The following is a 144,179-nucleotide window of genomic DNA, read 5'->3' as shown; positions in this document are numbered from 1 at the left end:
AGTTCACGTTCGACAGACGAGCTTTGAAGTTTATTTTTTTTATATCTATTCATTTTAGTCAATAATGTCGCCAAGACAACGGCTCATTTCTGAAATCGAGTAATTCATTTCGCCAGTGAACGTGTCTCGAACATTGAGTTGATATGACTCGGTTCCAGGTACCGAGGCAGTTCCACCCTTGTTTACACTATTACCATAGGGAAGTTGAAAGTGACCATTGTTCAGACATGGGCGAAACCTGTCTCGTTGCCGCGTAAACACAGGACGCTATCACGACTCTTCCATGGATTAGGCATGGCACTTACATACTGGCAATCATTTGCGATGCATGCGACGATCATGTGGACTATTTGCACTGACTGCTGGGAAGGGGATCCCCCGTTTACGTCATTATGAATTACAATATACTATAAATGAGTCGGGAAGGGGTATTTCCCTCAGTATCATAATGAATTGCAAAGGACGCTGGGAAGGGTATTCCCCTGAACGTTCAGGATAATAGACGTCTGTGATCCCCAAAACCATCGTCAATTCAAAAAATAAGAAAAGTACTTATGATATGAACTATCAGTGCCGCGGCAAAAATGTAAGCCTAAGTCTGACAAGCAACTGGTCCATAATAATCCGAGATGAGACTGTCAAGGTATTAAACTCATCACATTGATGCGGTGAATATCGAAACCTCGGGTACAATGTCATCGTGGTGTATGAATTCTTTCATTCTAGAAAAAGCAGCACTTCATAGGGACTATTTATACTGTGAATGGAGTGAGAGCAATTCTTTTACCAGTTCCATGTTTCTTGGTGTGTTTTATGTGGATGGCTATTTTTTTATTTTTGATCACCCCATTGAGGGAAAGCAAACTTATAATATTCGTAACCAATGGCAATCTACTTTCTACTGCTCTCTTGGGAGGTAGCTATAAAGCATATATTGAAATGGAATGGTATTGCCTCAAATCCAAGACCATGCTGGTTCAACAGATTCAGATACGTATGTTCTGGTACACTTCAATATACTGGTTGGGACACAAATTTTGTAAGGTTTCTAGACAGATACAGTCCCGACATGACTTCACTACTCAAATTTTTCGTTGATTCCAAATATGTAGTTTGAAGCTACTTTTTCGTCAATATCAAGTATTCTTACTATAGTATGGAGGTAAATCATAATGACCGTCTGTAACCTCCATAAATGTAATACCATAAATGGTAATAAAACGCATCCATAAAAGTATTATTGTCCATAAATATTAAAAGTATCATTGTCCATAAATGTAATAAAAACGCCAACCATATTTGTAAAAATATAGTAACCATAAATCAATAACAAACACAACTATAAATGTTATACTGATCGACCATAATTGTAATAAATCGAGAACGTTAATCGAGAATTTGCACTGAAAATAGTTATTTAAAGGTATAATTATATAGTTAGTTTCTCTTTTTTGTCAGTTGATCAGTATTACACAAACATAATATGCATAACTTTGCCAATGAAAGCTTTCCCGTTCCTTACAACATCGATTGGTAAACAACATACACATGCACAGGAGATGTACATTTCTAGAATTCTCATCTGCTAAGCTTTCAGAAATTTTTCTTTTAAAGAGCTATAGATAGATAGATAGATAGATAGATAGATAGATAGATAGATAGATAGAAAGATAGGTAGGTAGGTCGATCGATCGATGGATAGAAAGATAGAACAATGCTCTTACAATGAGGGGGTTTGGGGTTGTGAATTTAAAAGATCTAATTGTTGTTGGACAGCTTTGCAAATAGTTTCACCATACCAAACGAAAGTGTCATTTGTGGCGTTTCTACCTTACACTCTGTGCCTGTTGAAAAAAAATCATTCAATAAATAAAATAAATAAAATAAATAAATAAAATCATTCAATCGCTCAGTGGTTGTATTTTGCCAGCAAAAAGACCAATAACCACGAAGTTTCTATTAGGACGATGCTTCACGATAAAAGTTACATTTTACTTGGATCCCAGATTATGTGATTTCCGCTTACAATCTTTTGATATTTACGTACAGCAAAATAAAAAGAGAGTTCCAATTGCAGATCATATAACGATACCATTTGTGGTTACTCTTCAACCATAGCTTCGCGACTGCTCTTTTAATTATTAATATATACTGCTCATTTACGAAGCCAACGCGGATCTTCTATCACTGACACGTACGTTTGGTCATATATAAATCTTGATAGGCTGAAGCAAGGCTATACAGTTTTAAAACAATGTTTAAAACTCAATTGAACAGCTAAATGGAAATATCCACGAAGTCGACATGGAAGATCTAAATAATGAAGACATTGTGGCGTTTATGGCTGTTCCTTGGTATCCGTAGGGGAATTATCGGTTCACGGCTTTTTACCCTACCAGAATCAAAGTTGGCCGTTCTGTAATGACGACAACTCCTCTATAAAAGTAACATTGCTTGACTTTATCTTTCGAATGAGTAATGGTGCAAAATTTAAAGAGCATCTCACAATCAGATAGTGTGAAAACCATGATTTGTTTATACTTTTCTTCGTTGTGTTTTATCTATATCCCCTACGCAGTTTTATTATGAAATAATTTTCAAAAAGTCAATAGAACAATGTATCTAAAATATCCAGCGTTCAAACCCTTCCCTTGAGCCATAGCCCATTGCCCGGTAGTCAGACAAATAGAATAACCTCAAGGCTCAGACGCCAAGGAATCAGACTAAACTTCCTTGTCTTGAGATGTGATCAAACGAACAAATAAAAAGAAACCAAAAACCAACGTTTCACTTGATCTGATGAAGAAGTTACATTTAATGAATCCCAAATAATCTTTGCATTTACATTGATCACAGATATATGTTTTGCTTGCAAGTGCAAAATCTTACTTTGAATTTCTACATACCCTCAAGAATAGTATTGTGCGTAGAATTATTTATGAATGAACGGTTGTAGGCTAACATGTTTTCGATCATCGCAGTGTGCGAAATGGGTGCGAAAAAATTAGCACATCATCTGTGTTAGAAAGATGGTTGTATGCACTTTTTCCTTCGTGCATGAGCAAAGTGACAGAACTAATAGGCCGTGGAGATGCCGAAAATGAAAATGAAATGAACGCTGTGGTACGTTTGTGTTGTAGATAACCTAATTATTGTGACAGCCGAGACGATGCCGCTCCATCATATGCATGAAAGAGTGTGTGCTCTATGTCGACGTCGATACACTGTTGGCGGAGGTGACTGCTATGATCCGACGAACGAAATATGTTGTGATGGCATCATCTATAGAAAACGGGGGAGAGGCTCGCGATGTTGTGAGTATACATAAACTGCTGACACAAACTTAAATATTCACTGTCACACGATATACGTATTTGTATTTGCGTGGCTAATATATCAATACTTAGGCCTAATGCTTGAAATTTGAATGCATTCATAGTTCCATATATATATATATATATATATATATATATATATATATATATATATATATATATATATATTATATATATATATATATGTACGTACGTCCATTTCGCTATCTATGCATCCATACAACCATCCGTCCGTCAGGCAGTCCGTCTATCCATCCATATTATGTAATTCAATGCGATGCACATATCTGACATTACTACCCGATTTGATTCATTAATCGTTCATCGTTGACTTTTAAGGTGGAAATCTGCTCTATGATCCAACCGACGAGCTGTGTTGCAGTACGAAAACACACTTTTACCTGGATTCTTCATCATCAAACGACACTGTAAACAAAGTTTCTGTTTACAAACTGTATGACGACATTCACAGACCGTACAAGTGCTGCGGGGTTCATCGCTACGACCCGGACAAAGAAATATGCTGTGATGAGGTAAATTATTCTTCCTTTGACTTTTTCATATTTTTAGCTCGTGGGCTAATGTCATAGCGATGTCTGTCAGTCTGTCCGTGTGTGTGTGTGTGTGTGTGTGTGTGTGTGTGTGTGTGTGTGTGTGTGTTAGTGTGTGTCTGTCTGTCTGTCTGTCTGTCTGTCTGTCTGTTTACACGATAACTCAAAAACGCCTGAACGGATTCAAGTCAGATTTGGTACACAGGTACCATATGCTACTTGCAAGAACTGATTAGATTTTGGTTAGTGTGGCTTGCATATTAATGAAGTTATGCAATATCGTTTTTTTCCGTACAATGGTTTCCCTATGGAGACGGTAATGACAGTGTAGAAATATATCAAGAAATACTGCACAAAATTTCATGACACTTTTCATAGATGACAATCTAAGAACATTATGATGATACTGTGAGTGTCATTTCAATTATCTTCTCATTTGCATATTTAATAAACTTTGTAATTAGGTATATAACTCTGAAATTTCGGCACCAAAATTTTGTGAAACGTGCTACAGATATTGATTTGATAAATATTTAATTGTGCTATGAATCATTGAACAGTGTCAAGTTAATTTAGGGTTTATTTGCATATTTAATGAACTTTGTAATTAGTGACATTACTCTAAAATTACAGCATTAAATTAAATAAAACGTGCCACAAATGTTGATCTGATGGATATCTAATTGTCCCATAAAGCATTGAGCAGTGTCAAGTTAATGAACAGCTCATTTGCATATTAAATAAAGTTTTGTAATTAGTGATTAAACTCTGAGAGTACTGTGCGAAGTTGAAAAAAACCTGCTACATATAGTGATAATATATATCTCATTGTTCTGTGAAGCACACTACTATTAATGAACCTGTTGTAAAACACGTGAGCATATTCAGTTCATATCTGGTTGTTTTAAATATTTGAAGCCACCTAAGCTGTGTACCTAAATTGGTATATTAGAACTATACTATCGGTCTGTGCGCCAAAGGCCTACTAGAGTACCAATGTCATCACTGTGCTTGTGTGATTGTATCAGTGTCTATCCTCCGTCCATAAAGCTCATGGGAGCTGATAACTTAATTATATGCTGACAAAATGTGAGTAATAAACGTATGTGAGGTATTCGCTTAATTACCAAACGCTGACTGGAGTCTTGTTAATTTTGTTATATGGCTTGCATAATTGAGAAAATTGCACAATTGTGATTTGCTTCATAAATATGTTTCCAAATTTTTATGATGCTTGATATTTCATACATATGTTTGTAGGCAAACCCTAATTCACACTGTATTTATGAATGAGTAGTTTTCCCGATTTGTGTTTAAATATTCAAAATATTATCTTTTAAACCACTTGACGTATGGGTTTGAAACTTATTTGCTTTTTCTAACCTCATAGATTTATCAAAACCTATTGTATAATAAGTAATTTTTTCGGGCTTGTCTGAAACCCATTATTGATAGCTTTTATATTTAATGTGCACATTTTGAGGGATATCTTCTCTCTAATTTGTTAAAATAATAATAAATATTTTCGGTCATGTTTTTCATATTTGCTTTTAGCATCATATTATCTGAAAGCCCTTATCCCATAGCTTTTATGTGTACGTTCCTGGTTTATTGCTTTTTCAAATTTATTCATTTTTTGTACACGACATACTATTTTCTATTTCATTTTAGATCTTTTACAATATAATGAAGTTTCGCGAAGTAGAGTTGTTTTCAGCTCTTGCTGAAAGATATTATGGCAGAATCTGATGCTTTTGTAAGCACCATGCTTTAAAATGGATCACATATCAATAGTGATAATCTGTGTTAATCTTATTAAACATTCTCACAATGAAAGATTTCATTTAATAAATGAGTCAACTTTGAAAAGGTTATGAATAAGAAGTCTATTTCAAAAAGTGCTGAACTTTTACACAATAAAAGAAAATATATATTTGATCATATGTACGTGTAACATAAGCTTCCAGTTAAATAACATTGCGTCACAAGTTAAGATGTAATACAAAATATGCAAAATAGCGCAAAAAGGGCGTTTTTGGTAAAAAATCTTCTTCAGTGTTCTCCCCAGAGCTATTATAGAGTGGTGGCCGCCCCTCTATAATTTTTGGTAAACAATAGAAACTCATTACCATATCAATTACAGTTATTGTTATGCAAATAGCCGCCACTCTTTCAGAAAATCCTGGGGAGATCACTGTTCTTCTTCAAACCGCTGGTCAGACAGCTTTGTTATTTGGTAGACAGAACCCTAGGGATAACCAAACTAGATTTGTTCAAATTGTGATGAAATATGCAAATTTGTATTTTTAAGGGATCTTTTTATCATTTTTGGTAAAACTTTATGTCATCAAAACTGCTCGTCTGACAGCCTTGAAATTTGGTATACAGGTTCCTACAGATAAACTAAATATTGAATATATGATGAAATCTGCAATTTTGTATTTTTGGTGCAATTTTTGCCTTTTTTGGTCAAAAAATGTGTTTCTCAAAAACTACTTGTCTGATGCCTTTGATATTTGGCATACAGGTTCCTAGGGGTTGTCTTAGTGTGATATATATTTAAATTTGATGAAATCGTCAATTTTTGTATTTTTGGGTCAATTTTTGCCATTTTTGGTCAAAATATTTGTTTCTCAAAAGTTACTCATCTGATAGCTTTGATATTTGGTATACAGGTTCCTAGGCTTTATCTTAATGTAATATATTGAAATTATGATGAAATCTTCAATTTTGTATTTTTGCAGCTAATTTTGCCATTTTTGGTCAGGCCATCCTGAAATGAGCCATCAAAGATATCCATCTTCTTCATCAATATATGTGTCACAAAAAGTTATTCTCTACATAACACAGCAGAGCTCTGTCGACTGTTGGGTCGCTTGTTTTTTCAAAACCGCTGGTCAGACAGCTTTAATATTTGGTTTACAGTTCCCTAGGATGACCTTAGTGAGATAATTTCATACAGTCAGGAAATACTTAATTTTGTATCCATGTCTATAGTAGCTCCAGGGACTTTGGCCCTATGTTTCAATATAAAAACTCGTTTACAAAATTGCTTTTACTCTCAACACGATTTGTTACTAATTCAATATTTAATTGTTTCCTGTAATCACATCTTTAACAAACATAATTCCACATTTAATCCAGTCAGAAAGTGTTCAAGTTTTATACTTAATAAAGGACTGCACTAAAGTACTTGTTTTGGCAATACTTGTGCTGATTCTGGTTTCTTTACTCCAGTTTGGAAGGATTCACACAAGGAAAAGATAAATTCCCCATGGAAAGGCTGCAAGGCGCCAGTATCGTGACAGTCTGTTGATTTCGTGAAATTGCTCTAACAGCCAAGAACATCTAAGTTATATTTGCACAGTCGAAAATTCGGAATCAAAATCTAACTTGGTTGCAACTATGTAAACACTCTTTGAAATTAAGAAAACCCTTTGTCCATGACGCTTTGAGCGCTTTATTTTGTAAGTAAATATCGATCATTTTGACGCCCCCTTATTGAACATATTTTCTGAAACGCTTGTCCATTAGCTTTAAAATTGTTTGTTTCTGGGGATGACTTTAATCTGATTTGTTAAAATAATAATTGAATTTGCATATGTAAAATTGTTCCAGTTCAGATTCTCATTTTTGGTTAATAAGCCAGTAAAACATTTCAACTGTCTCCATATTTGATTCCAAGGTGCCATGCATTGATTAAATTAAAGATTCTTTACAACATTTTCGCTGTAAAAATCGCGTTTAATTACATTAATATATACTTTTTGAAACCATCACAAACTTTATCACACGTAAGCCACGAAGGTGTTACTTTTGATCGTATTGATCTTTCAACAGCATACACACAAGCGAAATGGATTGAATGAATGTTGTGGGATACATGCCTATGACCCATACACTGGTATCTGTTGCGGGGGCAAGAGACGACGCAGGAAACATAGCAACACTTCGTGCTGTGGACAAGAGACATTCAGCCCCGATTCTGAAGTCTGCTGTGATGGATCTGTCCGCAGAATGACAGGTAAGGTAGAATTTTACCAACGCATGCCATAGGGCAGAGGGTTACATCACCAGTGGACTATTTGCAGTCTTGATATGAACTATTTGAGCACTTATACTGGTGTTGCTCACTTTTCAGTATTTTGTACTGCACTGGCGAATTGCGTGTGAGTATAGGAGCTCGCATGCAAACACAGAACACCCAGAGTTCAAACATTGTTGATCTGTCAGCTTGGATCCTTTAATCACATCACATATTGGTCACAACTCTCCAAAAAGCATGTTCAAAGAAAGTTAAATTCTTAGTTCACTATACTAAGTACACCATATTCATAAAATTAGACGCTCAAAATAAGGTCATTTGACAGGAGTTTGCACAAGGCAAAAAATCACTCGCCTATCACTGTATGACACTGTAGCATAATTACTTTCATACAATGACACTCAGTCACACTGGTATCTTAAAAATAATGGTTACATGCAATCCCAAGTGCCGACCTGAATTTATGCAAGCTGCATCAAACGAGTTTCAGTAAACGTTCGTATCGCTCAATCCATTTTTTTCTGATTTTTAGGCAAGAGCATGGACGACAATCCTTGTTCGTCGAAAAATATGAGTCCGTCTTGGATGTCCAAAAACGTAGAAAAGAGTACCTTTGTGGCGGCGTCGCGTACGACCCTACTAATGAAACATGTTGCAATCATGGACTGTATCCTAACGGTGCCTACCTGTGCTGCGATGGTAAAGCCATACAACTAACCGATGGATCTGTCAGCAGTCAGACTGGGCTGTGCTGTGGAAGTGACTTTGTACAAGTGTACGATCCAGAACATCACATGTGTTGCAATGACGAATTGTATCAGCGTACAGTTGAAGGTACGAACAAAGAGAGAGAGAGAGAGAGAGAGAGAGAGAGAGAGAGAGAGAGAGAGAGAGAGAGGAGAGAGAAGATGTGATTTTACATGTACAGGTATCAGGATGTCGGGGATAGTCGTCAGGGACTTCAATGACTCATTTGGTACTCAAAGTTTGATGTTAGGCCCTAACGCAAGATTACGAGATTTTCATAAGCAATAGACAATATAAGAATGGAAGCTTGCAGTAGGGGTAACTCTGGGGTATGTTGTTTGTTTAACGTGTTCGAGTTCTGAACATTACAGAGAAACCTGTCACATTTGACCAACTAAGACCCACTCGCGTTAAATTCAAGCATAGGCACACAGTAATTATAATCTGTGGATTTGGAAAGTGCTCATTTCCGTTTTTTAGCTACTGTAGACAATAATCTATTGAAGCTATTAGGATGGTTATCCGTCCAGCGTCCGTCGTCAGTCTATATGTATGTGTGTATGTGTGTGTGTGTGTGTGTGTGGTGTGTGTGTATGTATGTATGTATGTATGTATGTATGTATGTATGTATGTATGTATGGATGGATGGATGTATGTATGTCCGTTTGTGAGGCGTCCGTCCACTCAAATATATTGGGAACCTCAGTACTTGCTGATTTGATATTTGTTGTGTAGATGAAAAATATGATTATAAGAAACTAATTTTTTTAATTTTTTGATATTGTTGAAAATATGCAAATTAGCGCCAAAAAGGCGTTTTTGGTAAAAATATTCTTTTTATCAGCGCTGGTCAGACAGCTTTTTTATTTGGTATACAAGTCGCTAGGGATGACCCAACTTAGATTTGTTAAAATTTTGATGAAATATGCAAATCTGTATTTTTAAGGATTTTTTTGTCATTTTTGGTAAAAACTTTATTTTATCAAAACCGCTCGTCTGACAGCTTTGATATTTGGTATACAGGTTTCTACAGATGAACTAAATATCATATAGTGAATATATGATGAAATCTGCAATTTTGTATTTTTGGTGCAATTTTGCCAATTTTGGCCATTTTTGGTCCAAAAATGTGTTTCTCAAAAACTCTTGTCTGATGCCTTTGATATTTGGTATACAGGTTCCTAGGGGTTGTCTATTGTGATATATTGAAATTTGATGAAATCTTCAATTTTTGTATTTTTGGGTCAATTTTCGCCATTTTGGTCAAAATGTTTGTTTCTCAAAAGTTGCTCATCTGATAGCTTTGACATTTAGTATACAGGTTCCTAGGCTTTATCTTAATGTAATATATTGAAATTATGATGAAATCTTCAATTTTGTATTTTGCAGCTAATTTGGTCAGGCCATCCTGAAATGAGCTATCAAAGATATCCACCTTCTTCATCAATACATGTGTCACAAAAATTATTCTCTATATAACACAGCAGAGCTCTGTCGACTGTTGGGTCGCTTGTTTTTTCAAAACCGCTGGTCAGACAGCTTTATATTTGGTTTACAGTTCCCTAGGATGACCTTAGTGAGATAATTTCATACAGTCAGGAAATATTTAATTTTGTATCCATGTCTATGGTAGCTTCAGGGACTTGGCCCTATGTCTCATTCTTGGCTTAGTGTGTCCACTTCCTTACATTATCCTATATTTTGTGATGTTCTAATAGGTTGTAAAAGCATAATGAAGACGTGGTACGTGTCGCAAGCCGAGGGAAAAGACCAAGATGGGTGTGGTACAAGCCTTCAGATAGCTTGCAAAACACTGCCATATATTGCAGATAAGTTGGAGTGGGGTAACACGCTAATGGTCGACGGAAAAGGCACAGAGACAAATCCCTACAAGGCTTGTGGTCCCAGCAACGAGGGACAGGGAGGACTGGGTATTGTGTTCAGTATCTCGTTGACTATTTTGGCGTACAGAAATCCTGTGTTCATTAATGGCGGTCCGAAAGACTGCCAAGTTTTCGTCTTCAATGGCACCGAGAGCGGCAAAACTGGTGAACACATGTCCGTCGTCCTACGCGGCATCTCGGTGGTGAACAGCACATTATCGTATGGTGAAGCTGCCATCACCGTTGTGGATAGCGATCTGGTCATTGAAAGTTGCAATTTTACCAACAACGTCGTGGGATACGCCTTGATGTACGTAATCAACGATCAGTTAGATGAATTCACATATCATATGAAGGTTAACGACACCTACTTCCTCAACAACGGAGGTGGCTTGTCTATTTGATGCCCCTCTCAAACAAATCGGGAAACAATCTTAAAGTCGAAATTTCAACGTGTAACTTTCACGGCAACACACCTGAGGGGGCTCTGGTTGTACAGAATGTGGGGACAGCATCCATGAACTTTGACGTGTACCATACCAGATTCGGAGACAACCAACGGGGGTCTGGAGGCGCTGTGTACATTTCGTACAGCGAAATTCCTGGAAGCGTTCCCTCAAGTTCGCCATATCTGGAAAATGAAGGAGTGTCTGAGGTCGATTGCCAGGCAGCCTTGGATGACGGGTACTCACCATCCGATACCTTATCGATGTCTTCGAGAAAACACTGCATTAATAAGAAGTCCGATTACCACGCGGAGAACAACGATTCAGATATTTCGATTCTTTTTAACTTTCGTCAGGTAAAATTCACCGGCAACGCGGCAAATCTGAAGGGAGGGGCACTATACGCTAGCTTAACACCGATTGCTTCCCTCCAAGTGATCGATGCCCTGTTCAACCAGAACTTGGTGAACGATAAAGCCGGGCGGGGAGGGGCCGTATTTGTGACAGGGGGACACGTAACTCTTCATTCGTGCAATATAACAGACAATTCCGCCCCCTTCCTTGGTGGGGCGCTATACAACGATGCATCCTCTACAAGTCTGAACATTTTGAACTCCACCTTCGTCAATGGCATATCCACACCAACTAGGTATGGGGAGCTCTTGTTTTCTGACAGTAATGGAGGGATATCGATCTTAAATTCAAGCTTTGAAGTTGACAGTATATACACAGAAGACATCACTTTACTAATACACAACGGAGCTGGTGAATACACGGTGGATAATGCTACAAACGTTACATGCCCACTCGGTTATACACTTGCAATAGCTGACAACGTTCAAACGGGGCAGTATAATCTTTCCTTCGTTTGCCAGCCGTGCTTGAAAAACACGTATTTGTTGAAAAAGTCCTACAGTCACGGAACACACCTCGCAAACAACGCCTCCTGCACTGACTGTCCACCTCGTGGCAACTGCCAGGACATTAAAGTCAGGGCGACACCAAACAACTGGGGATATAAAACGACAGAGACAACTCTGAAATTCAAGCAGTGTCCAAGCGGGAGATGCTGTACTAGTAATCATAAGGATAGGGATTATTGCGTCACCTATGAATCGTGCCCGCACAACCGCACCAGAACTCTCTGTTCTTCGTGTAAAAAGACCCACAGCAATGTGCTGGGATCTACTGTCTGCGTACCGATGGAAAGCTGTCCTTCCCGTTCCTGGGAAATATTACTAACATTGTCTGTGTCGGCTACCGTACTTTTTCTAGTGATTTTTATTTTAAAAGTGCCACTGACTAAATTTATATTTGGCGCAATGCCCTTTGGCAAATCTTTGAAACCCACTGATGAGACTGAAATGCGTGACGTCACAGAACATGATTTACATAAGAAGCAGAAAAGACCCTGGCTGCAAGTCAATGGCCTCGCCGCAGAAAACTCTGATACCTATGTCAAAATCATTTTCTTCTTTTACCAAGCTGTAGATTTAGTAATACTTGAGAGGGCGACCGATCAAAATTCTAAACGCCAAAGCGTTACCACTTTCCTTGTTAAACTCTTCAATTTTCAGATGATTCCGCCATTTTTAGTGACCTTTTTTACAGACACCTTGAACTTTGAATACGGTTGGGCTCTTCCGGAGAACGGATTCCTCGCTTACATTTGATTGGTCTTGTTCTTGTCATTCTAAGTAAAATATGTGTGAACAAGTTGTTCGGTAAATGTTGCAAGCGTACACAATCGCGGGGAAATCGATTTTTACTTCGCGCCACGATGCATATGATTTTGTTAGGAAACATCGTTGTAGCAAGGAAGATGGTAGTCCTTCTTGACTGCACGGAAATAAACGGCATAAAAAAATTTACATACTACGGCGACATTACCTGCGACATCTGGTGGTGGTACCCCTTGGTGGTTTACTTAATGGCGGGAGTCGTACCGTTGTTCCTGGTTGTTATGCACGAATCCAAACTCCTGGAAAGAAAACAAATCGGTCATAAACGGTTCCTGGCTGCCTGCATTATTCCTCTTCCATTTACCGTATGGTGGTTGGTACAATCCGTCCGAAGACTGCGAAAGCGAGGGGGAACTGATTCAAGCGATTTAAAATCAGAAACAAAGACGAAGTATTTTACCGAGCTTGAGGTCATCCAAGCACCATTTCAGGATGGCTGGCGGAGATTCTGGGAGGGAGCCCTTCTTTTCAGTCGACTTCTTTTGCTTTTCTGCCATTTACTCATAGCTGATATATTACATCGCTCTTTAGCGTTGATGCTAGTTTGTGTCTTGATTGTCATCGTACATTTGGTGTGTCAGCCATTTTGGTCCAAAGCAGCTAACTGTGCAAACATTCTGTCCCTCATTTTGCTCGTGCTTATTGCCGGCTTTAACTTCATTGACGTTTTATCGCAGTCTTACGTGCTGTCCTTTGCTGAACCTGAGGGCCCCCTGAACCACGTTCTGGAGTGGCTTGAACTTGCCTTTGTGTTGCTCCCATTTGCGATTATAGTATGTGCTATAGGTGTGGGATTGATCTGCCGTTTTATAGTCAGCACGATTAAGAGGAAATGTTCGCCAAGCAGTTATGAAAAGTTGGAAAGCTCCTCAGAAGTGGACTCGCTTGTCAGCGACAAGTCGGTACACCGCTTCCCCCCAGTGTATGAAGAACAGCACCAAAATGACAGCAGAGGGGCTCGACCTGCAAATAAGAGGACAACATCAAGCTCAGTCCTGATAGACAGCGGATATCAGACGAGCTCGACCGTGTCTGAATCCAATCACCGGGTCAAACGAGGTAGCAACAACAAGGAGGCATCCCGGCCGGAAGAGACCGCATCAGCAGCCAGCAGTCAACGGCACAGCGTTGACTTTTCTGGGGATTTGCTTCTGGAAAATTCCAAGCAACTCGGCGAAGATGGGCCTTCAACGAGACGGGGCGACGTAACAACGGCGGCAGACGTTCACTGTTCCGAACTTGAGTGTGGTCCTGAATCGCCCCGGGAACGCCATCTCGAGGTCTACAATTGGCGCGATGACCAAGCATATATTCTGGCATGCTTGGACCAATTCAACAACATTGTCAGCGGATTAAAAGATCCTGGCTTACTTTCTTCCACCAATTTCACCACCAACGTATTTGCGGCAGGCCAGTTTGACCACGAAGGCGGTCACCTGACAGTAGAACAATCCGGCGTGAACTTGTTCATACCTCCAGGAGCACTATCGGAGCACGATGAACCGAGGAGGATATTTGTGTGCGTGTCGGTTGTCGATCGTGAGTACCCTTGCCTGACTGGAAACCAAACGGCTTTGACAGCCGTCGTACGGTGTGGTCCTCAAGGCCTGAAATTCCAGAAACACGTTCTACTTTCGATCAAGCACTGTACGACCCCGACAGACGTCAGTGGGAGCTTCAAGCTGTGGTCGAGCGACACCGCCCTCAGCCAGCCGATGAAGTGGTGCAACGCCAGCGAGAGTGGGAAGGCACTGTGCATCTGTCAAGGCGAAGACGCCATTTCCTTCATCAGTGAGCTGAGTAACTTCTTCGTCGCCAGGGAGGTGAACAGTATGTCATTCAAGATGGGTGGTTTTTTCACTCGTGTCAGCGACACTTCTACCAAGTTAAGAATCCGCCTGTGGCGGGCGACAGCTGCGGACACTGAGGTAATTCCGAAAGGGCGCAGTTCAGGTCGAAAAAATAAAAAAAACTCTAGGAGACACTTTCGAGAAAAGCAGAAATCACGCCGAACAGACTCAGTAAACTGTTCAATGTCAGTTTTGTTTGCAATGATTATCTGAGCGCTGATGAAGCATACACATAAACAAGGTGGAATAACTTTTTTTTCAAAACTGCGAGTCTGACTATTTGTCAGGTGTTTTTTCGCGATACAGTTTACGGATTCATTCGAACTGCCTCTATTATATGGTAATATGATGATGCAAATACCGCTATATTATTCCTTGTTAGACAGTTACATGTATGTTTGTGTCGATGTTCGTTGATAGGCCAAGCATGTGCAATATATACTGGATCTGTGCACACAATAACCATAATCCCCCCTCCCCCGGGCTAGACTGAATCCCCATCGAAGAGTGAAGTTAAAACTTCGTGAAGGGGAAAATTCTATGACACAGTTATAAGCTGTACGATTTTTGTCTCAACAGATCGTCAACGTAAAAGAATCCTCCCTGAGAGGTAGGAAAATCAGCACAGATTGTGAAGTTTTACTACATAAAAATGGAAAGAGCCTGCACGTGAAACTCGAAAACCTGTCGTCCAGTTGGAAAATACTTGATGATCCTATTAAAGTAAGATAATTTGATCCTCTCATCTTTCAATATGCGCGTACAATTTGATCATAGTTTTGCGTCATATTGCATTATGTAGAACTAATGTAAAAGTAATGTTTCTTTTGAAAATGCACATGAGAGAAAATGCCGAGAGAGTTTGACCGGTTGACCTCGCTGTTAATTTTATGCAGGAAATTACAATAACAATGCTTGGTCGAATGACGCAGTGCCTTGAGGGTGGGATCACCAGTGGTATATGGGGAGGAGTACCTTCCGATGGTGATAAGTGGTGCAGATTACCGTCGCCTAGGTGACTGGCGTATACGCGTGCCAAAAGACACCTATGGTTGATTTCCTGTTGACCAGTCGGATGGCAGAGTTGCAAATACCTGGACTGAACCATTTGGTTTTTTGTGGGTGTCGGTGGTACTTTAACAATATAAGTAAAATGCACATATATTGAGTTTATTGTCTTGTTTATGAGCGGCCAGTATTTCCAACAGCATAAATTATGTGCATTTGCCCTTGAAGGAATAAATAATTTTCGAATAAAACATCGCGAATGTAACTACATTCCTTAAGCTCGACGTACACTTAAGTGCCCCAAAGAACCATGAAATCGCCCGACTTTCGATTGAAGAGATGAGTTTTGCCAAACCGCGTATACAGAAAAAGTGGCAGATGACTTTATTTTTAGAATCATAGACAGTATAGCGAGATGTAAAAAATGTGAAACAGGCTCCCCACTTAACTATCCTAAATGTTTTTGTGTCGAGTTTGTGTTTGATTCGTTTCGAAAATGTGTTCCTACATTCTTATCCGATTGTTTGTGTTAATGAAATGTTTGTTTCGCTTTGGATATTTGTAGAGAAGTTTGGATAAGTGTGTACGGTAATGTTTTGTTTGTGTGGGGAAAGCTTATGGCGAGACGCAGCCGGACCTATGTTGTTACAAAAGTTGATAGAGTCGCCCTTTGACGCTTGCGTTTCGAAACCCGGGTGTGGTTTCTCATCAGTCGCAGTGTAGATTCTTTCCTTAGTTTGTGTTTGTGAAAATTTATTTTAATGCATTTTAGTGGTCTTGCTTTCCGATTAGCGAGGCAAGTATATTAATTTTGGTCACGTTGTGAGTCCGTTTGGTGGTTCGGTTGTTTGTTCTATATTTCTTACTTCGGTAAATTTTGTTTTGACTGGTGTGTCTTTTAGATTTTTGCGGAGGTTTGTGAATTTTTAGGCAATAAGTACCACTGCGGGGTACGGATTTTATGTTTATTGGATCAAGATACTTACAAGTATCCTGGTTGATGTGCTTGTTCTCGTACATTTTAATTAATAGTTCATTTACTTTGTTTACTGTTTGTTCTGGCTTGTTGTGTATAATACTGAGTGTTACGTAATTGCCTTTCGCATTCGAGTACGTAATCGTTTGTGTTGACAATAACGAAAAACCGACCCTTGTCGAAGGGTTTTTTCCCAAAATTTGTCCAATGTTTGCAAGCTGGTTTATCGCGATTCTTTTGGCACGCGACATGTTTTGTTTCCTTGTTTGAAAGGGTATCTCTAGAAGTGCGAGTTTAGAAGCTTCAGATAGCTTTCAAGTTTTTGTTTTTTTGTTGTTCGTGGAGTCCAATTTGACTTTTCTTGAATTGGTGTTGTTGCGATTGTTTGTGTCTCACGATGTAGCGTAGTCACATTATACGACTTTATTTGTTGAAATCCTGAGGTGGTTTTATTCTGTTTGGTTTTGTTGGTGTCCGAATGAATTTTAAGGCTTTTGCCTAGTACTATTTTTCGGAGTTTCATAGTTTGAGCGATGATAGGTTGTTGTTGAATTTCATGTTGTTGTCGGCTTTTCTTTGGAAATAGCTGATTTATTTCCACGGCCATGTTTTCTGTTACGTTACTGTGATTGTTTATTTTGTATTTAATGTTGTGTTTCAGTTTGTTTGTTATGTGTACGATTTTTGTTATTTCTTTTAAGTGTTTGTGTGTTCTATGTCATCTTATCGTATTTTTTGGTAGTTCCCTTTTTGGAGTATTTGGTGGCCCTGAAAAGGGCCGCTTGGTATGGGTTTTTGTTAGCGCTTGGCGCGTTTGTTTTGGCGATAAGCCTAGCTTTTTATGCTTCTTTTCGCCGATTCGATGTGCTTGGTGAGTAGGTGTTTGCCGCCTTCTTGTCACTGTGTGTGCTTACATGGACAGTCTGCATAGCCCTTGAATGTTGTCTCGATTTTCATCAAACTTACAATTTAGGAGTATATATCAAAACTGATAAATGATTTATGTGATTTCTGTAGCTATAGATAGGCTACATTCAGGACGGGCAGCGACGGGCAGTAATTAGTAGGCAAAACAGGTGGTTTTCACCGTGGGCAGAACTCGGTGCAATGATACTGAACATTAATAGTAAGCCTGTCACCTTGAAGGTAATACTGTAGGTGAAACAAGGACACACGATGGTAGAAACACACACCACAAGTGAAACGTACACACAGAAATACACGCGTTCCTACGTGGCACGTGGTTGTGCCCACCCGGCCACGCGATTAAATATGACTGATACTGCTGGATAGTGTTAATTGGGTCGGTAAACAGTCAATTAATAGTTTAATTGACTACCTGGGTGATTGGCAGGTCGTGTCCAACGACGCATATGCAAAGCAGGCCAAAAGACAAAAGCCCCCAAAGTTATGACAGCTGGCCAGGGGTCACCATGAATACGTAATGAAGCTTCACTACGCAGAAACTGCGTAGTCAAGCCCTTCTTAACCGGTCAAACTCTCTCGGCATTTTCCTGCATGCACAATTTTATGTGGTCGTATTGTACATCGTCAATTATACCGAAGAATTAATCCAAAGAAACTGCATTATTTTTGCGACTATATTACTCGAAATAAGTCGAAACCATGAATGTTGACCAACAGATAATAGTTTACGACCACTTCTTTCACCGCTGAAGAGCTACTAAACTTGACTGTTTGTTTGTACATATGTAAATATACGTAGTTTGCCCGTCTCTCTATCGCATCAATTCTGCCTCCTCAGGCTCTAACTATGCAAATACATATATGTAAACAAATACTGTATGTATGTATGTATGTATGTATGTATGTATGTATGTATGTATGTATGTATGTATGTATGTATGTATGTATGTATGTATGTGTGTATGTATGTTCTATCTATCTATCTATCTATCTATCTATCTATCTATCTATCTATCTATCTATCTATCTATCTATCTATGTATTCATCTATGTGTTTTTCAGATTTAGATTCAGAAAACTTTATTATCTCCTGTACAAAAATTTACATCTGGTTCTTAAGACCACACACAATACAGCCCAAAAATTATAAAACATAATGCATAAAACTAAGAAAGCTAAATTCAGTAAGAATGACTGGACATACCTTAATTCGACTTGTTTAAAATTGAAATGGCATTCGGAATAAAACTCAGCCTGGTTCTCGGAGAGCTAAGCCTGATAGCAGATTCTCAGAAAATCTACTTAAGACGTGATTTTGATCATTTAAAATAACATTCGCCCTTTTTCATGCGTCGGGTGTATAGATCACTAAGGTTTGACTGTCTCCCATCAACAACCTTGCTACATATATTCACAATTCTACCTAGTCTAGATTTTTTTGCCGCAGAAACTCAAAACCTTCAAACCAGCCTAAATGAAAATGTTCAAACAGATCTAACAAAAACTGCGATAAACCTTGTTGTGCTGATTTTGTAGCTATGTAATTATTAGAATGCTTTTAATTAATATACATGTTCACTTATGTTGCAGATAATTCCTTATGATTTAATTTGGCAACGATCACATAACACTGGTCCATCGCCGGTCGTGACATTTTTACTGGAAACTCGTCGTCAAGGACTCCTTGAGACTCCGCTGAGTTCGTCAGTGACTGTGACGGACGATGTGCAGTCTTTGGTTACAAAGTTCGACGTTTCAGAAGTCAACGAGCACGTGGTGTGAGTGCGGTTTAAACGTTTTTAATGTTTTCACAGCCAGAAGACTGATTCAAATGTCGAAAAGCTACAGAACAGCATTGCTTTGAAGGTTGCAATCACGATGATAAGCCAAATGCTCCAATGTCTAGCGCTGTGACTGTGATAATATTAAAAACCTCTAATCTCGGCGACATTTTTTTATCGAGTCAAAATTTCACTTAGTCTGTACCTTAATAAATACCCTTAGGATATGATAAACTAGGATAGTATCTATGACCATTCGTTGTTGCTACATGGGGATTAACTAAGTAAACACTATGTAAGTTTATTTACTGTTTTTAAATTTAAAGTAGAGAAAATGCCTTTTCCGAATTTCGCTTTCCTTATCAAAGTTCGATGACTGTCGTAAAATGCAAGTTTATTTTATTTGGCAAATTCTCAGTGTCCAAACCTGTCAAAGGTTTTAAACAGGACAAGTTTACTGATTCTAAATATTTTCAATTATGATGTCCGGCATTCAAACGCCACTAATAATTTTAACTTTTGATATTATGCGCTAATGACTTAGATAGATAGATAGATAGATAGATAGATAGATAGATAGATAGATAGATAGATAGATAGATAGATAGATAGATAGATATTTTGAGGTTATTTGCAATAAAGCACACCCAGCGACGGTATACCACGAGATTTTGACCAGTTGACAACATATACGCACGAGCGATAGCGAGTGCATATATGAAATGAACTAGTCGAAATCGAGTGGTATACCGTCGCTGGGTGTGATTTATTGCTATTATATCATAACAGTATATTGAAATTCTGGAATCGAACGTCAATAACGGGTTTTTGCTCAAGCTGAGAGCTCGCGTATAACAGCCGTGGTATATCGCCAATATACCACGGTTCTTTTCGCGTCTCGACCAATCAGATCGCTTCATTTGCGCCATCAATATACTGGTATGGTGTAAAAGTTTATATTGCATATATGAACACAGAATCATACATTTGCACACTTATTAATACTTATTATATTTATAATTTAGATTCATTTTCAAAGGTAATGATATTCGAAATTTGTAACTGCCTTGTGCTGTAATTATAGACTGAGGTATTATAATTCGCGACAGTGTAAAACGGTCATAATTAACATTTGGTTGAAATCTCTCTTCTAAAATTGAGAAAGAATATCTTGTTTACATAGACTGAAATTCAAACAGAGTAAAATCTGTCTGGTTAACCACATTGAATATTTAGATTCATGAGAACATGTTTACATGTTTTGTTGTAATAAAAGAATTAAGTATTTCTTGTGCAGCTGCCAAATTATGAAATTTTCAGATGCAATTTTATTGCACCAACGCGATGAATTAATAACAAATACGTTTAAGATATCTACACACTAAGTTTTGTATCCAAGGTCTTTCATTTTTCCCTTACTTTGAGCTATATATTAAAGATCCACTAACTGCTTCTATCAATGTTATTTCTAGTACTATAATATTAAAAGTATGTTCTGTTCGTAAGATGCAGTTTCTTGTTCAACTCCAAAATCATTTTGAAGTGCCCGGCGTTTAATTTCTAAAGAAAGCTTGTATGTGTACAATGTCCAAATTTTAGTCCAGACAAGATGCTCGAGTGATAATTCATTTATCAACAATAGCACTGCACATTGCACACGACTAACTGTGTCTGCAAAGTTGATACCCTGTATTTCAGTCTGCATTTTGGGAGAATGACGAAGGAACGTCTATTAAAAAACAAAAATATTAAAACATTGTCAAAATTTACAAGTTTTTTCCTCAAGTGAAACGTCTGTAGAAAACCTGACGGTCTAAAATGCACACCATATATTTTTAGCCAAGGCGAAAAAAGTACAAATTTTCATTCTCACTGCCTTCTAATCTCGATATATCAACCTTCAATGCAATATAATGATTTTCATGTCTTATTTTTGTCTTTGTAGTAGCATCTTGATAAATCAATAAAGAAATGATAAATCAATTAAGCAAAATCTAAATGAAACATCCAGTCGTTAGTGTCACATTGTTGTTGAATGCTTACTGAGTCAAGTCTACTTTTGATTGTGAAATATATGATATGTCGCGTGGGTTTTTTATAAAACATGATGACTGTAATAAGTTACTTATCATTTTTCAATAACTCAAGTGTTTACTACTGAGACAGGTAAACCAAGAAGCAAGCGGTTGTTAACTTGCTATATGTTGTCAACCTTGGAGCTCTGTGGGATCCAATGTGTTTAATAATATAGGCCGTACATTCAGGGCCCGGGCTCAATGATAAATAAATAAATAAATAAATACAAAGACAAACAAACAGACAAACTACATAGATAAGGATATAAAGAAAAAGGACAGCAACGAAGCAAGTAAACTAACACAAACATAGCAACACACACAAACACTGGCTTCGCTTGACAAATTAGTCTCGGTGATCAGACATCTCTGTTTAGTGCTTGCGCTAGTTGACAAATATGTACTGTAGAGTGATTGTGACACTTCCAATCAACCTAAGTAATAGTCTTTCCATGTCACATACTCTTCAATATATCGCTTTCCGTTAAAGTGATTTTGCGTTCACTGAGAACATCAAGCAATTAATAATCCAATATCGTATCGTTTATGATAAACGTCAACTATTAAAAACTTCTTCATTGTGACATATACGTCATCACGTGTTTTTCCTTGTAACACGTAAATAATCAAAGTACTGGTAAAAAGTAATACGAGACCAAGTCGTTCCCACGTTTTAAAGGTACCTGTAAAGGTTCTGCTGCCGCCGCAGCAATACTCTATGTCACAGTTCCTCAACACTGTATCTATCTATGTGCACCAAATGTAGTCATATACGCTACATGTTTAACGCAAAAGTACATCCTGTACTTATAATTAGTAAACGTTATGGTGAAAATCACAGCCACTCTATTCTGCTCGCATACTCTTTGTTCGAAGAACACAATCGGACGACAGTTGCGCTAATCAACCTCCACAAGTCTGACAAGTGAAACTGGAGCGTTTGTACTGGCATCGCAAACGAAAGTGTGGATAGTGCAACGTAGCGAACACAACCAGATATGAACTGGAAATGCTCATGTGTTTCATTATATATTGCAGTTTTGTGTAAATTTGAACTCTTGCCACATGTTTGCAACTTCACTGAAAGTGTTACGATCAACATCATGAACAATATTCACCGCAGATTAATACTTAAGTTCATTGAGTATACAAATATGTAATAAGCTGAAATAAAAATACGAAATTTCTTTGACTGCTGTCATTGTATCACCACTTTATTTAGCAAGTGTAATTGTCTTTGGTCAAGTCCTTCAAGCTACATATGCCAAACTGTGAGAGCTCATCAGATATGCAAATTATAAATTAGCTGAAATGAAAATCCGAAATGGCTTTCGATATTGTTTTTACCTGGTATAATCATCAATGTACATAGCATGTTTTGCCAACTTTGATCAAGTAAATCCCAGTATATATATATATATATATATATATATATATATATATATATATATATATCCCTTATTAGGACATTTTATTAAATATACAAATTAGGAATTGACTGAAATGTTCTCATTAAATATGCAAATCAGGAATTGGCTGAAAGAAAAATGTTAAATAACTTTCAATAATGTTCTACATTGTATCTTTAATGTACATAGCAAGTTTCGTCAACTTTGGTCTAGTCAATACAAATAAAGTTCATCAAATATACAAATTAGGAATTGGCTGAAGTAAAAATGCTTAATGACTTTCAATAATGTTACTATCATAGTATCTTTAATATACATACCAAGTTTCGTCAATTTTAATCTAGCCAATTCAGATATATATCCCTAATTAGGAAAGTTCATTAAATGTGCAAATTAGCAAATATCTTTCATGTCAACTCTTAGTATCACTCACGGCTGATACATTTTGTTATGATCAACGCTACACGACTGTCACATTTAATTACTTGCAGGGCATTCTCAAGTATCAAATAGATTCTAACACAAGTCACATAGCAGTGCGCGCATGGATATTTTACATAAAACGTCGCAGGGCTTCACCGGACGGGGTAACTATGGAAACCTAGGCCAGTACATCGTTCACACGGCCCGCTAACTCCCCGATAGTGCCTATTCAAATCAATGCACTGGTTTGTACTCACATTGAGGCGTGTAATATAACGACGAAGTACGGAGAGATGGTGTTCGTGTTTCTGTAAGGCCTGATCGTTAAACTCTGCCTCGTCATTCATTGTATGGAATCGATGTCCACATGTTAAGAGACTGAAGAGATGTTTTAAGCAATATGAACTGTAATACACAATAAATAAGACGTTGATATCACGCAACTGGATAAGCCGCCGCATGGTCAAATTGACACTAGATGCTGAAAGTGTGTCAGGCAGTAAAAAGTAGGATGAAAATAGGCGAGGAAAAAAGAGGTATTTCTGTATGAACGTGATTAATAATATGAATACATAGCTCATTCAGCACATCGTTCTTCAGTGAGTTATTATCAGTACACATAGCAAACGTGTAAAAGTCAGAAGGGTTAACAAACCCTCTAAAATCTGTCAATATGTGATTAAGAAAGAAATACGCTTTTCACGTAGATCACCGGATGCCCTATAGATATGAAGCTTTGAATTTTTCTGTATCGTCTACGCTCAAAGGGTGTAAATATGTAAGGTAGTCCTTATTCACATATCGTAAACCCTATTCAAGTTTAAAAGAAGGCGTTGAACAAAATTGACAGGATCACAGAGCAAGGGAATCGTTGAGGGCCAGCTGCAGTGTACTGTAATAGCTGTTTCCCCTTCGTTTTCGAAATACTCTTTAAACTGGTGCAACGTATATCAGCTAGTAGAAAATTTATACGCGCGTCAAGCGGGCCTCAGTTCAAAGCAGCATGCCCTAGATAAGAAACGTTGAACTTTGCTGTGTCGTTTCGAAATACGGGGCAGCGTATATATGCTCCATTGATGATGTGAAAGTGCATGATTTCTCTAGACCTAACACCGACACTGTATTTGTTGTTCCTGAATAACGTCGTCAAAATGCAAGACTCGCGGTCAAGCCAAAGTGAGGGGAACACTGAAAAGATACCAGAAGGTGGCTATGGTTGGTTTGTTGTACTGGGGGTTTTCTTGGTCGTGTTTATACTCCGTGGTTCGGGAGCTGCCATGGGTCTTCTATTAGTTGCATTTGTTGATTACTTTGATGCAGACGCCGGTACAGTATCGTGGATCACATCGATGTATATGGGCTTACTTATGGCTGCAGGTAGGCTGCACTAGACCTTTCTCAAATTTCAGTCTAACACTTGTCTCCAGTGATAAACCTGTTAAGCAATGCTTAGTTATATTAGCATCTTGTACCATGCTACGTGGAAATGATGCAAACATAAACTGTATCTGCACTGAAAGGACATTTGAATTCTATGAGGGCGAGTGACAAATAGATGCGGGAAGACCGATGAATCGTCAGCAGAATACGTCCACCAGGACACTAATTTTTGCCCACAGTTTGTCATCACGATGTCTGAGATTGGAGAGTTTGGCACAGTGAATTGTCTGCAACCGACTGAATGCAAATGACCGTTCTACATGCAATTGATTTCGAACATAATATCAATGGGGCTGCGGACTTCGATGTACATTCCTTATAAATTCATTAAGAGTTTCATTTCACTTGTAACTATGACCGTAACACTTAGGGAGTGTTCAGTTATTATGGCCGGGGGTGGGCCGGCAAATTCTTCCTGCGCATCACTCAAAATAAGTGAACCCCCCCTACCCATTGTACCAAAAAATTGATGAACCCCCCTTTCAAGATGACAAAAATTTCATGACCCCCCCCCCCCCCCCCCTCACATTGCTTGAGTAAAGCTGCACACACAAACACCTTGGGGGTATGGAGCAATAGAATCCCCCCAAAAAGAGCTTAGATTTTTTCAAATGACCTTCCTTACAAAACTCAAAAGGTGTTAATTCTCAGATTTCCCCTTCTGACTTGCTATAATTTTGAAATTACCCCTCAAAGGGGTTGGACAGAAATTACTGGTGGATCGCAATATTTTTGCGCAAGCGTGTGTGTACAAAATTTTGATATTTGGATTTAATTAAAAATCAGCTGTTGATAATGTTGATTCACCATACATGGTATACATACATGTATGAGAAATCTATGTAATACTTTTTCAATGCAAAACTATATCTATGCATTTATAGATATTTGATAATTTACATAAATGTACTTAAATGAAATAGGGTTGTTACAACTGGCATGTGGACAAAAAGTTTGACCTTAAAATTTCACCAAAAATGTTCATCCACTATACATGGGAGTCAATGATAAAATTGTGAATAATTTTTTTCCAATGAAAAACTTGGTATACTTGTGCATATACAGATGTTCAATAATTAACATAATTTTACTTGATTAGAATATGATGGTTAAATGTGCATATCATGTGTACAAGAAATCTGATTGTGGAATTCCACTGAAAATGTTCATCCACTATACATGGGAGTCTATGAGGAAAGTATGAATAATTTTTTTCCAATACAAAAATAGGTAAACCCATGTATTTATGTACTCTCGATTATTGATATCAATGTACTTGATTACATTAGGGTGGTAACAAATGGATGTGTTCGCCAGAAATTGGATTTTGGAATTATACTAAAATGTAGATTCACTGTACATGGGAGTCTATGAGGAAAATGAATAATTTTTTTCCAATACAAAACTATCAAAATCTGTGTATTTATAGACATTTGATAATTCATTTTAAAGTACTTAGTTAGCCTAGGATGGTTAAAGGTTGATATGTGTGCAAGAAATTGGATTTTGGAATTTCACCGAAATGTTGATTCACTATACATTGGAGTCTATGAGAAAACTAAGAATAATTTTTTTACAATGCTAAACTAAATTAATTTGTGCTTTTATAGGTGTTTGATAATTGATACAAATGTACTTGATTCAAATACGGTATTTAAAAGTTCAGATGTGGACAACAATTATGATATTGGAATTTCACCTAAAAGTATTATTTAACTTTTCATGGTACTAGTAGTCTCAGTCCAGGTAACTGTTAAATAATTTCCCTGACAAAACTTGCTATATCTCTAATATGTAAGTAATAGGAATTGTTCATCGCCCTCAGTGCAGTGAGCTTGATTTACAATAAGACAAGCCTCAGAGTTGTCAAGTCAAGATGTTCATGTGACAGATAATTATACTTTTGTTCAGATTTACAGGTGAATAACTTCAGAGAATGAAATCATGCAACGAATCATTTTTATCTCCCAGAATATTTCTGAACACTGAAACTGCTTTTTGACGGGACGGATACTTATGAAAATTAAGTGACCCCCCCCCCTCTAAGCTGTTTGAAAAATACATGACCCCCCCTTTGCAGTTTTCAAATTTGAGGTGACCCCCCCCCCCTGGATTTTGCCGGCCCACCCCCGGCCATAATAACTGAACGCTCCCTTATGCGTGTAACGTGGCTGATTGATTCTTCGACGGACCATGACTATGGCGTCATTTTTAGCTCACGTGTTCACACACATGAGCTAATGTCGCAGCGATGTCTGTCTGTCTGTCTATTTGTCTGACAGGTCTATCTGTCTGTTGGCCCGATATCTCAAAAACACCTTATCAGATCAGAATCCAATGTAGTACATAGATTCAGTTTGCAAATGGCAAAAACTGATTAGTTTTTGGCGGGTGTGGCATGCATACTTTTTGCTCATTTGCATAATTAATGATCTTAGAAAAGACGGATACACATTGAAAATGACTACACATAATTTGATGAAATTAGGTACGAATGTTGATCACACCAAGATATATTAGCCGTTTAAGTTATTAAGGGCTGACGTGAAAGATAATAGCTAATTTGCATATTTAACGATATTTCCTAATCAAGGATATATATCTGAATTGACTTGATTAAAATTGACGTAACTTGGTATGTATATTGAAGATACTATGGAATAACATTATTGAAGGTCATTAAGCATTTTTACTTCAGCCAATTACTAAATTGCATATTTAATGAACTTTTCTAATTAGCGATATATATCTTGATTGACGTTACCAAAGTTGATGAAACTTGCGATGTACATTAAAGATACTATGATATAACATTATTGAAAGTTATTTAACATTCTTACTTCAGCCAATTCCTGTTTTGCATATTAAATGAACTTTCCTAATTAAGGATATATATCTTGATTGACTTGACCAAAGTTGACGAAACTTGCTATGCACATGGAAGATACTTAAATGCAACATTATTCAAAGTCATTAAGCATTTTCATCTCAGTCAACTCCTAATTTGCATGTTTCAAATACTTTGATATACGTGATAACAGAAGATAACGTTCTATTAATTGCTGATGTGGCAAACAGCCGAATGAAAAATGATTATGACCCTATCTTTACGGCAGGGGACAGCTAATTTGCACGTCTTCGAATCATAATAATCAGGTATGAACTGAAAATGCTCACGTGTTTCAGTAAATATTGCAGTCGTCTGTGAATTTAAACTTTTGCCACATGTTTGAACTTATTGAAAGTGTTATGATCAACATCATTACAATATTTATTCACCACAGACTAATGCCAAGGTCATTAAGTATATGAATATGTAATTAGCTAAAATAAAAAATTTCTTTGTCTGCTGTCATTGTATTACCGCTTAATATAGCAAGTGTACTTGCCTTTGGTCAAGTCCATCAAGCTATATATGCCAAACTGTGAAAGCTCATTAGATATGCAAATTATAAATTAGCTGACATGAAAGTGTGAAATGACTTTCAATATTGTTTTAACCTAGTATCATCAATGTACAGAGCATATTTCGCCAACTTTGATCAAATAAATCCCGGTATATATCCCTGATCAGGAACGTCATCACACAAGTATACTGGATTGCAGACTGTAAAAATCAAATAACACGTGCGTAAACAAGTGCATGTAAGTCATCAATGTTTACTGTTTCTGAGCGTTAACATCAATACCACGTAGGCATGGCAAAAATGGTATTTGACAAGTTGTCGGTGCGAAAAACTCTCAAAACTTCGTGACAAGAATTTAAAAATTTATATTCTGTCAAAGATTCAAAGTGTGTTGTATCAGTTCCACATACATATATTTTTCATTTAAAGAGCACCTAAAACTGGCAATAATTACAATTTTTAAGATGTATTAACGGTTTTGATCGTGAAGTGAACCATCTTGTCGCACGTTTGTTAGGTCCAGTGGCAGCCGCTTTATGCAAGAGGTTTGGTCATCGACGACTCTGTTTCGTGGGTGGAGCTATTTCTTTCGCCTCGTTAGTTCTGGCTTCGTTTTCCAGCAACATCTGGCAGCTCATCTTGACCGTCGGTGTCATCACTGGTGAGTGTACATGCTCGTTTTAAGCTCTCCTGGTATGTTATTTCATGTAAGTTTTAATGCAGACGTTGTTCAAAATGGTATACTTAGTCCCTGTGAATAAACATACGTCTACAACCCTGTGGTCCTGTAATTATTTGATAATAGAAAATGACGATGATCAAGGTGATGGCCATGATGATGATGATGATGATGATGATGATGATGATGATGATGATGAATTACAAACTCACTATGAAAGGATCATTTCTCATCGTTATTTGAATATCGACTTAAAAGAGAAAGAATCGTACGCTTACAAAACATTTCCCGTGCTTTTGATGCTTAATTTACTATCCCTAGGGCTGGCATCTTCATTAGCAGCAACAAGGGCAACTCCCTTTACGGCATACTACTTCAAGAAACGACATGCACTCGCGAACGGACTAGCCATGACCGCTGTTGGCTTTGGGTCTATAGTGATACCGCTAGTAATTCAGTATTGTCTTGAGAATTATGGCTGGAAGGGGACACTCCTCGTCTTTGCTGCCCTCTATGCGAATATATGTGTTGGAGCCTCCTTTTTCAGATTGCCAAGACCAGGAAAAAGCCAGTCCTGCTTAAGAAAACTTGAAGGCCGAGATGGATTGTTTGTCGATGACGAACATACTTCCCGCGAAAGAAATGTTGAAGACCAAGATAGATCGTTTGTCGATGATGAACGTGCTTCAGGGGATGACACAAAACGTAAACCACTCATGCCATCGTCAGGTCGTTGTGGATTTATTTACTTGATACGCAAGATGTTCGACTGTTCCCCTTTTACCAGTGAACCCTTGTTTGTGATCTTCTTGATTGGATTCGTCATGGTGACATGTGTACAAATATTGGCAACCACGTATCTCGCACCACTTATGTACAGCAAAGGCTTACTGTACGGGGACAACATGTCGCACTATTGATTTCGTTGTACGGTGCGGGTGGTATCGCTTCTGGACCACTTGGTGGCATACTGTTTGTTCGTCTAGAAGCAGCGATACGGCCTCTTGGGATAGCCTTCATACTGTTTGGCATCTTCGCATACATTGAGATTATTCCAATTTCTACGACTTCTTTCGCCATCCTCAACACCATACTCGGATTCTTCAGGGCTCTTACAGCATCGCAGTCTCTAACAGCATTAAGACAGGTAGTTGGTTTAAAACGGTACACTTCTGCTGTTGGCTTGTGCCTATTCTTTGGTGGTTTCACACAACTTGCTGTAACACCACTAGGAGGTAAAACTTTATATGTTCAATTGTATGTTCAATTCTGTGTCGTATTTGTTCTTGTGTTTTTTCCAAGTTGGTAAACCTGAGAATCACAAGAAAGGTTTTGTGGAGTCAGTAACTGCAACATCTTCGCTTTTCAGAGTCATTTGAGCTCTCAACCATGAAACAATCATATATCATGCAGCAAGCCATGTGAGCAATGAGAGAATTGCCATTTAACATAAATGCATTTTATTACACGACGAATGCCACTGTGTTTATAGAAGAAACATGAACACGGCATTTTGTTGTACAAAAATTGAAATATCACAAGATCATTCACAAGAAAGACGAAGATCCGCTGTTACTGCGTCCTACAGCCAGCGACGATGATTTATGTATGATCCATTACACTAACGTAAACTCTTAGAGTCAAGATTACAAGAACAAACCTACATAGCCTCCCTCGTTTGCCCTTCCACCTCCATGCTTTCCTGCAGAATATACCATGCTGGTACGAAAGCTTTCATGTTTGCCACATGATGTCGGTTTGTAATCAAACAAGGTTGCTAACTCCTTTACCAACTTGCTAATGAATTGAATTTCGTTGCAAACAGTAAAAGATGGTGATGGCACGAAGTGGTGTATAAAGAATTTACCACTGAGGGTGGTCAATAACGATCAGAAGTAGATTCCGAACGTTGTTTTCAGACCAAGTGTTCACATAGGGTCAACGGAGAACACACCATAACATTGTCCTTACTATACATTTTATACAGTTTCAAATATTATGTTACACACAGCTGCTGTTAATGCTTCTAACTCTTTATTGTAATTTCCCCTTCCAAGGTTACCTTCGTGACTACACGGGAAACTACAAAGCAACTTACATACTCGCTGGTAGCATTGGTGTCTGCAGCGGTTTACTGCTCATTGTTGGATCTCTGGCCTTGGAGAGACGAGAAATATTGGATTCCAAGTCTAAAAAAACTGAGCAATTAGCAATGCAATCACAATTTCAATGACGTCAACAGAGTGGATTTTAACTGCGAGGAGCTAATAACATGAGAAGGCCACCAAAATTTCAGTATTTCTATATGTCTGTCTGTTTCCCTTACTGAATATCTGTAACTATGTATTTCTATTCTGTATTTCTGTAACTCTTCAGTTATGTATGTATGTATGTATGTATGTATGTATGTATGTATGTATGTATGTATGTATGTATGTATGTATGTATGTATGTATGTATTTGTTGAGGACACTTTCTTTTTAAATGTACCCAATTATGACTTAAAATTTAGACAGCAGGTTTCAAAGGATGTGTTCATTTTTTTTCTGAACAATTACAAAATCACTAACAGTTTTCCAATGCCCTAAAGAGATACTAGTACTCAATGCTTACCTCCTCATAAAACTTCGGGTTCTTAAAAAACACGGGCCAGTGTGAGACCAAAAATGCTTGTGTATAGATACAGGTCATATCAACATCAATTGACTGTGATCAAACGAGAGCACTGAGACACTGTTTATTTCATAGTGCTCTGCCTGGGAATTGCGGTTTATATCGACTGGCGATAAATATTCTGTAGTCTAAGCATAAACGAAAGACTGCATATCAAATTTCTCCTTGTTTGTAGGTTTTACACCGTGTAAAATATCCATCGCATCATACTCTTACCATCGGAGTCATACATTTTCCAAAACTTACATAAATATCTTCTATTGTCGGTCACAATTGATTCAAACACTTTTTCAAGTATATGTAAACTTAGAAGAGAATTTCTAGCGCAACTACATTGATTATGTCAATGTACAGTTTCTTTTCCATTTGTGTTTTGACTATCGTAACTTTCTATGTAATTATGTTAATTATTTGCGTCACTTTTGTGAGTTGCCGAGATAAAAAATAAGACTTTTACAAACTGGAACGAACAACTCCCTGCTGAAACATATACCACTACTGTTCCTATCTACTTGAAATCAGTTCACCGTATTCATCAACATTAGAAATCTCCCTATTCAGCTACTTATAGGTATTTTTGTAGAATGCACTCCGGGACAGATTTTTAGACTCTCAAAGTTTCACAATTCTTTGCCGATCTACCACTTATGGGGGCTCATTTTAAAGCTCTTGGAGTAAGAAAAATTTTCACCGCCTTAGTATTTTGAAAATCAACAATTTTATTTTTCGTCGTAGGGTTAACACAGGTATGGCAGCCATTTTGAATTTCAAATATTGGCGAATGTTGGGTCATTTGTTTCTCTCGTGCCAACCCTTGTCGGTAATCCCTTATCTTTATTCTTGATTTGGCGAGAGAATGTTTGAAAGTTTCATCAAGAAATGTTTGAGCAAAAGTTTATTCTTTTATCTTCGAGAGGCACACTACCTTAATAAAGAAAAGGCGCGATTCAAATCATTTTTTTAAAGTTTTATTGCATTAAATACTAAAAACGCAACATATATCTCAAATAAATACTAATATTGGTATACAGTTATACTATATATACTATATATCGGATTTCAATCTTTAATGTTAGAATCGATCAACCAGAACTGGAGTATTACTTGCAGCCTCCTTTTGCCTTTGAAACATATACATGACCAAATGTTATAAAACGCAAAATCAAAAACGTAGTTGAGAGACCAAGCTGATAACACGTTGTTAGTAGTTGTAAAGATTTCAGCAGCTGCCACAGTAAAATCAACACTAAACAAAACAATTGTTATGAAAAAGGCAGATGCATTTTGAAAGTCAAATAACTTGTATGGTGCGTCACGGATTCGATGATGATTGCTACCTAACAGACACTGGCGGCGCCATTTAAGTTCGTTATGACGCAGGAAATAATGAACTTAAGCTGAGTTATAGGATGACCCGTACACATTATATGACAATCAACATCACTGTCGTAAAGCTAACAAGAGATATTGCACTGCAAAATGGTGCCGTAAAACGAAGATAAGGCCAAGTACGTTATGCATTATTAAACGAACTCTCAAATAACAGCAAGGAAGTGCATGCACTATTGACCTTGTAAAACTATACATATCCATCTGTTCTATACCTTTTATATCTTATAGGCAAAATGACTGTTAAATAACATCTGTTACAGTAAGAATTTAAATGACTTCTAAAGCTTGAAAAGTTAGATATCGCTCCTTGCTAACAATAACACACTAGGGATTGTAGGATCTGAAACACTGGTATCTCTCTTGCATACCCGTAAATATATTAACATCCAGTCTAATGCACTGTGTATGGTAAACCATCTGTATCGCAGGTACTCTTTAATGAATTGGCGATGTTTTTTTTCACAACACCTATAATAGATTTTGTTACATAGTAAAGTTTACAAAACGACATTAAGCTTCACTTTGTTTTATCCTTGAAATTACATTACTGACGATACACAAGCCAAAACATACAGCCAGATATTATCCGGAATATTTCAACAGTAAATATTTCTTCGTGGCTGTGGTACCCGTTTCGTACTTATGCAAATATAAACAAGTAGTATTAAAAGTGGTGATGTTATTGACTCTAAACTGTTATCTTAGATGACGTAACTTGTACTAATTTGAAATCTGTGACAATCTCGAAGGCTGCCCTGTCTTTAATACGAGCATTAAATCGTCTGGTGATGTGATGTAATGTTTTATTGATGTGTTATGTTATGCTACGCTATGCTGTTATGTTTTCCTACGCACAAGTTCAAACTCGATGAACGAGCGAAAATTTTGATTACTAACTTAAGGGCGATCGGTTGACTTCGCTAGCAATTGTATGTATGTATGTATGTATGTATGTATGTATGTATGTATGTATGTATGTATGTATGTATGTATGTATGTATGTATGTATGTATGTACGTATGTATGTATGTATGTATGTATGTATGTATGTATGTATGTATGTATGTATGTATGCATATGTATGCATGTGCATATATATATATATATATATATATATATATATATAGTATCATGATGTCCTCGAGGGATAGATATATATATATATATATATATATATATATATATTTAAAAAATTATAGAAGTTATATGATAGATCACTAAATGATATATATATATATATCTATATATCTAATATATATATATATATATATATATATATATATATATATATATATATATATATATATATATATATATATATATATATATATATATATATATCCGGCATTTAGTGATCTAGCATATAATTTCTAAAATGTTTTTCTCTCATTTTAATGCCAGACATGCTGCTCCAGACTCTGAGATAGAGATAAGAAACAAAACTGGCGATCGCAAACTAAGTGACTTGATCACTCTTAATCATTGTCATATACTCTTTTACGAGTAAATGACACGCCCGAGAATCCCCGTGAGTTATTATTAACACTTCTTTCGATCGCTTTTACATGCTCCGATAGAATAGTAGTCGACGTCTATTGACCGGCATGCAAACATTTTTGCCTTCTCAACTATACTTCTCCACCTCTCTGACCTTTGTTCTTTGATAATAACATGTTTGTTGTCAAAAGAACAAACATTGCCTCAGTTGTCTATCTCGGTACACCAAAATATACTGGGACACTAAATCGAACACCGCATTCGAACACCCACAATGTCTAACACGTATGATAACAAAGGTCTGGCTACAATATACTTTTGCGCTGCTTGACCGGCACTCGGAGCTTTAATATAAAGAAATCAAGCTAAAGCTAGATCATCTTCAAAAGCTAGAGTACAAATCGGTGTCTTGTGTCCCATTTTCTTCAGCTCGATGGCTCCGCTGATTTGACGGAATCCTTGTTGGTGTCGACGTTCAAGTAGATACGTCACCCCCGGACAAGGGCCACCTCCCTGGTTATTCATCCACAGTGATTCCTTCGATATGATCTGATTAAAAAGACGCAAAAAGATTTTTGACAGTCACGCTCTGAGCAATCTTGCTATATATCAAGATATAAAATGGAATATAAATGGTTCAGTTTAGGGTATGCTCAGTCAATTCATTAGTAGATGTTGATAATTTACACACAAGGTTGACGACGACCACAAAATTCATGTTATAGATGACTATATAACCAGTGAATGTCAGACTTGATAAGTGTTCCATTTCTAAATATGTTCACGCAGCCCTTTTATCATGATTTTGCTTATTTGCAAAGCTTAGTCCTCATTATATCTTTTAAATAGGTCTTTAACACCTACAGCCGCTGCAATCTTTACCCTTCGTAACACAGAACATAACAGCCTGGCTAGGTAAGGCTGTATTAGGCCAAAAAAATAAACTGTGCTGTTCCGATAACATGGTTTTCAAAAATAGGGTAGGTAGGTCGGCAAGGATTTTTTTCAAAAATACTTTTATTTTTAAATATGCACTTTTCGGGGATTCAGGGCGAGCAAACACTGACGACAACATTTCCAGAAAAACGTATCATACATATAAAAGGAATAAAAATACAAGTCATCGTTGATGACACAGTCCCCACTTGTTAATGGGTACTTTGATTACATGTCCTAAGAGGATAGAGTCCTCTTCATTAATTGAGACATGCCCAAGTTTTGGCTAAGGACACGAAAAAATTGTAACAAAATGGCTGCCATGCAGCCATATTGGATCATATCAAGAAACAAATTGACAAACATATGTATGACATAGTTTAATGTCCTTGTACCAACTTTGAATAAAATCGGTTAAGATATGCCTTAGAGTATTATGGCCCTCGACAGGAAAAAATCGTAAAAAAATGGCCGCAAGGCAGCCATATTGGATCGTATCACATAACAAATTGACATGCATATGTATGACATTAGTCAATCTCCTTGTACCAACTTGGAATAAAATCCGTTGAAACATGTCTGAGTTATTGCTCTGGACATGAAATATCGTAATAAAATGGCTGCCTAGCGGCCATATTGGATCGTATCACATAACAATTGACGTACATATGTAAGACATAGGTCAATGTCCTTGTACCAACTTTGAATAAAATCGGTTGAGATTTGCCTGAGTTATGCCTCTGCATATGAAAAAATCGTAATAAAATGGCCACACAGCAGCCATATTGGATTGTATCACAAAACAAATTGACATGCATATCTATGACATTGGTCAATGTCCTTGTACCAACTTTGAATAAAATCGGTTAAAACATGTCTGAGTTATGGCACTGTATATGAAAAAATCGTAATAAAATGGCCGCCTGGCGGCCATATTGGATCGTATCACAAAACAAATCGACATGCATATCTATGACATTGGTCAATGTCCTTTTACCAACTTGGAATAAAATCGGTTGAAACATGTCTGAGTTATGGCTCTGTACATGAAAAAATCGTAATAAAATGGCCGCCTGGCTGCCATATTGGATCGTATCACAAAACAAAATGACGTGCATATCTATGACATTGGTCAATGTCCTTGTACCAACTTGGAATAAAATCGGTTGCAACATGTTTGAGATCTGGCTCTGTACATGAAAAAATCGTAATAAAATGGCCGCCTGGCTGCCATGTTGGATCGTATCACAAAACAAATTGACGTGCATATCTATGACATTGGTCAATGTCCTTGTACCAACTTTGAATAAATCGGTTGAAACATGTCTGAGTTATGGCTCTGTACATGAAAAAATCGTAATAAAATGGCCGCCTGGCGGCCATATTGGATCGTATCACAAAACAAAATGATGTGCATATCTATGACATTGGTCAATGTCATTGTACCAACTTTGAATAAAATCGGTTGAAACATGTCTGAGTTATGGCTCTGTACATGAAAAAATCGTAATAAAATGGCCGCCTGGCGACCATATTGGATCGTATCACAAAACAAATCGACGTGCATCTGTATGACATATGAAGTAATCCTTGTACCAAGTTTGAATGAAATTGCTTCTTGCATCTCTGAGATATCTGCGTGAACGGACGGACGCACGCACGGACGCACACACGCACGCACGCACGGACGCACACACGCACGGACATGACCAAACCTATAAGTCCCCCCGGACGGTGTCCGTGGGGACTAAAAATATAAAAGACGTCCTCGTTCAAGCAAAACTCGAATGCCAGGTAACGAACACGTGATTTTACGGTTTGTTCTTTCTTCTGTTTACTTCCTTGTTTACGTAGGTCTAAAAAGTTTAGAGTCGGCAGGCAAAACATAGGGTAGGTCGGGTTATCGGAACAGCACAATTTGTTTTTTGGCCTTAGCGAAATAAAACTCGAATGACACAACATGGAATCATCTTGTACGTTACCTTGACGCTTTCTCCGTCAACTAAGTTCCAAGTTTTCGGGCTGACCTCTGTGAGTTCGATCTTGTAATCGCCGTCAGTTTTATGCAAGACAACCATACGCTGGTCTTTGTACTGGTAATTGTCACCGGCTTGTTCCTTCATCTTCACCAACTGAAAATGGCAACATAGGAAAAAACTCAAGTTTCATAAGTTGAAAAATCAGAAAAGTGACTTCCCAGTCCCCTTTCCACTTCCCCATTTCCCTGTACAGCAGTCCGCACTTCATTACGTGATCAGTGCGGCGTTGGGCCAAACCATGTTTGTGATGGGGTTATTGAAGTAACTATGGATTAAATAACCCTGGCATTCTTTTTAGACCTCACGGTACGCACACCGTCCGGGGGACTTATAGGTTTGGTCATGTCCGTGCCTCCGTGTGTGCGTCCGTTCACGCAGATATCTCAGAGATGCCTGGAGCGATTTCATTCAAACTAAGTACAAGGATTACTTCATGTGTCATACATATGCACGTCGATTTGTTTTGTGATACAATCCATTATGGCCGCCGTGCGGCCATTTTGTTACGATTTTTTCATGTACGGAGCCATAACTCAGGCATATCTCAACCGATTTTATTCTAAGTTGGTACAAGGAGATTGACCTATGTCATGCATATGCACGTCGATTTGTTTCACAATATGATCCAATATGGCCGCATGGCGGCCATTTTGTTACAATTTTTTAATATACGGACCCACAAATCAGGCGCATTTTAACCGATTTTATTCAAAGTAGGTACAAGGACATTGACCTATGTCATGCATATCCACATTGATTTGTTTTGTGATACAATCCAATATGGCTGCCGTGCGGCCATTTTGTTATGATTTTTTCATGTAAGGAGTCATTACTCAGGCACATCTCAACCGATTTTATTCAAATTTGGTACAATGACATTGACCTTTATCATACATATCTGATCTATGTCATAATCTATGTCATAAATATGCATATTCACAATCCGATGCAATATGGCTGCCTTGTGGCCATTTTGTTACGATTTTGTCATGTCCTGAGCCATAATTTGGATATGTATCAACTGACTTTTTTCAAAGTTGGTACAAGGACTTTGACCTATCATGTCATAAATATGCATGTCTATTGGTTTCACAGTCCAATGCAATATAATGGCTGCCTGGTGGCCATTTTGTTACGATATTTTCATGTACAGAGCTATAACTCAGACATATTTCCACCAGTATCATTCAAGGTTGGCACAAGGACATTGACCCATGCCATACATATGCACATCAATTTGTTTAACGGCATGTAGCAGTATCATGTCAATTAATTGAATATTCGTAATTAGTCTGATATGTCAAGAAATACTGCATCAAATTTCATGAAACTTGGTACAGATGCTAAAGTGGCACTCCCACTTGGTAACATTTTTAAAGTACATTTTTTTAATGCCAACTGTCGATATTTGACGTGGCGACTGCGTGCGGATCGCGAGATATCGATAAAAACATGGTTCAAAAAAGTAAAGTTTGAATTCCGGTGGCCCACCTAAATTCAGCTTCCGAACATCGAACGTTCGGCACTGGGGCCATTGTCAACTAAGCTATGGAGTACGAGTCTACGCTGCTGTATGCCACAGTACCACTCGCGTCGGTGATCGGTCATGCCCCCTGGGAGAAAGTCGAGTCTTACTGACTCTGAGAAAAAAACGGAAAACAAATTTTGATTCCACCAGAATTCGCATAGGTGACTAGCACAGTTACGTGCGGTTGATACATAGCGGCCGCCGAGTGGTTTGCATAGACGCATACCTCGCGCGCGGCGTACTGTGTGGCAGACGACAAAATGTAGTCATCGGAGGCGGCTAATATTTGACACGTAAAAACTGATGTTTATGTGGTGTTGGTTAAAAATATAGTACAACATATTTAGAATAATGAAAACGACAAAAACTAAGGAGAAGTTTTACAAAACTTACCTGAGGTAATGGCATAATGCTGTATATAAAGTCTTTGCAGTGGGAAGTAAATTAATTGCGTCGTTCGAACTTATTGTAGACTCCCTAGAATATCGTCAATCAGCACAACAACAAACCTTCGGGGGATTTCGGGTCAAAATCAGAAACGATCGTAAAACTTCGGGGTGTGAAAAATACGCTCGGGAAATGACATGTTTTTATCGATATCTCGCGATCCGCGCGCAGTCGCCACGTCAAATATCGACCGTTGGCATTAAAAAAATGTGTTTTAAAAATGTTACCAAGTGGGAGTGCCTCTTTAAGCTCACATTGCTTTAAGGTGAAGTACTACGAATTACGTCAAAATTAGGTTGTGGTGTCATTTTCTTGAAACTTTGCACAAATATTCTTGGAAGTTGTGCAAGTGCAAAAATGAAATAAAAAATGGGGGTCACCACGCTCGTTTCCATGGAAACGGACGTTAAAATAGCGTCGTTAGAAATAAATAAAAATGATATAATTCACTTAAACTAAAGAAAGCAATTATGAAACGCTTAGCAAATGAGTTAATTTTAATAAATACCAAGAATTAAGATCCATATCTATCGAATGTATAGTTTTCATGATGTTTCTAAAGAAATTTTAACATAAGTATCGATTACAAAATGACGATATCGAAATTATATCACTACATAATTTTCGAACTTTCTTCCTGTCGCTTTGAATGGTGTCATTTTGACCAAACTTGGCGAATAAAATCCTGACATAATACCATTTAGTTTACACTTTTAATAAAAGGGTGTCACCACGCTACTTTTTACAATATCTCCAGGTGAATGGGTAATATGCGCCATGTAAATGGGAGAGAAATGTTAATTTTGCGCTCATATTGAATAAAAACCAGCTTCCTAGGGGGTCAAAATATGACAAGGTTAAAGGTCACATGTATTTCTAAGAGACTGGGTCAAAAAATTAGGTAAAAGCGCAATTTCAACAATGACAGGTGATGTTAAATACATGCGCTACAAAATAACCCATTTGCGGCAGGCTGGAGTTAAATCTGCGCAGAAATGTTCTAAAGCGTGTGCGCGTCCGAATTCGTCGCCCTTCACCTTAACACGTTTTAGGAATACGCCTTGAATATGGCATTATTGAGGATATGGTCTCTAAGTCATCCAATATTTGTGGATGTGACCAATCGAAGAAGCGAGCGAGTTAAACCGAGTTTGACGAGGGAACAATCCGTGACATTTTGCGGCCAAACGATATATCTAGTTGAAATTGGTAAATCGACATATCAGCATTTCGGTAGGCTTAATAACCTAATTTCCTATTTGATTTTCACACTTGCATTTTCCTTCAATCCCCATACATACTGCTGTGTGACGATCGTCACATTCTTGATCGTCACAAGCTTCATTTTTGCAAACCAAACTCCATTAATCGACCTTGTTTTAGAATTCGCAGCATGTGCGGTACATTTGAATGGTCAAGTACACGGAAGCTTGTACCGCAAAATTTCAAACAACATTACCTGTTCAGTTTCCCGAAGGCTGGAAAACTGTAGGACCAAACTACTGCCAAATTAAACTATTTTATATCTGTGTTTCAAGCCATGCAATTACATTTTCGCCATTCTCCAACTGTTCTCAACACTTCTAGGCTACGAACAGGATAGCAAAACTAGTGAACTCACCTCAACATCGGCAGGTGTATTCCTGGAAATCCTCACTCGAATTCTTGTGTAGGTATTATTGATAGCCGTCATGAAGATGTGGACATTGTAATTGCAACTCGTCACGTCACTGATGACGCAATACATGGACAACTGGTGGATGAAGGATATGGCGTCCTCTCCCTGCGCGATGCACAGAGTTTGTTGTCTTTCACTTGTGTCGTACCAATCAACGAGTTCGTCGATGTCGGTGTGACTTCCAAACAGTTTGAGGCTTCCAGGCTGCTTTGCATCGATGCAGTTCTTGACTGAGAGCAGCACGTGCTTCTGGAAACGGAACCCAGGCGGACCCAAGCGGATGACCGGAGAGAGGGCCGTCTGGTTGTCAGCCAGTCTCGGGTATTCACTGTCGATGGTCGACACGTAGACGTAGAACTGCTGGTGGTCGTCCTCCTCCGAGAGGGCGCCCGGTGGTATGAACAGGTTCACCCCTGCTTGTTCTATGGTTAGATGCCCTCCTTCGTAGTTGAAAACACCTGCTGCGAACACCGTTGTTGTGAAGTTGGTGGATGATAGTATTTCGGGGTCGTTCGCCGCGCTGAGGATTTTGGCCAATTGCTGAAGGCAGGCCTTAAGGTATACATTTTCCTCTCTCATTCTGCGGAGGAGTCTGTCGTTCGTTGCTGCCGCATCCTCCTTATCAGTTCCCGCGCCTGATTTAGTTGTACGACCCTTCTCTCTTTCAGGTACATTGACATTGACACGATTAGGTTCTCTGTCGTTACTGTCTGGACTTGGAGGTAACATGAGTGGCTCCTGTAAAATCGAACCACCGTCTGTGCAATCGGCATCAAATGTAGTGACGTCTGCGAGCACCGAAGACGGTCCATTGTCTAGTACGGTGTGGGAATAAATCCGGGGTCTTCTTGGTCCGTTTGTTCCAGGAGTTTTGATGCTCTGTGATGCCGTGCGACTTCTCTGTCTGTCCTCGCTCTCTTCGTCGATGTCTTCAGAAAGCAGTGCCTGGACATCAGATGTGGTCGACGACTGGTCTTCAGAGTGCAACTTGAGCTTGGTGAATTCTTTGCAGCAGGGCAATCGACGGAGGCTCTTGTGAACACAGCGACGAAGCAAGGCGATTAAAGGAATCATAAGAGGAACAAGAGCCAAGACGCATGATAATATACACATATCTTTGAGAATGTCTTCACCGGGCTTGCAGGTGGTTGCTCCGTAGGAATAACAGAAAGCATCGACCGTATTGATGAGTCCTATGGTGATCAGCAACAGCAAGAACGCGGTCTCTGCGTGGTTGAGGAATCCAGTGATGTATGGCTTTGCAAAAACATGGTGAAAAAGGAATGCCGAACAGCAACTCACCAGGACAACTGTTCTGATGAATTCATTGTGGATGAAAACATGGCATACCACTATGAGTAAACGACGACCAAGCATTATCGATTCCCAGTACCAAAATCTATCACCGTAGTTGCCCTTGTAAAAACAGACCACGCTCTGGGTTACATCGTCGACTTTCAATGATGTTTGCTCTTCTATGGTTTCAGTCGAGAGTGTTGCTGTCTTCCTCGAATATATGCAGGTGACGAGACACTCATAGATTAAGTATGGTAGTGGTATGAAGCTAAATATGACGAAGTCTCGCAAAGACCATTTTCCGCTTTGCAACTTTTTCAAAGCTATAGCTGGTAGAAACACGAAGGGTACTACAACAAAAACTGCTAATACCACGGCGATGTACATCCCGGGCCCAAAGAATTTCTCCTCACCAGAGTAGTACAGTCTGTACTCGTCACCAATACGTACGTACTGCAGGAATGAAAATGTTAGATTGACGAAGCAAATGTATCCTAAGGTCGTTGCCATGGCGAAGGCAAAGGCGACGGCGGGTTTGTAGGATCGGAACCGGTCTTTCGTCGGAACCGCAGAATGTCGATGATGAAATACAGAGTCAAGATCAAAGTCAAAATCGGTACAATGACGCTTAAATTGACGAATACCACCTTCAAAGTGTACGTGCTGAGGGCGCTGTAACAAGAATCAAGAAATCGGGACGAACCGAAAGTTGAACAAGTTGACGATGAAGGGGACCGCAGTGACAGCTGATATGGAGTCATGCTTGCCACGTGGTCTTGTCAGGTAAACGATGACCTGGTAAAAGAAAAAGGTCAATTTGATATAACCTATCCATGTAGAGTTAATGTCATCCACTTCACTGTTTCGTGGATCAGAATTATCTTCTATGTCACCGCGATTGTGTTCGGTTTTCTTGTACCAAAAACGACTGAAAACGACAAACATGGCGGTTAAAACAATTATGACTACTACAAACAAAATACTGAAAACCAAACTATTTTTTGAAAACTTTTTCTTTGTTAGACATTTGGTAGAGACAACGGATTCAGTGTATCCGTCTTCACATTTTCCACAAACTGCTCCAATCCTGTGGTCTTGACACGACTGGTAACCATCACATGTGCCATTCTCACGTCCATTGCAGCAATATCCTGGTGGACATAACAGAAGGCTAACACTCCTGTTCTGTTCGTAACCCCAGAAGTTCGATTTCGCCCTCAGTGTGGGCTTTTCGCAGTTTCCTCCGGAGGGACATTTGCGGCAAGTAATATCTGTAACTTCGGTACCATTGCTGTATCCTCGTTCTATGCTGTACGTTCCATGTTGGCAGGGGCGACAGCTGTATATGACGTCATAGTGTTTATAGTTGTAACTCTGTTTAAGGGTCAAGTTGTATCCAACACTGCAGATGACCGATGACGACTTGTCGAGTGAAATGTTGGCGGGAGACTCATGCCAAAAGACATCTACTGAATCATGCTTCGTTGTAGTTGCTTCAAAGCGAGTGTTTGTGACCAGAAAAATTCCCTTGTACATACTCCATAGGAGGGTCTCTTGACCTCGGACATCTTCAGTAGATTTCAGAACGCTTCCGTCCATCACAAAACTTCCATTGGCATCGTCCAGGAAGACTGCTCCGCCCGAGAAAGTGGCGCTGTTATCCGTGAAGTCCGACGCGTATATTTGGACTTGTCCTCCCCTCACGTAGAGGGCGCCACCACGGCCACCCAGTCCATTTGCCGAGTTTTTCTCAAACATTACCTGTGTCATCCTGACGGTTGTTCTCCCGGTAACTGCGGAAAACAAGGCTCCACCGGCGTCAGTCACGTTATTATTGGTAAAGTTAACGTTGTCTAGAGTCATTTCCACTGTTTCGTTAAAAAGTTGTTGATCTGCTTTACAAATCAAGTATTTTCTCCAAGTTTCACTGTTAATGTATTCATTTGGTAGGTAACCACCATTTTGACTATCCAATCGGATGTCGTCCAAATAATTGATGACGTCATCTGTTAGGCTACAGTCTCCTCTGGACCTATTTAAACTACCTTTGGTAACACCATGTTCGTCTCCATTACTGTCGTGTGTTTCTTCGAAATAAATCCCAGCACCTTGATCATGACGGTTGTCTGAAAAGACCGTCTTTTCCACGTGGCCGATAAACTTGCCGACTTTCTTGATTTTGATTGTAATTGCTCCTTTCATGGTTTGATGTACAGTAGAATTTCTCATCGTAAAAACAAGAGTGTCTCTTGATGAAGTGTTCTGTTCAGCTGCGACAAAGATTCCCCCGATGTTGTCTGTGAAATTCACTCCCGTGAAGTTCAGGTTGAATAGCGAGTTTCCAATTACTGTCTTCAACGTGTAGTGGACGGCATAGTATTGCCTTGCCAATGTCATGTCATTCGCAGTGCCGTCGACAAACTCGCAATCGGTTACTGTGAGAGATGCGTCTGAAACTGTGACAAAGGCGCCGAGTTTTGATCTCGGAGTTTTCCCGTTTATAAACTTCAAACCTGTCAGGGACACTTCCATCGGTTCACGGCTCTTCAAGGTCATCTGCGAACCGTCAAAATCGAACACGGAGCATGACGAAGACCCTGATATTACCGCCGTGCCGTTTGCTGATAAGAAATGCAACGATTTCTTGACTTCTATTCCGACCGTTTCGCCACCTTGCTGTTGGCACTCCTCGTAGGGGCTGATATCTGTGTTTGTAGCGTCGATGACGATGCTATCACCAGAGTTTGCACTCGACACCGAGCGTCTTATTGTTTTACAAGGTTGATTACGAGTACAGTTGTTGTTGTCGTTGCCAAAACGTCTTGAGACGAAGAGCTGGACGTTCAGTGTAGAACAATCTACGATGAAGAGTATGGATATTAAAAAGTTATTTAAGTATTAAACCACACTCAGCGATGGGCATACCATGACAGTTTGACCAGTTCATCATATATATCCACCAGCAAAAGAGTTCATATACGGAGTGAATTTGTCAAAACTGATTAGTATACCCGTGTCTTGGGCGGTTTATTCTTATCATATCGTAACAGTGAGGTATATGGACATTCTGACGTGAAACGTAAAAGAAATCCGATGTGCCTCTCTACCTAAGAGCTCGTGCGTGTTCCAACAACATAGCATTTATTTTCACATCTCGACCAATCAGATGCTCTATTTGCGCCATCAATATATTCTCACGAGATGTATATATATATATATATATATATATATATATATATATATATATATATATATATATATATATATATACATACACACACATGTACACACAATGACATGATTGCACTTACCCTTACACGTGTTGGTGTTTGAGTAGAGCACACCCCGGCAGCAAATGTGATGACGTGGGTTGTAGCCAATGACGTCGACAAATCCGCAGCATCGTCCACCATTTGCTGCTGTCCCTGGTGTCTCAAACAGTTGACCGTTGCAGCAGGTGTGGCTTTCTTCAACGAAGTCCTCACCGCACATTATGGTGCCTATCAAATTTATCAATAATAGTAATCATCATCATCATCATCATCATCATCATCATCATCATCATCATCATCATCATCATCAACAAAAACAATAATTTATATGTTGCAAGCTCTCTGTCTTGCGCTTTTGTTCGAAACTGTTCCTCCGTGCGGTAAAACAACGCGAATGAGATAACATCTATAACTCGATGGTACGTCGCGGGATTTGTTTCTTAACAAGCTACAAAATATTTGCAAAACACAGGTATGTGTACCATAAATATGACTGAGCTCATAAAAGAGTGTCGTTATATTTATGGAGTTTATTCGCAGGTGGACCATTTTACCTGCCGGATTCAAATTAACAATTAGTCTTTGGATATTTGATAGTTGTTACCGATAGGTAAGCTTACACCTTAGATATTTCTAGGCTACACTACTACGAGTAGATCATGAATGAGTGAACAGAAAACTTGAATAGTGTGGCAGAAAATTGGGAATGAACAGAGACAAGTTAAAATTTTATATGGAAACGTTGTCATAGGCCTCCATGTGTGAACAAGAAGACGACGCTACACGCAGAGGTCGACTGAACAGTGCCAAGGAAACCCATCATGCAAGTTATTTTGGCATGTTTACGTCTGAAGTTGAATGACGTGTACCCTTTCAATTCCTAATAAGATGAGAATGAAACATAGTACCAAACACTGAAACTTGCAACAGACTGAGTATTTCATAATCGGAATTTCACTTACTATTTAGGAGTATGTAACACGCATGTGCCGTGGCCTTTGACCTGAATTTTATTAACGTTTGTCAAACGCAAACATCGCATGAAAAGTCTCCATAACATTGCAGCCTGATGCTCTTGAAAGCTTTGTCAAAAAGTGACATTTAATAAAATCGATGACGTCATTGTTCCTTCCTGTGAATAAATGCCAGAGTTCCTATTCGCACACATGGTATGATTCTCAAGCGTCCATGCCGTAGTCCAGTCCGAGCAAGGTTGAACATGAGTGTGCCTACAGATTTGCCAGTGGGCCTACCGTCGTATGACATAGCCGTTTCTTTGATGTCTGATTTAATTCGTGAAGTCGTTATCATTTCATACATTACAGATATACTTTTAGCTACTTCCCACTGTAAAAACCGACATTACTTCCCTATTCGTTGGTCTCTAAACGGTCCCAATCAAAATACGATGAGAAATAACGACTTACCTTCGCTAAGAACATTGCGTAGCATCAACCATATGAACAATTGGTACAATAACATCGCTATCGTATTAGAACGAGCCATAATCAAATGTACTGCAGTATACTGGGTAGTCAGTTGAACATTGACAGGGCTGTTCATGCGAAGGAAAGTCCCGTGATATTTTCGTGATTGTTTTTGGATGACGCAGACCTTAGAAAAACTCGTGACGCTACACTTTTTGTGATCTCCGCATAAAATGCACGAAACGGCCATCCGTAGAGAACAGTGGTCCAGTATGGTTCCTCACACAAGCTTTTTTGTTCTCACGTTGAAATACATATTAAGGCTAAATATAAAAGCTATGAATTTAAAATTTTGCAAAATTTGCCGTAGGCAACTGCGACGTTGTTTTTCTAAACTGAGCTATTTGGTCATAGGTCACCGAATTAATGCAAGAACTCGTCCGGGAATCCCCCTTCAATATCAACCATGATTGGTTAAAACATTTTTACGGTACAGGCATGACCAGGGATATGACACGGTCGATCAGCAGACGTAAACAAGCCCTAGACACGACATACAAGGTCGCTGATGAAATCGAGCGCAATCATCGAAGACAGAGCCATACTTTTACGGGGACTAAGAGACTGAGACGATAGTTTTGACGCGGTTACAGGCGAAGCGGTTGCTACCTTGAAGGCGTGCTCAAGGAGACAGACCCTGATTGTGACCTGTCGGCCCATATTTTGGGCCCGGGTCGATCCCCAGACAGCGCGTATTCATTGCACATGTTGGTCTTCTTGACGAGCTGCTCCCAAAGTATCCAACATTTGCTGGTTTCAGGTAGGTTTACTGACGAGTAGAGACGAGGTTGTGCACGAAGGGGTTCAATTACAGCCCTTACTAATCTGTTTTCTACGTATTCGCACTGTTTGCATGATGTATTTGGAAGATGGTGACGAAGAAATAGTCAAAGAACTTCGAGGGCAATTATTTCTGAACAAGATTCCGGTAATTTTTTAAAAAAATCATGAAAATCAGAAAAACTTCATCATCAGAAGATTAAAGCTTACACTATCTAATTCAGTGTTCCATTTGTGAATGATAGCTAAGCTGTTTCATGAATCAATCATCAATTAAAATGGCTATTAATGTGTACAAATTACACAATTTCTAATGACATTTAAGTTTGTTATTGTTCGCGTAATCACATCAAATGCCCTTTTTGCGGTTTGGCATGAGGCCAACTACGATTCAGGCCCCGGGGAAAATCCCTTCCTAAATTAGATATGACATCACTTGTTGTGTGAGGGCGCTGTTTGTGTTAATATTGATTCTTGTAAGGTATCGCCATCAAGCCTGTCGAGGGGTTTGTAAGCTTGTACTTATCATTCATAGGCACTGCAGTCTGTCATAAGAGATTCCTGTATCGTAGTACAGCACAGCACACGAAAGAGCCGTCACTATCCACGTCCTGACGGGGAAAGTCCGACAAAAATTCAGAAAAATCTACATGACCTGGTAACGCAACAAATCTGCAAAACAAATCTGAAAGATCCCAGGTGAGTGTCGGCAAGTTAAAGATCTAGTAAATAGTTATGTATGAATGCAGGTAGTATGTATGTATGTATGTATGTATGTATGTATGTATGTATGTATGTATGTATGTATGTATGTATGTATGTGCATACACAAGATAAATGTACCATATACGCTCACAAGATAGATAGATAGATAGATGGATGGATGGATGGATGGATGGATGGATTGATGGATGGATGGATGGATGGATGGATAGATAGATGGATGGATGGATGGATGGATGGATGGATGGATGGATGGATGGATGGATGGATGGATGGATGGATGGATAGATAGATAGATAGATAGATAGATAGATAGATAGATAGATAGATAGATAGATAGATAGATAGATAGATAGATAGATAGATAGATAGATAGATAGATAGATAGATAGATAGGCACTATTCTCAGAAAGTCATTAATTAGTAAGAAAAACATAACAGAGGCTCTACTGGGACACTTCACCGTATCACCGTGATTCCGGGCGAAACATAGCGTACAGCCCACTCATCGCGTTCACTCTTATACAAAACTTACCCATAACGTATTCGACTTACGCCTAGCGTCTTCGCCAAATTTTTCGTACGTCGGCATACGCTGGCTAAATTGTCGAGGTGTGAAAGGGCTATAACTAACGACACTGACGCAAGACCAGTGCGTCCGTTGTGTCTTTCGTATCAATAAGTAAACGTGTTGGCAGCTTTTATGGCCCTGTCACACCTTGACGATTTAGCCAGCGTAGGACCTTATGTCTGGCATATCGTCACATTTTGTGTTGATTCAGGAAGAAGACATGTCATATACAGGCAGCTGTAAACGGTGATGTGAAATCTGCTGAAGATTTATAAAACTCAGAATTCGTTGATTCATTCAGTCGTCGGTTCGTTCGTTCACTTATTCATAAATTCATTCATAGACATGGCATATTTACTTGAAGAGTAACATTTTGTGTGGATTCAGGAAGAAGACATGTCATGTACAGGCAGCTGTAAACGGTTTTGTGAAATCTGCTGAAGATTGAAAACTCAGAATTCGTTGATTCATTCACTCATTTAGTCGTCGGTTCGTTCGTTCACTTATTCATAAATTCATTCATAGACATGGCATATTTACTTGAAGAGTAAAATAATGGAATTCAAACAATATGACATTATTTCAACTGGGTCGAATTACGAGGAGCGCATTTGCTACAAGCAACATGATAACGTCCATAATTGATCATAGAACGCGCCTTGGAGACAGATATTCGGACTCTCAAACTTTTACAATTCTTTTCTGATCTACCTCTTGTGGGGGTTCATTTTAAAGCTCGCGGTGTAAGAAAACTTTTCACCGTCTTAGTTTTTCTAAAATCGAAAATTCCTTTTTTCTCCATAGAGTTAACACAGGGATGACAGCCATTTTGAATTTCAAATATCTGTACGTACGTCTTGGGTAATTTGTTTCCCTAAGAACCAAAATTTGCACGGTGACCCCTGATTTTTATTCTTGATCTCGAAAGAGAATGGTTGAAAGCTTCATTGAGGAAATTTTGAGCAAAAGTTTACGTCTTTCGTTTTCGAGATTCGCCATGCTTCTTTAAAACCGAGTTCAAACTTTATCTAAATGAAGATTACACTATAAATGGATGAAGAGAAATTAGCAAGTGACGAAGGCGACAGTCGTATCCTGTATTGAGCACGATCCTGACTCGGTAAATAAAATATTACGATTGTCCTATGTTTCTTAGTCATGCGTACACCTCAGAAAGCTCCGAACAATTTTGAAAGGGGTGGTCAAAATTGGTCATGGCAAGGTGGACACAACAAAAAGAATAGCGGAAATTAATAGTTTGCAATGATACTGATTTTTGGGAAAAATTATTTACATAAATATCATCCAAAAAAGTGTGAAGGTAGAAAATATTGTGCATGCAGTATAAAACCAAGCTATCAAATTTCGGAACGCAGAAACATGCAACTCAACATCCCCACCATCCCTTCGCTTTTTCTTAATGGGCAATTTGTGTGTCATTAGGCATTGTGAGTCAAACTTTCATTATGTACGAAAGTGACGGTTATTGCCCAGCTTTTTGCTTCGTCAGCAAAAGGGGAACGTGCGGCTTTTATCCTTTTTTTGCAATATGAATATGTGACGTCAATAATTGCATACAACGAAAAACATGTGACACATCCAGCCATTATGACGCTCGCTGTCAACGCTGAAATTTTTCACTTTCGATTGATGAGTAGCCTATCTAAATTTGGCTGCGATGAGTTTGAAGTAAGCAGTCAAAGCTACATTGCCTTAACATGTGTCACATTAAGTAAGTATTTTACAGTTGGTAGCCTTTCGTTTGTGTTTTAGGGAGGGGGATAAAATTTTGTAAGAATGTATGGCCAAACTTGTAACGTTGCCCGATGTAGCAGTTGACTGTGTCTTCACGAAATGGCGTACTCACAGCGAACCGTGATCCGTTGTACACGGTAGCTTGGCTGTGCAGTGCAAACGTAGATCGCTGGAAGAGTGTCTCCGACACTAGTAAGTCGGTTCCACAAGACTAACTTTGTGCCACTGTAACTTTTGAATATGTGTTGATTGGTATCAATCAAAACTACCGTTACCTATAGGCTAAGGGCAGCATGAATGCCCGGATGTGCACAACAATACGACTGTGTAATAATCAGAGCGTTCACAGGCTGACCCACTTTTCGCTAGTCACAGTGGGATCTTTAGAGTCTATGTGCCAACAGAAATGTTCGTTAATGCCACAGGGACAAGAACGAAAAGCAAGGTATTCATATATCCGTTTGATAATATATTTGATATTACAATAAATAACGGTATTTTATCAATGGTACGGTCGCGATCGCCTCTCTTTTAATACTTCAAACACCTACCATTTGGTTAAATTTCGTTCGGTAATCTTTTCGCTCGTGTCTTTTTTATTTCCGCCAGTTATTTGTGTCTATGAACAGTGTTTCTCGGGACTGAGTCATGTCAAACCGCAGAGAGAAGCGTCGACACTGGGAGATCATTAGGCAAGGCGAACTGTCCGCTTCCTCAAGCAACAGTTCCTCGCGAAGTTCATCGTTGGACCCTAAACCCTGGCGATGCGCTGCTTTGGAAAAGAAACTGCAAGAAGCGCTGGTGTGCAGTCCGCAACAAGGCGATGTTGAACATCAGCGGGCAGAACCTAACAACCACCTTCAGACATATCTGGATAAACTGGAGGAACGTATCAAGAAGAAGAAGAGGTCGCGGAAGAAGTATTTGAATACTCCGTTGTACGCCACACCGACATTCGCCGGTGGAGTGTTTGATTACAAAGGTGGGGAGCTCGCTGTCGCTGATGGTAGCGTACGACTTTGCATCCCTCCAAATGCGGTCAACCAAAGCCGTGGTCCGTACAAGCTGTATATATTTTTGACGCACAACAAACACGAATACCCTAGCAAAATTGGTGTGAAAGGCATGAACGTAACTCCCGTCGTTCGCTGTGGGCCGCACGGCCGATCATTCGACAAGCCCGTGCTGCTTACGATGCGTACGGCTATAGATGGCAAGTACAAGGAACTGAAATTACTCAAAAGCGAGACTGATGCCGGCAAAGAATGCGAGTGGAAGTTTGCTGACAGCAAGGAAGCTCTCTGCGTTTGGGATAGAGGGCGCTGCATCGTCGCCGTGCAGCATTTCACTCTATACCGAGTGATCGGAAGAGGAGGTGAGTCGATCCTGAAAGGAGTCTTCAAAATCCATGTGTACATCGTCAAAGAAAATGGAAATTCGATAAAACTACGTGTTCGTGTATTTCCCGACAACGAAGCCGATTTACAGGTGAATAAATATAAATTTCACAGCAGCTATAGTAGGTTGTTTGGCAATCGCACGAAGCTTTTGCATTTGACGATTGGAGACAAAATGTTCAGAGCGACATATTCACAGTGTGCACCTAAACTTAAACCGCAGGAAGATGATTAAATCCATTCCGACCTTTGCTCTGTCACTCTATATAGACAATCAGAAAACAGACGCGAGTAGTTGTAATGCCATGGTTCGAATAAAGTTTTTGGTGATTAATAAATCATGTGCACATGGAAATTGTCAAGGTCGGTTTACTGTTTAAAATAAAGGAATGGAAGAGCAGGCACAACGATGGTGAGCCGATTACACCCCCGTTCAGTGACTGTAGCTATGCGCCACCGCTTTGCTCAGTCCGCTCTCCGGCCGCTCAATTCTCTGACTGAGGGGTATTATTTTAATAGCAAGCTGAGTCAAACGGTTGAGCATCAGTGTGATCGTAGAATTGAAGGATACCATGGGTGTGCCTGCTTCTTCCATTTTCATTTAACATGGCAAAACGACAACTATGATTTGAATTTTCATGATTACTAAGTATAAATGTATTTGAACCAATACATGAAGTCGATTGACTGAACAATGAGCCGAGCGACTGTTTGAAAATATTCTAGCCTTTGTTATTATATAAGCTATGTTTGATATATGAAGTTCAGGACAAGTTTCTACCACACACATAGGTTTGTCAATCATCCGTACAATGTGTCATCCTACAGGTTGTTAAGGCAATGGAACTCGATCAAGGCGCGAAACTGTTGGACGGACTTCAGAGAATAGCCATTCAACAAGGCAAAGGCATAACCATCAAGTTGGTAAACCTCTCCCATGGTTGGTCTCCATCAAACCCCGGATCAATGGACTCTGTGGTACGATACGAAAGAGTTTATACCGCTTATTCGCAGCAATCTCTCCAAAATTGTTAGTGTTACGTTGAAACGCGCAAGTCTTGTATTTTCTGCGGAAACACACAGGAGTCGATAGGTCTTGAATAGATGATACGTGTAGGCCTACAAAAAGTGCAACATACAGTTTCCGAACAAAGTTACTTTGTCAAATGATTGAACGTCTGGATGAACAACACTCAATTTCCCATTCATTAGCTGACAGAAAGTTGTTAATTTGAAACAATTAATGATAATTACCTTGAATGATATAATTTGCTTTAACAAACACGTGTAGCCCTGTCATGTTTTTCGTGATTAGTGCCTCGAAATTCGCTGAAACACATGAAATTGCTCGAAACCGAATTTTATAATTCAGATTCTCATATATCGGTAGATCAGTTTGAACACACAGAAAAGCTATCTATTGGTCAGACATTTGTTCATGGGCCTGTATAAAATCCTTACAGAATTTCAGAGACAGTGTTACGTTCTGGCAAGTTCGAAATTAAAACTAGAGTGCTTTCTTCTTGTTCCGTAATTTTTAAAAATGAAAATATCTCTGCTCTCTGATTTCGATGTGAACAGGTTTCCGCTGATTTCATCTGGGAAGGGGAGTCCAGACAGCAAACTGGAGTGGTTCGGACAATCACGATCAACCATGATTCCGGAGGCGATCGCCCAAAGTTGGTAGAGGGTACGATACAGGTGCATGAAACCGGACGCCCAGACTCAGGTTCACAAATCGATATAAAGGAACACGTATCCTTGCCAACTGCCGAGGAGGTAACTATTGGGATAATTATCATCTCATTATACATCAGTGTCTTTGTGTGCAACCATAATTAAAGCCCCACTATCTGTATTTTTAGCATTATTTTTATGATTTTATTTTCAAACTAAAATAAGTTTGTGAGAATGTACTAATTTAGATGTGTGTATACACTTATTATTGTGTATATACTTATTATTGTCCCGCTGGGACTGGATGTGCAATTTTGAACAAGATCATACACTGCGATTAAATGTGTGTCCACTCATTAAATCGCAGCCCCACGCGAAACGGCAAAAACTGTGGGTACTGTGCATATCTGCACTGAAATCTTCGCATAAACAACATACAGTAGTCCAATGTAATGTATAGGGGTGAATGTTTTCAACCGTGACATTTCTTATGTTCTGTTCCCTTTGTAATATTGCCAATTTTTGAAAATGGCGGGAAACCAAAATGACTGGTAAAATTTGAATTTACTTGTCAAATGTTTCACAAAAGAATTGATTCCTAATGCAGTAAAAGCCCCTATCTCTTCAGAGGGTAGAATTCAGAGACAACCAGGAGAGCATAGGAAGATATTCTGAAGTCACCGAATTTAAAGAGTTACAGCTAGTGGGGCTTTAATTATTAATCGAAGTAATGTCGCGTATTGGCGAGACTTCGCCAATTATAAATGAAATACGGTTCAACGCTTATATGCTTTTCAACAATTTGCAGCCAGACAACCCTTCACCTTCTTGTTTTTGTGGAAATATAAAACGTTACTTTTTAAATATTTTCTGGAGTTGACACAGAGTAATGGCAGTCTTGAATTTCCGACGGTGGTAAATTAATATGGCTATTTGCTTAAAATATCAATATCGAAGAAATTTCAGAGTGATCCATGATGAAGTTTCTTTCAGCGTAGCATGGGAAAATGTCAAAATTGTAAAATCATGCATAAACTTGACCATCGCACCAGTCACTTTACGCTTTCTATATTTTGTCTCGTTCCTGTTTACGCCGTTTGTAGTTTGCCATGCTTCACTTTCACACCACCACTGTGCGTTAACTCCATCAATAAAACAAGACGGATTTCGTTTAGGGCAATAAGAAATCTCCGTACCTTGGGCAAGCAAATCTCTGCATAATTGTAAATTATTAATAGTATCTCGATCTCGCGTTCAGCCGTACTGAAATTCAGCTGGGCCGAAATGGAATGCCATCTTTGCGTTCATTTGTGCCAAATTTGAATTTATGTGTAAAGTTTTCCAAAGGTCTTTACATTTTAGACGAGAACAAAAACCGAAAGGTTTTCATGTCAAGCGAAGGGTAATATAATGTGGTAATAATGTTATTTTACGAATTGTTACTCACAGTATCCACAACCTAACCTGCAAAGCACAGCCAGACGACCAGCTGCTGCAAAACCATCGCTTAAGACAGTGGATGACACTTTCCGAAACTCTCTGCCGGAGTTCCAAAAGGGAAATAATCACAGATTCGAAGATATCATACCTTGGAAGCTGTACTTGGACCTGTGTGTGAAACTCGACATCAAAGGCCAAAGCGATGCGCGATTTTTCGCCGAAAGAATAGGACTGAGTACTGAAACGATCCAGTACCTGACCGACAACATCTCCTGCCGGGAACGAAGCGTCGCAGATTCCGTACTCGACTTTTGGATCAACCTTCGCGTTCAAGCCAAGTTACAGAAAAGGGAGATTTTGGAGGAGCTGGCTTCTCTCTTGCAAGATATCGGACATGAGCAAGCTGCAATTCTCGTTCGCGGTCACATCAGTCCAAAACAAAACTCCGCAAGTAGTTGTGACTCGGGGATTGCGAGCCCATCGAGCATGACATCTGAAGATAGCGCTTCGGGTGATACAGAGGGATTCAAGTCGCGAGACAGGGTTGCTGGCCGCGATTCGTGATATCTGGATTGGTATTTGTCAGTAAATTTCAATAATTTCATCCAACTGCGAGAAAGCTCACCATTTGAGGTCTCTCACTCAGTATACCATTGCAAATGAGACCAAGTAGGTTTTATTCAACTACCTCAAATTTAATCATAATGTCCAGAAGCTCAGGTACGAGTGAACTAGGGACCACCCCACAATCCCAATAATAGACCTACGTTTGGTCTGTCCAATCCAACTCGTATGGTTTTAGATACGACTCGTCGGCCTAGGACACAAGTGGCTGACCCCCCTCCCATTCCAACTTTCGAAAAAAAGGCGACTTCACAGAAACGAAGGTAACAAATACATATTAAACATCTATAACCTGGTCATGAAGGCTATAGCGCCCGTTTATTACCCCAAGGGCCGTGCGTTACTAGAAACACATCGCTATTCCCCGAGGCTGTAGGCCAGGGGGTATAGCGACGTGTTTCTTGTAACACACGACCACGATGGCAATAAACGGGCGTAAAGACGACCAGTTTACATGCTCATGTTTTATAACAGTCCACACACTCATGTTGTATTATGTAGCGTGTTTTGATATTGTGCACCGCAACAATCCATTGAGACACGTTTACATGGCGATGACGATTTCTCCACAGCTGTAACAGTAGTACCACTTTCTTCCAAAGAATATTATTAGCATGCCTAGCCACGTCCTTGGTTGCACTTGAATCTTTTTGTCGATGAGCTGTTCAAGTTCCTACGCTGTCGGAATTGAAAATGCTGTTTTAGACAGGCTCGTCGCTCACCCCGGGCGCTCGTCACCCGCAGTTGTTTCAAAGCTGCAGACGACACTACAGTCACGTGACCGGACACTTTTCCAAATTTGGTCAAATACTGTTTCCTTAGGGAAATAGTGTTTCAAAAGTACTCTTGACGTCACCCTTGTCGACGATTTTGTGGGGATTAGACGGATGTATTTTCCTGTCAAGTGACATATTCTGCCGAATTGCAATATGGTGTGAGCGTGTGGCATGTTGTATATATATATATATATATATATATATATATATATATATAAGTATACAGATGTCCTCGTCGGAAATTACAGTGTTTGATGCGCAAAGCGGGGCGTTATAAATAATAACACAAATTACTTCCAGTTCAAATTACTTCAAGTACAAAGTAATAATACTTTGTAGTTGAAGTAATTTGTGTTATTACATATATATAGTATATTGTATATTTTAAAAGTTCTAAGAGCAACCTGTTAGTGAATCTCTCATTATCGCCCTTGACCTTAGCTCGGCGATAATTTGTCGTTGTTAGTAGCAGTGATCTGAACAACATCGTGCAGCGAGCATCTTGTCGTCCCGGTTCCACACGTCTGGGTTAGGTCGATGTCGACCTGTCCTAACACGAATGAACACCTTCGGCTTGCGAAGTTGAGAACATGTTGAGTAACATAAAACTGCCACACAGAAAAATTCTTGAAGTCTTGCGGCTTTGGACAAATGAAGCATGTGATTTTTTATAAGAAGTTCTGTGCGACTGTTGCAGTCCTCACAGCTCAGCATCATGAATTGTATGCTCAATGGCTGTAACTCCTCACATCCTAAATGAAGTTGTACTTGTCATTTCGTGGCCGATAACTAGCTTTTTGGTCTGATAGTAATATTAAATCTAACGGTCCTGTACTTTAAAGCGAAATACAGTGTCCTAATTTGCAAGAAACCATTTCTTATACATTGTTTTCTATACGGTTAATTTTTCGACTTTTATTAAAGAATATCTGTGACGTCTTCTTATGAAAGCCCACATTTACGAATTGTGTGTTGTCTATTTTCAATAAGTTACTATGTTAAACCCGCTGTAATGTGCCTGTTGTCTAATTTGAGTGTGTCATGATTAGGGAAGAACCATTTGATTTGGGGGGGGTGTTGAGGATTTTTGGATAAAACAATTGCCTGATTCCAATATATCATTCTCGCTCTGAACACATTTCTGCGTTCACACTTGGAAAAACAAACAAACAAGCATGTTCCTAAAATGAAAATGCACTTTTAATAAAATAAAAATACAGGTTCTATTTTTTGGATGAAAAAAAGACACCTTTCCTGGGAACTCTTAGAAATCAGTTGACTTCACTGACTTGATGAAAAACAGCTAGACAAGTATACTGAGTTTGACAACTGCACCATCACATCGCTTCCATTAGACTAACTGCGATGTCCAAGACTAAAGTCACCACCAATCTATTGAGAACTGTATTGCAGGATTTGTGTACTACTTAGTGTAATAATATTGGAATTGATTGCATTACACTTGCAAGATATTATCTTCTGATTCCTTGTACTATAACTCTGACAGCTTGAAGGAAAGGAACTCAGAGGTATCAGGAATACAGCACTCCCCAGATCAGTTTCGCTTAGAATGGATTTTACCAGGTGTCTCTAGTACATATACTTAAACAGCAGAAGCAATTGTAAACTGCTTACTTATTTCCACTGACACTGAATACTATTAATTTATAGGTACAGATTTGAACCAGTGACACATAGGCAAAATTATGAGCCGCATGTTAACAAATTGGTGAATTGCATTGCTTCTGTGGTACGGAATTTTAAAATAATATGATGCAGGACTGACAATAGAAAAAAACTTTGTCATGGTGACGGGGAAAATAACTGCAATACCCATTTCACCCTCCCCAAAAATCAAATGGTTCTCCTCTTATTCCGTTGCAATGTACCTGTCGTGTATTTTCAAAGAATACCTGCTATGATTATTTCTTTGTAATGCATCTGGACTCTATTTTCAATTGAATTGTAATTAATAACTCGTGTACATGTGTTATAAGAGTGGATGTACTCCGCAACTGGTTGTCTTTCAGTGTTTACATGAAGCCCCGACTTCGGTAGTGTGACCCGTCGGTATGATTGCAAAGCATCTAAAATAGACACGCATGACGATGACGGCGTACGAGCAGCAATTAGTGTTTATTCTTCCAGATTTAACATCCAGGTGGACAGGTTTTTGAAGAATTTGACCCTGGTTTTCTTTTCTTTTTAGCTCCGCTGTCAGCGACGCGGAGCTTATCAAATAGGTTGATTTTCCGTCGTCGTCCGTCGTCCGTCGTCCATCGTCCGTCGTCGTCCGTCAACAATTGCCTTCTCCTCTGAAACCACAAGTCCAATTGCTTTGAAATTTTATATGCAGCTCACTTTGGGTGACCTCACTTAAGTTTGTTCAAATCGTGGTGAAATTTGCATATTTGTATTTTTGGGGCATTTTTTGGTGTTTTTGGTAAAAAAATCTTCTTCTCTGGAACCGCTTGTCCGATTGCTTTGAAATTTGATATGCAGTTTACTTAGGGTGACTTCAGTCAGATTTGTTCAAATCGTGGTGAAATTTGCATATTTGTATTTTTAAGGCAATTTTTGTCATTTTTGGTAAAAAAATCTTTAAAAATCTTCTTCTTCAAAAGTACCGGTCAGATAGCTTTGATATTTGGTACATATGTCCCTAGGGATGATCTACTTCAGATTTGTTCAAATTGTGCAGAAATATGCAAATTTGCATTTTTAAGGCAAATTTTGCCATTTTTGGTCAAAAAATGTATTTTTCTAAAAGTACTGGTCTGATAGTTTTGAAATTTGGTATACAGGTTTCTATAGAGAGAACTAAATGATATTTATTGAAATTATGATGAAATCTGCAATTTTGTATTTTTGGGGCAATTTTTGCCATTTTGGTCAAAAAATGTGTATTTCCAAAAGTACTCATCTGATAGCTTTGAAACTTAATATACAGGTTCCTACAGATAAACTAAATGATATTTATTGAAAATATGATGAAATCTGCAATTTGTTGTTTGGGGGCAATTTTTGCCATTTTTGGTCAAAAAATGTGTATTTCCAAAACTACTCATCTGATAGCTTTGCAATTTTGTGTACAGGTTCCTACAGATCACCTTAATGATATTTATTGAAATTATGATGAAATCTGCAATTTTGTAATTTTGGGGCAATTTTTGCCATTTTTGGTCAAAAAATGTGTATTTCCAAAACTACTCATCTGATAGCTTTGCAATTTTGTATACAGGTTCCTACAGATCACCTTAATGATATTTGTGGAAATTATGATGAAATCTGCAATTTTGTAATTTTGGGGCAATTTTTGCCATTTTTGGTCAAAAAATGTGTTTCTCATAAAGTACTGGTCTGATAGCTTTGCAATGTTGTATACAGGTTTCTACAGATGAGCTAAGTAATATATATGGAATTTCTGATGAAATCTGTAATTTTGTATTTTTTGGGGCAATTTTTGCCATATTTGGTCAAAAAATGTGTATTTCCAAAACTACTCATCTGATAGCTTTGAAATTTAGTATGCAGATTTCTATAGATGAACTAAATAATATTTATTGAAATTATGATGAAATCTGCAATTTGAATTTTTGGGTCAATTTTTTCCATTTTTGGTTAAAAAATGTGTTTCTCAAAATATACTGTTTTCGTGTCTTGTAAGCCCTTGGGGCTGGGTGAGGCAACCAAGCTGTTTAAGACCACACATGACACTTTAATAAATTGATATAACATAGCATAACATAACTGCTCTAACAGCTTTGAAATTTGGTATACAGGTTTCTATAGATGAACTAAATTTGATCCTTTGAAATTATGATGAAATCTGCAAATTTTATTTTTGGGGGCATTGTTGCCATTTTGGTCAGAAAATTTTATTCTCCAAAAAATTACTCATGAGATAGCTTTGGTTGACATGTTCTTAGGGATGATCCCATGTGATATATTCAAAGTATGATGAAATCTTCGATGTGTATTTTTGCAGCTATTTTAGCTACTTTTTTCTGGCCACTGCATTGAGCTATCAAAGATTTCCACCTTCTTCATCAACATGTGTCAAAAATAGTTATTCTCTACATAAACACAGCGGAGCTATATCGGCCGCTAGGTCGCTTGTCTGTATTACATTTTTTTCCAAATTAACTATAAATTCAAAAATTGTAGATCAAGCATGACTCGAGTGTGAAATAAAGTCTCATTGCATTTAGCATTGCGTTTTGGAAGATCATATTTTGGACAGTGGAAAAGATTCTGTCCTAAATGTCAGTTTTTTATCGTTTCCCCTGTCTTTATGTAAAGTAGAATGTTGTTTGTTGTGTCGGTCATCGTTTTTTCAATGTAGCCACACTCTTGGGGTACTTCGATGTCCTTACCATATTATTTAAATTATACCTACTTAGCAAAAAGTTACAGAAATTGAGGCAGCTACTTATTGTAGCCTTCTTTATCTGACATGTGAATGTATGTCGATCAAAATAGTTTACATTTTATACTCAAACAATTTGCCGAGTATTGTCGAAAAAATTAGAAACCTTGTGAGCTTCGCTTCCAAGTCATTCAGTGTAAGCTAGACAATTAATCAATAAATTATGACAAGCAGATGTCAAAATATATATAACTATGTATGTATCCATGTAATGTGTATATCTATCTAACTATGTATGTATGCATGTAATTTATCTATCTATCTATCTATCTATCTATCTATCTATCTATCTATCTATCTATCTATCTATCTATCTATATATCTATCTATATATATATATATATATATATATATATATATATATATATATATATATATTATATATATATATATATATATACTTTTTTAGTTCAAGATCATATCGGCTGGAGTAGAGTACTCAATACTAGAGTAGAGCTAGATACACAACTGAGTTGACCAGGAAGATCTTAATGCACGTATGCATGTATGTATCACCTGCTTACAACTTTCGCATTCTGGGAGCTAGTTTGCAAGGGACGAGGTCAAAAGTAGTTTGACTATGCCCTCTCCGTAAATCTCAGGGTTCTGATAAAAAAACGGATATATCAGAGCAAAAGTGACAGGAGTTCTATTATTTTAGTTGCTCGGCCTTTGAACTGTCGTTATTATCGATAGACAGGTGAGATTTCTAGTCTGTGTGACGGAAGTCCGCATATCTGGATTAATCCTTCGTACGATTTTGTTTTTGTGAAACACCCTTCACAGAATGTTCTTACTATCTGAATCTATCATTTACCAAACTTAAATATCTTTGGACGTCAATCACAATATATTCCAACACTTTTTCAAATAAATATAAATTTGTAAGAGAAGGAATGTTGCAACGATATTGATATTCCATCTATAAAAAAATATTTTTACCTTATCACATGTGTTAAATTTCAACATTCCCTGTAAAATCGTGTTGATTTTATTAATTATGTAAGTGGTCATGAACGCTGTAACAATGGCAGTGCGTCAGATCAACTGACTGTTGAAGCATATAATCACCACTGTTCCTAATTACTTGAAATCAGTTCAGCATAGTCGTCAACATTTGAAATCACACCATTCAGCTCCTCAGCGAACAACTTTTGTATTCGTACCTAATACAGAGAAACGCGCTATCCAAATCTCTTTTGAAATTCAATGCTTTATTACTTTACCGATTAAAAAAAACACAGCAAATAACGTTATAAATAAATATTAATATTGAAAAAGTCATAAGTTTACCGTCAGGAATGCTCGGAATCGATAAGCTGAAATTAGCTTGTACGTTCTAAAGAATTTTCCTTTTCAAAGTGTAAATGATCAAACGTAACACAACCCAAACGTATTTCAGAGACCAACGCGATCCCGCATTGTTAGAATTGATAAAGCTTTTAACATCTCTCAAAGTAAACTCAACACTAATCAAAACAAGTGTCATGAAAAGAGACGGATGCATTGTTTACAGTCAAATAACTTGTATGGTGCGTCACGCACTTGATGATGATAGTTACTGGGTTATGGACTCTGGCGGCGCTATCGAACTACGTTTTGACGCGGAAAATAATTAGCTTCAGGTAAGTCGAGTTACAGTAAGTGACACCCGTACATGTCAAATGACAATCATCGTCACTGTCGGAAAACTAACATGAGATATTGCACTGCACTACACTACAACTCATAACGGCCTGAGATACAGTAGGATAAGCCGAAACCGTAGTGAAATACAAACGAAAGGCTCCAGAAAATCAAAATTGCACACTTCGATGAAAGAACAGTACTGTAAAACGACGACACCAAGGTCAAATACATCATGCAAGATCAAACGAACTCAAAACAACAATCAAGTACATGCTCTATTGACCTTATAAAGTTTCATATGTTCTTGGCAAGATAAAACAAAACAGAAAATGCCACTTTGTTTAATCACATCTGTTAGAGTAAGACAATGTAAATGACTTCTAAAACTTTAAGAAAAGTTAGAGATCGCTCGTTGCTGACAATAAAACATTCAGTATAGTGGGGTCTGAAATACTGATATCTCTCTGATCGTAACTTAATATACCCGTAAAATATATCAACATTTAGTCTAATGGGTTGTATATGCTAAACCATTTGTATCGCAGGATACTCGTTTATGAAATCGTCAATCTGATTCAAATACAAACATTTTAAAGACATTCGATTTTTAACAACTGCTAACATGAATTTTGCTGGATGGTTAAAGGTAAAACAGACGAAATTATTAAACCTTTGCGTTGTTCATGATCATGTAACTTGTAATAATTTGTGATCTGTTACAATCTCGAATGCTGTCTACTTTTATGTGTACACTACATTGTCCTGTGATGTGATGTAATGTTTTTAGTGGGATAAGATATGCAATGTTATGTTATGTTATGTTATGTTATGTTGTGTTGTGTTAAGTTGTGTTATGTTATGTTATGTTATGTTAATAATGCGCTAGGTTACTAATATGGCATGTTAACTATGATATTATATGCTATGTTATTTGTGTTACGTTATGTTACGTTATGTTATGCTATTGTCAAGTTCAATGTCTTTGAGTGACTGTCGAGGCGGATATATATATATATATATATATATATATATGTGTGTGTGTGTGTGTGTGTGTGTGTGTGTGTGTGTATATATATATATATATATATATATATATATATATATATATATATATATATATATATATAAACAAACAGACAGACAGATCGATCGATCGATCGATAGGCGCTTAATGATCTAGCGATGTTTTTTCTCTCATTTCACTGAAAGACATACTCCAGACTCTGAGATAAAGGTAAGACACAAAACTCAAACTGGGTGACTTAATCACCGTTAATCACTGTCCTACCTTTTTACTGGTACACAACATGCACGAAAATACCCAAGATCTGAAGTTATAACTTCTCCTGATCGTTTTACCAGGTTCTGATACGCTATGTAGTATATTAACCCATTTTACTTGCAGGGCAATGTTTTTTTTTCCCTTCTCGACTATAAAGCTGCCTGACCATTGTTATTTGATAATGACATGTTTGTCGTCAAAAGAGCAAAATTTGTCTCAGTCGTCTATCTTGGTACACCAAAGTACACTGGGACACTAAATTGAACACTGCATTCGAACACGCGCACCCTCTAACATGTATAATAACAAGGTCTGGCTACAATATTCTTTTGCGTTGCGTGGCCGATAGGTGTATTACCTTCGGAGCTCTTTTATAGAAATCAAGGTGAGGCCAGATCGTCTTTAAAAGCTAGAGTACAAATCGGTGTCTTGTTTCCCATTTTCTTCAGCTCGATGGCTCCGCTGATTTGACGGAATCCTTGTTGATGTCCACGTTCAAGTAGATACGTCACACCCGGACAAGGGCCACCTCCTTGGTTATTCATCCACAGTGATTCCTTCGATATGATCTGATTAAAAAGACGCAAAAAGTTTTTTGACAGTTACGCTTTTGACCGATCTCGCATGCATTATATCAACACAACATATAAAACGGAATATTTAATGGTTTGTGAGAGTTTGTGAGAGTATGTTCAGTCAGTTCACGGGTAGATATTGATAATCTACACACAAGGCTGACGACGACTGCAAAATTGGTGACCACGTAACCAGTGAACGTCAGTTTTGGTAAGGCCAAAAAATGTTTCTAGTCCTTGACATTCAGCAAAAATGGTGCGGCGACGCGGTTTTTTCCCTTTCTTTTTTTAAATTCCTAATAATGCTGGGTTACCACTATTGATGCAACAGTTATTGTCTTTTACCACTGGCTGCATAATACTTCTGTTTTCTTTTTAGCATTTTTGGACAAGCAAACAGGGATATGAAGGATAGCTGTATTGATGAGTATGTAATCCCTAAAAAAGACATGATGCGCAGGTTCTGAAATGACTAGAAACATTTTTTTGCCTAAGTGTAGCTCTTCTGGATATGTTCACGTAGCCCTTTTTATCATTATTTTACTAGCTGATAAAGCTTAGTCATCATTGACTCCTAGAACTTGAAAAAGAGGTCATTAATACCTACAGCCGCTGAAATCCTTACCCTTCGTAACACAGAACATAACAGCCTGTTTAGGTAAGGCTGTATTAGCGAGTTAAAACTCGAATGACACGACATGGGATAATTTTGAACGTTACCTTGACGCTTTCGCCGTCAACTAAGTTCCAAGTTTTCGGGCTAACCTCTGTGAGTTCGATCTTGTAATCGCCGTCAGTTTTATGCAAGACAACCATACGCTGGTCTTTGTACTGGTAATTGTCACCGGCTTGTTCCTTCATCTTCACCAACTGAAAGTGAAAAAATAGGGGAAAAACTTCAGCATAGGGAAATGAAAAGAATCACTTCTCAGCTTCGCGTTCCCTAATTCCCTATACAGCAGTCCACACTTTATCGCATAATCAACGCGGTGCTGCAGGGCCAAACCATGTTGGTGATGGGGTTATTGAATTAACTATCGATTAAATCACCCTGGAGTTCTTTTCAGTCATCTGTTTTTGCCGTTTAAATCACATTTTAGGAGTTCTCATTGCGTGAATATGGGATTATTGAAGTTGTCCCTGTAGATATGGCATCTACGTCATTCAATATTTATGTATGTAACCGATCGCACAAAGCGAAAATAAGATCTAGAGTCAACCGAGTTGTGGCGGGGAAACTGATTGCGAATTATCAAGTATTCAAAAGCTTGTAATAGTTGCCTTTTTTGTGGACGACAATTATCGTCAAAATTTCAAACAACATTACATGTTCAGTTTACCGAAAGCTGAAAACTTTTTGAACCAAACTCTGACCACATTAAAAATTTCTTGGCTGTGTTTCAGGCAGTGCAATTCCATTTTCACGATTCTCAAGCTGTTCTGTTCTCAACACTTAAAGGCTATGAAGAGGATAGCAAAACTAGTGAACTAACCTCAACATCAGCAGGTGTATCCCTGGAAATCCTTACTCGAATTCTTGTGTAGGTGTTATTGATGGCCGTCATGAAGATGTGGACATTGTAATTGCAACTAGTCACGTCACTGATGACGCAATACATTGACAACTGGTGGATGAAGGATATGGCGTCCTCTCCCTGCGCGATGCACAGAGTTTGTTGTCTTTCGCTTGTGTCGTACCAATCAACGAGTTCGTCGATGTCGGTGTGACTTCCAAACAGTTTGAGGCTTCCAGGCTGCTTTGAATCGATGCAGTTCTTGACTGAGAGCAGCACGTGCTTCTGGAAACGGAACCCAGGTGGACCTAAGCGGATGACCGGAGAGAGGGCCGTCTGGTTGTCAGCCAGTCTCGGATATTCACTGTCGATGGTCGACACGTAGACGTAGAACTGTTGGTGGCCGTCGTCTTCCGAGAGGGCGCCCGGTGGTATGAACAGGTTCACCCCTGCTTGTTCTATGGTTAGATGCCCTCCTTCGTAGTTGAAAACACCTGCTGCGAACACCGTTGTTGTGAAGTTGGTGGATGATAGTATTTCGGGGTCGTTCGCCGCGCTGAGGATTTTGGCCAATTGCTGAAGGCAGGCCTTAAGGTATACATTTTCCTCTCTCATTCTACGGAGGAGTCTGTCGTTCGTTGCTGCCGCATCCTCCTTATCAGTTCCCGCGCCTGATTTAGTTGTACGACCCTTCTCTCTTTCAGGTACATTGACATTGACACGATTAGGTTCACTGCCGTTACTTTCTGGACTTGGAGGTAACATGAGTGGCTCCTGTAAAATCGAACCACCGTCTGTGCAATCGGCACCAAATGTGGTGACGTCTGCGAGCAACGAAGACGGCCCATTGTCTAGTACGGTGTGGGAATAAATCCGGGGTCTTCTTGGTCCGTTTGTTCCAGGAGTGTTGATGCTCTGTGATGCCGTTCGACTTCTCTGTCTGTCCTCGCTCTCTTCGTCGATGTCTTCAGAAAGCAGTGCATGGACATCAGATGTGGTCGACGACTGGTCTTCAGAGTGCAACTTGAGCTTGGTGAATTCTTTGCAGCAGGGCAATCGACGGAGGCTCTTGTGAACACAGCGACGAAGCAAGGCGATTAAAGGGATCATAAGAGGAACAAGAGCTAAGACGCATGACAATATGCACATATCTTTGAGAATGTGTTGGCCGGGCTTGCAGGCGGTTGCTCCGTAGGAATAACAGAAAGCATCGACCGTATTGATGAGTCCTATGGTGATCAGCAACAGCAAGAACGCGGTCTCTGCGTGGTTGAGGAATCCAGTGATGTATGGCTTTGCAAAAACATGGTGAAAAAGGAATGCCGAACAGCAACTCACCAGGACAACTGTTCTGATGAATTCATTGTGGATGAAAACATGGCATACCACTATGAGTAAACGACGACCAAGCATTATCGATTCCCAGTACCAAAATCTATCACCGTAGTTGCCCTTGTAAAAACAGACCACGCTCTGGGTTACATCGTCGACTTTCAATGATGTTTGCTCTTCTATGGTTTCAGTCGAGAGTGTTGCTGTCTTCCTCGAATATATGCAGGTGACGAGACACTCATAGATTAAGTATGGTAGTGGTAAGAAGCTAAATATGACAAAGTCTCGCAAAGACCATTTTCCGCTTTGCAACTTTTTCAAAGCTATAGCTGGTAGAAACACGAAGGGTACTGCAATAAAAACTGCTAATACCACGGCGATGTACATCCGGGCCCAAAGAATTTCTCCTCACCGGAGTAGTACAGTCTGTACTCGTCACCAATGCGTACGTACTGCAGGAGTGAAAATGTTAAATTGACGAAGCAAATGTATCCCAAGGTCGTTGCCATGGCGAAGGCAAAGGCGACGGCGGGTTTGTAGGATCGGAACCCGGTCTTTCGTCGGAACCGCAAAATGTCGATGATGAAATACAGAGTCAAGATCAAAGTCAAAATCGGTACAATGACGCTTAAATTGACGAATACCACCTTCAAAGTGTACGTGCTGAGAGCGTTGTAACAAGAATCAAGAAAATCGGGGACGAACCGAAAGTTGAACAAGTTGACGATGAAGGGGACCGCAGTGACAGCTGATATGGAGTCATGCTTGCCACGTGGTCTGGTCAGGTAAACGATGACCTGGTAAAAGAAAAAGGTCAATTTGATATAACCTATCCACGTAGAGTTAATGTCACCCACTTCACTGTTTCGTGGATCAGAATTATCTTCTATGTCACCGCGATTGTGTTCGGTTTTCTTGTACCAAAAACGACTGAAAACGATAAACATGGCGGTTAGAACAATTATGACTACTACAAGTAAAATGCTGAAGACCAATCTATTTTCTGAACACTTTTCCTTTGTTAGACATTTGGTAGAGACAACGGATTCAGTGTATCCGTCTTCACATTTTCCACAAACTGCTCCAATCCTGTGGTCTTGACACGACTGGTAACCATCACATGTGCCATTCTCACGTCCATTGCAGCAATATCCTGGTGGACATAACAGAAGGCTAACACTCCTGTTCTGTTCGTAACCCCAGAAGTTCGATTTCGCCCTCAGTGTGGGCTTTTCGCAGTTTCCTCCGGAGGGACATTTGCGGCACGTAATATCTGTAACTTCGGTACCGTTGCTGTATCCTCGTTCTATGCTGTACGTTCCATGTTGGCAGGGGCGACAGCTGTATATGACGTCATAGTTTTTATAGTTGTAACTCTGTTTAAGGGTCAAGTTGTATCCTACTCTGCAGATGACCGATGACGACTTGTCGAGAGAAATGTTGGCGGGAGACTCATGCCAAAAGACATCTACTGAATCATGCTTCGTTGTAGTTGCTTCAAAGCGAGTGTTTGTGACCAGAAAAATTCCCTTGTACATACTCCATAGGAGAGTCTCTTGACCTCGAACATCTTCAGTAGATTTCAGAACGCTTCCGTCCATCACAAAACTTCCATTGGCATCGTCCAGGAAGACTGCTCCGCCCGAGAAAGTGGCGCTGTTATCCGTGAAGTCCGACGCGTATATTTGGACTTGTCCTCCCCTCACGTAGAGGGCGCCACCACGGCCACCAAGTCCATTTGCCGAGTTTTTCTCAAACATCACCTGTGTCATCCTGACGGTTGTTCTCCCGGTAACTGCGGAAAACAAGGCTCCACCGGCGTCAGTCACGTTATTATTGGTAAAGTTAACGTTGTCTAGAGTCATTTCCACTGTTTCGTTAAAAAGTTGTTGATCTGCTTTACAAATCAAGTATTTCCTCCAAGTTTCACTGTTAATGTATTCATTTGGTAGGTAACCACCTTTTTGACTATCCATTCGGATGTCGTCCAAATAATTGATGACGTCATCTGTTAGGTTACAGTCTCCTCTGGATCTATTTAAACTACCGTTGGTAACACCATGTTCGTCTCCATGACTGTCTTGCGTTTCTTCGAAATAAATCCCAGCACCTTGATCATGACGGTTGTCTGAAAAGACCGTCTTTTCCACGTGGCCGATAAACTTGCCGACTTTCTTGATTTTGATTGTAATTGCTCCTTTCTTGCTTTGATGTAAAGTAGAATTTCTCATCGTAAAAACAAGAGTGTCTCTTGATGAAGTGTTCTGTTCAGCTACGACAAAGATTCCCCCGATGTTGTCTATCAAATTCGCTCCCGTGAAGTTCAGGTTGAATAGCGAGTTTCCAATTACTGTCTTCAACGTGTAGTGGACGGCATAGTATTGCTTTGCCAATGTCATGTCATTCGCTGTGCCATTGACAAACTCGCAATCGGTTACTGTGAGAGATGCGTCTGAAACTGTGACAAAGGCGCCGAGTTTTGATCTCGGAGTTGTCCCGTTTATAAACTTCAAACCTGTCAGGGACACTTCCATCGGTTCACGGCTCTTCAAGGTCATCTGCGAACCGTCAAAATCGAAAACGGAGCACGCGTACGACGAAGACCCTGATATTACCGCCGTGCCGTTTGCTGATAAGAAATGCAACGATTTCTTGACTTCTATTCCGACCATTTCGCCACCTTGCTGTTGGCACTCCTGGTAGGGGCTGTCATCTGTGTTTGTAGCGTCGATGACGATGCTATCACCAGAGTTAGCACGCGACACCGAGCGTCTTATTGTTTTACAAGGTTGATTACGAGTACAGTTGTTGTTGTCATTGCCCCAAACTTTCGACATGAAAAGTTGACCGTCTAGCGTTAAACAATCTGTGAAAATCGTAAAGTATCATTAGCAAATATACTCACCATTCAGCTGTACAATAAACGAATATTTTGTATCTGGGTTGGTTGCTTGTGGTTCAAAAATATAATAGATTATAATCAATTTGAAATATGATGATATGATGATACATTATAGAATGCGATTAGACATATAATACTTGATTTGTTATTATATATATATATATATATATATATATATATATATATATATCAACTCAATATCAAATGTGTGATATATCCATATATGTATATATATATATATATATATATATAATATATATATATATATATATATATATATATATATATACAAATAAACAACAAATAAAATATAATATTTGTTACTTATTTACTAGAATTTCAATAATTCACGTTAACAGGCTGGTCTTATCTGCATTAATCATGAATAGCTTCTCTGTTAGACTTATGGGAATAACTTCTTGCTCGTGACCAGCATGGTCGACCATGATCCTGAATAGTTTGTCCTAGATTTGATATCCATAAACCTACGTTTGGAATCTTAAATGTAGCAAATATATGAAGATAAATTCTACATAGCTATCTCATGATTGCGTGAAACTCTAGTAACAAATATACTTGATGTATGTATATATATATATATATATATATATATATATATATATATATATATATAATATATAACTTCATATATGTAAATATATACATATATATATATATATATATATATATATATATATATATATATATAAATATATATATATATATATATATCAGACGTACAAGTTAGACGGTTGAGTATGCTGTGTATGTGTACATGTGTATATATACACACACACAGACACACACACACACACACACTGAGTAACACATTGTATGCGGTAATAAACATGATCTCAAACCAGACAATTTCATCAGGTATCTAATCGTTGAGGGCGCATCACCTATTGCAACACCCACGGTAATGAAGCATGGTGAACTCGGGCCCTCTTCCTGTCTACTTTTTTGTAAATAGTTGCGTACATCAATCAAGGACTTAACAAAATCTGCCAGGGTGGTCTTAATACAATGAAGCACATAGCAACCACCTAATACGTGTAGTTTATGGCTGGGGTTATTGTTTTAGGTTTAAATTTGCAAAGTCACATAGGCCGCCATTGTTATTTGCCGTACTTTCTATTTGTGGCGCTTAATCATCAGTGCAAATTTATCAATGCAGTTTATACACAATTAACGCACATCCATGTTCCCATTTCAGTTCTGAGTTATTTTTTCTGTAAGTGACCCTCAGTCAGGACTTCTATGTCACTGTAGGCAAGTGGAAGTTTTTCATGATAACACTGGTTTTGAAGATTCTACAATGTGACGCTCGAACAACAAGAAAAGTCATTTTCTTATGACCTCACACGATGGCAGGGAAGGAAAATTGGACATAACCATTAGAACAGGGGTGTTGCTATCGTGCAATTGCGAGAAATTCCATTTCTGTACTATGATTCATAATTTCCCAACGCTCCCCGAGAATGACGTACATGGATGAATCGTCTGCTACTTTCCCTTTCTTCTTTTCATCTTCTCATCACGCTTTCTAGTCATGTTTCGTCTCTCAGCTTGAACAATAACGGAAATCGGTAAGAACTCAGATTTTTGACGTCAAGAGAACGGGAAAGCGCTAACATATCGATTATAATTAGACAACAAGGAAATTAGACTGGTCCTCCACTCAGACCACTCTCTGATGCAAAAGTCCAATTAAATCGACAAAAGCAGGCTGAGAACCTGACAAACTCAACATTGTATTGTTTCATCCCTGATGCTATGTCTTGTACCACGGTCCCTGTGGAGGGACCGTAGTTGTACTTACCTTCAATACATAGAAAATTCAAGAATAGCATAGTGCAGTACGCAGTGAACATCGTTTTCTTGACGGACGAGCGTGGATTAGAGAGCGCCATGATAGACCAGTGCGAATTTCGACGTCGTCGACTGTAATGTAATGACGACACGCGGACTGTCCCGTAAAATCGCAAAGCAAATTGCAATCGTTGCCAAATTTGCTTCTATGACGCACAACTAATTTGAAATGGACGTCACCTGATCAACTTCACGAGATCGCGAAGGACACGCTTGATTTCGAAGCTGAAGTCAACAGTCCACTGACAGCGCTAGCTTCGCAGCCAGGGTGTTTACGGAAACTCAAAATTGAAAATTCAAAAGTCAGCAGACGCGCGTACAATTCAGAATGTCTTCCGCACTTTACTCTCACAAATATACGAATTTGTAGAGACTGGATAACAACAACCACCTCAACTTGTTATGATGTGCGCCGGCGGGGATTCCCCCGCTGTATAACATTTATAAGTGTGTCCGAAGGAATAACGTGATTACCATGTGACGAACGGGGATTCCCCGATTGGGGCGTGCCCGACCTTAGATTGACGCACCCACATAATAATGAGGCTGTGACGTATGTGGAGTCATTTGCATCCATGTCAAAACCAAACAGTTTTAACATATGTGGCTTGATTCATAAATTCTCCAGACAGCATGATATGTCGATGTAGACAAGTAGTCATTTAGACAAGTTTCGACGAGGGGCTGAGGAGTTTGGAAGGGGACAGACAGAGAGGTAAGACTACAGAATGAATCAGCGTTTTTTCTAGTCTTTTCTTCACAAAGTATAATGTTGCAGCCCATTATCACGACATATCGTGGATTTACGGACGATTTTACTGTGAGTAATGTGTGAGACACATAGACGTCTCAATGCGTTTCACTGTTGACAATGTGGTCATTTTTAGAATACAAAGTGTTCAATACACCGCCAACAACAGTCCTTCATTATGCTTGTTAACACTGGCTATTATAGACTGACCATTACGGTTTATTATGAGGAAATCAAAAATTAACTTGCGAGGCTTGCTGGGCCTCGTTAATTTTGGCTTCCGCTCGCCGGCGCCAATAAACAAACGTTAATGGTCGGGGCGGAGTCCGTTATTTGCATTATATTATCAACAAACTCAAGAAAACCGTCGAAATTTACGAAAATTTCCCACGCGGAAGAAAACTGGGCCCCACGGACTGTGCGATACGCGACGCGCTGTAAAAATTTTGCAAATCCGGAGATTTTGTCGGGAAAAAAGTGTCTAAACTTGGCCAACAAGTGCTCCATCTTATTTTGTGATTGATTATGATATTTGTACAAATCACAATTTTCGTTTAAGCTGCACGGACATAGTAAACAAACCATTACTGTGTATTTGTGGTTCAGCTTGACCAAATAAATGCAACGTGATGATAGTCATTTCTTCACGTTAATCAATTTGTTCATAGATGAAGCTGATAAAAATCGCCCTGTAAGTCGCAAGTTGTCACATTTAACGCGTAAAGCATAAACACCGACAATTGTCTAGTTTTCGACACACTTTCACTTACAAAAGTTTCGTGGATTTTGATATAGTGCATAAACTAGTTTCAAGTAATGTACGACCTTGGCGTTCAGTGCATGCGTAGTACGTTCGACGAATTTCATCATTTAAGTGATGGAATCTTCATTCTATTCTCGTGGATGACAACATTTCCCTTTGACATCGCACAAAGACTAGCACTGGCAGTATTTAACATTCTGATTCAAATCCGATAATGTACAGATGGGTCGGTCTTTTACGCTATCGTTTCACGGCCTTTGTTTTTCTGCGGCCCTCTCCACACTACGGGGGAGGCGCAGAAAAATAAAGACCGCATTTACTAAAGCGTCAAAAACCGACCCATCTCATCGGAATTCAGTCAGATTGCAAAATTCAGTAAGTCTTACGCGGGGGAGTAGTGACGGGCTCCGATTTTTTTACTCCATGCAAACCATACACTCTCACTGAATGAGCCAGAAAACGGTTCTTTCATTTGCCTTTTTGTCAGACCATCCGACGAAAAGACTTTGTTTCAATGACTGACTATCAAAGTGTTTATGTTGGACCGTTGCTGTATCTTATGAGTCACTGTTATCATTGACAAGAATGGGAGTTTCTGATTATTAACCCTGGAAAAAAGTATGTCATCATACAAGGAAGTCGACTCGGAACAGAAAATTGCTGGGCAGGTATTCAGATGAAAAATGTGACTGTCGATAGAGCTTTTGAGTATGCCTTTTGGCATTCATTATGATGATCCATTTGGATAAAAAACCTATCACTAACTTGATTCGCGTGTGCAAAAAAATGCACACATCAAACATATATTCTTACATTGAGAGATCACACTGTCTATAACTCCAAAGATATGACAATATAGCACAGAGAATCTTATTCAATTGCAAATATTCAAGACTGTCATGGGTTCGTTATTTGTGTAGTCAGCTTGTGAGGTGTGCTTGCACACCAAAACATTTGCTTCGAATTCCTTAATTCAGGTTACATTTGTTGATTACTGCCGTTGAAGTTCCACGTCAGTCTGTTGATGATAACTTTACAACTTCAAGTTTTCTTGTTTAAAATGTTAAAGAAATATTTACATCTGGTCATCGGTGCTGCCAAGATATAATGCAATATTTTTAATGTATGATATATTTTATTTATTTATTTATTTATTTATTTATTTATTTATTTATTTGTTTGTTTCATTTGTTTGTTTGTATGTTTGTTTGTCTGTTTGGTTCAAGGAAGTACCTGATAACAGCATATAAAAAGAGTCCCCAAATGCATATGTCATAAGGGAAGAGAAGTGAACATACGCACAAAAGTCGGAGCTTGTCGGATTAGTTAGTGCCAGCGTCACCTGTATATTTTTATGTTGAGAGACCCCAAAATTTCTTGTCAACGGTAGGTGCTCAAAACATGTTGACTAATGTTGGGGGGGTGTGGTCTTTGAAAAGTAATTTGTAAAAATGTCTTCTAAATCCTCACCCTTACTCTTAACTGTGTTCGTTTTCTCGATGACGAAGTAAGGAATTTCGTTTGGTAGCCGACGTATGTTGTATTTTGAAGATAAATTTCGCACTTTGCCGAACAGAACCAGCGCCCCGTGGAAAGTCGCAATAGCTAGCCATGTGACAAGTCTCGGTCTCCACGATATTTATAGGCTCAATAATGCGAATCATGCATTTTCACCAACAACTGGCCATAGCTCAAGGTCCCACACGTGTTATGCTACCATCAATGCACACAGGAAAGAGAGATTGTCCCGTGAGCTTCAAAACTTTCACTTCCCTTTTAAGCCTCCTCTCTAGAAGGAATATCCCGCTCAGGGATATTGTTGAAATTTGTTGATATTTGTTGAAAGCAAATGTATGTAAACTCCAATTCTTATTCAGTCGTTTGGTAACCTGTTCATTTTCGATGAATGTTGCCGGAATACAAATCAAAATTTTGCTGTGCATTGCCGTACGGATTCAAATAGGAGATCCATTCCGCCAATCAGGCGCGGCAGTGTGGAATTTTGTGTTCTCTATCTCGCCTATTGATGGCGCATAACAAATTGTTTCATTAATTGTTGCTATCTTTCTAGTCTTCTTCTCCTTTCTGCAATAAATTTACCACGTGTGTTCTTCGCAAACGAACGATTCCCGATGCTTCTATGTGAAAGTCAGTCTTGAACGCCATATCATGACAAATGTTATTCGAGTTATTTTATCAAAATCCGTAGTCCAATTGGAAGGAAGAGATGGTGTCTTCTATACGTCCCATCGATTTTTGATTGAGATTCCCTCCCGAAGTTAATGTGACTTTCAATACAGTTACAGTAAAATATCATCGACGTTTGTTACAATTACTGAACCATTGTGTATCGATATTCTGTGATAGAGTCATTTCATTGCAAATATAGCCGACTTGTACTTTTTTAAAACCATAAGTTAGTAGAAGTTTCAAACGAAATGACTTTACCTACGTGCGGCCAAGCATTGTCGGGGAGCTCATATTGTACACAACACATCAAGGAAAAAGTAACAAGCTTTATTGAATATTATAATGTCGATTTGTTACACGTTACTGGGTTTTTAAAGTCTGTGAGACTTCTTCTGTTTCCTTGGTCACTGAAAAAACCCATAAACCCTTTGAGCGCCACAGTCATTTTTGTCACCGTCATAAATTGTAACCAAGACAATTTTTCCAGATTTTTTGCACATTTTGATAATAAAATGGCCAACAAAAAGTGATATCCATTTAATGCAACACTGTCAAAAAAATTACCAAATACTTCATAAAAATTGGTTAAATTTTGAACTAAAATTTTAACGGGAAAAAGTACAGCACTCAAAGGGTTAGATCAAATGACAGCAAGGGAGCCCAAAATTCACCGGCTCAGCAAGCTGTCAGTCTCGGCAACCAGGGCGAGCGAAACGTAACTCCTTCGGTTTGCCGTTCAGGGTGTGCTAGATAAAATAAAAAAATGCATATACAAGAACAAACCAGACTGGTACATAAGTTGCGTTGGGACAATTCATTGCTTTAATCAAAAATACTCCTCCACTGATAAGAATAAAATATGAAAAGTTATGTACGGTTCCATTGTAAATTTGCCCAGATGATTGCGTCAGACAGAGATCCCAAAATTTAAGTGTGAGTGATATTAATAAGACGGGAAGTAATTTAATAAAATATGAAAAAAGAGATATTTCATGACAGATAGCTCTGGCGCCAGAAATGAATGTTAATGGTTTTACGAAGTATTATTCTTTTTTCAAGTTTGCTAAGGCTTTCCTCAATGTGATTTAAACCACAATAGAAATTCACGATCAAGAATTGAAGTCAGGGGTCAAAGTGCAAAGTTTAGAATTGAATTATCAATATACTCAATATTTGATTTTTACAAAATAAGACAGTGAGTGAAAATTTTATATACTTCTCATGCTTCAAAATCAGACCATACTGACAAGCAGAATACAAGAAATGTGTTGTAAAATTTGAATATCCGAAAATATATGCATGCATGCATACATACATACATACATACATACATACATACATACATACATACATACATACATACATACATACATACATACATACCATAGGTTCGTTTAAATCGTAATGATGATCTTTTTCAATCTGCAGTGTACTTTGTGTAAGGATTTGGACAAGTCTGAAGACAGATTGAGCCTGTGAATCTTTGTGGGGGACAGTAGGGCAACAAAATCTCAACGTGACTTCTTTGTGTCAATATAAACATGTTAAGAAAAGGTGTCAAGCTTCATAAAACACAAAAAGGAAACTTCAAAGAAGATGGAAGAATTTGGTAAAGTGTTAAGTTCCTCGTCGCTTTGTTCACTTGGACCATTGACCATGGACCGTACGTGCCGGAATGAACGAAGCAGAAGGGCGCGGGGAAGGTGTACAGTTGCTTTGCAGAGTAACTCAGCGGACAAACAGCGAGCTCGAATGCATCCTCAACCTAATGACAACACTTCTCGCTCCGCCCTCGGTTGCGAGGGCACAGTACAAATCACTAGGGATAATCTGACAGCAAATACTTATCTCAGTGAATGTCTTCACAACTTGGATGAGCACATCAAAAAGAGGAAAAAGAAATCGAGAAAAAAATACCTGAACACGGCATCTTATTCCACTCCGGTGTTTGCTGGTGGCGTGTTTGATCAGAGTGGCGGGGAACTTGTCGTAGCCGACGGCAGTGTTCGCCTCCGTGTTACCCCGGATGCGGTGAAGAAATGCCTCGCTCCGTACAAAGTGTACATCTATCTCTCGCATGACAAAAATGATTACCCTAAACTGGGCATCAAGGGTACGAATCTATCGCCAGTCGTAATGTGCGGGCCGCATGGGCTCTCGTTCGAAAAACCAATACTTCTGACAGTACAGACAGGGATAAAGGGGAAATACCGAGAAATCAAGGTACTGAAAAGCGAGACCAAACCGGGAGAGGAGTGCAAGTGGCAAATCGCCGATCGCAGTGAAGCCCATTGCCTGTGGAATGAAGGGCGCTGCATCACAGCTATTCGCCACTTCACTCTGTATAGAGTTATCGGTGTCGGCGGAGAGTCAATTCTGAAGGGAGTGTTCAAGGTTTGCGTGTATAGCAGTGACGAGAAGGGGAACTCGATCAAATTTCGGGTGCGTGTATTTCCAGACACACAAGCTGAAACTCAGGTAAAATTTTAATATTTAAAGGGACCTTGGGACCAACCATTTATTGTGTGTGGGGAATTCACATTTTTGGTGGCAATGTGGAGCAATAATTCGGAGGGGAGACGACTTGGGGAGCCTGAGGGAGGCAAGCAGGTGATTTTGCCAGTATTGAATGGGGATATGGAGACATTATGGGTCTAGGGGGGGGATACAATTTTCAATTTTTTCTCAGCATATTTACATTCAAAAAGCCCCTAACTACAAGTTATGGAATTTCCTGCCCTCGATAAGATGAAAAGCGTATCAATCTTGCTGTCTGGAGACAAACAATTTGAATGATGACTTTGTTGCGCATAAGCTCTCGAATGTGAGGACAGTTATTAAGGTTCAAAGAAAAGCAATTGACCTTTTAATCTACCAATTCTCTCGTGGTTAATAAGTACAGAATCCCCGTAAATTATACAATTTCTAAAAGCCTAGGTATAGGGGAACATTTTGGTAACCACAGTGTCACTATTGTCTACATAACTATCACGTGGCAGGTAATTTGCATAAACTTTTAGAAATCGGTTTTCTCTATGTTTTGTCTCAATGCTTCAAAATATCTGATCTTGCTGGAATGCAAGCTGTCACAAAGCTCTTTCAAAGTGTGTCTCAGATCTTTTATATCTTGCTTAGATTTTTTGGAGCACAATTTTAAAGAAATCAACTAAGGTTAAATTCACCGCTCTGGAAGTTTTTCTGACATAAAAATTGTTTAAGAAGTTTTTAAAATTCTGAGACACATTTTGGAAGATCCTCAGGACAGCTTGCACTCACAAAAATTTCAGCTACATATCTCAAAGCATTGAAACAAAACATAGCCTGAGGGAAAACCAATTTTTGAAAGGTTATACAAATTACCTATCACGTGATAGTTATGTAAACAAGTGTGACACTATGGTAACCAAAATGTTCCCCTATATCTAGGCTTTCTGAAAATATATAATTTACGGGGGGTTCTGAGCTTATTAACCACTAGAGAATTGTTAGCTTTAAAGGTCAGTTTCTTGTCTCGGAACCTTAAAGAGGCACTCCCACTTGGTAACATTTTTAAAACACATTTTTTTAATGCCAACGGTCGATATTTGACGTGGCGACTGCGCGCGGATCGCGAGACATCGATAAAAACATGTCATTTCCCGAGCGTATTTTTCACATCCCGAAGTTTTACGATCGTTTCTGATTATGACCCGATATCCCCCGAAGGTTTGTTGTTGTGCTGATTCACGATATTCTAGGGAGACCATAATAAATTCGAACAACGCAATTTTACCTCCCACTGCGAAGACTTTATATACACAGGATTATGCCTTCACTTCAGGTAAGTTTTTTTTAAACTTCTCCTTAACTTTTGTCGTTTTCATTATTCTCAGTCAGTTCTATTATATTTTTAACCAATACCACATAGATATCAGTTTTTACGTGTAAAATATTAGCCATCGCTGATGACTACATTTTGTCGTCTGCCACACGGTTACGCGTGGTTCTATACATAGCGGTCGCCGCTTTGGTATGCGTGCATACCACACGGCGGCCGCTATGTATCAACCGCACTTATCTGTGCTAGTCACCTATGCGAATCCTGGTGGAATCAGCAAACTTTGTTTTCCATTTTTTCTCCGACTCAGTAAGACTCGGCTTTCCCCCACGGGGCATGACCGATCACCGACGACGCGAGTGGTACTGTGGCGTACAGCAGCGTTAACGTAGACTCGTACTCCATAGCTTAGTTCAATGACAATGGCCCAGTGCAGAACGTTCGATGTTCGGAAGCTGAATTTAGGTGGGCCACCGGAATTCAAACTTTTACTTTTTTGAGGACATGTTTTTATCGATATCTCGTGATCCGCGCGCGCGCAGTCGCCACGTCAAATATCGACCGTTGGCATTAAAAAAATGTGTTTTAAAAATGTTACCAAGTGGGAGTGCCACTTTAACATCACAATACTGTCTTAACGTTATGCCGCAGATGTCAACGTGTTAATCCATGGGGTCTTTTTAGCATATGCCATTAAAGATATCCAGTGTGTTTTTACATATTATAACATTACCTGTAGTCCCTCAAATTCTAATCCCTTGCGAAACAATGATTTTTTCTTAGACTTTTTTGTTGAGTAACAAGTTTTTAAGTCATTTGTAAATGGCTGCTTATACATTGTATCCCAAAAATCCGTATTGTCGTCGGTGGATGTCATAAACCCTTTGCTTCTTCAGTCCCTAGTCGAAAATATTGCGAAAATAGCAAGAAATGGACAAGTTCTCGTTTTATGCGAGAATGCTGCGAAATTTCACTTTTTCTCGCCCTCATTGGGCGAGAATTTATTTTCTCGCCATGAATCTGCGAGAAACAAAGTTTTCGCAATCAGTTAGCGAGAATTTGTTTTGCTTGAATTTCTTTTCTCGCAAATTGACGGCGAGAAAAGCAAATTCTCGCTGCTTGATTGCGAGAATTTCGTTTCTCGCAGATTCATAGCGAGAAAATAAATTCTCGCTTTTGAGTGAGAGAAAATGAAATCTCGCAGCATTCTAGTAAAAAAGCGAGATAATGTCAATTTCTCGCTATTTCCTCCCAATATTTCTACTAGTGAGTATAATTTGGATATATTTGTCACTGTGTGTCACTCTCTACCACAGATTGTTGAGAGGATCGAGCAAGGAGAGCTGCTCAGTCAGCAGAAAGTAACCATCCAACATGGCACGGGGATCATCATCCGAATGGAGAACCTAACGCGTGGATGGTCAAATGGTGGATCGTCGAATCAAGAGGTGAGAATGATACGTAAAAAGCTACATTAATGAGTGTGAAGGGACGTAATAGGGGTTTCCTCTGTTTTTGTTTCAAAATTTGAGCTGATTAGAAAAGAGTTTCACGACCATGCAGGCATTGACTCTTTAACTTTTATTTGCTTAAATGTTATTTTTTCATAGAACCAGTGACTTTCTTGTAAAAAGTACAGTAGTTGTAGTAGTAGTTGTACAGTAGTAATTGTTGCGTAGCTTTTTCTGTGATTTGACCTGGAATTCCTATATATGACACAGAGAGAAAAGTTATACTGTCGATCGCAAAGCCACTTGTTCTGAAACTTTTCAGAGCAAAACACCCTACTGATATAAGAAGAATAATTTGGCGACTGACGATTCAGACCGATGACAATGCTGGTCCATATCCATATCGCCGTGATATTTTTTGGCATTGAAAGGTGCCAAGCCATCCTTTGATGCTTGTTTGATGTTCGAATAAAGTGCGACATGTTGCAAAGACGTGAAGTTTAAAGAGCGGTGGTCGTCGCGCTGCGCATGCGTGACTTTGTGTTGATAAACATAATTTTTTATAAATATATGTCTTCTCAACTTCAATCGGAGTTAGATGGAAGCGGTCCCTCAATTTGTTAAAGCCTCTGTAAGACTCAAGATTATGCGACAGTAAAATATTAAGATTGGAAACGAACTTCAGTGGTGTATTTCTATTTATAAACTCATGTAAGGTTAAGAACATTGAGACAATACACTCGGTACCTTATATCGTCGAGTTTACTGCACGCTGTCACAGTGAACAATAGGGTTTGTATTCTATTCGACTGTACAATGCCCTATATGCCAGACCTTAACTATGTTTTTAAATTTCGGCACCATTCTGTAACATCAAGGTAACGCCAGGTCACATTTGGATGGGGGAATCAAGACAGCAGTCTGGCGTGGTTCGTACATTCACGGTCACCTTCTCAGGAGTGGGTCGACCAAGCGCCATCGAAGCCAGGATACTGGTGCACGAAACAGGACGATCGGATTCCGGTGTGCAAGTCGCGGTAAACAAACGGCTTTCTACGCCGAGTGTGCAGGTCAGTCTGTGTGGAGTTGTTATCGCTACTGCCGTTGTATTGCACATACCGAACTTGACAGTAACACACGGTTCTCCCCTAACATGATATGGTTTCTTCAACGATGAGTTTCCTGGCTCTACCACAGGAGATTGATTTGTTCACATGTCTGTAATTTCTTGATAAACCTGATGTAAGTAATTACGCAATCTTTCGTAAATGTACAAGATACCAGTGTTTGACTCAGATACTGTACTGTTAATGTCAATTAACATGAGATCTACTGTAACAATGAATTTTGATGAATACAGACGACTTATTGCCTGGTCATGTGGGCTATAGCGCCCGTATATTACCCCGAGGGGCCGTGTGTTTCTGGTAACACACAGCCACGAGGGGTAATAAACGGGCGCTATTGCCCGAATAAAGACCAGGTGTTTTATAACACACCCCACGCTCATGTTGTATTATGCTGTATAGATTTTAATATGGTCTAGTGTGACAAGTTTACTGGGCGGTGTTTCCACAGCTGTTTCAGTTGTACGTGGTACCACTTTCTTTAGTTCCCTTAGTTGCGCTTTAATCTTTTCCGTCGATGAGCTGTTCAACTTCCTACGTTGTTAGAATGTTTGAAAATGTTGGAAAATCTGTTTTAGAGAGTGTCGTCGCTTATCCAGGACTTTATCACGTTCTAGTCGCCCGCCATTGTTGCAAAGCGGCAGACGACACTACGGTCACGTGACCGGACACTTTTCAAAATTTGGTCAAAACTATTTCCCTAAGGAAATATCTTTTCAAAAAACACCCTCTGACGTCTATTTTATCGATCCGGTGGGAACTAGACGTATCTATTTTATCGTCGTGTGACGTATTCTGGCGAAAAGCGACACTGAATGAGCATGTGACGGTGACGTGTTATAATAAACACCTATTACTTGGCCATGAGCGCTTTAGAGCCCGTTTATTAGCCCGAGGAGCCGTGTGTTACCAGAAACACATCGCTATTCCCCGAGGCCGTAGGCCGAGGTTATATATATAGCGAAGGGTTTTTTGGTATCACACGGCCACGAGGGTTAATAAACGGGCGCTGAACGGGCGAATAAAGACCAACTTATAGGTGTTTTACAACACGCCACACACTCATGTTGGATTATGTTAGGGTTGTTAATACGTTTTGATATTATGCACCGCAACAATCCATTGTGACAAGTTTTGGTGATTTATGTCTACAGCGGTAACAGTAGTACCACTTTCTTCCAAAAAAATATTCTAACCATACCTAGCGATATCCTTGGTTGCACCTGAATCTTTTTTGCCCATGAGCTGTTCAAGTTCCTACGTTGTTGGAATGGAAAGTCTTGGAGAGACTCGACTCATCGCTCATCCCGGGCGCTCATCACCCAGCTATTGTTTCAAAGCTGCAGACGACACTACCGTCACGTGATCGGGCACGTTTCCAAATTTGGTCAAAAATACCCTCTGACGTCACTTTTGTCGATTCTTTGGGGACCAGACGTGTCTATCTTACAGTCATGTGATGTATTCTGACGAATCGCAATACAGAATTAGCATGTGGCGTGTTATATTATATTGTACTCAGAGTAAGGGATGGGGTACATAGAGACACCAGCAAAACACTCATCAGTCGCATCCATAGCTTTGTCTCCAGTAAACATCACAAGTGCGCCGGCCATGCCAAGCATCCATTCAGTTACTGCAGCTATCTGTGAACAAGATGATATTCGTGTCTTCATTGATTGTACATGTAGGAGAGAGGAGTTAAGTTGAGTATAGTGAGTGGGATAATATATACTCTGTGTTTCTTCGTTACTTTCAGGGTCCCCAGCTTCGGTTACAAAGTGCCGCCAGACGACCTGCAGTCAGCCATTGTAATTCGGCGGGCGTGTCGTCGGTGGACCGAGCCTTCCGTAACGCTCTGCCTGAGTTCCAACGAGTACACGAAGACAAGTTCGCCCACATCATCAGCTACAGTGCGTATGTGGATCTATGCATGACACTCGACATCAAAGGGGTTTGCGATATACGATTTCTTGCCGACAGAATCGGACTTGGGACGGAAACGATTCTGTACTTGACGGAGAATGTCTCTGGTCAGTGTAGAAGCGTTGCGGCCACAGTACTTGATTTTTTCTTTGAGCAGCGCATTCAGAACGGGTTAAAGAAAAAACAGATTTTAGAGGAACTAGCGTCTCTTCTTCAAGACATTGGACATGAGCGAGCAGCCAGTATGGTTCGTGGGCACATCCGTCCAAAACAAACCCCCGATTCGGGCTTTGTCAGCCCGTTAAGCGGCGACTTTAAAGCGTTCGTTACACTTGACGACAGGAACTGAAAAACACAAACCCATTCATGTCGCTATGCCAATTCAAGCCGACAAATTGTTCACCTTTACTTGAAGAGGCTGGAGGATTTTGGGACTCTGAAATTTGGAAAGCCGGTCAATAAAAAGGCTTAAGGAAGCAAAACTAAAACATAATAGCATGTAACCACATTTATTATGATGCCTCGATTTTTTTTCAAGTGACTGATAATTGAGAAGCCATGAAAAACGCAACACTGCCAAAGCTATGATAAGTTAAGACTCAAATACAGCTTTAAAACATCAGCTTAAATTTAGGAACAACCATTCTTGCTATATGTAAAATCTCTATCAAGTATTTTCGCGAAATACAACACGCTCTTCTTTTATGACATGAAGCGTACCAAATCGCCGCTGCTCTGTTCAAGGTAGAATGCACCTCGGGGACAGATATTCGGACTCTCAAACTTTTACAATCCTTTTCTGATATACCACTTGTGGTGTAAGAAAATTTTTCACCGTCTTGGTTTTACGAAAATAAAAAATTTTATTTTTCTCTATCGCATGAACAACGGGATGGTGGCCAGTTAAAATTTCAAATATCCGTAAATCTTGGGTAGTACTAAATCTGTTTTACTAAATCTGCACGATGACCCCCGATTTTTATATTCTTGATTTTGAAAGAAAATGGTTACGTTGAAAGTATCCGTGTGGAAAGTTTGAGCGAAAGTTTAACTATTTTCACTTTCGAGGCGCATACTCCTTAACAGGCATGCAGATGTAATACGGGGCAAGCATACTGATCGTCGACCAATTAACTATTGTCCTCTGTGGCGTTCTGCACTGTCGACAACAACATATTAATAATACTACGTCACTCACATACAGGCCATGTTGACAAACATTATCCTTTCATACTGGCGGAAGACACGGGAAACTGCAGTTGACAGTCGGAACAAAAATACTAATATAATCTAACTACTGGACCTTGAATACCATTTCATTTTTTCCCCTGTCTGATAAAAGTTAGTGGAAAGGATCATAATATGCATTTAATACACTGTGCGTCGACAACCAAGTACGACTTTGAATACTTTCCGAATTTTTTCAAGCAACCTTATCTTGTTTCTGGGTTTTGATCAGGAAAGTATGCCAAAATGGAGTCACAGGACTTCGCTTTATCACTTAAACATCAAAACTGTGACTAAAGCATGGAGAAGATTTTTTCGGCATCTGTGGCCTTATAAATATTTATTTCTAATAATATTAATTCAAATATGTACTAAAATTATTTATCCTTAAACCAAGTATTCAGTGATGCATGCTAAGAGGCACTTGTTAACTGCACCAATAATTTAAAGTTAATTGAGGTAACTTTTAAATTAAATTCAATTAAATTTTATCATATTACATTACAGTAAATGAACGTTTTGATTAGATATTTCATTTAAACTGATTTGATGTAAATGCATTAAAACTTAACTTGTACATACATCTTGAAAGTAAAGAAACAGCCCACTTGGGTAAGCGAAAATCATGGCAAAATAGAAGTCCTCCAGCCTTCTTGGGAGTGAAGGGAGACTAGGGAAAGAAATCGCGGCAGATATTCACACCAAAACTACTTCTTAAAGTTTTGCCCACTCTTTCCATACGTCAAATACGCATTTGATCCCCACGCTGTATTGATGGTTGTTATTGTCGCAATGAGCAGTAAACTATGCCTCAGTACGATTACATTTATGTTGGTGTAGCCTCCTGCACAGGGAGGAATTGAGAACACATTGAGAACACATGTGATGCAAGCAGAACAAGGGCCTCGCTTAGCTACGTGTCGGGTACCCGTGGTAGGGGAAATTGCCTTCACTTACACTGTGCCCACGATTGTCAGATTGTAACACTCCTCACCTAAACTTTATGTCGTGACTCGTGTGAATTTACGGTCACGCCGTACTGGTAAGCATCGATTTTGGTGCTAATACATGCACTGAACCATTTCCCGCTTGAAGTGGTTAGGGCGACTCTCAGGCCGTTTGGGATACACGCGTGTGCTGTTACCGTCGTGGCCTGTCAGTGTGTGTATATTGCCTTGTACCTGTTGTACATACCTGCTCTCCCGAGTTACCCGGAGCAAAAACGATGCTGGACCAAATGGGTTTTTTTAATTAAATTGTGTCAGCTACAAGCACGACTGTGTTGCCTGTTGGTTCAATATTGCCAAGCATGATTGATATCCGCATTCCATAATGATGTCTCATCTGTAGATGTGGTTTGGTTTGTTTGAAATTCGTGTTTTAAACGCAGACTTGATAACATCTAAGCAAGCCTTATTTCGACTTCCATATGCCCTAATGATAGAGAATGCGTTTACGGAGTTAAATGGTCGAAATTAAATGGTATATGCCTTGCTGTGGCCGTTTATTGCTATGATTTCATAAGAGTATTCTAAAATTCTGACATCATGAAACCGTAAAGAAGGGATATTTGACTCAGAGCTCGCTCGTGTCTTAACTTTGCTATGTCGTGAATATGCCATTGTTATTTTCGTGTCTCGACCAATCATATGGCTGTATTTGTGCCATCAATATACTTTATGATTTAATTACAACTATATGAGCTTCTCGTGTGAATACGCCTGTCACCAAGGAAATGTACTCGTGTGAGATGAACCAGACTGGACTTTAACTGACATCCATGAAAACAGACCGTGCGAAGAAATAGCGTGAAAGTCCGCAGGCGGGCTTCTCGCACGCAGTTCCACTTGCGATCTGTCGCCAGGTTGATTGTTGGAGATGTCAAATTGTAAATTTTAATGTTTCTCGGTGAAATGAAATTCCACGTCATCAAATGTCCATTATCGGTTCCTCATCAAAGTGCATTATTTATTTACTTCGTCAAGTCCGATTTCGCAAAGTCATCGGAGGTGGCGCTTATCCAAATATCCGGGAACTAAATAATGCTCACCAAAGCATTTTAGGGGTGATCTCCGTGTGAGAATAATTGGAAATGTGAAACAAAAAGTTCGTCACACCAATTAAAACCGCACGGCAGTGACTGGCTCAAAGAATGCCGTTTTAATTTAAACTTGGTGAGTCACAGTCCTTAGCATACAATCGTTGGCAGGTCCAATTTGCTGTGTCGACTGCATTATTTATTTCCCAATATTTTACATGCATACGCTGCATATGGTGAAACACTGATAAAATCGCTAAAACAGTGATTGCATAAATAAAAAAAATACCAAAACCAGCTTATAAATTGAAAAAAAAAAACTAATAGCAGCAATAAGGATGAAGTATAAATTTACGAATGACTATATTTACTTCAATTACTTGAATAAAGTCTACATTTAAATTGTCACACTTCCCATATTTTTTTTCAAGGTACCATTCCAACGACTGTACACGTGAAAGTACCAAGAGAATTTATTTTACATACTGTCGTGTATAGCTTTGTCGGATTCCAACTACCAATCTGGAAGTTCATGTCTTCGTTTTCGAATGAAGGCTTTTACAGTTTAATTACCAATGCTCCGAAATTTTCACATATATACACCATTTTTCCATCGGCTTCAAAGGATAGATTGGAAAAATGTCGTTCGTGGTAGTCTTCCTCTCCTCGGCGAGAAGCGCCATCAAGCGGCGAGCTTCCATTCTACTTCACAGAGGTGTATCCGTTCGCCGACTTTAGCTTTTCATCGCCAAAATCAAAGTCATAGCACTGTCTACGTGAACGAACAAGGATTATATGACGGTCAGAAGGGGCCGAATTATTAAATACCAGTAGAAACTGTTGTTTTATTTTCTGATCAGTCTTTATGTGTCCGTAACGTATTACACTACCTGCAATAACTGTAATTTTAGACGAGTTTTTATTCACATCATACTTGTATATAAATGTCAACTCACAGTATCTTGTACTGCTCCCCAAAGCAGGTTGAGAAACACAGTATTTTACTTGTTAACTCAGTTTGTACATGTGTAACTGCATTGTTATTGTTGACAAGAGAATTCTGGTCCAGACTAGAATTCAAATATAAACTAGTATCTTACACGTAAAGATGACGTGTAGACAAGGTAAATAGCAGGTACTAGTGTTTCAACATGGTTCGGGGAAAGAGACCGAGAACTTGTCGTCATCGACACATAAAAAATAATGAACAAATGCTATAAAAACGGTACAGCTGCAAGCCCTTAACAGATTCGCCCTTTATCTTGTGACCTGATATGTTTATCTTATTTTCATGTATCAGTGTACTGTGAAAAAGCCTCTGAGCAAAAATTGTGACACAAAAATGAAACAGATGTACGATCCGATGCAAATAAATAAATTGGTGATTTCTAAACCTTTAATTGGATTTTTCTCTTTGCTTCATTTGTGTTACACCTTTATACCTAAGAAAAAAGTGTCGCACTAAATATTCTCTAGACTAGTGAGGACACATTCAACATCATTACGTCATTCGTATTCTCCTTTCGCTGAACGAAGAAAACAGGCGTTTGGCTTGTCGCTTCGCTAAGTCCCTATGATACAACAAGTATTTGTACTTATTGTATCGTAGGGGCTTCGCAAAGCAACGAGTCTAGCGCCCGTGGAAGAAAATGCCAGGGAATAACATGCTACTAGTATTACCACGGGTGATGGGAGACAGCTACAGAGGGATAGATAAAAACAAAGGACAATGTAAGTGAAAGGTATAGATGGCGCGCTATGATACCCACATGTTTAGAATCCAACATGGCGCTCTCCATGAAAAACATCCGCGTGCGTCTGTGTTTTGATGAACCGCCGACGTATTATCCTCGAATGGTGTGGTATTTAGTTGATTTGGAGAGCTGTCGGTTTGTCTCAGATCTTGAAAGTAACATCAAAAAGCGATTTTCCTTGAGCAGGTACACTCACGTCCATTTGTACGTAGACGAGTATCTCCTTCCGTCACGTGAAAGAATCGGTGTAGTTCGAGAAAATGATGTCATTCGGTGAGTTTCCCTCTCTCTGTGATGCGTCAGAATTTTTCGGTTGAACAGAAAAGCTGTTTCCATTGACGTCAAACAAGTTTGTATCTGCGTTATCATGACGTGGGTCAATATCTGATTTTATGGGCATAGCAGTGTCCCTTCGTGCATTAACCGAATATTGAGAGGCAGAACATAGGGCCACTGATTTTGACATGTATTGCCAGGGTCACAGATTCTGGTGTAGTCGGATGTGCAGAGGTGTGGTAGCCCTCACTCTTCACCACACCCAACATTGCCAATTCCTGTTATATCGATTGGGGTACATATATAGTGTTACTGTGTTCTGGGGAAAGGAGGGGGGCAAACCACGTCTGGAGACGGTTTCCATTCTACATGAACCTTTATTGGCTGATGATTTAAAGCGCAGTGGTCGTCGCGCTGCGCGTGCGTGATTTTTTTGTTGATAAACATAAATGTTTGTAAACATGTGTCTTCTCAACTTCAATCGGAGTGAGATGGGAGCGGTCCCTCACTTTGTTAACGCCTTTGTAAGACTCAACATCATGATATAGTGAAATATTAAGATCGGAAACGAACTTCAGTGGTATATTTCTATCTATAAACTCATGTAAGGCTACGAACATTGAGACGCTACACTCGGCACATTATGTCGCTGAGTTTACTGCATGCAGTCACAGTGAACAAATGGGTTTGATCGCGCGCGGTCACGCTGGTTGTACACAATGCTATGTACAGCACAGTAAAAATACGTCACTAAAATGATCAACATTGTATATATATATATATATATGTAGACCAGCAACAAGCACAATGCCTAACACAAAAATTACACTCAAGACCATGATCGCTCCATACATGATCGGCAAGCCAGAGCAGGACACGGGAGCTCAGATGCTGTTGCTTCGATAAGGGAGAAGGTCACCGCGTTGACGTACACAGATATGAGAGAATCCGGTCCCACAACGTACCAGCCCCGTGACGACTTGGCCCATGACCCACTGTTGATCACCATTTCTTACTTCTTCTAGTAGTACGTGGCAAGAAATAGTCAAATGACAGGACACAATAGACAAAATGAGCGGGTTAGCGGCATTTGGCAGGAAAATTGCACGGCTACACATAGGGACGTATTGAGAGATCCTGTGCACGGTCATGGCAGTGATCCAACCGCAAGCTAGTGTAGGTGCTACGCAAACTTCGTTGTTGTACCTCGATTGCCGTGTGGGTCTGAATCCTCTTTCAAATGAGATAACCCCCACATAACAAGAAGACCTATGAAAGGTCCTTCACTCGACTTTGTACCTGCCGTACTCGGAATTCTTGTTTGCACCCCCAAACGGGGTAAACTTCGTAGTGGAGTTGGATTCTCCACAGCCGAGTGTAGCGCGCCATATACCTGGTTCTCTTGACACTGACGTTCATGCAGACCACGGAGCAGATGCTTCTTGCTGCAGCGGGCATTGCTCTGCGAGCTGTAGATTTCTGTAGTTTGCATTTTTGTCAATTGTACTCCTGTTGGGCCTCTTGAAATGAAAGCTCTCGTCCTTGCTAGCGATGTCGTAGACTAGAGCCCGGTCATTGATAGTCTGTTGGCATATACACGCGTACGGGTAAGTGTTTCGAGCGAGCCCCATTTAACTGATTCAAGAAAATCATGATCAAATGTGATCTCAATCCAGCGTGTAATTACTGTTCAATATTCAGCAGATATTTAACTTAGATTAATTGACCTTTTATTGCGTTTTAGATTTGGTAAGTTGGTATGCTTGTGACAAATCAGCCGCCATATCAGTGGCAATATCGCAAACATAATAATCAACCCGTAACCTCATGCGGCATTCTTGCAGATGTTTTCAACAAGGGGGGACCCCCTCAGGAGCATGCGCAGCGCGACGACCACTGCGCTTTAATTATCAGACCATCGGAAGTCAAGTAAACTGACAGCACAGACCCTTGGTGTCCTCAAGCATAAATGCCAAAAGTAATTTTTGACTAATGGGTGCAGTATGTTGTTTTGTTCTTTTACGGAAGTGCAAGGTGCTCTGCTGTTTGTCATGCTCGTGTGACTCTTGTTGTTAGCCTGTAGATGAATAAATTTACTTGAAATTCAAAAATGATACTAACTTTGAGAGTATGTTGAATAGATAGCATGTTTTCCTGTGAATCATGAACAATGTTGAACACTATATTGCTGAATGTAAATGTATAATAACTTTATGCCATGAAACTTGCAAACATACAAGTGAACAATATGCCCAAGGCACTCACCGAACCTTCATCTTTAATTGTCGTCTTGCAGGGTCAAACAGGAGGTGTTTTGCTTCGAAGAAGGAAAAGCAGAAACAGATATTAAAAAGAAAAAGAAGAAGAAAAGGAAACCTTCATCGACAAGTCACTGGCAAAATGGATGTGATAATGCTTCGGACACCATGCCCTCATCATCAATGAACAATAGCAGTGATGAAAGACGAACAGTCAATGATAAGAAAGCAAAGAGGAAAAGAAAGAGAGACCTGGTGGATGGGTCTGATGCAGGGTCAAGGTCAACGTCTGCTAAGAGAGTTCAAAGGATGGAAACAGAGCCTTCAGAGGAAAGAAATACCACAAAAAGTTTTTCAAAGGAAGACGACAAAAAGAGGAAGAATTTGACCAAACACCAGATAAAAACACCACCTGTGGAAGCTCGACGCCGTGAGAAAGTGAAAGAGAGGAAATGCCATTCTGAGGATAGAACAGTGCAGACAAGGTCAAGGCTTGACAGTGAAATTACAATGCAGACACTGAATCTAAAAAAGAGTGTTACTGTGAGGAAGAATAACAATACGTCCACAGACAACCACATCAGGTTTGAATCAGAATCAGAATCAGAATCAGACACGGATTCCACAGGGAATGGAATTGAAGGAAACATTCACAAAGACAAAGACAGCACAAGTAATGCAGATTCTGAAGTCAAGTCTAAAACAAAGGCGAATGAGGTAGTTCAAAATTCTGTTCCTGAAAAGCAAAAATCTGTTGCCCATTCATCATCATCATCATCATCGTCGTCGTCGTCATCGTCTGGTAGTTCAAGCACAAGCAGCTCAAATGAAAGTGATTCAGATTCAGGAGAAGTAGCAAATGTCTGCGAACCAGAGACTCAGCAAGTTATCACAGTTGTCGGTAGCAACACTGCTGATGAGCAAACTGGTACAGACACGTTGACTGAGAGCAGCAAGGAGGACAAACCAGCAACATTGAACAACCAAAACAGGAAGAGACCACAGCGGCGGAACCAGAGATGGAAACTTAGCAAAGAACAACAACTTAATGACAAACTAACCAATGTCTCTTACATAATTGAGGTGAGTTGGTGTTGATTGTGGGAAGTAGTTTTGTGGTACAATGTGAGACAAATAATGTAAACACTTTATCTCCTGTGACAGTTCTAACCTGTAGCACAAACTGGTAAGGTTGCAAATGTTTTAGACAAAAATTCCATATTGATACTACCGGTAATAAGACTTACATCTTACCCATAAATACAAACTTGAAACTTTCATGTCATTATTAGTTACATTTTGCATCCATGGTGCATGTGTGAAGTGTAAGGTATTTATGTAATTTACTAGAACAATTTGACAGCTGTAGTATTCTTTGGTGACTTCTAAGAAAGCTTCTAAGAAAGGCTGAAAGTAGTTCATTTGCTTGAGGTGTATTTCAGAACACATTGATTATGAAGAAGCTGCATTTTTGGTCAGATTTTCCAATTAAATATGTTATGTGATGTTGTCCACAATCAGAATCCCAGTGATGTAGGAGATTCCTGGAGTGGTTACCATAGAGGGCAGTCTTCACATCCAGAGCCACCGCCACCACCACCACCACAGCTTCTAGCACCACCCAGAGATTATGATAAACTGCAGGCCTTGCATGGACCCCCTAGAGTTGGAGACAAAATTGCTTACAAGGTATGGAACGTATGTGAGTCCATGGAAGACAATACAAAGGCAAAGGTTTTATGATGTAGTCCAGGACTACAATGAAAACTATGACGTTTCTCAAAATCTCAGTCCACCAAGTTACTAAATTACTTCAGGTGTTTATGTAGTGATGTTTGCATCAATTACATCCGCCTGTTCTGCCACCGGAAGTACATGTGTAATAAAATATCAGTTTTGTTGGTTAAAACTCCATACGCTATATCTTTTGGCTATTTTTTCAGAACTTTTGTTTTGTGGTTTCCCTACACTTTCTGCATTGAATCCCTAAACTGTAATTTAATGCCAAGTATTTAGCATATCAACACAACCTATATGAGTATAATCTCCATTGTTATTGTTGAAAATTGTATTCAAGTCCGGACTAGAATTCATTTGTAAACAATAAACAATGATCACTACACAGTAACAAGCTGTGTTGACAAAAAGAATACTCGAAATTTCAGCATGACAAATGGATTAGGGTCAGACACGGTAGTTGATATACAGAAGCAGAATACTGAAAAACTTGCCACAAGTTACAGCTTATGTTCCTTTAGTATATGAGAAATAATACTTCAATAATTTGAAAGCTGTGACTTTGAATATCTGTCAGCTGGCGTGTAGAGTACGACTGTTGAATTCATTTTCATGTCTTTTCTAAGGCATACATTGAGCCTATCAGTTGTATTCTTGTTTGTTTCATCACAGATCCTTGAGCTGTCATCTTCATACACTCCAGTTGTTTCTGAATACAAGGTGAGAAAATGGATCACACTTTTCAGTTGTTTTTCTGTCAATCAGTGGGTGATCTTGAAAAATAGTGGACCCAACCTTAATGAAAATAATCAGGCTTACATAGGAGGCTACCCCATAGCTGTTGGAAATGAGACCTCCCAGAATTATATCGATTTGTGAGGTTGTTTTGTGTGGACCCAGTATTCCTCAGTCTTGCCAATCAGTGATATCATAAGGATGATAGTGCAGCTCAGCAATTTAAGGGACGCTCAAGTCATATATGAAGACATAAGAAACGTTTGCTTTTCTGTCATTCCAACATCTATCAGGAGGCATACACTGTAAAAGGTTACATTACACTTCAGTCATGAAGGATTGATCACTGAGGTCACTGTCCCACACAAGAGACTGCCCTCTATAGTCTGTGGATTCAACACCCATTGTTTACATTAGTGAAGATGAACAGTATTACTAACATAGAGGAGGAATGGCAAAGTGTCAAAGTATGCAATAATGGTCTATGAAAGGGTGAGGTGATATTAAGGCAGTATGCGCCTCAAAAGTGAAACACTTACAACTTTTGCTCAAACTTTCTTCAGTGAAGTTTTCAATGATTTTCTTACCAAATCAAGAATAAAAATCAGGGGTCACCATGTAAAGTTTGGCACTAGAGAAACAAATAACCGAGCAGTTACTGATATTTGAAATTCAAAATGGCCGCCATCCCTGTGTTAACTCTATGGGGAAAATACAATTTTCGATTTTCGAAAAACTAAGAAGGTGAACAGTTTTCCGATTGCAAGAGCTTCAAAATGAACCTCCCACAAGTGGTAGATAAGAAGAGAATCGAAAAAAAATTGAGAGTCCAGATATCTGTCCCCAAAGCGCATTCTACCTTGATGCAAAGCCCTACTGTTTCCTGTTCACAGGCATCATATACCTCATTGAGCTAATTCATGATGTTTTTTTTTTCACATTTCAGGAAGGCACTGTGACTGACTTCCATCCAGTGTCACAGGAATTAGAGATTGAAATTACCCATGATCCTTCGGCATGTGAGCAGATGATGCCTGGCAAATTTGATTTGATGTTGGAAAATGAGGATGAACAAGATAAAGGAGAGGATACGCCCATGGAGAATGACGTTGTTGCTACCAACAAGGTGAATTAATTGACTGTGTCCATTTATCTGAGCTTTTGTATCATAAATTTACATAAAAAATGAACCATTGATTTTATCTTGGACCCCCTGGCCTTCTGTTGAAAGCAAATTGTGAAAATTTCATAGTCTTCAAGCCAGCTGTTTATCAGTGATGATGATCATTTATTTTTATAAAACCATTTTGTTGATACCAACTTGTAACATATTTACAATGAATATTTGTCAAAATCTAGTTTTCAAAGTTTAATGTACACTTTGCTAGGGTTGGGGAAAATATCAAAAGACAAGGAGAAAATCAAAGTGACCTTTGTATGTGCAAGACAATATTTCCACTCATTAAAAGATCTCACAACTCTTCTAAAATTTCAATGTATCAGTCACTTTTTGCCGACTCTGAAAGACATACATATTTTCAGTGACGTGTGGTATCTTTACAGCTGTGTTGAAATTTGTGAACGTATGGTAGTTCAGTCAGCAACCCAGCAGATAATGCACCATTTGACCAGTGTAGTGAGACTATGTTATGTGAAAGGCCCCAGCCCAGCAAGATCTCATCTCGTTTTCACCATCATGGTTTGGCCTACAACTGATTATTATCACAAGTGTGCTTTTGGACGTGTTTACAGAGAATTGGGTGTGAAGAGGTGAAAGTTTTGTGCAGCATAGAAAATAGTCCAATAGAAACCAGCAATTTTTCAAAATATGTCCCATGTATTATATCCAGTTGAAAATGCATACATTGATACATTTCACATGGACTGCAGACAATTTAACCCTTTGAGTGCTGTAATTTTTCCCGTCAAATTTTACTGCAACATTTTACCGAATTTTATGAATTTCTCTGAAATTTTTTGATAATTTTAGACCAAATAGACATCACACTTCATTGGCTACAGTTTCTTCTCAAAATTTTGGCAAAAATATGAAAAAATTGATTGGGTTATATTTTATAAAGTGACAAAAATTGACTTTGACACTCAAAGGGTTAAGTTTTGCCCAGTCTGTACATTAAGTGCACAAAACTTAATCTCAAAACTCAGTAGCTTCCAGTATCTTCCTGACAATTCAACTCACCTTCAAACAAGTGATTTATATTAAGTATAGAGAAAATGGGGTCAATATATTTATTCTAGCATTTAACTTATTTTGACTTTCAAAGTAACAAGAACCATGTAACAAGTTCAACTATGTCTACAGCATCCCAAGATACCTCTCATGTTTTATAGCTTTTTTTCAGATTTAGGATGATGATTAAATATTCATTTGCACATTTCGTCTTTTAGCCACACACCACATAGAAACTCCTACTAACATTTGTGTTCCAATTTTTCTATCGTACCATTTCAGGTGACAGTAAGCTGGACATCACTGCTTGAACCAAAGCTGATCACATAGCCATCATCTATGTTGTATCAATGTGTCACTGCCATAGAATCAGCAGCTGTCTCTCAGTGCCTTCAAAGTCTCCAGAAGAATTGCAGAGTATGTCCTTGACTGAAAGATCTGTCACTAGAGGGCGCTCTCTACACTCCCTAATTAAATTACTGCTAAATTGCAAATCCCAAGCAAGCACTTCTATCATGTGTGTCCATCAGTGCACTTTACTCTGCAGAAACAAAAAAAAATGATAAATGTATTTTCAATATGTATCTTATAAAAGTAAATCACATTTCTCTTTTAATACTGACAGATATTATCATAATAAATCATTAAGTAAAATCCTTAATTTACCGCTCAATATATTTTCACAATGCTGCAAAGTGGAAGGCCATCTTATCTCAAAGCACAGAACAGGACTGTGGAATGTCATGAAAAAAAGGAGTCCAGTTGTATGTACTTATATGCCATGACTTGGATTTTTAAAGATTATGGAGATTGTACAGATGGAGTTATGGTAGTAGAAGACTACACATCATGAGTGTAAAATATTTTGAAGATAAAATCACTATAGTTTTGGAGGGAAGAAAATTTGATTTTTCTGACTTTGGCTTTCTGTTACAACCACATTGCGAGGCAGTTATTTTAAAGTATTAAACCCAAGTTTCCATCCAGTGAGTAAATCTACCATTTCATCCTCTAGATCTTACTTTTGAAACAGAACATTTTCCAGTATGCGTTTGTTGTTATCCCAAGAACTGTTACAGCATACTTCCACATTAAAAAACCTATGTAGTGGGCATACCAATGAACAGCAAAATGTGTATGATGGCTGGCATACATGCAGTTGGCAACAATTTCCAAAACACACCTGATAATGTTTACAGTGTTTGAACTTTGACATCTCAGTCTGTTACAGGACACTCTATCAATTACTCCTCTCGCAGTGCTTTCATTTTATGTCACCTTAGTGTTTTAGAAATCCAAGTCCTTGAATTTGCTTAAATTTGACCAGTACCCAGCAAGTACATTTTTTCTAATTTTATTTATATTTTATTTCAATTCTGAATTTACAGTATTCTCTATGATAATGACAGAGTGATTCAAACTGGATAAAACCATAGACATGCGACATGTCGCTTTGCGATTGGTACTGATTAAACATGGGGAAAAAGTCCGTGTTTAATCAGTACTGATTGCGAAGCGATGTGCTGCGTACCTGTGGATAAAACGACTGTTGGATAACAGACCAAACTGAACCATTTGCAAATCAATGTAATCGTAAGGGGTCCAGTTCCTCCACATAGCTACTGCCTCCTAAGAAAAACCAATTTGTTCACAACATGGAGGTATAAGTCCATGTTCATAGAAAGATTTGGTCTGCATACTTACAACATGCCAAATGAAATAATTCATGAAGTTTTCATGATACTCGTGGTTTTTTTGTTTTCATCTTTATCTGTTTCCAAAATGAATAAATTGATGAAAATGTATTTAAAAATTACTATGTCACAGATTTTTCATGTTATGTTGATGGAGATATTGTTTTGCATTAGAATCACTCCATTTTTCCCCATCTGTTACTGCTTAACAAATTATACGACTTTACTGGAATTGTAGTTCAAAGACTCACTGGAAAGTTTGAAGTCAACCACTGTCCTGGACTGTGAATCAGCCAATTGAGTCAAGTGATGTATGTGTATGAAGTAAACAACCAAGGAAGATTGCTTGGATTGAGGTTCTGCAACAATTCTATGATGTAAATTTTTATTGAAAAGATTCGTCAAAAATGTAAGAATAAATGAATAAAAAGATTAATCCTACCATCCTGGCATTTGTATAAATATGAAGGCTTATAATTACGTATATGCATACATGTGAAAATTGCTTTTTTACAGTAAAAGTTTGTCCTACCATGTGATCTGTTTTGATGAAAAGCTATCTTACTTTTTTCATTCTGGTCATTATGAAGGGATGCAACCTGTGAAATTGACACTTCCAGACTAAGTTGAGGACCAAACCCAACATTGATTGGCACAGGAAGACAGAGGACAAAACCACAAAAACGCAAATAATGAGCTGGAAGTGACATCCAAGTATTAGGCTTGATCAAACCCATTCCATACAGTCACAGCAGTTATCATGGGAGAACACTATTGTTGCCACATCATGGACAATGGGGCCATATTACAGATATATAGACACAAGTGAAATTGAATACCCATATAAGTATTCAACAAGTTTTCTATTCAGCTTCCTGGGCGGCACATCTTACAACCTTTATTCAGTGAAAAACTATTCACACACTAGCTGCTCTAGAGTCTCTGTGTAAAGCAGAAACGGGAAAGTTCATCGGTACCAATCAAATTGGACTGCCATGACTTGATTTATTTTACATGGGAAACAAGCCTGAACCAATGGATCGAATAAAAACTCTTTTTTTAACCTCTTTTTGTATTCTTTGATCACAGTCCTTCCATATCTTCAAGCCAATGAAAGATGAGGGTTACTCCAGTCCCTCCAGGCCACTTAATAGGTTAGCTGCACGGCCATTTTAGTGAGGTCAAGACAGAAAATTGCACATGTGTAGCTTTTATGTCATGTGTTCGAGGAAATGGGAATACCTACCAGCCGGCAAAAATAAACAATCACAGAAAAAAAACACAACATAGATCAGTCCCATAAATTTTAACCTTCCAATCGGTTTATTGGTCAAAAGTATAAAAACTAAACTATATCATTACAATGCAGTGTTTCTTGTGCTCTTCGTTAAGCCGGTTGAAAGCAATAATGCCTGACAACAGACATAGGTGACTCTGAGTCTGACCAAAAATTCCATTGGGGCAACTGATCTCAGTGTTAAAAAAACATCAGTGAAAGGTTAAGCACTAACACATAAAACGTTTTTATTTCCTAGAATAGCTTTTCACAACAAACATTTCTAACATTGAAAAAAGAGCACAAGCGTGGGCTTGAAATATGTCCCAACACGAAAATGCTAAGCATCCAGAACTCTGATCAGAGATGAGTAAGTTTTGGCAGCCGCACAAGCACCGGATCACACACAAATGGAGTCAATACAACACTTGACTCTTCCAAAAGCGATTCTGGCTGCCCCCCTTTGAGGGACTCATCATCAAATTCAAGGAAGGGAATACAAAAAATTAGGGGCGCAACTGATGAAGAGAAATATATATATACAATGTTTATTCAGTAATATAGGCCACCGGCCTTTCTTACAATCCTTGTAAAAAAATACAGACAAACTTAGGGGCAGTTATACGTTGTTGCTCGTGGATAATAAGTTTTCTCTTCGTCTGAAACTATAAAAGATGAACTTAGATAAATTGATAATAGTACTAGGATGTTGTGAACTGAGAAGATTCGCAAACTTCGTTTCTGTTGGTAAGTCATGACAGTAAGACGGAAGAAAACGTTTTCTTAAGTCATTATACACTGGACAAGCTAAACAAAAATGAAACTCGCTTTCTATTTGATTGTCATTACACAACTGGCAAACTCTGGCTTCCCTTGGAATATTTTCAAATCGACCACTCTCAATACGCAAGTTATGATTCGACAGTACTCGAAATTTACATAATGCTCTTCTAAATATCTCCACGTTAATAACACATAAATATTTCTCAAGCACAAGGTTGTTTTTATAAAGGCGATATGAATCTAACTTGGAAGTATTGTGAAGGTTCGTGTTCCATCGTTGGAAGCCAATATCAAAAGATCTTTGCTTAAATGCAGATAAGAAAGATGATGCGTCACCTACGGCTTGCATATCCCATACAATACCAAAACCATAAGTTAACAACAAATGCTTAACATTGTAAGCCCAACAACTGTATCCCTTCTCAGCCATTTCAAATTGGTAATTGTAACACATTTTAATATATGTGGCATTATCACTACAAATTAATTTGAGCCAGTATTTAACAATACGACCAAGCCTCATGACTCGTAGAGGCACTCTAACAAGTTCTCCCAAAGCAGCATAATTACATGTACTGGTACCAACTTTTAAAATGAATTTACAAAATAGGGTGTGTACATTTTCCACATCAGGACCCTCGTGAAAGCCCCACACTTCGCAACCATACATAAGAATTGGTAAAATTTTACAATCAAATATTCTAAGTGCAATGTTAACATCTGAATTTTTAAAGAGACTAAGGTATTTTTTAATTCTATACATCACACTTTTACCTCTTGGGCGCTAGGATAAGGAGAAATAATACTGAAGTGTTGAAACCCACGTTAAAAGACGAATCACAAATTTAAAATGTAAACGTAATCTTTTACAGTGACCAAGGCAAATGGTCATCAAGGTCAAAATACGATGAAGACGGTATATACTTCGCACAATGTTTAGATATCGGACATTAACTTTCTAGTATCGAAGCTAAGTTCGACGTCCGACATATTTCTGTCATACATAACAATCTATATATCGGGTCTAATATCGATACTGGACTTTACAAAAATGACTTGCCTTCTGTCGCGGCACGCCGACTTTGAGAAACTGCCGATATATTAGCCCAGGCTAATACAAATCGGCGATTTTGGGACTCTTTATAGTAAACGATACTATGCAATTCTTGAATGTCTTGCATTGCGTCTCGACGCGCCAGATCTGGGAATCACAGATATTTACTCGATATTTATCGGCGATTGGGACCCTAATATCGTCACCAGAATGACTCGCCTACGTCTGGTCTATGGAAAATCACCGATGTTTATCGGCGATTTCGGGACAAATGTCTGATTTATGTCGGAGATTTGCCACCTCACAGATCTTAAGCTTGCCAAGCCCGACTTCATCATTTTGGCTCTAACTTCCATACTAGACGATACTATACTTGTCAAATCGCGGGCAAATAATCGATGTATATCAGGGAGATCACTACCTTACAGATTTGGCCCCGCGGTCACGGTCTAGCCAAGCCCGACTTCAGTAGTCCGACTCTCACGATACTAGACTTGTCTAAAACGGTGGGTAAATATCCAATATCGGAGATTTCCCCCTCTCACATATCTGACCATAGTTTTTCGGGGTTCTATGATCTGACCAAACAGTTCTAATTTCGATACTGTGTTGTCCAGTAGCTGTAAATATCCGATATACAAAAGTGAAATATTGAAGTGTCCTCGAAATCCAGTTTACCTTGTCCTTGACACACGCAACATGGTCGATACGCTAAACTATTACTTAACTCTTTTATGACCACGACCAGATCTCTATCCCAGCTAAGCTCCATAAGCTGCATCTTTTGGCTATTTTTTCAGAACTTTTGTTTTGTGGTTTTCCGTAAGCTGACACTTTCTGCATTGAATCGCTAAACTGTAATTTAATGCCAAGTATTTAGCATCTCAACACAACATATATGAGTACAATCTACATTGTTATTGTTGAAAATTGTATTCAATCTGGACTAGAATTCATTTGTAAACAATAAACAATGATCACTACACACATATAAGCTGTGTTGACAAAAAAATACTCCAAATTTCAGCATGACAAATGGATTAGGGTCAGACACGGTAGTTGATGTGCATATTGAATAGCACCACTACTCTCGCGAGAAAGCGTGAGGTGAGGTCTTTGGCTTTGATACAGTACCTATCAGTCTGTTCACTTTTTATTTGCGAATTTCACGTTTTGCAAATCTCTTGAAAGAATACATTTCGTAACTTCAAATAATTTTGTCAGGTATTTAGCTTATCAAAACATTCTGGTAAACTTCTTTACATAAAGGGAAAGAAACTGGCCCGCGTCTTAAGGAACAGCAGGACATCTTTCAAGAGTTACTGATCCGGCATGAAAACAGCTGGTCTCGGACCATCTAATTAGCGTGAATTTCGCACGCTGGTTACAAGGGTAGTTTGTCTCTAGCTCTGACGAAGGTTTATGCACACCCAGTCACTGGCACCAGCAAAATCATTAATTAAAATAAGATCTCAATCATGAATACAAAGCATATTTGCGACAAATACAAAAATATGCTAATTACGTATTACGAGGATGTTTATGAAGATTGGAGGAAAACAAGAATATATTTGAATTATATTTCGAAAGGTGAAGGTAGTCATCACAAAATGAAGGAAAAATAAGAATTCCTGTGATGGGTTTGCGACGTGTCACAGTCACATTTGAATATTAATTGTGACATGTAGATTTAAGATGGAGACCTGTAATGATTTTTACAATTGGACGTATAATTTTATCTTAAATTCATATCTGTCATATGATCAAAGCTAAGCCTTTTAAAATCCCATTTTTAAAAATAACGAGAAAGGGAATACCAAGGACAAGGACAAGACTACATTAAGAGAGAGAAAAACACAATAGACAGGGCAGGAAGACAGAATGACCAAAGAGTAGTCCTAGGGATTAAGAATTTACATATATATATATATATATATATATATATATATATATATATATATATATATATATATATATATATATATATATATATATATATATATATATATATATATCTGTGTTTGTGGGGGTGTACATAGCCTACATCGACATTCCCTGACTGAGGTGAGCACAGTGTCAATGACCTGTCTGCGCTGCGCCGCCGCTCCGCAACCATTATCGGCGCTTACGTCACACTCCAGGCCAGGCCAGCTGATCACGCAGACAGCTCGTACGCGCTCTGTGCATGCTGCTGCGCTATATCAGTACGATTTGATCGAAAGCCGGCGTATTTAAATACAAAGGTCACCTGACCGACCATACCTATTGTGATTGGGAAAAAAAGCGCCGTCATGCCCGAGAACATAGCACACCACGATATCGAGCGACAGGAGGTAGTGATGGGGGAAGAGGGATCGCAAGAAACGGCCAAGGTTGGACGATGGTATTTTGGCGGTCTAGCATCTGCCGGGGCCGCTTGCTGCACCCATCCCCTGGATCTGTTGAAGGTAATTAGTCACTTAATGACAGAATTAGGGATTTTATACACAAATTTTGCCCGTCATCCCGTTTTGCTGGTGTTTACAGTGAAAGTTATCGGTCCTCACACGTACTATGCGTACGTGTGACGATCGTAAGGTCTCCTAGCGGTCAACCGAGAATCCATATCCATGCGATGTAATACTAGCGGAGGATTCCCCAAAGTGGGTCAACGCCTCGTGTTGCGAGGCCTGTCTTGTCTTGATTGTTTTCGTAGTGGCAATGAGATTTGTACACTACTACAAGGACCCATTGAACCGGACGTCCGCGGTACGGAAGTTTGACCCGTACTCAAATCTTGAGAGATGTCAACAGGGTACTCGGCTTCGTTCAGACTAGCGATTCTTATTATATGAGTCGATTGTTCACAGTTACTTCTGTCCAGCCATTCCACGTGTAGTTCGCTCAATGATAGTGTGTGATCATTTGAAATTTAAACACATAAACATTGAATGGGGTGGCCACGTGGCAATACAGCGAAACGTTGATGGACAAGTCCTGCCTCATGGATCTGGCCTGATTCTGGTGCCGTAGACTCGTAGTAGTGGGAGTTCACTGTACGGCCCAACAGTTCAATACCCGCACGAGTACGAGTGGACGGTGCATAGACAGCCCTCCTACTAGCCTTACCGTTACGAGTATGGAGAGAGTGTCCGGCTTTGGCTACACACCGCCTCCCACCTCCGCGGAGGTGGGAGGCGACGTAGCCAAAGCCGGACACTCTCGCCATACTCATAGGGCTACCCTCCTACTACCACCATGGAACTAGAAACTAGTTATCCACATGGAACTAGTTATCCTTATCTGTGCATGTGCCAACTAATACCCCTCTCTGCATAACATGAACCATGTATATTGAAAAACTGATCGCTAAAAATTAGCACTGACAAACGGGTTGAATGAATGCACATCAATGAATGTGTGCTTTTCAGTCCGCCTCCATGGTTTTCAGAACTTCACCCTGTAAACAGTTTTTTTTTAGTGCAGGCCTGTAGGGTCTCCGCCCTTGTTGCAATGATGAATACATTCTCTATCAGACACATCGTTCGGTTGCCAGTCTATTCTGCCAAAGTAATACACACAGTAATACATCATTCTGCACTGCACTCTATAAACAAGAATATGCTACTGCCATTGTATTATCAATCATAAACTCTTTCAAAATGCATGTGGAATACATACATATATATATATATATATATATATATATATATATATATATATATATATATATATATATATATATATATATATATATATATATATATATATAATATATATACACACACACACATAGATATATGTATATGTAAATATATATATATATATATATATATATATATAATATATATATATATATATATATATATATATATATATATATATATAAACAAAGGAATGCCAGTATTATTTTTTTAGTTAAATGATATAAATAATGGACAAATTTCACAATATCGTAAAGCATGAACAGATTTAAAGATGTCTTAAACCCATCAATCCCCTTCCAAAAAAAGAGAAGAAAAACTATAAGTTTGAAGTAGTCGGTCATGTTGTCTAGAAAAATCACTGCCAGAGTTTTAACATCAGGCTGTCTGTATTCCGTTAAATCATTGATTAAGTAAGGTGTGCAAAAACATTGCTAGTTTTTTCCCCTGTTTTTATCAGTGTCCATTATGTAATCTTTCCATATTTTTTGTATGTCAAACATTCTCTTTGATCTTTTTTAACAGTTTTACATTCAAACATCAACATTTTGACATCTTCGATAGACTGAGAACCCGCTGACGAAGTGATTGTGAACAATAAGTTTATGTATGTGAGCAGATGTCATACCAGTCAGTCCTTTCATTTCAACTCATTTTCAAAGCAGATATAGTTTGCTCAGCATTACTGGGCAAGATAGTACTATAAGTTGGAATACTGCCAGCTTTTCTTTTCAGTGTTCATTGTGAGAAATACCATACATGTACAGGGCACCTCTCTAACTTTTATGCTATTTGAAGGCTGTCTGACAGTTAGACTTTATGTTGTTCTGCCATTGCAAATTTGTCCATTCAGTGCATAAAGCATTTAAACACAAAAGCATTTTCCAAATGCACAGTAGAATTATGGTGTATTGTTATTAATAGCATTGTTAACAGGAATAAACTTTCCTATCTACAAACAATACTCTATAGGACCATTGCTAATCACACAGCTACAATATGTGATAATACTACATACTGTGGACTCAGGGCACTAACTAAAGAATGGTTTTTCGTTATCTTTAAAGGTACACTTACAAACACAACAGCAGAAGGGAAGGACAAGTGCAGCCCGGTTAGCTGTGGACATTGTACGCAACCAAGGCATCAGAGCTCTGTACAATGGAATTAGTGCGTCGGTCTGCAGACAGGTAGGCAATGAACTGGACACACACTGGTCAATTTATGCAGGATGTAGCTACCACATAAAAATTTGCACAATGCTGTAAAATTATCAAAAAGAATTTATACTAGTTTCTCCGTGTTCTTTTTATTGTTTTGTGTCAAATCAAGAATGTATTACCGTTTACAGGTGCCCCGTGTACCCTGAGCATTGTTGTACAAATATATGCATCAATGGTTATATAATTAATATTATCTAACATTATTTCACCTGTGTAGATATGTCCTTTACATTTGCATGAATAAATCTGAGCTTGAATTATTGTGATTTACGGTAATTGCTTCTGAACAATCAGTGCAATTAATTTTTCACTTGAAGGCGCAATGCTAGTCTAATAGAGTGATAGGAAAACTACTTTTGTGTAATTTTTGCGAATGAAATTAAGGGAATATTGACAGCATAGTTGAGAACAATCACCGCTCCACACTGATAAAAAAATGACCTTGCAGTGATTTTGGTATCCTTATGGCTGTATTAAAAATATTTAAAGTATTTTTTTCTTCATAGGGATTCAGCATATCTCTTGAAGGTTGAATTTGATCCATGCTGTACATTACATTCAATCCCCACAAGAAGAGAAATGTCAATTTCTCTACTAATTGATACTGCTTAATTGCATTTTTTGTAATTTAGATACTTATTGTGAACCTGCACCAGTGGCATTTTTTACAGGTATACATCTCATACATGGACAATTTGTAGGGTTTGGAACATTATTACTATTTCAGCAATATAATGTGGGTGGAGGGAACATAATTATATCCATATGCATGTTAAGGAATCGGGGATAAACTTATATCGTTTTGGAAAAATGATTGTGTGAGCTGTCCTAGTATCCGGACACTCATGTCCAACTTTCTGAAAAAAACACTTTGCACACGTCATTTGTTGCCATGGAAGGCAAATTATATGAACTCAAACATACTTCAGCTACTCAGGCTAAACACGAAATGTGACAAAAAATCGGGAGAACAAGAGGATATGAAACATTCATTTGACATCGGAATGTATGACCTGTATGACTTTCATGCGTGACCCAGTGTGTAAGAGCTCAGAGGCCACCATTGAGAGTGCCCTGCGATTGATACCCTAGCCAGCTCTACCACGTATAACACGTTTCCATTTCAGGTTTGACCTCTGAACTCTAAGGCAAAGTCTTGGGAGCACACCCATTCACAGATTACCTCAGCACAACCATCACGCTTCATTTTTACCCAAGATTACATTCTGTACTGTAAAGGGAATTTCAATTTCTATTCAAATTAATCAACTTTGTAAAAACCAGTGGCCGCAAAATCGTAAAAATCTAGGGTTTTATGACTTTTTTCATATATTACAACCATCCATCAATCTGCTTTTGAATTGTCAACTCACTACCATTGTTTCATTTCTTTCACTGATAAATTCTTTTTACCTTTATCTTTTTCATTGACAATTCTAATCAGAGTGTCAAATTATATCTAATCATTTTCTACACTTTGACCCTGCTGAAGTTTCATGTTTGTCTTCACTACAGTGAGTTACAACTGATAGATAACAAATATATAATATCAATATTCCCTGGCCCTCCCCTTTCCTCTAGAAGACTGCAATATCATCTCATGTTGTAGGGTTAGGGATTTATCAAGGATAAGCAGCATCCACAGAAATGAAAAGCTGGGTGCATAATAAATTTTATGTCAAAGGGAAATATACGTGAAACTTTGAAAATTTCTAACATCTGTAGGAAAACTTAAATTAAACACACAAAGTTTGAGGCAATTTTAATATTCAACCTGAAATGAAAAAAATATGAAGGCAGTACACCTTCAAAGTGTAATTAAAGGGCATTGAAGCTGTAAAATTTTGATTGAATCCTGAGCAAAAGTTTCACCACAATCCTATCGTAATCAAAAACTGACTGGTAAAGATCCAAGACATTTTGTGATATGGGAGATCAGAATCCCATTGTGTAGGTTTGTAATTCAATTGGATAGGCTCAATCTAATCTAATCTATTCTAATCTGACCTAACCTAGGGCTAGGAGCCTAGATAAATCACAGACTGTTTCTGTCTCCATGTTTGACACAAACACTTCATAAAAAGATTATAGTCTCAAGTGATTCCTAATTCGTGGAAAGTAAAGGAGCATTCATTTGTGATTTTCTGACAACTTTCAGTAAAAAAATGGATTATTTTTTGGTGTATTTTCCCCTCCTATAAACTGAAATTTTGAAGCAAATTGCTTATGACCAGTTTAGCCGGCACCATAGGATTTCTATATGCTATTGCATGATGCTGTGTAACTGTTAGAATGCTGACTGCTATCTAATTGAACTTAGATTTATGTAGATAGATTTTTGTCACAAAATTTCACACATAAGCTGATTCTTCTTAAAAAGATTTGCTGTAATTACAGCCATTGGTGATTTGTACAATCAATTTTAAATACAGCATGCATGTCATAGAGTTCTGATGCTTGATATAATTGCATTCCTAGGCGTCATCTATCATGCATAGACAAAATATATTATAGCCCAAACTTAGGACTGTGTGCCCGAGGGTAGGTGACTGTTTGCCCTCCTTACATCAGGCAAATGGTCTCCTGCCCTGAGAGTACATAGTCCCATGGGTTGGCTATAATTTTTTAATACAATGCCTCTCTTACATGATTTTCTCTGAAATTTTGGGTTTATGTACAAATGAAAATAATTTTATGGCATATCAATTTTTCGTTGCACAATTTTGTAAAAACAGTATTTCCTATGTATAACATGTAATTTAAACATTTTTAAGTCCTGAAATTGTCAAGTTGAAAATAGTTCTGATTCACTTTCAGTCAAATGATGACTATTGACTATCATTAATGAGCGTGCAACATTCGATTCACAAGGCATGTAATAAAATGCATATTAATGAATTTAAAAATGTACCAGCACGCATCACATGTTGGTGCACATGGTTACTAAATGTTATTTTTTGATTGTTTTCCCCAGCTGACATATTCAATGACAAGATTTGCCATCTATGAAACTCTGAAGAAAGAATTATCAGGTGGCAACCCCAAGGCAAATATACCTTTCTATCAAAAAGTCGCCATCGGTGCATTTGGAGGTAAGTCCATTGTGCTACGGATTCCAGCATTATGCCCTGTGTTTGAGCAGTATATAATATACTCATGCATTTGTAAGATTTATTACATGCCTCAATGTGAGTGCAAATCAGTGCATTTATTTGAATAGGAACATCCGGGGAGTTAGTGGGCTGTGTGAACGATGTACTGACCGGTTTCCATAGTTACCCTGTCTGGTGAAGCCCTCGACGAAGACGTCAAAGTAGACGCTTAATTCTACCTGTAAAATATCTATGTGTGCACTGCCATTTTGACTTTCATCAAAACCTGTTTGATGCTGGTCGATAAATGGTAAAATTGTTTGAGAATGCCCTACATGTAGCTAAATGTCATATAACATTAACTGTGAAGAGGCATGTAATAAGAATATTATTGCCTGAATACATGGATTTATGTGCCCTCGTAGCAGGAGACAGTTTGCCCCCTTGGCGCTGGGCAATTGTCCTCTGCTCTTGGGCACACAAACCCTTGTATTCAGGCAATAATATGCTATATGTTTCACTGTGACAAATCATTGATTTAACTTAACTTCTGCTGCCATCAGCAAGCATAAATGAAAGGCCAGGAAAAAAATATGTGTTCCTGGCTTGACTGAAACAGCTTATCACATTTCTGAAATTAAAATAACATTTGAATTTACAAATTGTAAATAGTTTCCTTTTGTGCCTACCTAGTTGAAACTTAAAAATAGACAAATATAAAGGAAACATATTTTTTTATATTGACCTGAATATACTACATATAAATACACACATAAAATATTTGCATTGACACTCTGAATATCATGCTTTCAACCTTCTGCAAGCATAAAAAAAGGAAGTAATTGAAGTATGGGATATAAATACTACAAAACAAGTATCATTTGATTTTATATGGTTGCCTTGCAGAACAAAGATCCCTTCAAGTTATGACAAAGCTATGATCCCTTTATCAGAATAGGGAACAGGAATAGCATCATAAAATAGTACATGCAAAACAACTTTTCCAAACTCAGAGTCACTCTGACAATTTAAATGATTCTATTCTTAGAATAGTAAGGACGAGTGGTGTCCTACAGACTGAGTATGCCCAAGATATCACTTGATGATGGTACAAATAAACCCACGTGTACAGATTAGCATGCAAATAAAGACATTTCTAAGCGAGGATGTGCACATGGTTTTGTTTGTACCGTAGTCCAATTGTATTCCGGGGTTAGCCATTGAAGTTCATTTGCTATATCACTGATATATAATATGAGGATGTCACAGAAGTTAAACTTTTCACCCCTGACTCATTATCAATAGGCCCACATCCACCGTTGATAACGATGGGTTTGGGTCAAACCTGTTATCAAAGAGCTAAAGGTATACTGTCACCTGTTCCGATTCTGCCACAGATACCATGAAAAGAGAAAATCTAACCAATCACAAATTTTAAGTGGGTGGCTGCTTTTTCAAAAACAGCGCCCTCACATGGGCATTTTAAATATCACAAAGGAATGTCCCTTTGACCATATATGGGCATATTTAGATTATAGGTGACTGTATACCTTTAAAGTAACTGAGAAATTAAAAAAAACACCTATCCGTGTCAAAAATACAATAATCAACCAATAGCTATTTGCCTCTCTCTCTCTCTCTCTCTCTCTCAATCTAGGTGCATGTGGTGGGTTTGTCGGCACCCCAGCTGATATGGTGAATGTACGTATGCAGAATGATATCAAATTGCCGATTGAAAAACGCAGAAAGTAAGATGACCTGAATTCGTTCCATTTGCAATATTTATTCACAGTCCCTCCATCACCAGTCTTGTGATGGAGGGACAGTGATTTGTTGTATGTCTTTAGTCTTTATAATGCATTGGGTCGTGTAAAAGTTGATAAAGGAACTTATTACAAGTAGACACATTTCGCTTTCGCATGGGTCTGTAATATCATAAACTTTTGAAGAGCAGAAAGTTTTAAAAGCAGTGGAATGAAGTTCTCATATGTTCACAAGACAGTCACTGTATGTGCAGTAGAGAGGACGAGACAAACACGGGGTCTTGAACTTGGTAAAAAAGTAGCCATTGTGGGTCTCAAAATCTGCCAATCAACCATGTTACAAATGACACAGAAAAGGAAAAAAAAATTTTTTTCTTGTTTTTGTACAAATGGTCACTCTAATAAACACTTCATAAATGTTGATGCACTGGTTCTGTATGCTAAAGTATTACAATATACATTGCAATACCGCACAGCTCACACAGATTTCTGTTTTCTCTCCTGACAGTTACAAACACGCCATTGATGGACTATGGAGAGTATATAAAGAAGGTAAGTTTGAAGCTTATTTGCATAAGTGCTTTCTTGCCATACATCACCTCATGCCTCATATAGCAAATTTATTTTTCTTTCAAACTTGAGGGAGCAGGCAAACAATTGTCTTTCAATTTGATATATCTGGTGGTCCTCACGACAGATTTCAAGTAGTAGTCCATAAGTGCTGTAGTTCAAGATCTGGTTGTCATGTTTGCATTCATGTACTTTTATACTACATGTAGCATATTCAAGTTCATGTTTCCAAGCAAATTGATGGCCGATCCAGCACCCTACATGGGTGAATTTTTCCACTAATGTTATTTGTCTGGTGTTGTCAGAAATTCCTGTCTGCTCATCATTATATCTCCATTGAATAATAAATAGTATTCTGTTCTCATAAGACTTACTTTTACCGTTTAGGTACCACGCATGCCTCTCAGAACAGAAAGTTTTAATCTTTTGCTTAAAATTTCCTCATGGAATCATTAAATGCTTTCATATCATGTATAACAATAAGGGTTCACCACGCTAAAATTTTAGACAAGAGAAACAAATGGCCGAAGTTTACAGATTCTTGAAATTCAAAATGGCTGTTACACTCTGTTTACTTTCTGGAAAATTACATTTTCAATTTTTCGAAAAGACAAAATGATGGTGTTTTTTATATTCACTCCACATGCTTTAAAATAAGTCAACACAAGCCTCAGGTCAGCAAAGTCTGAAAATCTGTCCCCCAAGGCACACTCTAGCTTGATTCCTTTCACCATTTGGCAAATCTTGTCATGTTTACAATTTTATGAATACAAACTGTCAATCAATGCTGAACGCTGTACATTACAATTCTTAAATATCTTAATGTTCTTCATCTTCTTTCAGAGGGTTTCAGGAGATTATTTTCAGGAGCCAGTATGGCAACCAGCAGAGCTATACTGATGACCATTGGTCAGGTTAGTATCATGTGATCAAGCATTATTTGACCATTGGTCAGGTTAGTATCATGTGATCAAGCAATTATTATGACCATTGGTCAGGTTAGTATCATGTGATCAAGCATTATTTGACCATTGGTCAGGTTAGTATCATGTGATCAAGCATTATTTGACCATTGGTCAGGTTAGTATCATGTGATCAAGCATTATTCCACCATTGGTCAGGTTAGTATCATGTGATCAAGCATTATTTAACCATAGGTCAGGTTAGTGTGGTGTTGTCAAGCAATAATGGAAAGTATAAAAGAGACCAACTCACCCCATAGAATATGAAATACAGGTAGTCTCAATGACTCTTTTCAATCATATTGAAAATGTGCCCACAAGAAATATTGGCTTTCCAATAAACACATAACCATCATTTTTTGTTTGGTTGTTTATAATTAGTCCCCACGGACACCGTCCGGGGGACTTACATGACAAACCTATAACTTATAGGTTTGGTCATGTCCGTGCGTGCGTGCGTGCGTCCGTCCGTCCGTTCACGCAGATATCTCAGAGATGCCTGGAGCAATTTCATTCAAACTTGGTACAAGGATTACTTCATATGTCATACAGATACACGTCGATTTGTTTTGTGATACGATCCAATATGGCTGCCAGGCGGCCATTTTATTACGATTTTTTCATGTACAGAGCCATAACTCAGGCATGTTTCAACATATTTTATTCAAAGTTGGTACAAGGACATTGACCAATGTCATAGATATGCACGTCAATTTTTTTTGTGATACGATCCAATATGGCCGCCATGCGGCCATTTTGTTACGATTTTTTCATGTACAGAGCCATTACTCAGGCATGTTTCAACAGATTTTATTCAAAGTTGGTACAAGGAGATTGACCAATGTCATACATATGCACATTAATTTGTTTTGTGATACGATCCAATATGGCTGCTGTGCGGCCATTTTGTTATGATTTTTCATGTACAAGCCATAACTCAGGCATATCTCAACCAATTTTAATCAAATTTGCTACAAGGACATTGACCTATGTCATACATATGCACATTTATTTGTTTTGTGATACGATCCAATATGGCCACTGTGTGGCCATTTTATTACGATTTTTCATGTCCTGAACTACAACTCAGACATGTATCAAGCGAATTCATTCAAAAGTATTTTTATCACAGACCTAATGAAGAGGACTCTATCCTCTCTGAGGACCTGTAATCAAAGTACCCATTAACAAGTGGGGACTGTGTCATCAACGATGACTTGTTCTATTGTAATATAGGTTTCCAGTTGTATGTCAAGGCTTGCACCGATTTTGCTTCCATTTTGCAAAATTTGAATCCAAGATGTCTTATGGTTGAACATTCCACTTCATCTGATGGACGTTTCCTTTTCAATAAATTGGTTAAATCTCTAGTTTGGTTTATATTCAGGTCGCCTTCTATGACCAGGTAAAGCAAGTTTTGCTGTCTTTTGGAGTCATCAAAGACAATATCATCGGTCACTTCACAGCAAGTACTTGTGCGGTAAGTATCTCACAGACTACCGTAGAGTCCAGTTTGATCGTCATGGCACCCATGTAGAGTTCTATCATGTAGGTGTTACTGTATTCACCAATGCAAACCGCTAAGATGTACTGCAGTCTAGCCACCAGCAAATTTACAAATACATTCTGTTGATTATCAGTCTGTTTTCAGGATACGGTGACCTGCTGAAATTGGTGAAGGGTACATTTAGAAAATTGATAGCTTAGCACATGACATCTGTTCAACGTGTTCTTACAGTTTTATTGAATCCTGCAGAATTTTTTGAATTTTTGTCTAGCATGCCATCAGCCTTGATTGTGTTTTACAAATTCAAACGAAAATGTGGTTATGCACTGAAATTCATTTTGAAGGGATTTGAAAAGATAACACAGCTAAAAGAATGAATATTATCAACAGAGCAAACAATTTTTAAATATCATCCCAGTTTGCCTTCACCATATCTGACCTCATGCCTGATTGATTCAATTGTTGTGAATTATCGCAAAAGTTCGGCTGACTTGCAGCGTTTTTTTCAAGGTTATATCTGATTGGTCGATTGTCACTATTCACAGCTACTTCGGGAGTTTATTTGTATTATTTGATTACAACTGTAAGATTCTGCCAACCAATCGGATAACAGCTTCCAAAATGCTGCAAGTCTGCCCAGATAATTCAGAGTGATCCATAATGGACTGGACTGAACATATTCTATTTTGTTTTGTAGGGAACAATAGCAACAGCGATGACACAACCGTTTGATGTGATGAAGACCAGGATGATGAATGCAAAGCCCGGTGAATACAGGGTGAGGAGAATCAAGATTTTGAAATCAGTACTTTATTGAGAAATTCTTATATCAACTCAAAGACTCAAGAAATCTTAACAGACTAGAGGGCTCACTGAACTAACCTTCTCAATATATCACCCATAAACTGTCTTAGACATGTGTTTGAGAAGCATCATTTCTTCATGAATGCACATAATTCGAGTACGAGAAGGTGTTGCACACAAGGGTGAAAAATGTTTATTTCAAGTACACAATAAGAATAATGCATATATTAAATGACACCAAATTAAGCCAATCAGTCGCCATCCAAATGTAACCAAAATGTAACTGTGATGGTGTACTCCTTCTTTTCTCTTTCAGAGTATAGCACATTGTGCGTGGGAGACAGCAAAACTGGGACCCCTGGGTTTCTACAAAGGGTTTGTGCCAGCGTTCATACGACTGGCTCCACACACTATACTGACTTTTATATTCTTTGAACAACTCCGGATGAACTTTGGTTACACAGTCGTGTTCAACAAGTGAAAACCCCCCAAAAAAGCCCAGGAGAGGATCTATCAGCAGTGAAGGCATGGTTTTGTAATTTAGGTCTCTGTACATATAGAAGAAATCATGTTATTTTGCAAAAAGAAACGGTGCAGAGGACGATAATTTATGTGCGATGTAATTATATGACATGGTAATTTTTGCATGACTGCAACCATTATGGATGTGATTGTGTTGTAGTATGCCACACAATAGTGCAGCGAATTGGTCTTTTTTTTGAAAATCGTGCATTTTTTAGTCCTAAATACTCAGCAAAAGATAAAAATTATCTTTTGGATGAGGGCAGTCGTCGTAAGTTTTGATATCAAATGGTAAGATTTCAGAACTTGGTATGACACGGGTTTCCCAAGGTGGACAGCACGGGCAGTGCTCATGTAAATCTGTACACAAATACCCGAGTATGGATCTTTAAGTATTTTTGCAACATTTCACCACCACCTTATGTTGACAAAATGAGCACTGATGTTAACCTATGTTATCGTAGAAACGGCAATAGTCTTTTAAGCAAAGTGGAATCTCATAAAACACCTTGCCATCTGCTACAGATGCTTCTAGCAATATTATGGGTTCTAGCTCAAAAAAAAACTGCTGTATGAAATTAAATTTTGGGGTCTTTTCTTCTAAAGTAAATGTGCAATAGAAGTATGGGCATTGAATAGGCATTGATAACATGTAAAATTTAACAATGCTTCAAATTACAAGTCCATATAATATTGCTTTTACTTTTATTTCACTTCAGCTTAGCAGTCGTGATTTGCATCCACTTGGGAGAGAAATAGTTTTGACTTACATTATTGGTAATAGGCTTTTAGATAATCTATGATAGTAATTTATATTTATTATTTTTCCTGGCTGAAATAATGTACTCCCAGTGACAAAAAGTTTGTCAACTTATTCTTGACATTTATTCTTCCAGTAAATAAGTCACTTGGATCATGAGAACTACCGGTTTTTAAGTAAAACAGCTGTTTAAATTTTTTTTTACCGGCAAACGATTTATTAGAATATTTTTGGTGCTTAATTGCAATGTTTATTTGATCAATATGAAATTGCTGAGCAGTTTCAAATGTGGACAGAATCGGGGACTGAAATCTTTAATGTTAAATCGTGAGTGTGTGTGATTACTTCCACTGCTTTGCCTTGACACTGAAATTACTCGGTTTCACAAATTTTTGTCCGTTTGGAAATTACTGTAATTTTTCTCCTCAGCCTTGAGGGAAATATAGAGGCAGAGGATCCATTTAAAACAATCAAAGTTTTAATCAGTGAAACTCTAAAGAATTCACTGTAAAATTTCAGCAGGAATATTTTGAAATGAAGGAGTATTCATTGATAATCATGTCATAGGTCATTGTTGCCATTTGCCAATCAGTGGTGTCAATCAAATTACAAAAAAAATCATATTTCATTTTCTAATATTACAGCTGCAAAACTGAAGACTTTATTATTTTAAACAGGTGTCGACTAAGTCAGTTGTTTTCCACATGAGCTTGTTCATATTCCAGCGATAGATATGATGGTCTGATTTTTGCAGGGCTTGGAGAATTTCCTTGTATTGTCGCATTTCACATTCATAATGAAGTTAATGTGTGGCTAATTTGCCTTTAATCAGCAAGAAATAACAGGTACGATGAGGAATGTTGATATTTATATTTTAATATAAGAGAAACTACAACATAGTGAGGAATGTCCTGGTCAATTTCATTTCAGGAATTGAATCAGATATGTTTAATATGTGTGAGACATAACTTTAATTTGGTCAGCACTCACTATGTGAGTGTCTTCAGATCATATTTTTTCTCTTATGACTTCTAGTGGATTTTCTTAAGTCAAAGCATGGAGGTGAAAATGTTTTTATCTCCTTGGTAACAGAGATACATACGTCCTGCTTCGAAACATCTGGATTACTGCTAACGGTGTCACTGTGGAGTAACTAACTGACTTATTTTCAAGTCATACAGAGCTATTACTGGTAGAACTGAGCTAATCCTATGGCCTTAAAGTGGCACTCCCACTGGGTAACATTTTTAAAGCACATTTTTTTAATGCCAACGGTCCATATTTGACGTCGCGACTGCGCGCGGATCACGAGATATCGATAAAAACATGTCCTCAAAAAAGTAAAAGTTTGAATTCCGGTGGCCCACCTAAATTCAGCTTCCGAACATTGAACGTTCGGCACTGGGGCCATTGTCAACTAAGCTATGGAGTACGAGTCTACGCTTACGCTGCTGTATGCCACAGTACCATTCGCGTCGGTGATCGGTCATGCCCCCTGGGGGAAAGCCGAGTCTTACTGACTCTGAGAAAAAACGGAAAACAAAGTTTTATTCCACTAGAATTCGCATAGGTGACTAGCACAGTTATGTGCGGTTGATACATATTGGCCGCCGAGTGGTATGCATAGACGCATACCACGTGCACGGCGTACTGTGTGGCAGACGACAAAATGTAGTCATCGGAGGCGGCTAATATTTGACACGTAAAAACTGATGTTTATGTGGTATTGGTTAAAAATATAGTACAACTGATTTAGAATGATGAAAATGACAAAAAACTAAGGAGAAGTTTTACAAAACTTACCTGAGGTAATGGCATAATGCTGTATATAAAGTCTTTGCAGTGGGAAGTAAATTAATTGCGTCGTTCAAACTTATTGTAGACTCCCTAGAATATCGTCACTCAGCACAACAACAAACCTTCGGGGGATTTCGGGTCAAAATCAGAAACGATCGTAAAACTTTGGGATGTGAAAAATACGCTCGGGAAATGACATGTTTTTATCGATATCTCGCCACCTCAAAATGTGTTTTAAAAATGTTACCAAGTGGGAGTGCCTCTTTAAAACCAGGAGCAAACTCACACCAGTTTTTGTCTCTCCATGTTGACCAACAAACTGGAGATCAAGTGAGAATTGTGATAAAAAGAATGTTCATAGGCACTTGATTGAAATGTTGATGTGTTTTTGGGAACACATCTCAGTCTTACCCCTGATAAAATGGGAAATTGGACACACAGACAATCAGACTGTAGACCGTGACTTGTAATCACTAATTTTACTCCTTTCCTTAGTGTGTGCCTTTTGGGACAGATATTTTGACTTTTAAATTTTTTACAATACTTGACTGGACTTGTTTGGACTCATCTTGAAGTTTGACAAGCAAATTCTTTTCTGAAAAAGTCGAAAATTTAATTTCCTCCATAGAGCTAACACAGTGACAGCGGCCATTTTGAATTTAAAATATTGAAACATTCATGGAAGTAGAAACCCTCTCACTTGTACCTCTGTGGAACACTGTGTGTAATATTTTTCTCCAGTGCCAAAAGTTGCATGATGATTCTTGATAATGAAAAAGAAATGTTTTAAGATCTCTCAAGGAGCTTAACAGAAAGTTTTTAAATCTTTCAGTTTCTAGGTGTGTATTATCCTAAAGCAATTACATGTATGAAGTTCAGAGTCAGAACCTACCGCTGATATTACAACTCTCAGACCAGTCAAAATAATCTAGTAGGATAGTGCAGCCACTGGTACACATGTTGCAAGTCACTCTTACAAAAATTGTAGAGTGACTGTGTCTAAAACAAATATAATGCCTTCAAAAGTCAAAGTAAGTGAAGTTGGTAATGTCTTCAGTTAGCAGCAAATTTTGTCTCTTGTATGTGATTATGTCAGTGTCTGCAAGTCATCATGCGATGATCTGCATTTCTAGAAAATAAAAGTAGAAAATATGCTTATGTCTGGATTCTGTCTTTGCCTTCTATACTGAATGCTCCTTTGTTCAATTTTTTTCATGAGACGAGGTGTTTGTGCACATTCCAAGACCATTGTCATACTGAAACCTACAGTATGACGTCATGTGTAACCGAAGAATCGTGCCCTTTTAAAACCCCACACTGTATCTTTCATATTCAAATTTGGCCTTTTGGGACACCAGATAAGCTGACCTATTAATGCATAAAAATGTTTTTTTTTTCTCCATTTGATCAGATTAGGATCGGCATTTGTTGTTAATTCACTTAGTCCGACGCCATGTAAATTCAAGGAACTGGTCAACTATTTTCCTGACTTCACTATACTGAGCACCATATTTAATGGGTTTTTTTATGTCACAAAATACCCTTCTAATAAACACAACTCTACGTATGGATCTTCATGTATGTCAATATGAGTTTGAGTGCTTTAACGTGTGTTTTAAAAGGGGCACTATTTCTTGTCCAATAAATGTAAACCTGTCTCCGTCTCACCTTGCAAACTTTTGCATTCCAATAGGTATTAAATTGTTTGAAACGATTTGTTTAATGTTATCAGGAATGTCCTGTGTTAGGTTGTTTTCAATGTTTGACTCTAAGAACCTCATTCAAGCGTCACAATGACGTGAGATAACTTTGCCACAGTTGATAAACAAGTCTCCTCTCTCTTTGCACACACAAAGAATTTTTTCTTCGTCTTTGCTCGTTGCACTTCTAGCTCCATGCTCTGTAAGCATTTAGGAGGATTACAAGTGAATAGAGGAGTCGATGCCCTACCATACTTTGAAGTTGTTTACGCTGTACGGATGTACCCTTGAAAATATGATGTGATCTCTAACCTCAGACTTGTGTCCCTGTCCAGCACAAACAACCTAGATGCCAATTACTCCTTCCATAAGCAGTAAAAGCGAGGTCTCACTTCTACTGTTTACACCAATTCTTAGTATTCAAGGATAATCCCTCGTTTCCTATAGTAGTTAAGAACACAAAATATGGGCCATTATTTGGATTTCGATTCCACAAGTATTTCGCCAAACTTTTTATACGTGTACTTTGTGGGTCAATATATTGCCGACGGGGTTACATTTGATAAGAGTCAAACCATAAAATTCGAGCGGCAAAAGTTCATGTTTTTCAATATTTAAAAGAGAACTGCCACATCATGTAAAAGAAAATTTATGTAGCGTGTGCCATTCTCATTCAACGACTTTTGTCACTAGAAGTTACTTTATCAATCTTCTAAGAGCACTAAACCTGAATAAACAAAAATAGCATTGGCATATTATTAATCTACATTTGTACTTTGAGTCATAGACGATAAAATACTCTTTCTACTGCTTATGTTTGAGTGATCAAAGTTGTGGAAGAACTCCGTTACTGCGCCATCGGACAAAGAGATGGAAAGGTGGACCAATAGCTTATGGCGCCTCTTCTGTGATCTTTTAAGTTACCAGGTCGAATCTAGTAAACTGTCACACATGGCACCTGTCTAAACATCTATTTTTTTCATCCATGGTCTAAGAAATTTCACAAATGCTGTTAAAGTGTGATTCTAAAAACATTCGGACCGGCAAGACACACGCCCGTACAAATTGCGTATGCGTGGCTGTGATTCACACACTGGATGGCGAGATGCTGACTTGTACCTTCAGGTCAAAGTTGAACAGAGAAAGCGAAGGAAATATGGGGTACATATCATATTCATGTTCATATGTAACACAGGTCTTGTTACAACTCTGCCATTCCACCATTGGCATCTGTACCGGCTGTCAACCGGCACTATTTCCCCCATCAGAATTATTCAATTCAATTCAATTCAATTCAATAGAACTTTATTTATCCCAAACACGGGCAATTAAAAAGCGTGGCTCAAATACAACATCAAAAATATATAATACAAATTTACAAAATGGTAGGAGACGCAGGACTATACAAAAAAACAGTTTAGGAATCATTTAAAAGCCGCACAGCGGTTGGAATGAATGACAACTTGCGCCGGTTTGACCTGCAAGCCGGGTATCTAAAACGCCGACCAGAGGGAAGTGTGTCGAACTCTGCTGATAAAATGTGATCACTAGACAAAAGAATTGAGCGGGCTTTCCTGAGTACTTGCTGATTATGAAACGTAGAAAGACTTCTCTGGGGTATACCAATAGTTTTGAGCTATGTGAAACAATTCTATCAAGTGAAGTTTTGTTTTAACAGACAGATTTTGATACCAGCAAATGAATGAAAATGAGATAACGCTTTCAATGTAAGATTTATAAAAAGAGATAAAATTTGTCTATCAACCATGAATGAATGTAAGATTTATAAAAAAGAGATAAAATTTGTCTATCAACCATGAATGAACGCAGTTTCCTTAAAAAGTACAATCTTTGCTGCCCCTTCTTCAGTATAGCATCGGTGTTATGATCCCATTTCAATTTGTTGTCAAATATTGAACCAAGGTATGTATACTTCGAAACAATCTCGACTTCTTGATCGTGAACAATGGACGTAGGAGGGTTGCGTTCTTGCCTCCTAAAATCAATTATCATTTCATTAGTTTTCTTAACATTTAAGTTTAGATACGAATTATCACACCACTCAACAAACTCACTAAGAGCGGGACCATGATGACATTCTGATCCCTGTAGAAGTGTATAAAGCAGAGCACTATCGTCAGCAAACTTAACAAGATGGCTACCTTCATGTGTACTTCTACAATCGTCAGTATAAAGGATGTACAACAGAGGAGACAGAACGCAACCATGAGGAGAACCTGTATTTGTTTGAATGATACTTGACAAAATACCATTGACAAACACCCTTTGTGATCTATTTGTAAGAAAGTCAAGAACAAGTTGATTGCTAAAATTAAATTTCAAGAGTTTTCTGCAAGGACGTGGGTTGGATTGTGTTGGAAGCACTGGAGAAATCTGCGAAAAGGATTCTTGCATGAGCACCTGTTTTTCTAATTGTTTGTACAGTGTATTGAGAATGAAAAGCTTCTAGCATCTTCAACACCTTTTCCCGGTCGATATGCAAATTGTAGGGGATCTAGTTTGTTGCCAACCTTTGTCAGAATAATGGACTTAATTATTTTCTCAAATGTTTTCATTACCAGGGAAGTAAGAGCAACTGGTCGAAAATCGTTGGGTTCTTTAGGGCTAGCTTTCTTTGGACTGGTACTACTATAGAATTTTTCCATATGGCAGGAATACTAACTGTATCAAGAGAAACTTGGAAAAGGTGTTGTAAGACTACACTAAGCTGATCAGCACAGAGGGTGCGACCACAAATACAATCAGGACCTGGAATTTTGTTCACATTTAAATGATTTTAAAGTTTTAGCTACTTTCTCTGTCTCAATAGACATCCCTAACTCAGGAGATAATGACTGTTTTAGATTTGAGATTTGAGATGAAAAATCCTCTGTTTCAAAACGAGTGAAGAATGTGTTCATAACACTCTCTCCTGTATTTTGGGTTTCGCTTGTTTAGTTTTTGCAGAGTTAGGCCTATTTACCGTGAAAGTTCGGTTAAAAAAAGAAAACTAATATGTAAAATAACGTTTTAACGGTATATTTGCTTGACTTATTGTATGCATACCCGTCCTGCAATATATTTTTTCCACTTATGGTCAAATTTTGACTGTAATTATGACTCAGCAAAAACTAAATGAGCGAAACCCAAAACACATGAGCCGGGATTGATTTTACTTTTACTATTTCATTCTGAAAGTGAAATTGTTGACTGGCATCAACTTGCGATAAAAATAAAGAGTTGTATGGGACGTGGATATTTGTGAATGCTGGCGATTTGACAGCAATGACAGGAGTTAACGAATTTTGTGCAACGAATTTGCGTAATATTAATGGTGGCAAGTGACGGTACGCTGTGCTGTAAAGTTGTTTCATCCGTATGCATAAACTATTCTGACTTATAATCATCAGTATCGCAAAATTAAGATAAATGGAAAGATAACTCTGTAAAATCGTGATGCAGAATACAAAGTATTCGTCGGTGTATGATTGGTGGCATGTCAACGTCATTTTCATCAGATAGCGTGCCATTTACGAAAAGAAGGGTCCATAGATCTAGCTGCTGGCTTCAGAAACCTCGTGTAATGGATTAAACGTCAATGGTAAGGTCTGTCGAGTGTTGCATGTAAATTAGAGATATCACAAAGCGCTGATTTCCGATTCTCTGAACAAGAAGCCAATAGTGGATCGTTCAATAATGGACTCTCATGCACTGAAAATACTGTTCTCAGCCTTTCTGTATTCCAGAAATAACTTCCTCCACAGTCCTTCATCTCAGTCTAATCCGATCTCCCCCTCCCCCTTGAGACACAGAATCTTCGGCAGTAAATCACTGTCAAATATCGATGTCTACAACTTGAGCGAATGTTTCTATTATCAAGTGCTGGATTCTTCACTAATTTGTACATAATTTGAGACGTATTGAGACCATAGCAATTATTTGGTAAGGTAAATGGAAATCTTTTTATTTCACTCAAATGAGGGCGCTATTCCAACCTGGAATTTGTTATCGATTTATACTCAAATGAGACAGCATATCATGTATATGTGAACTCCAAGATTTCGTTGACTGTTCCATTGTTGTAATGATTCTGTCTGTAATGTTTGCCTAGTGGGCGATACTGTGATTTTATTTCGAAAACCTGTATGACTTTTATAATCGAAAGTAGTATTAGAATGTGATTAGAATTGCAAACCTCTCTATTCAATGATTAAATTCGAAACGTAAATATGTATCAGATCTTAATGTATGACTAACATCAGCCAGCAGTCTCTCAGACTGGTATGATCATGTGTGGGGATGAAATCATTGGGGCACTGCCATAGGAAGTTTTGGCGCGGTTTTGACCCCCTTTTTCTCTTCATGTAGATTTTAATAAAATAAGCCAGCGCTCATTAAAAAATAGACTTTGACCCCTATTTTGACTCCAACACAGATTTTTAATCCCGGATTAAGCACTGTTGACATGTGAAATAGTAGAAATGTGGATTTTTGACCTATGACTTGACTATTGGACTTCTGACACCCTCTTATACTTTGTCCAAAGTACGGGGATAAGTGCTTCTACCCCGGTTGAAATTTTTTTTAATTTGACACCGAAATTGGCGTGAAAAATGTGGTAGATTTTAAACATTTTTTATGTTACATGTATTTTATTGTTATTCATTCGAATCCATTTTCTAACAGGAAAATTCGATTTACAGTTCATAGGAGACACCCACCGACAAACACCGTGCTCGAGTCCAGGACTCATTATCCACAGTGAGTCTGATAAAGCTGTCCATACCCGGGTTAGACTGAAAGATCTCTCGCTCGAGGACGCTCTCTACGCGGTGTGTATAGCGTGCATTTCTACACTGTAAAGTTAAGTGTTCAAGGATAGAACGCCAATTAAACGCCTTTTTGTAACACTTTTTGAATGCCTCTAGACGTTCAGAAATTTAACACTACGTGTTCAACCAACGTTCAATTCTTGAACACACGTGTGCAGATTTTGAACGCTACGTGTTCATCAGACATTATATTGAACACCATGGTGTTCCATATCTGAACACACGTTGCACAGGAAATGTGTTCAAAAAATTGAACGCTTTTACGCGTTCAAAGGGCTGTAACACTTTTTGAACGCATGGACGCCGTTCAACGATAAGTGTGTTAAAGGCCAGAACACATGATGCGCGCTTGTTGAACACCTTTAATTTTGGGCGTTCATGGGGTGTTCAAGCCTTGAAATAACATTACAGACCATTGATATCCAGTAAAATTATTTTATTCTAAAAATACACGAAACATTTCTAGAGTAAAATACAATAATTTACTGTAAAATGGGCAAATAAACATTACAACTTTGTATGTAAAGTTTGTCAGAGGAAAAAACCAACAGTGTTAACACCTTCCTATCAAAAACATAAGCAATAAAAATCACCATATTGTGGATAACGTTTCATGTCCATACTTGTTTAAAATGTACAAAAATCATCTGAAAAGCCCAAAATTTGGCATACTTATTGTGTTGACAAGACGTATATGTATGAAATGCATACTCCATTTTTGTAAGATGGTTTCTTAAAGACATTTCCTCTTGTACAGACAATTGTAAATTTTGAAGAAAAAAGAAGTTAGTCAAGGCTTCTCTGGTGCACATGGTAAATAGTTGTCCACACTAAAGTAAACACAACATGTCAAGTTGTCAAAGTGTCACAGTAAAGCACAACATGCAGAAAGTGGGGAAATTGGGTCCTTGGCAGGGTAAAACCTATTTCCTTGTCCAACAAAGTCCTTCATAAACAAAAAAGTTTGTTTGTTTGTAATATCTTTAAATAAACCCTGAAATAAATGGGTGACATTTCAAAAATATACGTCTCAGAAATTTAAAACATATTCGTAAAGACCTTTCAAATTGTGGTGTACCCTGCTATTAATTTTTATACAATTTTTTTTACCAAAAATGGTAAAAATCACCCTTAAATGAAAAAATGTACATTTCATCATAACTTAAATATATCACATTCTGGTAATCCCTATGTCTTAAAAATGTCTGAAATGTCTTTAATGTCCTGAAAACACAAAGTTGCAAATTTCTGCATAATTTGAATAATCTGAAAAGACTATCAGTAGCGATCTATGTCCTAAATATCAAAGCTGTTCGATTAGCAGTTTTGAAAAAGATTTTTTAAAGATTTTTTGACCAAAAATGACAAAAATTGCCATGAAATATAAAAATTTGAATATTTCATCACAACTAGCACAAATTTGACTAAGGTCATTTTTAGGGACATGTTTAGCAAATATTGAAGACGGCAGTAAAAGAGAAGAAGATTTTTGCCAAAAAATAGCAAACTTAACCTCAAAAATATAAATTTTCATATTTCATCATAAGTTGAGCATATCTGATTAGGGTAATCCCTTGGGACCTGTTATCCAAATATTAAAGGATTCGTACAGGCTGTTTTGAAGAAAAACCTTTGGATGTACAAATTTGAGGACAATGCTACACATCCACCTATTTAGCTGACAGCAAAGCTAAAAACCAGTTGCTAAGTACAAGAGACGTGTTGAGGTACAATACAAAATAATCTACGGTTTGGTAGCAGGCTGTGATCAACTAAATATTACAAGGGCATAAGCTTTCAAAGACGTGAAGTCTCCTTCATCAGATGCAAGGGGGATGAAAAATGAAGCAGAAAGTGACAGAAAATTCAGAGTGAAAATTTCAGAAAAATCAGTAATTCAGAGTGGACATTTTTACTCTGAATGGTCTGTCGCTTTCAGCTTTAATTTAAATAAGGGAGACTACACGTCCGTGAAAACCTATTCTCCGGCAACATTTAGTTGATCATAGCATGCTACCAAAGCTTAGATTAATTCAGAACACAAATACAGAAATTTATCAAAATTCAGTTACTGACCCTTGCAAGTTTAAATCTACATTAGAGATGAACTGAGGTTCTCAAGCTTGTTTCCAGATAGCTACCTGTAGACTCATCTAATCGTTATCTGTACCACCAGCTTCTATAACAACTCTTCGATTTTCAGTTAAATCCAACTTTTTACATCCTGAAAAAAATGCAACAATAGGTAATATGGCGAGATAAAACTTTAAATGAAAGACAAGGGGCTTATTAGGTTAAGGAAAAGGGGAGACTTTCATATACAGTGCCTCTCTTCAATACTGTTACAAAATATTTGCTGCTTCTAATTGTCATCAACTGATTAAAATAAAAAAGCCAAACTCTCATATGCTGAAACAATACATTGTATACTTCACGATGTTTAACTGATGTTTACATGCTATTGCGTTTACTAAAAGACACGTGTTAGCTGTGATTACGCAGCGTGCAGCGGTACTATGCAAGGCGTATCGATCGCGCTCAGGTCGAGGGTTATCGCTACAGTTGTGTTCCGATGACCCTTGACCCGAGTGAGATCGATCGATAGGCTATGGCCAAAAGTACCACTGCGTAGTCACAGCTAGTTGTTGGTATAGCAGCTACTGACAGAATTAAAGGTTTCTTCATAGTTAAGCTATTCCAAGGTACAATACAATTAATTTCAAAGGACGATAATATAGATGCTTCAAAAATCTAATACCTTTTACTATTTTGGAGAGGAAACTTACCCTTTCTGGTCTAGCTTCCGCACGATCACGACTTCAGGGTGCGCTTACAAGAAAAATGTCGCGACTTCCGTTTTGATGCATCATGGGATAGGAAAAGGCACCAAAATTGAACACCAAGTGTTTAGAAGTAGAACGCCTCTTGCACGCCGATGGTAAAATTAAAACGTTCATGGTGGTTTTCTGATTTTCTTTTCTAATCTTTAAACTTTCAACCCGTAATAAACGTGTAAAATTATTTTTTATACTTCCTTTTTCAGAAAAAACATGCTTTCAGCAATTGTAGGCCGGAAATATTTTTCACTTAGTGTGAAATTCGTTACACCAAAATCCGTGTACGTTTAATTTACCGGACAGTGAAGCAATAGTAAATTAATATAGCCATTGTAAAGTAAAAAACACAAAAGACTGTTAATTGTTTCACAGTATTGTAAAATATCTGTGATGCTGAGTTTTTGAACACTTGAAGGAGATCGTTGTTAACACATAGTGTTCAGGTTTAGAACATCATTATTAATATTATGAACACTGGTGTTAACAATATGAACACTAGCTGTTCAAATTTGAACACCGACATGTACATTTTGAACGCGTAAAGACGCGTCTAGCGTCCGCTATTTTTACAGTGTAGCCATGTTAGCCCACTATACCCCAGAATGAAAAAAATCAAATGATCTGACGCTTAATCTCTATCCTGATAGCCAAAATAAAAACGATTTTTTTATCTTAATTTAACGGAAAACGAAATCAAGGCTTTGACTTTTATGGGTCATTAGGTTTGAAAACTCAGCCAAGTAATTACTTTGTTTTTCATGATCTAATTGTAAATATTCTCGCTATAAGGCTGATTACATATTATCTCCACCAAAGTCTATTTTCAACAACTCTATCTTTTACAAAGGCTATAATGACTTCGCAGCGTTTTCCGCCGGGCGTTTAAAATGTCACCCTGTAGTTCTTAGCTGGTGACCTGCGGTATAAGCAGAATATCGTTTGAAAAGATAATACCTTAGAGTTTGTAGACTATTTCGGCATTTGTTGCACTCCACATGACAAATAAGTACAACTCGAATAACAAAATGCTATTTTTAGTCTCCCACATAATATTTACTTTATGGAGTGTTTTGCCTCATATCGTTAATTTCAAGTATACTCGGCGATACGTTGGAAAATAACTCAAATACCGACTTCGATCTGTGTATTGATATAAAGTGGGTCAGAACCCTATGGCCCATGATATGATTTAGGAGTGCACTAGTTTATATCAAAGATACAACAAAAACACGTACCGGCAATATACTTCTGATTCAAAAGCTATGATAAAATTAACTATTTGGCAGTGAAATACATTCAGAAATATACCTCGTCCTGCACATCTCACTTCCTTTAAAAAATTTGTAACTGAAACGAAACGTAAAGCTAATTCTATTTAGCGAAACGAAACGAAACGAAAATCTCGACGAATCATTCTATTTCCTTATTAATACAACGTAGGAATAAATTATGTATGCATGTTTTGTTTATAGGGCTATGTAGTCAGTAATATTTATACACTATTATATATATATATATATATATATATATATATATATATATATATATATATATATATATATATATATACTATAGTATGTTGTTTATAGGGCTATATAGTCAGTAATACATTCTTGAAGTCAGTAATATTTTCCCGTAATATCCTGCGGGAGTAGAAAACAATTACCCGGAAAGTGGAAAATCCTCCTCCTCCCCACTCCCTATGTTAAATTCTAAACATATTGGCTAAATATATAAAATGAACAGCCAGCTGCAAGATGGCAGTATGAAACAGTTCAAAATCTCGATAATCTGATTACAATCCAAAGAACACATTGACTATATAGGTCCTCTTGTCGACCTTCACTGGGTACAACAATGATAGCAGATGCTAAGCAATACTACCAATGACCATGATCTAAGGGATGGACCATTAGACCTTGGGAGGGGGGGTGGTCACAATGAAATTGTGAAAATTTTTTTTTTTTTATTGTAAATTTCTGAAATTTTTTTTTTCCAATTGAGATTAGCTGTGCAAATTTTTTTTTTCAGAGTAAATTTTCAGATTTATAATTTTTTTTTAGTTCGTCGCAAAGATGTCACAAAGATGTGGTGCCAAGCACCACAAGCGGTCACGGGGGGGGGGGGAGGTCAGGAGAGGGGTGTCCCCTTGCTGCTGTTGGAGCTTTGAAATATAGAGATTAAAATGGTGTTATTTGGTGGCACTGGGGAGTATTTTTGCGGGGGGGAGGTCAGGAGGGGGGTGTCCCCCTCCTGCTGTTGGAGCTTTTGAAAAATAGAGATAAAAATGGTGTTATTTGGTGGCACTTTGGGAGCATTTTTTCGGATAACACATCTTCCTCTGAAACATGGTCTTCTTGCTCCTCAGTAGCTTCCTATAAGTTTTGAAAATTGACTATTTTGGTTTCCTGGCTTCCCTTTCTACTGCGTGGTGAAATGCCTACATTCACCCCACCAAACATCATGCATATCTCATGATTTACAATTGATTTTGACAAGCTGAGAAGCTAAAATAAGCTAAATAATATAGTTAAAATTGCATATTTGTGTTTTTAGAGCAATTGATGCACTTTTTTGATCAAAACATCTATTTCTCTGTAGCAGCATGTCCAAATTGATTGGATGTGTGTATAGATGTGGTGAAATTTCAATATTTGTCTTTTTAGGGCAATTTATGCCATTCATGGTAAAAAAATCTGTATTCTCTGAAAGGGCTTGTCCAATTTCTTTGAAATTTGCTACACAAAAACGATTATTCATGCAGATTTATTCAGTATTTGCTATCGAGAAACTTTCAAAGTTCAACCCTTTTGTGTGTTTTTGTGTTGGGATTTGTTGGATAGATGGCATTCTACGTAGTGTATTGTTTAATGTTAAAACATGTGTTGCTGTTGTTTTTTGAGGCTGTTTTTTGAGAAAAAAGAATTGAAAATGCCTTTTTAAAAGCAAAATAATACATAATGACTTGATATGTTGTTTTATCATTATTGACGTGTTTCTACTTGTTCAGCCATTCTTGCATTCATCATTGCAATAAAATGCTGTGAAAAAAATGAAACTGATGTAGCCTGCATCTGTTTACCTTGATCTTAAAAGGCAAATACAACTTTCTGTCTTGACAACCATACCATAGTTTCAATGTTTTACCTAGTGTACCTGCTTGGTTTGTACGCAGGAAACCAGTAGAAAACAGGCTCTATAATTTCATAATTTTCAAGTGATCAGAATACAAAAGTCCTGAAAAGCTAAGATAATCACAACTTCCAGTATAAGGGATACAGTCACTCTAAATGTATAAATTACAATGAAAAATGTGCCTGGAGGATGTACTAAAAAATACAGAAAGTTGCTTTCTGTCGGTAAAATCTAAAAAAATTCAAAATTTTAAAGACTTTTGCAGATTTTTTTTTTACGCCTTTGTCTTCTGATTTATTTTTTTTTTATTTTGCAAACTAGTTTGAAGATTTTTTTTTTCCTAACTTTTTGCTCTGAAAATTTTTTTTTTCTGTTTTTGACCACCCCCCTCCCAAGATCTAATGGTCCGTCCCTAAGCTGTTCCGTCGCGTCATATCCTACACATCACTGAGTGATCAATCTTCCACTACATTCATTGCAGCCAATCTCAAACACTCAAATAACACTGAAATCCCAAAATCTCGAGTGGGATTTGATCTTATTTTATTATTTCTCTTTCTATGTTGGCTGTTACTATTGCTGAAATGCACTTCTCAAGTTTTATCGTATTAGAGTTCATAGAGTTCACTTGTTGAATGAGGGCATAGTACTATAGTTGATAGTTGGATGGTTGGTTGTTTGCACGGTCCCTCCACTTGATGTCGTTCTTACGTATCAGTTGCTTATTGCCTGTGCGACGACCTTACCAGTAGAGGATGGACCACAGTAGTCGAGAGCTGCCGGTGATGTCCTAGGGATGGATTCACTGTCACAGCTGCCGGTCTACTCCCCGCTCACGTCGGGCATAACCGATGCGTGTTTGGTGCTCTGCCTGACCTTTCTCGCTTGGTGTCTGGCAAGACCGGAAGCATCTCACACAAAGTGCCTGTTCTCCTCACTCGGCGTTGTGTCAGTGGTTTTTGCCTTGATCCATGGATTTAGGATTCCTCCAGTCGATCAAAAGATAGCCAGTAGTATACTGGAGGTGGCTCCGAATCGAGCTACAGTGATAGGACATCGAGCTGGAGCGTGCAATGCCCCTGAAAACACGATAGCGGCTATTCGGGAAGTGAGTGTGTTTTATTATGTCGGCACAATAGCAATTTTCTCGCAGTCCTTTCCGCCATCAAATGCGGTTTATGTAGAAAAACCTCGGGTCAGGGGATATAGGTAACCTATCTAAAACCCCTGACCGGAGGTTTTTCTACCAAGATGGGATGGAAGTGGTCTGTGGTCGACCATTTTTAGACATCTTTCAATATATAGGCCTAAATATCAGCAACTGCTTGTTTGCAACAATATTGGTGAAAAAAGGGTCAAAAAATAGCAAAAATACCCCTTTAATCAGGTATCGGACTGTGCCAACAGTGAAGCTGGCATTTATTACACTATTCTCAACTTTGCCCCACTCAATAGTACCTGCACATATGCATATCGTTCGAGTCGGTACGTATATCTAGCTCTGCGTGGCAGGGCTGTGTGTTACCGGCGTTATACGGCCTCCCAAGCACCGCATAACGCCGGTAACACACGGCCCCGCCACGCAGAGCGATACGTATATCAAGCTTTCTCCTGTAGGCCAAACGGAATGGTGCAGATGGCGTAGAGCTCGATGTCCATTTTACGAAAGATGGTGTGCCAGTTATTATCCATGACCCCTCGGTCGATCGTACCACTGATGGACAAGGCATGATAAGAGCGTTAACATTTGAAGAAGTGAGAAAACTGAACGCCTCGTATGGACACCGGTTTCGGTAAGTCGCAAGGGCCAGGGAGAGACACTGGCTCCTATGCGGTCGAGTTAAATGAATAAGTTTACGATGTCTTTGCAAGACTTATGAAATATAGAAAATTTTATGGAATAACAGTTTGAGACGATATTCACATGTATATCCATAGTAAGCGTTTGACGTCATATCATATATAAGTCCCCTGAAGAATGACAACTGGAACTAACTGAAACACTTGTGTTGTGTTGTGGTATGTTGTGTTGTGTTGTGTTGTGATGATGATGATGATGATGATGATGATGTGATGATGATGATGATGATGATGATGATGATGGCGATGACGACAATGGTGATGAGGTGGTGGTGATGGTAATAACCGCGACATTACGATTGCAAATGGATAGAGACATAAGAGAGATTTTACTGATCTTCTCATCAGCAGGTTCTCATTTTATATTTTCTGCACAACAAGCTTTTTTTCCTTTCTGCCCAGTGCTAAATTCCCTGATGAACACATTTCAACTTTAGAAGAAGTAACTGAAGAATGCCTCAAGTTAAAATTAAAAATATTCTTCGACGTCAAAGTCGGATCAAGATTGGTAAGGAATGTTCCCTGCAGTAAATTACAGAGGGGTACGATTGGACTGACATCGACCATGACCTTATTGACCTTATGCAACTAATATTTGAACGTGACAATCATGATGTATGTGTTTTCCTCCACTAAGCGCATATGTGTCAGAATTCCTCCTTTCAAAAGCAAACTGTCTGCATGATCGTGAATATCCAAAGATCGTCAAGAATGACAGTAACGATGGTGCAAATCAAGTTGGGCTGGGATCTGGATTTTCACCACTGCCTAAACTATCCTATACTGCCCCCCCCCCCCCCCGGGGGGGGTACTCTTCATATTTTCATATGGGGTGTGCCGCCCGAGTTGAAAACAACCACGTATGTCTATTCCAAAAATATGACCCATTGTTAAGGATTTTTTGGTGAAAAGATAATCAATTAGGGCGGCACATACCGTACACCTTTTCTGTGGTTGAACCCACGGGTATAGTTTTTAATTGGTTGTAGATTGTTTGCGTTGTTTACAATGCATTGTCCATTCATTGTAGCGGACACGGCAGCTTGAGCTGGAGCGAATACCAATATATATTGCAGAGACCGGGTGATGCTGGCATAATTCCAAGAACATTGGAATAGCTCATTTGACATCTCCACCACTGAACAGCTCCCAAACTTACGTTTCATGAGACTATCACCGCTGAAACGCCAGACATTGTCTGAGAACCATTTAGCAAACTCTTTCAAGCTTTCCCTTCTTTACTTTTCCAGTACTATGCTTCAATACTATTCTTGGATTGCCATTTACAGTCAAAATGCGGTTGCTGTTTTGCTTCACAGCGCACTTTACTTGCCCAAGTAACGTAAACGAAGCCCGAAGGTCAGAATGATTCGTTCATTCATGCATCCACCTATCCATCCACCCTTTCATTTTTCATTAACCCAATTTTAATTTATTCATTTTAATAGTTCATTTAACCATTCATCTCTCGATACATGAATCCATCAATCCATGTTGAACCTCAATAACAATCTTCTCGTTCTTTTAGGCAGCGACGACCTTCGTGGAACTTTTTGAAAAGTTTCCTGGACTCTATAGTAGTGCAATGATTTGCTCGTTTTTCCCGAATTTTATCTACATGGTGAGTAAACAACTTTGGCGAATCAGATTTGCAAAAGTACGATGTGGATTTATCTGGCAAATCGCTGTGATTGGTTAAAATGAAAATAACTGTAACTTTGCATATATTACAATTTTTGGGCAGGAAATTTGTGATTTTCCTATTTTTTGCCCTAATGTATGCTGTTATTAAAGGCAGTTCGCACCTCGAAAGTGAAAGACTTAAAACTTTTGCTAAAACTTGCCTCAAGAAATCTGTCAACAATTCTCTTTTATAAAAAATAAAAAACCGGGGATCAGCGTGCAAATGTTGGTACTAGAGAAATAAATTACCTAAGATTTACGGATACTTGAAATTCAAAATGACCGCCAACTCTGTGTTAACTCTATGCAGAAAAGTAAAATTTTCGAATTTCAAAAACCTAAGACAGTGAAATTTTTTCTTACTCCATACTCCAAGAGCTTTAAATTAGCCCCCAACAAGCGGTAGACCATTTAAAGTAATGTGTCTGCAAGGAGCATTCAAAGTATTAACTTGGCTAAAACAAAGATTGTGTATAATAATAGACACTGCTAGTGTTGACCTATGAATTTCAGTGCGGACTAAAATTCAGATTTCGACAAAAACATTGGACATTGAAAACATCCATATACAGGCTGTTTTACAAGTTGAACTAGAGACGTTTTGACTTTATGGCGCCTCTCAAAAGGTATCGCAAACGGAATGTCACAATTCCATTTTCTGTAGAAAACCTTTCCTGTAAGTGGCGATGGTATAAAAGTGCACAATAACTGTAAAGTGAAACCCAACAGAGATAATGCCGATCGTTGCGTGGTGTTACAAAGACCGACGGGACACTTCAAAAGCCGGTAGCTGACATCTAGTTAAAATCAGGGTACCAGAACAGCGCCATGTAACAGAGTCTGCACAGACTTACGTGTTAATATACGAGTGAATGGACTAAAATTATTTTGCATATGTCTTGTATCATAGCCTAGACGCAAAACCGGTTTGTTCACATTTCCTGATATATTACCCTGGTTCTTTCCCCTTTGAAGTTACGTCTTGGCAATCCCAACATTGTGACAGCGCTGATCTATTTGCCTGGAAGTCTATCGTATCTTGCTTCAGGGTCGCTGCCGGCTTACGCCATACCTAGATGGACGGCTCCCGCAGCGCACGTCGCCGATATACTCATAGGGTGGGCTCATCGTTCGTGGCTCTGGCACCTGTGCGGGAACTCAGCGTTGCTCCTTCACCACAGTGAAGTATCAAGGTAAGAAACTCTGCGAAGTCTTTGGCATCTTACATCGGCGATAGGCCTATACGGAGTAAATTACAGCAACATCTTGAAAACACCGCGGTAGAAAGAGGTTCAGAAATCTCCAACGGGGTAATACAAAGTTTTTGCAATACATGTTTGTTTGCTGTCATGTACGGTGAGGCAACAACATACAGACAAAGATATGTTAGCATGGCTACAAGCTTGACGGCCTGCTTGTCATTATTTTTGTTCGCTAAAACAAGCCAACTTTTGTTCTTATTGTCCCCTACAGTAACTCGAAATATATGAAACATTTGCCTCGCAAAAACAACGCATTGTATACAACATCATGAATTCCAGTCCGGATGAAAATTCAGTTGCCAACTATAATTTGACATTAACACGATTGGAACTAATTTGGGAGAATTGGATCTTCATATTTTTCAAATTTCTCAAAAATGTTAGGTACCCTATAGCTGAATGTTGCAATATTACAAATACTCATAAAAACAAGTGTATAACTTAAAAAGAAAAGCAGATGAGCTTACATTAGCAGATTAACAGACATTACTTCACCATCCAGTTATCCCAAATTAGTTTCAATCGTGTTCATTACACAACAGCTAAAGTGTGCTGACAGGCTGAATGGTAGAAATTTTGACATGATTTTGTGAATAGAACAGGTAAACATTCCTGTCGTTAAATTAGAACAAAAGTACTGAAAAACCACCATAAATTATTCATGTTGCGAATACCGGTTTATAACACGTTGAAAATTGTACGAATTGGAAAAAAATGTAAAATCATGTTACAGCAATTCAAATGAAGAGTGACGTCAACTTCTCATCCAGTTATATTTACAGTTTTGACCTGCAATTTGATTATATCTGCTATACATGAAAATATCAGTGCATTACATTTCGCTGTGATATCCTTGTATACGCAATGAATTGCAAGCCTGAGTGTACAGTCCAATGACTAACTTTATTCACTTCTCAGCGGCAGTCATCAGAAAAGCCTGATGGATCCATCATTTCTGTTCTATGTAATTGTGATATCTTGCCATCCACAAAATCACAGAAAACAGCTGCTTAGTAAAGACTCATTTTCAAGTCTCCATAAAGTTCAATGGACGCTGAGATGATGCTCCATCTATCTAATTTTTGATATATTTTTCTTGCTCTCTCTGTAAATGAGGTCTAACGTTTCTTATACTACTTCTAAAAATCAGGGTGGATGCTGAGTAGTCGACCCGTCAGCCTGTATGCATCTGTAATCACGATGTTATTCTGTCGTCGTCAACAGTACTACCTATGAATTGCATAAACACTGTCTTCTGTTATCAAAACAAGTACTTCGCATTTCAACATATAATTGAGGGGGGACAGTGTTAAAACGCATAATGGTTTTATGGAGGGGAAATCATGGAAATATGGTAAAACTCAGAGCTTGAATATAAAATCACCCCACACTACCTATTTGCTAATGGTTCCGCCTCTTGTGACAACTTGTCACAAGTTGTCACAAAAGGCGGAACCATTAGCAAGAGTGGACTCCTGGTAAGCAGGCGAAATTATTCTTTTCAAGTGAGGTTTCGACGAAGAATTGTTATTATGGTTATTTCATACCTTTACAGGCACGAAAAGCTGTACTGGGAACAGAGAGGAGTCAGGATTATCCCGTGGACAGTTAACAATTTACAGGAGAAGCGATTCTATGAAGAGTCCTTGAACGTGCCTTACATCACTGACTGCGTGACGGCAGATTGTCCTGACAGTTGCTAGGCGTTTGAGATACCATGTGCTGATTGGGTGTTTGGTATCGAAGATCTGATAACTCTGGGCGATCGCATCATTTTCTTCACATAATCATCGAATCACCTCACAAAACTGCAGGTGCCTTTGTTCAATTGCCTGCGCAACATGACTCATATGATCCCTCCATCGTAGGTAAAAATCGTCGTCGAATTTTGCAAAGATCTACAAATAAAATTGTGTGAACCCGTCCATGAACCTGTAACTGCATGGCGAAATGTTCAACACGAATAAGGAATAAATTTTATTCTTCATATAATGGTCGTGCGTATTTCGTCGTCAGTTTCAAACCTGTTCGAAAAGCTAAACTACCCTATAGGCCAGGATATGCGCATTTACTTGACAGGCAAGTCTACAAACTTTATTTTGTTAACCCAGCCTTAAAACTTAAAAGTGGAAAAGTGAATCATATTAGAAGACAAAATTAGATCATGCTGTTTGTGGAGGAGTCTCGTAGTTATGGATAAGACAGTTTATTTTAAGCAATGTCCCGCGGCAACAGTAAAGTGCCATACCGTCACGGTTAAACCACGTAGAATTGTTAGCCTTGAATCAGTGTTCTCTGACGACAAAAACTGCGTCACTTCATACTTTTACTTTTGCCATTTCCATACTAGCGAAATTATTGCACAGTTTATAGTGGAAATCTCGCAGATTCAGAAGTGCTGCGACGCAATTTAGCAGACATTCGGTCATTTTTAAAAGTGGTCAATTCGAGACCACATGCCTTAAGCCTTTACATTTAAGTACCCATCAACCACGTTGTGATATATTGGTCGGGGAATGGTCAGTTCTATAGCCTTTGGGCGAAGAAACTGACAAGTCCCTATAGGAAATCGAAACTATAACCCGGAGTCACAGGCTCGCTATATAGTATAGAGGTTGCTGTACGCAGGTAGGAGCGCACAATCAATGCATAACATGCATGTAACAATTCTGTACCGCGTGAGTCGTCGGTCTTGCCAATTGTTAGTGGTGTCCCTCAAGGGTCTATTCTCGGCCCTCTGCTTTTTTGATTTTCATCAACGACCTTCCCTTTGGGGTGAGTTAGATATGTTCGCTGACGACCAGACTTTGTGTGTTTCAGGTAATAGCGTCGATGAAATTACTTCTCGTATGAACGATAATGTTGTCCCAATCTCACGGTGGGTTTCTAATAATGCTATGGTTGTCAACACGGAGAAAACTAAAAGTAAGGTTATTTCTTCTTGCCCTAAAATTAGACATGTTACTAACACTGAGGCCTCTATTTTTTTCACAATACAAGAAATAATTATCTCTAATGTCTCTTCTCACAGCCTCTTAGACGTTTCAATTGATTCAACTTTAAGTTTGGATGTTCACGTTGATAACCTGTGTAAGAAACTTTCTATCAGAATTGGTATCCTTCGCAAACTACGTCAATTTGCCACTACGAGCTCGAGTACTCTTTTGGTTGTGTACAATGCACTGTTGCACTGTTTTGGGGCAATACTTCGAAGTCAAATCTTCACCCTATTTACAAACTCCAGGGCTGAGAAGAGGGCTGGAAGAGTAATTTTAAGGGTTGACATGAGTGTTCCCTCACGAACTATCTTTTTAAGTTTGCACTGGTTGCCGATTGACCTACGTATTATCTATTCACCGCATTATTGACAATAATCATTGAATGGCTTGCACCCTCTTATTTGAGTGACGTTTTTCATCGAATTCCATCAAACACCCGTAATGCCAGTCATGGAAATTTGTGTGTTCCAAAATTTAAGACTATCTACCTCAGGTCAAAAGTCTTTCTCTTTTTCCTTGCTGCGAGTACTTGGAATACAATTCCCCTGCGATTAGAAATAGCTCAACTTTACTCACTTTCAAAGCAAAGTTGCGAGATTATCTTATGACGAAGTTTACAAACGAGGGTTCAGATTTAGATTAATTTATTTTCCTTTGATGCAGTGAAGATGTCACTCATCCTTATTTTGAACACTTGCTGTATTTACATGTACATTGTATTTGCTATTTATATGCATGTACTTTTTCGAGCTCTCAGAGGGCTCTGATGTAAATTACAATTTGATTTGTAACTCAGATTACCCTCTTTAGGCTAAATAATAAAATAATAATAAATTATCGATTTGATATTGGCCTAGAAATATTTTAGAATTTTTAATCCATTTTGCAACCACAGGACAGGACCTTTGGGTATATTTCGGGCACAGAAAGTCATTGAGACAATGTGATAGTATAAAATCGGTAGGTTCTAATTGTGAAAACATTACTTTTACCAATCAAATTACATCTTCCACTCTATGTCATTAGGATTTAGGGTGCTGCAGTAGCATAGCCCACGACTTTTGGTAGGGAAAGGTCAGTGGAAGGTTTATGCATATGCAAAGCGGGTTTGATTCTCTGTTTTCGCCGCATAGGCCAAAAGACTTTGGATGCAGAAAATGCTGACGAATGTAAACTACTCCCCCTGTAATTTTTAACTCTAGCACAATTGTCTGACCTGGACTTTTGACCTTCCATTTAGCGGACCCTGAAAGTTGTAGGGTTTGTGCTTTGTGGTTTGAATTCTCGAGGGTACACCTGTACCTTGTTCGGCTACGGAACTGCTGCAAGGTTTAGAGTTTGTGATGTTCCACTGTATATTGGACGGTAGTGGCATGCTGTCCGTTGGTACAGCATTATGAACTTTTTTCTCTCCTCGGTGACACAAGAAAATTTCAAGGATAATTCCAAAGCGCGAAAATTTGAGGAGGGTCTCACTACTATTACCTGTGTAAAAGCGATCTTTCCCGGACAACTAGACCCCCTCTCCAAATTTTACCTATGAAGAAAAAGTAGCAACCCGTTCAGCGGCGAAGTAAGTTGAATGCTAGGATTGAAAGAGGATTTAGGATACGGCCCATTCATGCTGGTCAATAGGCAATGAATAAAGCATACTTGAAAATTGCTGCGTTCGTAGTTTTGCTTTAAACTTTCACGGAGTCGGCAAAATAAGATGCTATTCCTTCAGCCCTCTCCACAGGCGCGATCTGAACTGAGTAGTTTTAATAGCATGAATAGTGTAGAGCTTATGTGACACAATAAAATTTCTGAAAGATCAGAACGTCGGAACATGGCATAAAATCTAAACTATTCATGATGTTAAAACTAACCAGTTCACATCGCGCTTGTGGCCCTCTAGGGCCTACACTCCTTTGATGCCCGTCCGACTCATGGCATTCCCTGTCATTGAATTTCCATTAAGCCTAACCGTTAAAAGAGCCGGTAAGTGAGTTTAATTTAAAGCCCTTCAAATTCATCATAAACTTGTATACAAATTATGAATTTTGCAGGAGCATGAACCAGGCATCCTTTGCTCTCTGCCCCGGCAAAATATAGCAGTGACGTCAACCTAGATCCATTGGCCGAGCGATGGGGGCGTGCTGCATGCTGTTTTTACATGCACTCGGTCACTTCGCATTGTTCTGGAAAAACGTAAATTGGTGATGCATTGTTGTAACGGGTTGAAATACTATCAACAATAAACGATTGAGAACTGTACAGTTAAATCTTTCGGACAAACTCTGTAACCTAAGTACTCTGCCATGCTGCTATCGTTACATCTTGAATAAAAATAGCACGTATGTTAGGGGGTCTTTTCAGCTCAGCTGTTGGTACAGGCAGGGAACGTGGCGGACGTACGGGTACAGGTCGTCAACACTGCGTCGACCTGTAGTTACCACACAGTCAAGCGCGTTTTTCAAGAAAAACATGGCAGCACCACTGCCTAGTCCAGTCCATACAGCATTAATATCGGCAGTGTTGGATCTTTCAGGAGTGTTTTTGATCACGTTTGTGACGGCTCACTTTGTCTTGCCAGTTTCAAGTACAAAGCATCTGTTTACAGGTCTCTGTTCCGTAGTACTGGTTTTCGCTGTCATCCATGGGTTTCGTATTCCCCCCGTCGATCGCTCAGCTTCTGACAAAGTCCTCGAGCCGAACAGGATGCTGGTGATTGGTCACAGAGGAGGGGCGTACGATGCTCCCGAAAACACGATAGAGGCGATCAGAGAAGTGAGTTTACTTTAAATACGGTATTTTCAGTGTGTTCAGTGTAGTGCAATCTAAGTTACAATGGAATGGAGGGGGGGGGGGGGCGCATCACAGGGCTAGAAGGCAGTATTATTCATAATAAAAGTAAATATTTTTTTTCATGAATTTATAAATATGAACATTATTGATGAAAATTATAAAATTTCTGTCATAATTCCTATATAAGCACTCAACTGCACTGGAATCCTGAATGATTTTCAGAATTTATGCCAAATTTGCACTGTTGTGGCACAGATCATAGTTAGGGGCTGTGGATAATTGAAATCGTGCACGGTAAATGCAATTTCTACATTTAGGGGAGAGGGTTTGTCTATATTTCAATTATCGTGCGCAAAAATCGCACAACATGATTTTATATTACAACATCTCGCTACACGATTTTTAAATCACAAAATATTGCTATATTGTTTGGTGTGTACCAGCCCAGTGCGGCAGAGGTGCTACACCAGCATTCTTTTGACTAATACTTAGTTCACATTGGCAACCCAACTGAAATTTTGGCCTACGCAAAATAATTGTCCTTTTGGGATTAAATTTGGTCCACGTCCGCACTGATCCACACTTACCGGTACCAGAATTAGGGCCGTAAATTTACCTTGTGACCTCTGACCTGTCAAAGTTCAAATGGCGCATTTGAATAATAGCACGCTGTTTCAACTGTTGATGATTTTCCTGCGTTTTTACGCACAAGAAAGGGAAAATATGACTACAACTCGCCCTTTTAATCATCGGAGAGATCTTCACTATTTATTGGATGAGCATATGGTATATATAAGACCGCGATGGAGAAATAACCAGTGCGCGGCATTTTTGACATGCCTCGCTAGTCTATTACGTGCACTGCGGAATCAAATGACATGGTCTTGTTTGCGGAGCAAAGGTTGGTGGGAAGTTCTGCGTACATGGGATGATACATGTAAAGACTGGATTGAAAACTTTCGATAGGTGTAAACTTTAGTTTCAAACATCGTTTGTTTTGTGCAAATAGGGTGACTAGTTCAACTTCGATCCATGGCGGAGGCCTGGTCAACTGGGACCAGGGCCGACGCAACGTGTCCACCCTGCACCACAGACGTGAATTTGCCTCGGCCCTGAACCCCCTCTTCTAGCCAGGACAAAACTGCGTCGGCCCTAGGCCGACACAGCGTGTCCACATTGTTTTTTACGTTGACCCGCGCCCAGGGCCGGTGCTACATTGACGCAAAATGGTCAATCTGAACAGGGTAATACATGTGGTTCAGTGCACATGTAAAATAATGTAACAATCATTTTGGGTACAATGTTTCAATTCATTTCATTCTATTGGTTGCGTCATTGTCGAATTGGCGCTAAACAAAGATTGACTGTAGAGGGGTATGCCTGGAGTGGTGGTAGCGTATGTCGGATTGTGAAAGAGATAAATGTAGGAAAATAGCAGATGTAGTTACCAATCATAGGTATGCTGATATAGAATGAGGCATGGTTGGATTTGCGCACTTCCAAACTTTCATTTAGGGAGGAGGGTAGGGGTGTCGAGGCCAAATGCAATTGGTCGTTGTGTTTACCATGCGTATGTTTTAATTATCCACGGCCCCTTACCTTGTTGGCTGCAAATCCTCTCTGCAGCTAGGCGGCTCATAGATGTGTGTATATACATGCCAAACCAACAAAGTTAGGAAACCAAATGGCTATGTTGACTATACCATGTCATCTTCCGTGTTCCATTTCATCACTGTGAAAATGAGTAAGTTTATTTATCACGTAACCATTTCTCGTTCCCTTTAACTCTCAAAATTCATACCTGATACTTCATCTGATTCAAAAATGCTCATTTCGTGCGATTTTTGAGCGAGATCAAAAGACACATTGCCAAATATAGGGATGAGCAACATTCCAGTCACCCCACACTGAACTTTGGGTAGGCGGTGCCAACGTCACAGAGGATAATAATTTTACGGCCCTGATACGGCTTTTGCGGCCGGAGGTTGTACGATGGAAGGGCCCGAGCGTGCAAGGGTCCGTACGCCGTACAACCAAGGGCCGCAAAAGCCGTATCAGGGCCGTAAAGGTTTTATCATATATCTTATGGAATGATAAATATGTAGTTTACATAATATTCAACATTGTTTAGGAGAAAAAAATGCATGCGATATCAGTTAATTCATTGCCATTTTTGTCAGTTTTCCATAAATATGATGGCCGCTTTCCGTCGCGGATTGACATACATGATGACGTCATTTGTTAGTCCCCACGGACACCATCCAGGGGGACTTATAGGTTTGGTCATGTCCGTGCGTCTGTGCGTGCGTGCCTCCATCTGTCCGTGCGTCTGTCCGTTCATCTAGATATCTCAGATATGCCTGAAGCGATTTCAATCAAACTTGGTACAAGGATTACTTCATATGTCATACATATGCACATCAATTTGTTTTGTGATACGATCCAATATGGCCGCCATGCGGCCATTTTATTACAATTTTTTTCATGTACAGAGCCATAACTCAGACATGTTTCAACCGATTTTATTCAATTTTGTCCTCTGTCGCCAGGCGCATCTATGATCTGAGTGAGCAGACGTTTTCCTAATCTCGCGCTGGCTTTGTGTACGAATGGAATGTTTGCGGATAGCAACCAGTAACCAGAATCGAGGTAGTTCAGAAATGCACGCGATTGCCCATATTTGGGCACCGGGCCGGGGCATGATACGTAAAAAACATGCACGGATCTGAGGGCGCTCCCTCCCGTAGCTTTACACAGGCACGTGAATGTAGGTATATGATAATGGTATTCACACAATGTTCTCTCCAGAGCAATTACAGAGTGGTGGCCGCCACTCTTTAATTTTTGGTAAACAATAGAAACTCATTACTATAACAGTTGTATCTATTGTTATGCAAATTAACTGTCACTCTAACAGGAAATCCTGGGGAGAACACTGTTTACATATATATTATTCTAAAGTTAGCCAATCAAGGCACCACTGTTTGATTGACGTTTCTAGTACATAGATTTGTGAGTGATTTTGATTTGTATCCATGTGGTGGACAAAGTAGGTTTTGTCGAGTAGCATGACAACTTTCTACCAAGACTTGCATGTTTGATTGAG

At 38.7% G+C, this 144,179-nt stretch overlaps 10 protein-coding genes and 1 long non-coding RNA gene across 14 annotated transcripts in view; 8 read left to right on the top strand and 3 right to left on the bottom strand.

Annotated features, from left to right (window-relative positions):
- Positions 1-3,177: 3,177 nt before the first annotated feature.
- Positions 3,178-21,295, top strand: LOC139151760 (uncharacterized). 2 transcript variants are annotated; one of them, XM_070724738.1, is made up of 7 exons: positions 3,178-3,314; positions 3,675-3,868; positions 7,727-7,910; positions 8,464-8,765; positions 10,397-14,677; positions 15,179-15,322; positions 19,101-21,295. In XM_070724738.1, the coding sequence occupies exons 5-7, from the start codon at positions 12,788-12,790 to the stop codon at positions 19,290-19,292; spliced, it is 2,226 nt and encodes a 741-aa protein (XP_070580839.1). In that variant the 5' UTR covers positions 3,178-3,314; positions 3,675-3,868; positions 7,727-7,910; positions 8,464-8,765; positions 10,397-12,787; the 3' UTR covers positions 19,293-21,295. The 2 variants fall into 2 exon arrangements, with proteins under 2 accessions (XP_070580839.1, XP_070580840.1); XM_070724739.1 differs by lacking the exons at positions 3,178-3,314; positions 3,675-3,868 and having other exon boundaries at positions 7,727-7,915; positions 8,507-8,765.
- Positions 21,296-28,560: 7,265 nt separating this feature from the next.
- On the top strand, positions 28,561-33,582 carry LOC139151759 (uncharacterized). Its single transcript, XR_011556488.1, has 3 exons — positions 28,561-28,706; positions 29,046-29,959; positions 30,782-33,582. It is a non-coding gene; the product is annotated as an uncharacterized lncRNA (long non-coding RNA).
- Positions 33,583-34,134: 552 nt separating this feature from the next.
- Positions 34,135-42,720, bottom strand: LOC139151757 (uncharacterized). The gene is made up of 3 exons (XM_070724736.1): positions 40,858-42,720; positions 37,205-37,354; positions 34,135-34,835 (listed from the first exon to the last, which is right to left on the bottom strand). Exons 1-3 carry the CDS (start codon positions 42,718-42,720, stop codon positions 34,647-34,649), a joined length of 2,202 nt encoding a protein of 733 aa, XP_070580837.1. The 3' UTR covers positions 34,135-34,646.
- Positions 42,721-42,894: 174 nt separating this feature from the next.
- Positions 42,895-47,327, bottom strand: LOC139151756 (uncharacterized). Of its 2 annotated transcripts, none has more exons than XM_070724735.1 (3): positions 46,910-47,327; positions 45,528-45,710; positions 42,895-45,068 (listed from the first exon to the last, which is right to left on the bottom strand). In XM_070724735.1, exons 1-3 carry the CDS (start codon positions 47,157-47,159, stop codon positions 42,895-42,897), a joined length of 2,607 nt encoding a protein of 868 aa, XP_070580836.1. In that variant the 5' UTR covers positions 47,160-47,327. The 2 variants fall into 2 exon arrangements, with proteins under 2 accessions (XP_070580836.1, XP_070580835.1); XM_070724734.1 differs by having other exon boundaries at positions 45,522-45,710; positions 46,910-47,325.
- Positions 47,328-47,408: 81 nt separating this feature from the next.
- On the top strand, positions 47,409-55,921 carry LOC139151758 (uncharacterized). Its single transcript, XM_070724737.1, has 6 exons — positions 47,409-47,729; positions 48,285-48,448; positions 51,408-52,286; positions 53,024-53,173; positions 53,777-53,974; positions 55,322-55,921. The coding sequence occupies exons 3-6, from the start codon at positions 51,447-51,449 to the stop codon at positions 55,874-55,876; spliced, it is 1,743 nt and encodes a 580-aa protein (XP_070580838.1). The 5' UTR covers positions 47,409-47,729; positions 48,285-48,448; positions 51,408-51,446; the 3' UTR covers positions 55,877-55,921.
- A 6,413-nt stretch (positions 55,922-62,334) lies between these two features.
- Positions 62,335-72,620, bottom strand: LOC139151755 (netrin receptor UNC5A-like). 2 transcript variants are annotated; one of them, XR_011556485.1, is made up of 4 exons: positions 72,198-72,620; positions 66,121-70,339; positions 65,348-65,497; positions 62,335-64,621 (listed from the first exon to the last, which is right to left on the bottom strand). XR_011556485.1 is itself a non-coding variant. In XM_070724733.1 (3 exons), the coding sequence occupies exons 1-3, from the start codon at positions 67,552-67,554 to the stop codon at positions 64,433-64,435; spliced, it is 1,773 nt and encodes a 590-aa protein (XP_070580834.1). In that variant the 5' UTR covers positions 67,555-67,839; the 3' UTR covers positions 62,335-64,432. The 2 variants fall into 2 exon arrangements, 1 of the variants encoding a protein (XP_070580834.1); XM_070724733.1 differs by lacking the exon at positions 72,198-72,620 and having other exon boundaries at positions 66,121-67,839.
- A 217-nt stretch (positions 72,621-72,837) lies between these two features.
- Positions 72,838-87,942, top strand: LOC139151754 (UNC5C-like protein). The gene is made up of 5 exons (XM_070724732.1): positions 72,838-72,962; positions 77,380-78,429; positions 81,085-81,216; positions 82,098-82,289; positions 84,106-87,942. Exons 2-5 carry the CDS (start codon positions 77,548-77,550, stop codon positions 84,619-84,621), a joined length of 1,722 nt encoding a protein of 573 aa, XP_070580833.1. The 5' UTR covers positions 72,838-72,962; positions 77,380-77,547; the 3' UTR covers positions 84,622-87,942.
- A 1,348-nt stretch (positions 87,943-89,290) lies between these two features.
- On the top strand, positions 89,291-98,623 carry LOC139151752 (coilin-like). The gene is made up of 6 exons (XM_070724731.1): positions 89,291-89,564; positions 91,864-92,908; positions 93,347-93,514; positions 94,235-94,282; positions 95,244-95,423; positions 96,771-98,623. Exons 1-6 carry the CDS (start codon positions 89,296-89,298, stop codon positions 96,816-96,818), a joined length of 1,758 nt encoding a protein of 585 aa, XP_070580832.1. The 5' UTR covers positions 89,291-89,295; the 3' UTR covers positions 96,819-98,623.
- Positions 98,624-103,437: 4,814 nt separating this feature from the next.
- On the top strand, positions 103,438-115,385 carry LOC139151751 (mitochondrial dicarboxylate carrier-like). Its single transcript, XM_070724730.1, has 9 exons — positions 103,438-103,742; positions 106,046-106,168; positions 109,176-109,293; positions 110,951-111,041; positions 111,565-111,608; positions 112,470-112,540; positions 113,976-114,068; positions 114,793-114,873; positions 115,216-115,385. The coding sequence occupies exons 1-9, from the start codon at positions 103,587-103,589 to the stop codon at positions 115,378-115,380; spliced, it is 942 nt and encodes a 313-aa protein (XP_070580831.1). The 5' UTR covers positions 103,438-103,586; the 3' UTR covers positions 115,381-115,385.
- Positions 115,386-131,113: 15,728 nt separating this feature from the next.
- On the top strand, positions 131,114-137,307 carry LOC139151750 (glycerophosphodiester phosphodiesterase 1-like). Its single transcript, XM_070724729.1, has 6 exons — positions 131,114-131,590; positions 132,100-132,275; positions 132,745-132,850; positions 133,871-133,963; positions 135,001-135,218; positions 136,843-137,307. Exons 1-6 carry the CDS (start codon positions 131,279-131,281, stop codon positions 136,988-136,990), a joined length of 1,053 nt encoding a protein of 350 aa, XP_070580830.1. The 5' UTR covers positions 131,114-131,278; the 3' UTR covers positions 136,991-137,307.
- Positions 137,308-140,639: 3,332 nt separating this feature from the next.
- The window catches only part of LOC139151748 (glycerophosphodiester phosphodiesterase 1-like), a 10,440-nt gene continuing 6,900 nt past the window's right edge, over positions 140,640-144,179 (top strand). The window contains exon 1 of the mRNA XM_070724724.1: positions 140,640-141,055. Within this exon, the coding sequence (XP_070580825.1) occupies positions 140,753-141,055 (303 nt within the window). The 5' untranslated portion in view covers positions 140,640-140,752. The remainder of the gene's footprint in view (positions 141,056-144,179) is intronic.

This window comes from Ptychodera flava, chromosome 15, assembly GCF_041260155.1.
Source record: "Ptychodera flava strain L36383 chromosome 15, AS_Pfla_20210202, whole genome shotgun sequence".
NCBI classification, from domain to species: Eukaryota; Metazoa; Hemichordata; class Enteropneusta; family Ptychoderidae; genus Ptychodera; species Ptychodera flava.
The sequence above is the reverse complement of the archived record's forward strand: the minus strand, read 5'-3'. Positions and strand labels throughout refer to the sequence as shown.

Coding starts and splice junctions, on each gene's coding strand:
- LOC139151752 (XM_070724731.1), top strand. CDS start 89,296: ATGATACCCACATGTTTAGAATCCAACATGGCGCTCTCCATGAAAAAC. Junction 92,909..93,346: donor ATGTCTCTTACATAATTGAG/GTGAGTTGGTGT, acceptor GTCCACAATCAG/AATCCCAGTGATGTAGGAGA. Junction 94,283..95,243: donor CAGTTGTTTCTGAATACAAG/GTGAGAAAATGG, acceptor TTCACATTTCAG/GAAGGCACTGTGACTGACTT.
- LOC139151754 (XM_070724732.1), top strand. CDS start 77,548: ATGGAAGAATTTGGTAAAGTGTTAAGTTCCTCGTCGCTTTGTTCACTT. Junction 78,430..81,084: donor ACACACAAGCTGAAACTCAG/GTAAAATTTTAA, acceptor TCTCTACCACAG/ATTGTTGAGAGGATCGAGCA. Junction 81,217..82,097: donor GTGGATCGTCGAATCAAGAG/GTGAGAATGATA, acceptor TGTAACATCAAG/GTAACGCCAGGTCACATTTG.
- LOC139151750 (XM_070724729.1), top strand. CDS start 131,279: ATGGATTCACTGTCACAGCTGCCGGTCTACTCCCCGCTCACGTCGGGC. Junction 132,276..132,744: donor TCGTATGGACACCGGTTTCG/GTAAGTCGCAAG, acceptor CTTTCTGCCCAG/TGCTAAATTCCCTGATGAAC. Junction 133,964..135,000: donor TCCCGAATTTTATCTACATG/GTGAGTAAACAA, acceptor TCCCCTTTGAAG/TTACGTCTTGGCAATCCCAA.
- LOC139151757 (XM_070724736.1), bottom strand. CDS start 42,720: ATGGCAACGACCTTAGGATACATTTGCTTCGTCAATCTAACATTTTCA. Junction 37,355..40,857: donor ATACACCTGCCGATGTTGAG/GTGAGTTCACTA, acceptor TGCCATTTTCAG/TTGGTGAAGATGAAGGAACA. Junction 34,836..37,204: donor TTGACGGAGAAAGCGTCAAG/GTAACGTACAAG, acceptor CTTTTTAATCAG/ATCATATCGAAGGAATCACT.
- LOC139151756 (XM_070724734.1), bottom strand. CDS start 47,159: ATGGCCGTTTCGTGCATTTTATGCGGAGATCACAAAAAGTGTAGCGTC. Junction 45,711..46,909: donor ACGCAATGTTCTTAGCGAAG/GTAAGTCGTTAT, acceptor TAAATTTGATAG/GCACCATAATGTGCGGTGAG. Junction 45,069..45,521: donor AAACACCAACACGTGTAAGG/GTAAGTGCAATC, acceptor TCTTCATCGTAG/ATTGTTCTACACTGAACGTC.
- LOC139151751 (XM_070724730.1), top strand. CDS start 103,587: ATGCCCGAGAACATAGCACACCACGATATCGAGCGACAGGAGGTAGTG. Junction 111,042..111,564: donor CCGATTGAAAAACGCAGAAA/GTAAGATGACCT, acceptor CTCTCCTGACAG/TTACAAACACGCCATTGATG. Junction 114,874..115,215: donor CAAAGCCCGGTGAATACAGG/GTGAGGAGAATC, acceptor TTTCTCTTTCAG/AGTATAGCACATTGTGCGTG.
- LOC139151758 (XM_070724737.1), top strand. CDS start 51,447: ATGTCAAACCGCAGAGAGAAGCGTCGACACTGGGAGATCATTAGGCAA. Junction 53,174..53,776: donor CCGGATCAATGGACTCTGTG/GTACGATACGAA, acceptor CGATGTGAACAG/GTTTCCGCTGATTTCATCTG. Junction 53,975..55,321: donor CCTTGCCAACTGCCGAGGAG/GTAACTATTGGG, acceptor TGTTACTCACAG/TATCCACAACCTAACCTGCA.
- LOC139151760 (XM_070724738.1), top strand. CDS start 12,788: ATGCATATGATTTTGTTAGGAAACATCGTTGTAGCAAGGAAGATGGTA. Junction 14,678..15,178: donor CGACAGCTGCGGACACTGAG/GTAATTCCGAAA, acceptor TTGTCTCAACAG/ATCGTCAACGTAAAAGAATC. Junction 15,323..19,100: donor TACTTGATGATCCTATTAAA/GTAAGATAATTT, acceptor CTTATGTTGCAG/ATAATTCCTTATGATTTAAT.
- LOC139151755 (XM_070724733.1), bottom strand. CDS start 67,554: ATGCTTGGTCGTCGTTTACTCATAGTGGTATGCCATGTTTTCATCCAC. Junction 65,498..66,120: donor ATACACCTGCTGATGTTGAG/GTTAGTTCACTA, acceptor TTTCACTTTCAG/TTGGTGAAGATGAAGGAACA. Junction 64,622..65,347: donor TTGACGGCGAAAGCGTCAAG/GTAACGTTCAAA, acceptor CTTTTTAATCAG/ATCATATCGAAGGAATCACT.